The sequence below is a fragment of the Manis pentadactyla genome, chromosome 4 (assembly GCF_030020395.1).
Source record: "Manis pentadactyla isolate mManPen7 chromosome 4, mManPen7.hap1, whole genome shotgun sequence".
Classification (NCBI taxonomy): domain Eukaryota; kingdom Metazoa; phylum Chordata; class Mammalia; order Pholidota; family Manidae; genus Manis; species Manis pentadactyla.
The window spans coordinates 17408703-17516148 of record NC_080022.1 but is presented as its reverse complement, the minus strand read 5'-3'; the positions used below and the strand labels follow the sequence as shown (position 1 = coordinate 17516148).

The following is a 107446-nucleotide window of genomic DNA, read 5'->3' as shown; positions in this document are numbered from 1 at the left end:
CGTGTTATATTACTCCCATTTTACAGATGAGGAAACGGGCTCAAGGGGACCGAATTAACTTGCATGTAGTCCTTTAAACAGGAAAGAGGTGAAGCTCGAATTCCAATCTAAATAGTTTAGGCCCACTGCGAGCGTACATCTCTGAAGACGTCAAGGAATTGAGGCCCAGAGAGAAAGGGATTTGCCAAAAGTCAAACAGTTTAGCTACATGAGGTAATCGCTCGTGCGTCTCACTTTCCCCCAAAACAGTGTCTGGGACATCGACACCAAATAAATACTTCAGTGAATGGATGAATGGTTGTTTCCTCTGAAGCAGTAGGTTCCGAATCAGACCAGCCCAAGACACTATCCTTGAAAGTACTTACCCTCATTCTAGAAGCATTACATTTTACTAGTACTGTTATCATTATTAAAAATAACAACAGAACAGTTGAAAATGGACTTAAAATATCAGTATTAATTACATCTTGCTTGATAAGATCAGATTGGATCATAATCAGATCTCCAGCAGCAACTTGGCAATGTACCTTGGCCTAACTTCCCATCCAATGTAGGAAAGCTCAGATACTCCCAGGTCCTAGCTCTGGAGAAACAAAAAGAAACAATATAAACTGTTCCTTCAAATGAGCTTTCACTCACTCACTCTGCTGAATAGGCCTTGCTACTATGTTCCCACCCCTCTGCTTGGTGCCCCTCGCTCTGCAACTGACACTTGTCAATTTAACCTTCTGTCTTGCCAGTGGGCTGTTTATTCATCAAGTGCAGTCCAAATTTAAATCTCTGCTGCCCAGTACAATCCAGTTGACATAATCAGTACTGGATAAAAAGTCCATACGAGACCACCCACTTGGTGTCCTAAAACTACAGTGGGGTGGTAATGGAAAAAGCATTAAGCCGGGTGTGAGGAGCCTGGATTCTAGTCTCAGTCCTGGAGTCTCCTTCATCAGAACAGTAAATGCTTTTACATCTCAAATTCCTTCTGTTTGAAAATGTAGCATCGGTGTAATGGAAAACGGGCCGATTTCCTGAAGCAGAATTGCTGACTAACTGACCTGGCGTATACTTGGGACACATGGAATATTTTGTGCATGTTACCCAGGGAGATCTCAAGAACCAGAATGAAAAGGAATGCTGATGCGGGCTACTGGAGAGGGTGCACCCCACCCCTCTGCCTCATCTAGGTCAGACTGAGTCAGGCTTACCTGCAAAATAAGGAAATCTTACACTTGAATATATGAATACTCTTGTCAGTTAATTATGTATGTGTTATTCTGATTTTTAAAAAAAAGAAAGTTTTGAACCAGTTCTAAAAATGGTACTCTGTTTAGTTTCGCTGGAGGATTTCCAGTGTATGGTTAATCCTTGGTTTACACAAGGGTGCACAACTCCAGAATGGTTCCCCAAGGTCGGAGGCTGTTTGTCCATCTTGGATCAGCAACACCTACCACACAGGTGACAGTCCATGAAGGTTTGTTAAAAACTGAACTAATTATTATTAAAGTTGAGGCTAGCCCAGAGTATCTGAAAACCTGAAGGGGAGACTCCCTAGCTCTCTTAGCAGCACTATAGGGCACCCCCATGGGAGGAATTTAAAGACTCATCTTATGGTGCTCAGAAGGCATGTTTAAGGCTATAGTGGGGGAGAAAGATGGGTAAGGAGGCTCTCATCTTCCGTGCACACTTTTGAGTTTTTAGCAAGTACAGTCTGTCTTTGTGATGAAGCTAGCTTAAAAGTATGTTAATTTTGGGAAGAAGCAATCCCAGGCTAGCTGGTACTAGAGTCATTTAAAACACTGCAAGACAAGTTTAAAAAACAAAAACAAACAAAAAAACCCACAACACCAGCCATCTTGTCCCCAGTAGCAGAAAGCAAGCCTTGCCTTTCACGGAATAGTCAAGTGAGATTCTGCAGGCTGGACAGGGTGCTGAGGGAGGAATCCTGGCAGGTGGAAGGCTTCCCCCTTAGATCTCTCCCGGCCTGGGCTCTGCCACTCCCCTATTTTACCAAGTAGGCAGCACCTGAGGTTGGTTGGATGGTGGGTGTAAGGAACACAGGGTTTGGGCTCAGTGACAGCCTGAGCTCCAATCCCCAATCCTATCAGAACTAACCCTGGTTCCTGGTCAAGTTACTTACACTGGCTGAAATTGTTTCCTCTTACTTTATAGATTTCTTGTGAGACTTATTCATATGTTATGTTAAGCAACTGGCATATAACAGGTATTTTTTAAAGCAGCAATTATTAGGGAAAAATCATTGCCTTGGTAAAGAGAATAGTGTGTTCTGCTGTAAAGGAGATAGAAAATCCTCCATGTGGGCAGTTTTGTTCTGCCCAGCTGTGGCCACTGTTCTCTTCCCCAGTTTTTTTCTGAATTGACTACATTCATCTTTGTATCACATCCTTCAAATATGTTCAGTTGGTTATTTACTTAGGGGTGGCATCTTTCTCGGTTTCACAGGCTGGATTCACCCTCCTCAAATATAGTAGTGCAAATGGAGACTGCCAGCTCCAGGGGTTGGTGTCTGAGATTCAAAAGCCACACCTTTCACAGACTTCCTTGAAGTTGGATTAAAGTTTCCACTAGCAACTTAAGGATATCAGGCCTCAAACTATCTGAGGCCCTATGTCTAAAGAAGGTAGACTGTGGCATCCTATAATGCTCTCAGAGAACAGTCTACTGAGAATCTGTATTTACCAGGAAAAGGAGCTACCATAAAAATATAAAGTAACAAGTGTACACTTTGATACTTTTATGCTATGAGTTTATATGAATTGTACCTAGGTAGTAATCTAGCTCTTCATCTTGTCTTATTTTTATTATAGCTTTTATCACAATTCAAAATTACCTTATTTAGTGGTTCATATTTTTATAGTCTCTTCCCATTATTTAAGCTCCATGAGACATCATTACGGCTAAGAGAGTACCTAGAACATAGGCACTCAATAAATATTGACTGAGATCCACCTCCCAGCATTGTTGTGTGAGATTGTGTGTGAACCCTTCTTGCTATCAATCAATAAAGTTATCTTAATTAATCCTCACTATGCATGTTACAGAGAAGGACACTGATGCTTAGGAAGTTTAAGTGATACCATGCCCTCTGCCCCAGAAATTAAGAGTGTTACTGTGCTATGTTTATTGCAGCACTATTTACAAGAGCCAAGATATGGAAGCAACCTAAGCATCAGTAGATGAATGGATAAAGAAGAGGTGGTATATATACACAATGGAATATTATTCAGCCATAAGGAGAAAACAAATCCTAACATTTGCAGCAACATGGATGGAGCTAGAAGTTACTATGCTCAGTGAAATAAGCCAGGCAGAGAAAGACAAGTACCAAATGATTTCCCTCATTTGTGGAGTATAACAGCAAAGCAAAACTGAGAAGGGACTAGTGGTTACCAAAGGGAAGAGGGTGGGGAGGGAGGGAGAAGGGGATTAAGGGGTATTATGATTAGCACACATAATGTAGGTAGGTCATGGGGAAGGCAGTATAGCACGGAGAAGACAAGTAGTGACTCTATAGAGTCTTACTATGCTGATGGACAGTGACTGCAGTGAGGTGTTGGGGGGGCTCTTGATAATATGAGTGAATGTTGTAACCACAATGTTGCTCATGTGAAACCTTCATAAGATTGTATATCAAGGATGCCTTATTAAAAAAGAAAAAAGAGTGTGGCTGTGGTCTTTTTTGAGAATGCCCTTGGAAAGAAGTTGTTAGAAAGAGTGAGCTAAGGCAGATAGCCTGAAACTGATGGGGCTAGACCAGAAAGGGAAAGAAAGGGGAAGAGGGGGGAGAGGAAGAAGAGATGGGGTGATGGGAATGTTTGATTTGATTAACTAGCCCCACCACCACCTGTTAGCAGAGGTCTATGAACCCTCTGAGTTTGGGTTCCACAGATTACAAATTCTCAAGTTGGTCTTTAGGGGAAAAAAAAAGATTAAAAGCCATGGAGCTACATAGAGAAGATTTAGAAAGCAGGACCAGGAGCAAGAAAAATTGCTCCTTGCCCAGTGCCTCGAGGTGGCCCAGCTCTGTGCTAGCTTAATACACGTCATCTCTCCACCTTCTAGCAATCTCGTGAGGCATTTTAAGGATGGAGTACCCAAGACTCAGAGAGGCTGAGCAACCAGCTCAAAGGTGGTAAATGACAAACCCCAAATGCGAACCACGGTCTGCTCAGCTACAAAACCCACACTGGCCTGCACTCTGCATCTGCATACCTGGGTGCTGGTCACCTCTCCTCTATCCCTGACTCACTGCATGACTCGGGCCAGCCCTGGGTCCTAGCCTGTTAACTGAGGAGGACTGATCGGTCAATGATAACAATAACAATGATAATAATACTATTACCAATTCTTGGCACTTACAATGTGCCAGGCATCTTGCTAAACAATTTGCATTAACCATCCACTTTATCCTTCCAACAGTCCTGCAATATAGATGTCATATAATCTGAGGAAACTAAGGGTTTGGACTTACTTAGTGTCACAGGACTTGTAAGCAGCCCAGCTAGGGGTCACAGCTAGGTTTGTCCAGCACCAAAGCTCAAGCTCTTTGACCTTAAGCTTCCTGGATGCCTGCTGCAAGAAGCCACCTGGGAAGACACCATCCAACGACACACTTCATTCATTCACTCAATCCAGCTTTGGTGTTGGGTGGCTGTAGTGGAATGAGAAAGGAGAAGGGTAGTACCAAATGAATTTGGTGAAGAGGACAGATTATGGAGGGTCTTAGAGGCCATGGCAGGGAATTTGTATTTTATTGTAAAGTTTTATGGTTGTAGGTGGGGGGTGGTGATAAAACCTATAAATAAATTATTTTGACACTGTAGACAATGTATCAAGCATTAAGAATTACAATTAATCTGATACTTTAAAACTCAATCCCTTTTAACAGTTATCTGATCAGATAGACTTTACATAATCACCTTTTCTAAAATAGCACGTACACACACACACCTCTGTCACTTTGTTTTTCTTCAAATAACTTAGCTCCACCTGATATATTCTATATAGTGTCTTTCTCTATTGTTAGAATGTAAGCTCTATGAAAGCAGAAACTTTTCATTCACTATTCCAATGCCACCTAGAACAGTTCCTGGCAGTCAATAAATATTTATTGAATGAATAAATGACAAAAGTATGTTATACCTCCCCTGAAATACAATCTACACGTGATATTTATGCTTATTAATTTCCTCAATCCAATATGAATATTGGTTTCTATTCTCCTCACTCTGCTGATTAACAGCTTTCTAAGGTCACCAGTCCCAACTGCAACATCTGAAGGTGTTTTTATCATGGTAGATCTCCAGTGTATCCGACACTGGTGATTTCTCTCCAAGAAGTTTCATTCTGCTGGCTTCCACAACACTTCACTCTCCTGGTTCTGTTCCTTCTCTGTCTTCTTACTGATCTCCTTTTCTACCACTTCTCCTCCCTTAAATGCTGTAGTTCCTCTGGGACTATAGTCCTGGGCCTGCCATATTTATGATACAACACTCTAGGCATTTTCATATACTCTCATGGTTTCTACCACCACCTATACGATGGTGATTCCCGAATCTATAGGATTAGTCCCAAACTTCAGACTGCCTAGACGGAGTTCAGAATTTATCTGGACAGACATTTCCCCTTGGATGCCCTGCATGGCCCTATGACTTGGCAGGTTCAAGATGAAACTTGTCATCTTCTCCTTAAACCTCCTCTCCTCTGATGAGCTACGAATTGGATAAGACAGAGATGACTAAACGCTGCTGCCTTCTAGGACCTCCATCTATTTCTCAATTGGAGAGGGCAAATATTTTTTTGTGTGTGTGGCTGGTAGGATTTGCAGCAAAGGACACCCATCAGAAGGGCTGTCTCCGTAGCTCCTCTGTCAGAGGGCTCACACTAGCAGCCCTGAGGACTGTCTGCACCCAGTGGCTCTGCTCCAAACCCTCACCCTGGCTGTTTGCTAGGAATCTCAAATGCAAAACATACAAAATTTACCCCATCACCTTCCCTCCTAAATCATTGTTTCCCATATCTATAGCTGGCACCATCACCTACCCCAAGCTTTCTAGGCTAGAAACCTGAAAGCCACTCTTGATTCCTCTTTTCTCTCCTATAACATCTAATTAATCCTGGTGATTTTCATTCCCAAACATTTCCTGATTCCCTCTTCTCTGATTCCCATTGCCATGAACCTTCTCAGGCTCTTTTGTGGTATCTACTCTCTCAAACTTTCCAACTGCATGCTTCTCTGACAATTATTTAGACCCCTTTTATTTGTGGAAGGGGAAATTTTGAGGCAGAGCATGGCAGGCAACAGGATCTAGCAAAAATTTCATTTTCACTGAGTTTCTTTTTACAATTAGTTTATTTGGATGTCAAGTGATCATTTTTTTCATTTTGACATAAAGTTTCCCTCTAAAACAAATGTATTTAAGGAAAACAAGTGAGTCTCTTTGAATAAAAATTAAGCAGATGCTTAGTAGGATAGGAACTCATGGATGGTAGAAATCATGAAGGTGGTTCCTGAATGACTTAAGTCTGAGAAACACTAAGGTAAGATCCAAGACACTTAGGGTGGCATAGGAGCCTGAACCATATGAAGCTGATGATCTCTATTTTTGTTTTGATCTACAAAATGACAATGTCATATGACTCAACCTGTGCTTCCTGGCCCCTGCCTATGTTCCAGCAAAAGCAACTGCTCACCTTTGTTTTGCACATGCCACATTATTTCCTTCCTCTGTGCCTTTGCCCAAGCCAGTCACTCTACCTGGATATCCACACACACTTGGAACTCAGATGTGACCACCTTCAGGAACTGTCCCTGTCATCTGTCCCCTAAGGCTGGTGAGGTGCTCCTCCTCAGTGCTTGCCTAACACAGTCAGCATGTCTGTCTGCATGTCTGGGTCTGTCTCTCCTGCTAGCCTATAAACTCCTTTAGGGCAAGTCCTTTTTTTTTAAAATTATGAATTAATTTTAAAAAGTAGCCTCTGCCTGGTACATAGTAGACCCTCAGTTAAAATGTAGCTAACCAAGCAAGTGAATTTATTAATATCTACAAAGAAGAGAGGCCTAACTCTGCCTGGAGGGCCAGAAGAGGCTTCAGAGAGGGATCACTTGACCTAGATCTTGAAGGCTGAGAAGGAAGGAATTTGGCAGATGCAGAGTGAGTGGAAGGATACTCCGGGTGAAGCCACAGCAGGCGTAGGGGCCTGGAGGCCTGGGAGAGTCTGCAGGGCTGGAGGGGCCGGCAGCATGGCTTGAGTGGAGGGCAGACGAAGAAGAGCCACGGGAAAGGGCGGTGCTCCCGTGTGTCTCCCCCTCACTGCAGCCCCAGTCAAAGCACCCTGAACTTGACAGCTACATTCACAAATACTTCCAGTGGGTACTGACTAAAGAAGTTTTGAGCATTCTTTTACCCTGAAGGCAAAAAGCAAGTAATCTGAGCACAGATGCAAAACCAGCCACACAGAACCAGTGTCCAAACCAGCATGACTTCCAGTCACACAGAATCACCGTATTCAAACTAGCACGACCTCCCTGCAGTCCTCAAGGAACTTACTCTCTAGAGAAGTAGCTGTTTAACCAAGAGCCAGAAACGGCCACTACAGACAAAGATCAGGCTTGATCAGTAAATCCATAGGAAGACCACCCCTGGGAGCAGAGTTGCCCAAAACAGGCAGATTGGATCCTAATCAAATATGGTGTTAGATTCCTCCACACCACATAAGAGGCCTCTCAGACCTCGTATGAAGGCAATTTAGTTAAGATAACAATGAAAATCAAATGCGAGACTTAGTATTATTAGCAGAAGTGGGTGCTTTAAATGTTTTCTCATTTAATGAATGGCCTTATGCTTGAGGTTGATGAATGATTGTGCATTGAGTCCCCTATACAGAATTTTATTGTTGTTAACAACCATTTGATCAATAAATATGAGAGATGCCCTCTCAAAAAAAAAAATGTGAGAAACAGGATGGTTGTACAGGTACAGACTGGTATGGTCTCTAAGTGTATTGACAGGGTGCCCTGTGATCACGTGGCTGACTGGATGCTGCAGCCGGCTCCACTACCCAGCTTCAACAGAGAGTATTGTTCAGCGTATCACTAGCCCAGGAAAAGATCAAAATTCAAAGTATGGTTTCTACTGAATACATATCACTTTCAGTAAAGTTAAAAAAAAAAAAAAAGAATGGCCTTATGAGGTAGGTATTACTGTCCCCATTCTACAGAAAAAGAAACTGAGGCTTGGGAAGCTACTGGGAACCACTGGGACCAGAACCCAGGTTTCTGGCTGTGAAAACAATGTTCTTCCCCTTCATGAATGAGGCTTCACTTCATGACTGAGCAATGAAGGAGGGACGCCCTCCCTGTCAACGGGAAAAGGTGCACTCACTTCCAGGTTAGTATGATATGCGCCATCTACTGAGGGGCACTCACATCTCAGGCTTATCATCCTCAGCCTCATGTTAGAAAATTTGTTGCTGATTATCAGAGTTCTAATCTTGCCCACCCTCAAGCTCCAATACCCCTTTCGAAAGACACTTCCCTAATCACCTAAAAGAGTCACTGTTCCATTAAGATCAGCCAGTTCCTGTTTTTACTTCCTGGTACTAATGAGGCAAGACACAAATCTCTCAGTCTGTTTTCTCATCATCAGTGTAGGGGAGTTGGGCTTGTTGAATAAGCTGATAGCTAAATCAATAATGCTTGTGCCAAGAACTGCAAAATAAATGAAGAAATATCATGTTCTTGAAACAGGACTTGATTCATTCAGGTATTTATTGAGTCCCTTCTCTGTGGCAGACACTGTGTTGGTGCTGGGCCTCCTAAGATGTGCTCACAGCCCCAAACCTAAACAAGGAGTCCCTTCTATTGGATGTGATGTTATTCAAAAGAAAAGTTCCATCAGGGAAGCCCTAAATCTATCAGCAACTAGAGAATGATCCAAGGACTTGAAACAAAAATTCTACTGAGAAAGAGGAAACCTCTACAGATACATAAAAAGATGTTCAGTCTCAGTAGAAATCAGGGAAATGCAAATTAAAGCCACAATGGAATGCCATTTCAACCCACCAGACTGATTTAGTACCTAATAGGAATACTGGGCCTGCAGACCTGAGCTTGCAGAACAATAAACATGACTGGGCACAGAAGGAGCACAGGTGCAGCCGGCACCTAGTAAATATTTTGCTAACCCAAGCACAGAAAGGCTAGAGCAGAGATAGCAAACTGGCAGCTCATGGGCTAAATGTGTAGCCTGCTGCCCTCACAGTGTTTACCAAATTGAACTCATTGCCAAGAGTTAAAAATCAGATTTCACAACTTCTCTTGAAAAATAGTAAGATCTGACAGCTCTTGGCCTGGTCTCTGCTGGACATGTGGCTGGAGCTGAGCAGCTGCTGAACCCGGCCTTGCACTACATCCCCACTACTCTCCCACCCTCCAGCACTGGGGCTATTACACTGACTTCCGCCCCTCCAGCCCTGGGAGCTCCCCCTCAAATGGAGATTTAATGGGAGCCACTCTTAGGAATAGAATCCAGAGACTGGCATTACCAACTTGGCAATGGGGTCGGGAACTACAGCCAGAGACAATTTCTTCAGCAAGAGATTTATTTATCCCAAATCCTTATTGCCCTGCAGGAAACTGAGGCTCAGAAAAGTTAAGAAATGGGCCCAATGAGTGTGCAAAGCTGGAAAGCAAATTCAGGAATCTCTGATGTAGCTAACTTTGATGAAGCACATTCATACCCTTCAGCCCCATTAAGAGGTATACATGAACTAAATAATTCTCACTTCACCCCTGTGAGAGAGGAATAATTGTTATCTCTGGTTTACTTGTGAGAAAATTAAGGCAAAAAGGTTAATGACTTAATGACTTTCCAAAGGTCACACAACTAGTAAGAGGCAAAACTGTTTGAACCCAGTAGCCTCACTGTAGAGCCTGAATCTCAGCGCAGCACAGGCAGGCCCTGGAGCTCCTGAAAATCAAGTCCCCTCCCGCCTCCTGCACCTCCCCGATTCACTCTTGGTAGTCATCACTGTTCACAGGCAGGTGCCTCCCTTTCAAGACACAAACATTTTGTTTGCCTTTAATACGCAAGGGGGGTACGGTATACCATCCTGCTATGTGTTCCCCTCATGTAACCATCCACTGTGGAACACTGTCCATATCAGCGTGGTGTTCCATTTCCATGGACATACTGTAACTTACTTTTCTCCTTGTAAACATTTAGGTTGTCTCCGGCTTTTCCTTGTTTTATTAAAAAATTGATGCATCAAACATCTTCATTCACCCAAATGTGTGCACTTGAACATTTAGTTCTGTAGGGTAATTCTTAGTAGAATTATAGGGTCAAGACCATGCATATGTAAGATTTTGCTTGGTGCTGTCAAACTGCCCTCCGGAAAGACTATCAGCGTAGAGCCTGTATGAGAGTGCCCGTTTTCCACGCCCTTGCCTCCACTGGGTATATTTTTCTATTACCTTCTCTGCACCACACTCAAGCCGTCTCCCTTAAGCTGCCTCATTATTTTTATAATCAGTTCAGTTTCACCAGTATGATTACAACTATAAAAGGAACAAAAAAAGATAATCTGTCTAGTGAAAACAAAAAAGGGCAGGAAACACACTAGAATGATGGCAGTGATTGGACATGCAAGTGTGAGCATATGCAAGTGATTAATTTCTTCAGTATTTTCCAAATGTTCTTGAGTGTTACTTTGATAATAGTAGGGGAAACCTCTCCCTGCTGCTCCCTATTCCTGTATCCCCCTTTCATTTCTTTAAAAAAAACAGGCCCAGAATCTGTCTTCGGGGCAGCATGGAGGAAAGGAGCTCAAAGACATGCTGTTTACAGTGCTACCTATCTGCAGCCAGATTTGGTGGGAAAAGCTTCCCCCAGCCCCCAAGTGGATAGAATGAATGGACAATGAAGGTGTTAAAGAAGAGAAGAAAGTAGCTGGAACTACTAAAGGCCTGAGGCAAGCTGAAGGAGATCAGAGAAAGCCTGAGGTTTAACAGTCAGAAGGCCAGTAAGAGGGCAGAGAGCTATTTATAGAGGCCTGTTAGGTTTACATAGCCAGAAGCCTTCCCTAAGCCTGTCTCTGCCCAGCGTTTCCAATTCCAGGAGACAGCACTGTCACTCACCCATGTTGCTCAAGCCTGAAGTCAGGGGGCTATGTCCACCCCCAGTCACTGGATCCTGTTGGTTTTATCTTCCTAAACTCCCTCCAAAGCCACTTGCTTCTGGAATATCCTTAGTGGGGGCTCTCATTCTCTTTCACCTGGGTCACTAAAAAACACCTCCCAGTAACTGCACCCCTCTGCACCCAGCCCCATTCATTTCCTACAGAGCTGCCAACTCAGAGCAATTCTAACCCACAAATCTGATCTGGGGCAAAACCCTTCCATGGTCTCCTGTGGCCTGCAGCCCTGATTCTCAGCCCCAGCTGCACATTAGAATCACCAAAGGAGTTTTTAAGGTGATCCCAGTGTACCAAGTCTCTGTATCCTGAGATTCAGATTAAACTGGTTTGGGATGAGACCTAGCTACTTAGTTTTTAAAGCTCCTCCAGGTGATTCTAATGTGCAGCTAGAGTTGAAAGCCACTGACCTCCAGGATATAGAGTGCAGGTGCCTCTGCAAGGTGTTCAGGAACTTCATGTCATTCAATCTTTTAGCAAATATTTACTGAGCACCAGCTATGTACCAGACACCTTGCTGGCATCAGGCTATGCAAAGAACAGCACTTAGGCCCCTGATGAAGCCTATGGTTATCAGGGTCAATCTGGCTATCAGTATTTAAGCCTTATTTCTGCCTCCTCCCACCTCCCACTTTGTTCTAGTCATCATGATGATTTGGGAGTCCCCAAACTAAAACTTGCCCCGCTGTAGCTTCAGAGCCTATGAATATGCCACTCTCTCAACCCAAAATTCCAGCCCTCAGCCTTCTGACCTAGTTAAGACTTAGCTTGAGACCACTTCTTCTGAGAAGGCTCTACCTAAGCCCCCTCCAGGATCTGCCCAGATTATCATCACACCCACCCATCACTGTATCTATTGTTGTCACTGTCCATTTCACTGGCTGGCACCCTCATTAGACGGTGAGCTCTTTGAGGGCAGGGATAGTGACTAAACTATTTCTGTATCCCCAGTGGAGGGGCTAATTGTTTGGTGAGTTGACAAATGAGTGAATCCGAATGATCCAGAGAGGGGTCTGTATAGGAGGTACTCACATAGGACAATATATGGTATGTGCAAGGTACGATCAGATCGGAAACTAGTTAGAAGAGAACTGCAGCCTCAGAGGCTTCATGAAGCCAGGTTCTGGATAGGAGGTTGGAAAACAGACATCTCTGCGACCACCGGAGGCCGATAAACATGGCAGTAAAACAGCGGTAGCAGCCTGTTGTCTTACCTCTTTGAAGAGGTGGCCTTGTATGGTGGAAGTGGCACAGGTTCTGTGTTCCAGTTTGTGTGTTCTAGTGTGTATGCTCACTGGTTACGTGACTTGGAGTCAGGCCTACCCTTAATGTTTGCAGGGCTGGTGGCAGGAGTGCAAATGGAGGCTCACATACTATATGTCTAACTACATAAAAGTTATAAATTAAACTAACAAACCATAAGTATAGTTTCTATTCTACTCTCCATCTTGAGAAATACAACTTCATAATGACCTGGAAGGGTAGGTTTGAATTTAGAAGTTTCAGAGTTCTTGGGAATATGGCGGCACAAGGAAAACCGAGCCGCAGACTTACCCTCTTCTCTTCCTGCTGTGGCAGGCAGGATAACGCCCCTTGCGCCCAAGATGTCCACAGCCCAGTCCGTGGAGTTTGTGAGTATGTTATTTTACATGGAAAGGGGGAATTAAGATTGTTAGTCACCGGACCTCCAGATAGGGAGACTACCCTGGATTATCTGGGTGGGGACGATGTAATCACAAGGATCCTTACAAGTGAGAAAGGGAGGCAGAAGAATCAGAGCCAGAGGTTGGCAGCAGAAGCAGAGGTTGGAACGATGTTACTGGCTTCCAGGATGGAGAAAGAGGGCCATGGGCCAAGGAGCCCAAGTGGCCTCTACGTGTTGGAAAAGGCAAGTGTAAATGCGGGGAGAGGAAATCCTGGGGCAAAATACCTCCAGAAACCGAAATCAGTCAAAGGGAGAAATAAAGTTGAAAACCCATTCATTGCTTACAAACTGCAGTCCAGGGCCGTCTCTCTCCTCTGCTCTGGAAGAAGCAAGGCAGCAAGCCAGCCAGCCCATCCCCTTAACCTCTCAGGTTCAGACTTGCCCTCGGTTGCCCAGGTAAATTACCCATGGACGTGGAGATGAACTTCCCTCCACCCCTGAGGATATGCAAATGCACTAAAGCCCGGCGCGATATTCTAGAAATGTTACAATGTTACCCACAGCAAGTAAATGGATTCTCCTACAAAGTCTCCAGGAACTTTAAACAGGCCTGCTCACACCTGGATTATAGCCCACTGAGACCCATTTCGGACTTCTGACCCCTAGAAAGGTAAGAGAGTAAGTCTGCGATCATTTCTATAGCAGCGATAGGAAACTAGTGTACTGCCCTAGACTCTGCCCTGTATCAGGAGAGTCAGATTCAGCTGAGGCCCACATCAGTCACAAGCCTAAAGGCACACCCCACAAACAGCGGCCCCCTGCACCCCACGGGCCTGAGGGTACACAGAGAAGCATTTCTGGGAGAGGGACCCAGCAAAGAGACTCTGGAAGAGAGCTGGGGCCACCTGGGCAAGAAAATGTGGGATTTCAGCACTTACAGTATGCTCTGGAAGAGAAATGGGCTCTGGGTTCGCACAATTTCTGGGCCACACGGCCTTCTCACGCTGTGGGGAGGTACACTGCTCCGGGAGGAGGTCGAGGGCAGGTAAAGCACAGAGCCCAGGGTCTCAAATGCGGCACTGTCTTGGGTCAAATGGCTTCACCTCCCTGAGCCTCATCTGGATTATTACTGAGCACCTCCTCTGTGCCAAGTGTCACGCTTAGTGATAGCTGAGTGGTAGATAAGGCAGCTAGCTGGCACAGGATAATCCCTTGATTAACTTTAATTTCCTTCCCTTTCTTCTTAATCTCAACTAAGTCAAAGCGCTTGCTTTATTAGAAATAAAAATCTCTTGCTCAAACTCTGGGGGTTTCCATTTGCTCCTGGGAGGACCCTAAAATCCTTGCCCTGCTCTGCCTCCTCGTCCATGCTCCCGGCACAAACCTTGAGATTCCTCCCCCGTACCACGGCCTGTCCTGTCCCTGGCCTTCCCTGGCCGCTCCCTCCATCTGCAATGTATTGTCTGCCACACAAACCCACTCCACTTTCACCAGGCTAACTCTTCCGGGGCTGAGTTGAATGCCAGTCCCTTGAGGAAGCCCTGTCGCCTTCCCTAACCCCATTAATGGGGCAGGTTCACCTGCTATCTTCTCTCCTAACTCCAGGGAAAGCTCTCTGCAACACTTACAGGATGGTGGTCATATAACTCTTTCTACTATGTTGGTTAAACATAAATGAATCTATTTTTACAATGTTTCATTTTATTTTCTTCAAGAGAGAGTCCCAGATACATTACTTTCTTTTATTGTGGTGAAATATACATAACACTTACCATTTTAACCTTGTTAAGTGTAGGGTCGGTGGCATTAGGCACACTCATTGTAATGCAACCAGCCTCTCTATCCGTTTCCAGAACTTCATCATGTCCAAATGAAACTCCCCCTGGTAATCACTGTTCTACTTTTTGTGTCTATGAGTCTGACTACCCCAGATACCCCACACGAGTGGAATTATACAGTATCTGTTCTTTTGTGTCTGGCTTATTTCACTTAGCGTGAGGTCCTCAAGGTCCATCTTATTGCAGTATGTGTCAGAATTTCCTTCCTTTTTAAGGCTGAATAATATTCCATGGTATGGATAGATCACATTTTGTATACCCCTTAGTCCATCCACAGACACTTGGGTTGCTTCCATCTTTTGGCTACTGTAAATAGTGCTACTATAAACATGGGTGTACACATATCTGTTCCTCTGCATTCTTTTGTGTGTATACCCAGAAATAGAAATGCTGAAACTATAATTCTATTTAATATATATTGCTTTTTACCCATTCTTTCACACTCTCCCTGCCCCCTTCCTCCACCACAGCCTATTTAGTGCCATGAGGGTAGGAACTATGTCTGTCTCACTTCTGGGACCAGCACGACTGGTGCCTCAATCCGTGTTTGTTAAATGAATGAGCCAAGGGGCAGTCTAGCTGACCTGGGGGAGGGGCAGAAGCCTGAAGCAGGTGTGAACAGAAGAAAAGCGGCAGCAGTTCCTGACAGGCGTTTCCATCCCCAAGGTCCCAAGGACGGTGCCCACCGGTTTGCTTCATTTCCCCTTTCTTTGTTTTTTAAGTTTTCATGCCTTTTCATGGGGCTTACCCTCAGTGGTCCTACACTTGAAGCTAGATAGAATCATATAAAACCGAGTCGAAGTATCTACGCTTCTCCATTCCTCTTGAGGCAACAGAGCCCAATGTGAAAGCTGCTTTGACTCAGAAGGAAGGATCCAAATTCAAGCTCCACCACTTCCTGGGGATGACTCTGAGCCTCTATTTTCTCATCTGTAAAACTGGAATATTATATAATCCCTACAACGGTAAAGATAATCTCAAATATGTAAAAGACCCGAAACAAAGGAGATGCTGTCAATAGAATGTTAATTCTCCCTTATTTCCTCCTCTGATACCCCTGCCACCATGTGTGCTCTGCTGATAGGCATGACAGTCAGTTTTCTAAAGCCTTTATGGTTTTAATCATCTTGGTGGCAATTTCTAAAACAAAGACCAAAGGAACATATTCTCCAGCACAGAGGAATTCATTATATACTACACGTTCTCTCCACGGAGGCTTAGTCCATAATTAGAGCTGAGACAGTCCTGACTATTCCCAGACCAGATATGCCAGGTACTTCAACAAACACCGGCCACATCTGAAATGATGATGATGGGGACATCTCACAAGGATATTAGGTGTGAGAGTTTGCAAGGCTCTTTCATGTATATTATCTCTTTGGAACTGGGCAGGAAACAGATGGAGAGCTTAAAGATTTGTCTTAAGTAATGCAGCCTGCATAAGACAGTAGGGTATAATGCATAGCACACAGGAGATCTGAGTTCAAATCATGACTCTGCCATTCATTCATGCTGAGATTTTAGGCAAGATCAAGTAAATGAGACTCAAGTTACCTGTTTTTAAAAGAAATAATAATTCCTTGAGGCATATGACTTTCAGTTACTTGTCCTTCAGAGTATGACGTTTTGCCTTCTTTGAGAGAGAAGAAGGAAAAACTAAACACGTGGGGGAAAGCCCAGCACCAGTTGTACTCAAAGTATGCTTGGAGGGCCAGCAGCAGCTTTCCGGCAGATGTTTGAAATGCAAATTCTTGACTCCACCTCAAATCTGCTGGAACAGAAACCCCAGGAGGCCCATGAATCTATGTTTTAAAAAGCTCTTGGATATGGAAACCCACTGAAGTTGGAAAAGCACTTTGCTACACACAATGCATAAACTGATTGATTCTGTATCCTGGTAACTCCCAGTTATTTAACTGCATATCTGACATCTCCATTAGATGACAGTCACCTCAAATATAAGGTGTCTAAACCAGACCCTTAGTTTCTCTTTGAATTTGCTCCTGTGCAGTTTTTCCCCATTGGAAATGAACATGGCCATTCACCCAGCTGTCAAAGCCAAGAACCTAGGTGGCAATCTTGATGCTATTCTAAGGCCCCTTTAGCCAATCCATCAATGAATCCTGTCAACCCAATCTTCAGATAGATGCAGAATCAAATACCCAGAATCCCACCCTGCTTACCATGTCTTCACCACTACCAACCTGTCCAAGTCCCTCACTCCCACTGAAGGGCCTCCACATCCATCCTTTGCCCCGACAGCCTGGTCCTCACAACTATCTTTTAAAAACGTACATTGTGATGTCAGTGTGTTTTATTATTGATGATGCTAATCTTGAGCACTTGGCGAAGGGGGTGATCTGGGGTGTCTGATGGTGTTACTGGGCCTTCCCAGCAGAGAGAGCTAGGAAATATGTGTGTTTATACTAACTCATGTGTACACACACATTTATCTCTCGAGTTCCAACCAGTGCCTCCAACTCCAATCTGGCACAACACAGTTCATTCTCGCCCTTCTTCTTTCCTTACTTGCAATTTTTTTTGTCACTTCTTTTCCAACATTGAAAAACCTGGTTCTCATTATCCACTACAAATTTACTTATTGTTCAATCCTAGAATAAATATGTCAGAATTGCTAACTCAGACTCCTCTTTCTCCCCCCACCCACAATTTGTTATGATAAAAAAATTTACCAACTGGAGTAGTGTTTGTGTGCAGTTCTTTTGTCTTTATTCTTACAGTTTCCATCAAGCACAATTTTCCAAAGTTACTTAGGTCAGAGTCTTCCCTCTCCTACCTCTTCAATAAAATAGAAGCATCATATACCCCCTACTGAGGATGCATTGAGAAGGGTGCATCACCTCTGTGGTGCTTCCCTGAAATGCACCAACTTCAATCTCATCATAAGAAAACATCAGACAAACCCAAATTGAGGGACATCTATAGGGGCATGGATAAGAACTCTTCAAAAGTATCAATGGCATGAATGACAAGGAAAGGCAAAGAACTGCCAGGGCCTGGATGAGACCCAGGATAGATAACAACAAGATGCAACGTGGGATCTGAGTTGGATCCTGGAACACAAAAGGGACATTAATAGCAAAACTGGTGAAATCCAAATAAAATCTGTTTTATTGTATCTCTGTTAGCTTCTTAGTTTTGATCACTGTACTATGCTTACATGAGATGTTAATATCAGAAAAAACTGGGTGAAGAGTGTATAAGAGTTCTCTACTACTTTTCTAATTGAAACTTTTATTGAGATAATTACAGATTCACATGCAATTGTAAAAAAAAAGAGATCCCTTATCCCTTGCACAATTTGCCCAGTTTTCCCCAATACTAATATTTTGCAAAATTATTGTGATTGTTGCAACCAGGATACTAACATTGATACTATCTACCCATCTCCCCATTTTACTTGTACTCATTTGTATGACTTCTATTTTCTGCAACTCTTCTGTAAGTCTAAAATTATTCTAAAACGAGAAGTTAAAGAAGAGTTGATGAAGTGCCATGGGCAGGGGATGGGGGAACTGTATCAGACCACCTCAATTCCCTTTCCAAGCCCTCCAATGTCTCTTCATGAAGTCTTTATGACCATGTCCTTCCCAGCCTCAAGTGCTCTGCTCTTTCCATCCTCCTACTCCCTTGCTGTGCTCATCTCACTGGCCTCCTTGCTGTTTACCAAACCGGCCAAATCCTTTCTCATGTCAAGGTCTTTGCAAGCGCCCTTGTCTAGAATTAGCCGTTCTCTTAAACATTCACAAGGCTGCCTCCCTCATTTCAGGTCTGCTCAAATGCAACCTCCCCAAGTCTCCCCTAGCCACTTCTTTTACATCCTCCATCATTCTCCACCCCTTTTATCATATAACTTAATCAATGCCTTTGATAAATATTTGTTAGATGAATAAGTAGATAGATGTTATCTATTCTGTTCTTCTAAACAAAAACTGTCTAGAAGTTGCCTGTAAGTACGTCAGAACCAGTGCTTTCTGTGGAACTACTATTACAGACACTGTACAGGCTATGATCTCATTCAGTTCTCAATAATCCTGTGCAATAGCATTCTATTTTGCGAAAAAGGAAACTGAAACTCAAAGAGATTAATGCACAAGTTCAAGTTCAACAGTATATGGCAGGTCTGAATTTACAGCCCTTTTATTTCAGCTCTAACAGCTGTTAATGGCTCAGTGGGAGTCAATCTAGGCTGAACCCATAGTCCAGATAATTATATGCTTTGAGCTTAGATGAATGCGATGTATCTGTACAAAAATCTCAGACAATCCAGACACCTTTTATAGTTTATACTTGGAGGCCCTCCTTGGACCTTACACTTTAAGGGGCTATGTCAAATTCCCCCTTAAAATATAAACCTCCAAATTGACCACAGTCCTCCAGATATGCTCTGATCAGTGGCAAATACTGTGAAAGACTGGACTAGGATACTAAATTAATGTATCTCAGGCTAAGCTCCCTGGCCTAATTGCTTTCCAGAACCCACAGTCGATGACCTCATTTGTTGTTGCGATCTTTGAAAACATGAGAAAAATATAGCCTTGGCAATTATAGAAGAAAGCCTGTCAATTCTACAGAGAACACTTAATATTCTGGAAGAATATGAGAATTTTGAGAATTCCCCAAATTTATACTTCCATATAACTGCCCCCAAAATATGAAATAAAGTATAATTGGGGGTGGGGGAAACCCTTCGATATACACTGATCACACTGATCATAAATCCAGGACTACAGTGATTTATAACACTATTAAATTCTTTTCAATTTTAGCCTGACCTTTTCCTTCTCCTTAGATGTGTAATTTTCACATCAGATGACACTGATGAAAACAAATGGCTTTTCATCTGCTGCATAGGACACAGTACTCTGCCTACTTAGAGGCTGCCTCACACCAAGGGTCCAAGTCGGCCCAACCTAACCTCTGCTCTTTGTCCCCAGGTGGTTTCTGTCTTGTAAAGCATTTCCCCTAGACCGCATCACTTTATCTTCGCCGCCACCACCCTCACAAATAATTTTCCTAACAGATGCCTCTGAGGGGATTTCAGCAAAATTACAAATTAAAACTTGCTATGGATTTCTCAGGGTTGCTTGCAAGCAGCACTAATTTTAACTAAGTTTTGCAAACTCCAGCTAGCACTCCCTACCCCTACTTGCCATCCCCTCTCCAGCTGCCTCGACTAGGTCACATCATCTGCTGTCAGGAATATGGCAAAATGTTCTGCCTCTGTACAGTGCTGCTAGGACAAGGTTTCTAAACACAAAGTAACTGATAATAATGACCGGTTAAGTAGTTAAGTAATAATAACTTTATTTACGTCATTTTCACTCCTCATAATAACCAAGTCAGATAGGATTATTCACCCCTATTTACCAGGCAAAAAAGAAAACAAATTCAGAAAAATTAAGAAACTCACTAAGACTAGAAGGTTAAGAGCTAGGACTGGGATTCCATTTTTTGGATCTCTTCAGAACCAGTGCCCTCCCCTTCACAGCTGCTGGCTTCCCAAAGCCTTCTTGTCATACCCCCAACACATCTTTGAGCTCTAGACCCACCAAATAACGTCCTTCTTTTGCAACCGTACCTTAATGATCACTACCTTGCCCGAAATGACTTTCTTCAACCCTTTTCTTTGGTTCACAATGACACAGATTTAAATTTTGTTACCCTCTCCCAACCCAAAATCCCCTCTCCGCCCACACACACATGCAGTACTGACACACAGCCTAAGCGGGCCTCTGGCATACCATCCATCACTGTACTCTAACCTGCTGTATCCTAAAGTGTGGGGTGGGCACTACTGATGGCACGCATGATTAAGATGGCACATGGACACAACACTGAAGAATACTGAATCACAAAGTGAGAAAGTTATTTCCTTTCCAATTCTCTTTCAATCTGACAAAGAGGAAGTGTGGCAGTGGTTAGGTGCTGGTTAAGAGCATGCATGCTGGACCCAGACTGCCTAGGTTCAGTCCTTGCTATGACACTGAATAGCTGGTTGACTTCTCTGTGCCTCAGCTTCTTCACCCGTTTGATACAATAGCATAAATGGGGTTATGCTACGGATCGAGGGCTAATAGTTCACTGCCTGCATATGCTAAGTGCTCAGGAGAAGACAACTAGGAAAGTTCTCTGCAGCACTTCTCTATCCCTACGTATTCTTGGTAAGGCCCAGAGCCTTTAGCAGGTGACAAAATCTAAACAGCTAGTGATACTGATATTCCATTTATAGTAGAATGTAAAGAGATATACATTTAACAAGGGTCCATTTAAAATAAAACACTAGGTATTAATATCAGCTGTACCTGCACAGGGCAGAAATGAAAACAATAAAAGCAGTATTAGAATGAATATGTTGGATGACTATATTCAAGTGTCCTCAAAAAAAAAGTAACCATGTAAGGTGATGGAAGTATTAACTAACTTGATTGCAGTAATCATTTCACAATGTATACATATAGCCAAGTCATCACGTTGTACACTTTGAATATATACAATTTTACATATTTATATCTCAGTAAAGCTGGGGAGAAAATGTTGGAAAAGTGTATCGTTGATTTATTAATCTGTCTCCCCCGCTAAATTGCAAGTTCCTTGGGGACAGAGATTGTCTTCCATTGCTGTATCCCCCAGATCCCAACACACAGCCAGTGAATATTCAATATAAATATACTGAATGAATTAGTTCAGCAAACATTCTCAGAACACAGCCAATGGGAGATACTCTTACAGCATGATAGAGGGCAGATGCCTTCCAAGTTCACGAGCTAAAACCCAACAGAGAAGTGGAAAGTCTAGTTCTGTGGTTCTCAAATCATGGTTCTTGAATCAGTGGCTTCAGCATCATCTGGGAACTTGTTAAAAATGCAAATTAGGAGACACTGCCCCAGATCTATTGAATCAAACTCTTGAGGGTGGGTCCCAGCAATCTAGTTTTTACACATCTTAGAGGAGATTCTAATCCACTCTTTAAATTAGGTCATCATTGGTCCATTAGACAAAACTATAGCACAGGGCTGGAAGACAGCCAAGGCCGAATCCAGACAGCAAGGGCAGAGATGCAAGAAAGGTGCCATCTGTGTCACTAATGGACCCGCAGGGTGAGACATTACCAAGAACAGCCAAGAGGATTCTCTCTTGGAAAAGATCAGCTTCATGTGGATTTATCAAGCACTAGGCAGGAAACTAGGTGATTTGGGTTAGGCATGGCTCTGCCATTTACCAGCTGTGTGATCTTGATCACAGCCCTCTTATTTCTCAAAGCTGTTTCTTCACCCTGTGGTGCACCATTGAGAGGGTCCTGCCCTTCAGTGGTGTTGACTCCTGAAGAGTGTTCCCGTATTTGGTGCAGGACTCGCCCAGGTGACTCATCCCTTCTCTATTGCCTGACACCTCCTCCCCCATCCTTATTCTCCTGCTTCACTGAGAAAATCAAGTAGGAGCTTCCGCAGATCTCCACCCCACGTCTACCATCTGCCAGCATCTGCACCCACATCAACTTACTACCACACCCCAGCCATGCTCCTATCCCAGTCTAATCCCTTTACTACTGGGCTGAAAGCCAGCCCCTCGCTTTTTTCAAGGATATGGCTACAGCAAGTCTCCCTGTTCCCACACGGAATTTTCTCTCTACTAGATTTTTTCTCCAATCACCAGAAAGTTATTTCTCTCTTCATTTCCCTGGATGGCAAAACCTAAGAGGTGTCTATACTGTCCCCAGCCACTCCCTTCCCATTCTCTTACACCCACCAGGGCTTTCACATCAGGCACCCTACCAGCCCTGCTCCCCCCACGGGCACTCGTGACCTCCGTGCTGGGAACCCAAGGCCAGCTCCGGTCCTCATGCCCTCCTCCTTCACACACTCCCACCTGACTTTCAGGATACCCAGCTCTCCCAGTTTCTCTCCTGTTCCCTCGTCTCCTTTGACAATTCCTTTTCTTTTCCCAGGCCTCTTAACTGCTGAACTATCCCAGGTTCAGTCCTGGGTCCTCTTCTCTCTTCATCATGCTCACTCTTATTTTATCCAGCTGCAACTTTAAATATGAGTATCTCTACACTCAAGTTTTAGGTGGAAAATTTTAAGCAATTTTAAGGTGGAAGTCGGATCAGGTGACAGCTGTACCCGTAACTCCGCAGTGACTCACCTCACTCAGTGAAGGCCAGTCATCGTACGGGCCTACAGAGCCCCACACAAGCTGCCCTCCCCTTACCCCCGGCCTCATCCCCTCACTCTGCCCGGCTTCCCTGGGCTCCGTGCCCCACCTCCGCAGTCTGAGGGTCTGCGCGCTTGCTGTTCCTCCCTCTGGAAAGCTCTTCCTAACCAACCCATTTGGCTAACTCACCTCCTTCAAGTCCTCTCCAATCTCGCTCTCTCACCTGCCCTGTCCAGCCCTCCCCATCCCCCTTGCGCCACTTTTTTCTCCACAGGTACATCGTCTTAAAGAAAAAACTTTGAAAGCTACCACTGTTGAATGAATCTCAACCTTCAAGTTGTAAGAACGTGAATCTCTGAGCCCCACAAGTTCAAATTTTTGAGTGTTCAGGAATCTGCATTTTTAACAGGTGACTGTCACAGGTGGCCCTAGACCACTTAGACTAGTGCCCTTTGCGAACTCAAACCTGTCCCCAGGACCCACTCATCCGGTGCTTTACCATGAAGGGAGGTGGAGGGAGGGGACGGGGATAGAGCGCCCCCAAGAGAAGCAAATCCCAACGCTCAGTTTTTGAGCTGGCAGCAGGGGTGACTTGGAAAAGCATAGTTAGTATCACTGTTCTGTTACATTGGGGAGTGTGGATAAAATCAGAGTTCCTGCAGCCAGGATTCTCACCTGGCCGTGTTTGACTAGCTCACTGCACACCTGTGGGAAATACATGGCTGTTGACTCTATATGGGCGACACGGTGGCAGGGCTGCAGGAGAGCAGAGCAGAGGCTGGAGTGGTGGCAGCACCGAGGACAGAGGCCCAGAGGACGGCTATGCGGGATGACTGCGCAGGCAGAGAAGCCCAGAGGACAGCTGTGTGGACAGAGGGGACCAGAGGCAGAGGCTGGCTTGCTGCATGCAGACTCACTCTGAGTGAACAGGATTTTTTTTAGTGACTGACCTGTCACTGTGAGAATAAAGTTGGGTATAACCCACCCCAAGTATGTTTTGCTGTCATTTTCTTTGGTCACACTGAATCCATAGCGAACTTGCCCGGGGCTGAAACCCATTGGCAAGACAGGAGGAATGCTATTTTGTTTTTAACATTAAAGAGGGCACTGGATTTTTTTTCCCCTACCTGCAAAGTGAGAGGAGGAGGGACACTACTTTGCATCTACTTAGCAGCAGGGGCGCTTATTGTTTGATTCAGATTTCAGAAAACACAAACCACCTGCATCTGTTTCCTAAGCTTTCCTGCACCTCCATCTGGAGGAGTCAAGCTCAGTCCTCCTGGCGCCCCCGGTGCCTTAGGCTGGATTCCCCTCTGACAACCACAAACTGTGGTTTCCATAACAAGCTCTCTGCAAATGATTCCGTACCCCCAGGCACCAGGGAGGTCCCTAGTGGCTAGCAGCTTACACTATTTGTGGGCGGTTCCTGGGCCCTGACCTCTCTCCTCACCTACTAGAGGGCCTGGACCATAACCCGTTAGAACTCAGGCCTCTGGCAGCCTATCCCTTGTGTGTGGTCTCTGCCCATCAGTTGGCTAGAGAGCCTCAGCATACAGGCGGAGTTTAGAGGACTGGGCCTAACAGGTGGTTAAGCTACAGGAAGAGGCAAATGCACAAAAATCAGAAGATAAAGGGTTATACACAAAATACAACAGGCTAGTCTGCTCAGAACACCAGAGAGGTTGCGATTTGCCTTGGTACTTACCTGTAGTCACAATGTTAGATGGGGAAGCTGAGCCATTTAGAACATAGATAACCTTTTCCAGCTTAGTGTCTTTCGGCTACACCACACCATCAAACAGCTTGAAGATCCTATGTAAGGACCGTACAGATACTCCTGGGCAGAGGGCCAATACAACAGAACAGAGAACCTCTTCCCAGGCACTTCTATGGAACTGAAATTCCTGACATTAGTGCTAGCTTTTAGGTAAGGCAGTATGTCTTATATAATCAAAAGACAGCACATTATGAAGCCACTATGACATGAGACATGTAACAGGAAAAAAGCACACAGTAAAAACTGTTTCTTAACAATTAAACTAAAAAAAAAAAAAAGGCTTAGAAGGTAACATTAGCCATGTTTGCTAATTAGTGTTTCCAATAGAGTAGAAAATCTACTGTCCTTAGTCCTGCAATTATCATGTATAATTTCTTAGTGAAGTGATTTGGCATAGACAGTAGTTGTGGGCTGTTATTTCCTACCTAATAGCTCCGAACAGTAATGCATGCACACATACTGTTTTTTAGTTCTGATCACCTTTAAAAGCCTGGATTTTGATCCCTCCTCTTTGGCCGTCCTCTGCGGATGAAAATCCCAAGAGCTCTTGTACAATAACGCACTCCCCATTTCTGCCCTAATTACCCCTTTTAAAGCTTGTCTTGCTGCAGCAGCTGGGGCCTCCAATGGTAGGCTCTGTGATCTGACCCTTGATAGCCCGACTGACCTACTTCTCTCCTCCACTCTTGCTCTCTAGTACTTTGGTTTCCCTGCAGTGTATCAACCAACCACACTGGGCCCTTCTAGCACTGGCACAGCTGGCTGGCCCCATCACGTACTGCTTTAGTATTAGTGACCACCATGTACCTGTCCCCACAGCACTTATTTGTGCCATTATCCCAATGGCAAAATAGTTAACACCCCTGGCCTCCAGGCACTTAAGTCAATAACAGGCCTAGTTACAGTGAAAATCAAAAGGCCACCCCCACAAATTTTCAAATACCCCAGACGGGGATAGGTTTTATTGCCCCAGCTTGAGAACTGCTCTGGAAGGCACTTGCCAGACTAGAACACTCACTCAGCAAAGCAGCATCTGGTATTTCTGGGCCTGGTACTGGGATACCGACAGATGCCTGCCAGGGATACCACCTTATTCTGAAGACTACAATGCATCCTGGGGGCACAGGGTCACCTAACACTGATCCAAGTGTTCACGAATAGCAGCTGAAGAAGTGAGAAAAAAAAACACACATTAAGAACTTCTTAAAACTAAATTTATTAAATAAATTTCCTTGGATATTGCATCTCCCCCTAGGATGTGGGCAGTGCTCCTACACTGGTGTGCACACAAATCACCTGCAGATTTTGTTAAAAGTCAGATTCTAATTCAGTAGGTCAGAGGTGAGGCACAAGCATTTTAACGAACCCCCAGGCAATCTTACCCACTTACTAATAAGTTCAAACCAAAACATCAGTGAGTTAGACCCCAGTGTGACATCTGTTTGGGAGCCAAGCTTCTGAGCAGGTTGGGGGCAAGTTTCCCCGCTGGCACCAGCTGCTCTAACTTTTAGGGAAGTATCCCTACTTGCTTCAGTCCCCAGCGTTTCACAACTCACCTAAAATATCACTGCAAGCTAGGACTGAAGTCCAGTTAGGCTTCCTAACTGCCAAGATTCCTTTCTTCACTGAGCGAGCAATCCAGGTAGTTTAATTTTAAAATGGGAAGTCAACTGAATATACAACACAGTAGGACCAAAGGGTAGGCAGGTTTATACTGTCAAAAGAGAGTAATACAAACATACAGATGCACAACAAATGGCTAACAGTAAAGCATGAAATAGAAGCAGCATTACAGGGACTTTCAATTTCTACATTTCATTATTTCTGAAACAGTCTAGATGAAACTAGCATACTATACATCCCCTCTATAAAATATACTGCCCTCCCCCAGTGGCTAGCACCCAGCACTAGTTACCTATGTAGTTATCATGAGTTAGTTCTCAAATATGTTTATTCCGTTTGTAGCTGTTACTGTAACTGCAGAATTTAAAACAAGTGAGGATCCCCCCAGAAAAACGAAGCTGAATCACAAGCATCAGTCTTCTCAAGAAGTTTTCAGTTTGGTTAAAAGGTGGTGGCCATGGCCCTAGAGAAGATTGAGAAGTGAATACATATTGATATTGTAAGTGAAATAAGAGTACACAAAAACACATCTTATGACTTTCCCCTCTAACCAACTGTATCTGATATCAGGTAAGACTTGTCTTAATCAGGAAGACAAAAGCTTTATTTCATAAAAATTAGGCACACAAATAATCTCTGGGTTTTAAAAATACCTAGAAAGGCAGCCAACAAACTAGAGCCATTTAACAGCAGTGAAAAGGCAGCAGCAGAAACTGAACTCATCAGTCACAGGTGAGTGAATTCGTGAACTGAATTAGCATGTACTCAAAATTTAAACCCCATGACTGAAAACAATGAACCCCTAGCCAAATGTTGGGTCTAACAGTCAAAAGTGGCTTGTGAATGTCACTACTCCAGTAACCTGGAAAAAGTTAGAAAAGTTCCACTTTCAAAGGACAAGTGTAAGCATTCTACAAGTGTTAACTGTTTACTCCTCTAAGGTCCTTCATTACTGCCTCCATGACATAGCTGAGGAAACGGGCAGAGAGATTAACTTAACACAGCTAATAAACAGCAAGGCGGAGGGGGGCGGGAATCCAATCCAGGCAATCTGCTCTCTTCCCTACTTATATTGCCTCTCAGCAACCCTACAGATTCTCCTCATTTTAAAGGAACGCTGGAGTCTGAAGTTAAACCAAAACTTAATCTCAAATTCACACCAAAGCCTGTAATCCCTTTACCAGACATTAGTGCTTGTCAACCTCTAGTGAAGAACAGACTTACTAAATAAAGAGAAGCCTTCTGGAAAATGGGAGCACTGCATCTCACCTTTCATTAAGGCTCTTAATATCAAACCCCCTCCCCTCTAAAACCAGTTTCCCCGTGACTAGGGCACCACAGCCGGTCGGCAAGGGTGTGGTGAGCCCAGGCAACACTGCGAAGCTCAGGCTTGGAGCCGCTAGGAAACACTGGCATCAATCAGAGGATGGCACGGGTGTTACCAGTTATTCCCATCGAAGCTTTAAGTGGCTTGAGGTCCAAGAACTTGAACATGGCCAGGCTCCTTTCAGAGAACACACAATAATGAACATTTGACTGAAAATTTTTTATTGGCCTTTTGGATAGAAATGGAAATTTATTTGCCAGGAAGGATGATCCCATCATACTGAAAGAGAAGAGATTTTATTTTTCAGAATAGGAGGCAACAGCAAAAATTGCAGCAATGGCTAATGTGTGAGATTTCAACTCTGACACATGAACTTTGGCTTTGAATCCCATATCCCTTTGGGACTAAACAAGAAGCTAGCAGATTTTAACAATTGTTCCATTGCATGCAACTGCACTATATCCTGAGAAAAGGGGACTCCTATTAAAGCCATATTCCTCCCCTTCCAGCAACCTGCATTCAAGGGGGAAGGAGAAGGCCTGGGTCTGAGTGTTCTTTTAAAACAACCAACCCAGGAAACCCCTGCTTGCCAAGCTGCCCAATTATTCTACCTTTCAAGAAGCTACCCACCAAATGGTGCTACATTTTGCATCCCCAAATCCCAACTCCATTCACCAACACCACATTCAACCACTTCACCTGAGATAAATCAGCTTTACCTTCTGCTGGAACCAGCGCATGGCCTCCTCTTTGCTGATTCTGTGTTTGGCCCCAATGCAGCCTGTCCTGCGCTTCTTGTCTGCGATGCTGAAACCTGGCCTACCCAGCACCTGTCCCAGGAATAACCAACAGTCACCTTGCCAGCTCAGAGTCAAGAGCAGATGGACAAGACTCACACAGCAGAGACTGATCTTCAACAGTCACCTGGTGGCCCAATGAATTTTGGAGCAAGAGACCCACATGTCAGTGCCTGATGGAACTGCTACCAGCATTCTGGATGACATACGGCCACGGGATAGGTTTGCTCTGCAGGCTGGACCTGGTAGCACCTCCCCATTCCCCACCTAACTTCCAACGGTAGCTGAGGATTCTCCACCACTGCCTCCCCATCTTCAAAGCACTTTTACTTTTAAAAACATTATTAAAAAATAAAAATCTACAGCACACACACTGTAGAACACTTAAGATTCTCAGAAGCACAAAGAAAAAGTCATTTCTCTCCTGCTTCAGCTCTAAAGTGCTTCTTATAGGTTTGGCTGTCTCCAAATTCCCTTTGGGCATCCAGTTCTCATCTCTGTTTGGATATGCAGATCTCATCAACATGTTGCCATCATTCAGGTTCTATACCAGTCAGGACTTCTGGTTTTTGTTGTTTTTTTGGCTGGACCAAAACATTGCAGTAACACGCATGGTCATTTCTATACTGAACCCCCATCCTGAGCAAGCAGCCCCGTCACCAAACCTGCTTCTGTGTCCTCTGGAGGGAAGCCACCCCACCCCCAGGGCCTAAGGGAAGGAGCTGGGAAAAAGCAGCCTCAGTATAGCCAACCCACAAGCCAAATGCGGCACGGACACTCTCTCAAGTTTTCCATTCAGTGGTGGAATAGTTTCCTTTATCCACCTTTAAGCTCCACCAGCGACTGCAAGATCCTAGAATGTACACTTCACATCAGCAAGGATCTGTCTGGTCTGTTGTCTAGGGATCTCGTTTAGTACAGTGCTGTAGCCCTACCCTGTCACAACGAGGCACATCTTCTCAAGGGGAAGAACAAAGGCAGACAGCATTCAAAGCTTCAATCCAACAGGTGAACATATATGAAAATATATGAAATAAAGGAGCAGCAGATTCCTCTCTCCTCACAGACCAGGAATGGAGAACATTAAATATTCATACCACATAGAAGTCCAGGCCATAGATACCAATGCTGGGGTCATATTTGATCCCCAGATCGATGTGTTCCTGGATTCCAAAACCAAAGTTTCCAGTATCCGAGAAGTTATTTTTTCTTAACTCATATTCCCGCACCTAAGGAGAAGAATGCAGCAATTACACCCTTTGTCAGCTCAAACCTCTCCAAAATAACTAGGTTAGCCTGCAACACTGAGCACCCCAGAAATAAAACCTGTGTAATTTGGCCAGGAACAAAATCTGATATCCCCCATTACACCAAATCACATCCCAACTATGGATTTCATACAACTTTCAACGAGCAGGGAAAAAACCAGAGAAATCACCAAACAATATATAGTTTAACCCTGCTGAGTGCAAAGCCCTTTAGAAGTTTAAAAACAACCCAGGGCACTAAAGACAGTCCGTTAAGTACCACCACGGGACCTGACTACATGTGTTAAGTCAGCACTCTTCAGCATCACCCAAGGGACCAGCCTCACCTTCAGGCCCTTCTCCAGGATTTCTTCGGCCTTGGCCCCTCGGACTGTGCAGTGGACGGCAATCTTTTCATTTCTCCTGATGCCGAAGGACCTCACGGTGTATCTTGCTACAGGTGGGGGTAAACAGGAGTCAGGTGCTGTCATACTCCCACCGCACTCACCTCTTCCCCAGAACATCATCTCCATACCCCAAAGGGACACTAAGTATCCACTGTACTCTTAAGAGGTGTTCTAATCAGTGTCACCTACATCTGTTAAACAGAAAATAGGTTTTCCAACTTCCAAGTCACTCAGCTATACTTTATTAGCAATTAAAAGCTCAAAGTCGCAGTGTCTAAATCTCAGGAATGGCCAAGTTCACAAGCAGGATAGGCTACACACACACACCCCCACTGCCTAGTGGACACTACGATTGTTGTGTTCTTTTAAAGAAAACAAAACTGATAACAGCTAATACCTGATAAAACCTTAGTGTACTGTTGTCCCCATTTTACAGATGAGGTTCTTCCAGGTTAACATGCCCAAGATCACAGCTGCTATAGGAGGCAAGATTTGAACCCCAGGACCTGCTTAAAGCAATGAAGCTTCAAAAACAGCAAAGGTAACAATAGCAATGTCTTGGTAAAACTCATCCTATCCTACACAAGGGTATAAAGCAGGTATCATCTCCTTCATGCAAACAAGGAAGCTGAGGCCCACAGGCCAAAGCCAGAAAAGCAAGTGATGGAGTCAGAATTTGGGCTGTTATTCTAGGTACACAACCCTGTTCTCTGTGCAGCCTATATAACTCCAACTGCCCATCATGCTGAATCCCATTTACTGCATTCCCAGCATTTCCACTCTACCTCATATTCTCATTACTTGAAAAATCTCTACCTGGGCTAGTTCTTAATCTCTGCTCACAGAAAATCCGGTATTCCAATGCCACACCCAATTTGAAAGGAAGATACATCTTGGGCAGTTCAGGAAGGTAATGTTTTTAAGGGATGCTGCGCACCAAGCAGGCCTGACAGGTGAGTTAAGGTCCACCCAGGTGTACCGAGCCACCAGCCCTCTCCGCGGCAGCCACCACTCACCTTTTGAAAACACAGGGGTCTGGCCAGTCAGCTGCTCCAGCACCTTGGCTGCCCGGGTCAGTCTGTCTCCACTCTCCCCAACACAGATGTTGAGGCAGAGCTTGCGGATGCGAAGCTCCCGCATGGGATTCTCCTTTTCACCTTGATCCTGCTGCAACAGGGAAGCGCTGCAGTCAGCACACTCAACCCTGCCACGGATGCGAGCCCCGTATTTTTATTCACTGCATATTTATTTCTGCTCATCCCAATTCGATGAGCCCTATGGGTTAAGAAGTGTCACTGTGTTTGCCCGGGAGATATCAAAGAAGACAGCTCGAGATCGTGTTTCTTCCTTCACGCAAGCAATGAGTGTTAAGACAGGTACCGGGGGTTAAAGTTACAGACAGGGGCCCTAAGGGCTCAACGTATAAGGTGACGAGGCCGTCCCCATTATAAGGCCGACGGGGAGTAGTAAAAAGAAAATATAATTTAAATGCTGAGGGAACAGGAAAAACGTGGTTGTGCGACGTCCCCATCCTATTCCGAAGCTGCTTGAGGTTGCGGCAAAGCTGGCCCCTGCCCTAAGCAGAGGGACCGACTGAGGTTCCCCGGCCCTAGGCCGAGCCTCAAGTCCCCGGGACCGGAAACAGGTCCGAACGCCGTGTCTCAGGCCCTCTGTTCGCTCCACTAGCCCTCCCTGCAGCCTGCAGCCTACGGGCTGTGCTGAGCACTACGGGCGGCTGCCCCGAGCCTGATCCCCAGTGAGGAGGGGAGGCGACAGGGTCTAGCTCCGCGCCCTTGGCCCGCATGGCTCTGCCAGTTTCGGCACGGCCAGCATCGCGGGGTTCTCCTCGGGCCGCAGGCGAGGCAGCTCCTGCGGGATCAGCCGGCCGTGGATGGAGATGGATGAAAGAAAGCAAAGCTGAGCCTCGGCTACTCACCGCCATGGTGAACAGGAAGAGAAAGGAAGGCTTCCGGCCCAGGGCCTTATGGGTCAGGAGGAGGGCTCTTTTCCCAAGCTAACCAGAGAGATGAGCAAGAGGAAGAAGGGCGTGATTGACGCGTGCAGCGTAGGCTTCGCCCTCGTGGACACTACTAGCAACTGCAGGCGGGAGGGTGACCAGGACCTTGGTTTTCCAAAAATAGTTTTTAAAGCTACCTGAACTGGCATTTCCTTGAGCTTCTGGTCCCCATTGACACCTTTAGCTCCCACTGTTTCGGGACCTAGCGGTTCTTGCGTGAGACTGCCAGAACTACATTAAATCAATTATGCAAATTGAGCTAAATAGTTTATTCTGTAACAATGTAAACAAAAGAAATTTATACAATTAGAGTGGTGGTTAAGAGTCCTGAGCTGTGAAGACAGGCAGATGCGGTCCTGTCTTGGCTAGCTAACAACTGTGAAACTTAGGGCAAGTTACTAATTAAATCTCTTTCAGCCTCATTTTTCCTAAGCTTTAAAATGGGTACTTCTATCACACAAGATCGTTGGGAAAATTAAATGAGGTAATTGTGTAGAACACATAGTAAGCCCACAATAAGTGGTGACTCTTGTTAATATAAATCCTTTATACCAAATAAATCCCCTCCCCTGAAACAAGTGTCACACATGATATATAATCAAGAGAGTGTCATCATCCTGCAGGCACAAACATGGCTTGTAGGTTCATTAACAGACAGGGATTCCACTCCCAGACAAGAATAGAGCTTCCTGGTTTACACTATATCCTCAGCAGCAGGACCCAAGGGGGTGCCAGGATCCACATCCCAAGCAGAAGCTGGCCTTGAGTCAGCCAGTTCCTTTGATAGGAACAAATGGGGAAAGGAGAACATATAAGGCATTGATAGAAAGGGAGCCGCTTCCTTCTGCTGCCCTAATTCCCTTCTCCTATTGCCCCAGGGGAAACAGAAGCCCCCAGACTTCTGCTGTTTCATCTGTAGGGGTGTGGGGAAAACTGAAGTTCCTATGGCCAGGATCCTCCTCACCTGAACCTGAACTACCTGATGATGTAACTGGCCTACTGCTAGGCTGCTTCCATAGCCATAGGCAATAAGCTATTATTGCCTGAGTCACTATATAAAGAGCTCTGTCCAGTGCTGTGGGAGGTGGCAGAGATTAAGGAGAATTACAGACCTGCAGACTGTTGTATGCAGACGTAATTCTAGTGCTCGATCACCAGGGAGAACACGCTGGGTAATAAACTCTTTTACCCCAAGAACGTTCCATTGTCATTCCTCAGTCTGTGAATCCATAGTGAACTTGCCAGGGGCTGAAACCCATTGGCAAGACACTAATGTATCATGCCCAGTGAATACCAGCTCAAACTTCAACGTCCCTGTGGAGGCAGACACTGTTGTTCTCCTATTTTACAGATGAGCAAACAAGGTGCACAGTTTGACTTTTATAGACACTATTCAAGTCAAGACAGTTTAACCCCAGAGTCCAGTCCTGTTACAAGAGCTGATGAACTTGGCCAGGGCCAAAAGCTGTCCAGCATTCCCCTTTTACTCCTTTTCCTCCCCCTGACCCCTATCTTCCAGTTCCTGCACCAATCAGACCCCCTAGAAAGAAGGTGGAGGGGCAGAATTAGACCCAGCACCCCACCTGCTTCCTTCTCGCTTGCAACATCAAGGTCAGTAGAAGCAAAAAGACTGCTGTGCTTTATTTCCGTGCCTTAAAGTCATCAGCAGGAAAACTGCATTAGCAGGGACAGTTTTAGGACAGTTCAGGCAAGAGAGGGCAAGTCTAGGGCTTTTCCTTGAGTTGCTCTTTCCCTGGTATGGCTCTGCCTGGGCTTTGGCCTGGAGGAGCTCGAAGTAGCTGTCACCAGTCATTTCCTGGCTGCTTTCACAGCTAACTTGGTGACTTTGCCACCAATTGGTGCTTTTTTCTCCACAGCCTTGATGACCCTGACAGCCATCTTCCTGCCTCATGTCACACACTGCAAAGCGACCTAGGACACAGGATGTGGGGAAATAAATGGGGAACACTGCCAGGGCACAAGGTACAGGACATTGCAAAGGAGGTTAAGTGAGCCAAGTAAGTGACACTTCGTACATATGAGCTCATTTAATTCTCCCAGCGACTCATAGTAGATCTCATTATACCTATTCTATGGGGGGGGGGGAACTGAGGCAAAGAAGTTGAAGGTCACTTGGCTGTAATGATTGAAAACCCAGAAGTCTCACACCAGCACATATATTGCTAGCCACTTGACTGTTCTGTTCCCATAAGTAAGGGACCCAGGGAAAGCTCCTGCTTTTGGCGAACCCACCACCCCACCACACTAACGGTCACAGCCTCCAGGCAACTAGTACCTTCTGTACCCATCTCAACAATCCATTAGATGGATCTCATTTATATGCAACTGTGAATCTGGAAGCTGTTTCTCCTGAGGTTTCAAATGCTTTCCTGACTTCAGATTGTAGAAGAAAAGGCTTTGGCACCTGGCTTCAAGCCTCATAGTATTTTTGGCAGAGGCACTAACCCATCATTGCAAGATTCATGTGGCAGCTTCTAAGACCCACCTGTAATTGGTGGCTCTTTTGAAATTCACCCTCTTTACCATTAACCAGGAGACCCTGAGGACAGGGACTTATTTGTAAATATCTAATATCTAGCACACAGTAAACACTTCTTCAAAGCCCCTCCATGCCTGGGAAATCTAAGAAACACACTCTTAGGTTGCAGTCTTGAACAGGTAAATCTGTCAGGGTCTAAGCCTTTAGGTTTAATAGGCTCCATCAGTCACTCTGATAATCCACCAGGTTTGAAAGCCACTCAACTAGACAGTAGGAAGGCAAAAGAAAGACCCTACTAATCTGCTCTATTCACCTCCTCCAGACCAGTGCCTCTCAAACTGACGTTCATCCCAGTTATCTGGGGATCTTGTTGAAATGCATATTTTGAGTTCAGGTCTGGATGGAGCCCGATAGTCTGCATTTCTAACCAACTCCCAGAGGATGCCCAAGCTGTTGGTCCATGGGTCACACTTTGAGTAGATAGGTTCTAAAATGGCCTCTGCTGTGCTGTGTGACAGTAGGCAAGCCACTTTCCTTTTCTGGGCCCTTCTTACCTGGGACTCAGATCCTTCTGACCAGATTCAGCTACCTGGCTTGGGTGTGACACAACTGGCTCCTGAAGCCAGGAGAAGAAAGGGGCAGCCTGGCAGCCAGGCACTGTTGGGACTTACCAGGGAGGTGGCGGGAGGCAGGTACCCTTGAGAAGCTTTCCATGCATATGGGCTTGCCCAGAATCGTCTGGACAATGGCTGAGTCCCTAGACTTCAGGGCTTTGGGGTGGTCTTCCAGCTTCTTGCCTGAGCGCTGGTCAATCTCCTCCCTCGGCTCTGCAAACTTGCAGGCTGTGTGGGCCTTGTGGAGCCCAGAACTGGTGAGTAGCCTGCTGCGATGCTGCCTGGGTGGTTGAGAATGATCACCTGGAACCCCAGTGGAACGGGGATGGTGGGGCATTAGCCAAGCATCCTCCAAGGAGGTAACCCTAACCAGCTAAGGGGTCAGGTGCCCTGGACACACGCTTAAGATTATAGTGAACATTTGAACATTTAAAGGGTATATCAAATTCTGTGTTAAGCAAATCTCGTGCATTCCAATTTAATTTTACTCAGGGAGCCTGAGCACCTTATCCAGGATGAAATAAAGGAATTGGTAAAGCTGGGGAGGAGTGATACTATCACCTATGCACATACATGTTAATGTATGTATTGTATGTATTGCGTCTCCCCACCACCCAGGAAAATGCATTATAATAGCAAATACCAAACTTGTTAGATGGTCTGTTGGCCCTAGGTCAGCTGTTTTATACATATCACCTCATTTTAATGCTCCCAAGATCACTGCAGGGTACTGCCAACCTCCCCATAAACAAGAGAGATGTGCCATTCTAACTATGGGCGAAGGAAACACCTGAGAGCTCCAAACATGCAGATTCCCAGGTTCCACCCAGACCAACCAAGTCAGAACCACTGGGGAGAGTGCTAGGAATCTGAAACACTTCCCAGTTGGTTCTAACCTACCTGCTTTGAGAATTACTGCCTTAAGGCATCAAGACTATGTTGTGAAAACCAGATATCAGCAAAGGCATTGTTCCTTTCAAGGGCAAGGCAGCAACTACCCTGCTGAGTCAGGATTCTAACCCAGATAGTCTGACTCTGTCTACACTGCTGTAAAAAAAAAAAGCACAGCACAGAGCATATGCTCAGGGACTACTTCCCAAATGACCCCATGACCCATCCTGCTTGTGAGCCAGCGTGGCCACCTCAGGAAGATGCCCCTAAGTGGGCCTCTCGCCTGGGAAACAAAGCTCCCCTACTCTGAGAGCGGGTCATTCCTGCTGTACCCCACCACGTTGCCCCACTGAATGTCCTTCACCAACACATTCTTCTCATTGAAGCCCACATTGTCACTGGGCAGGGCCTCATTCAGGGCCTCATGGTCATCTCCACAGACTTGACCTCCACCGTAATGTTGCAGGAGGCAAAGGTCAGCACCATGCCCAGCTTGAGGAAGCTTGTTTGTACCCAGCCCACAGGCACAGTGCCAATGCCTGGAGGTACAGATCAACCAGAGCCATCAGCAGCCAGACCCCTGTGAGCCCCCAACCCCAAGTACCCCCACGTGGCATGTACTCACCCCCAATCTTGTATACATCCTGCAGGAGTAGCAATAGGGGCTTGTCCATGGGGTGGGCAGGGGGCGAGATGGAGTCCAGTGCTTCCAGCAACATCAGTCCTGCCACGTTCCCTGCCTTCCTGGAGATGTTCCAGCCTCTGAACCAGGACATCTGGAAAAGCTACCCAACATGCAGCTCACTCAGCCTTGAGAGAGCCTGTCTAGACACCAGCCTGCCCTTAACATGAGACCTTAAGCGATTTCTTTATGCATTTGGAGCCTGGGTTTCAGCCGCTGTGAAACAGCAATACCACTGCCTACCTGGCGGGCCCATGAAAAGACACAGAAGACCACACACAGTCCACCAAGCACAGCGCTTGACATATACTATGCATCCACTATGCCACTATGCCACTATGCCACTAAATGGTGGCAGTTACTCTAAATGATGCAGGCATTGCCCCTGAGTTGAGTCAATATATCTCGGGAAGCAGAGATCCCTAGAATCTGGTTAGCTCTTAGATCTCATCCATCTGCTCATTACACAGATAGGAAAACTGAGGTCCAGAGAAGGGAAAGGACTTGTTAACATAGAGCACAGTTAAGTAAGCATCAGGAGTGAGAATGGAAACAAGACTAACATTTATACTTCCTAAGGACTAAGATGTTCCCCAATAAAGGTACCCTAAAGAATGTGCATCAGGGTCGAAAGGCCAAGGAAGCAGACTTGTAAGCTAGGGTGACATTATTGAGTGTAAGACCTTCTGGAAGGACAACTTTCACTATGTCAGTGAGTTGTATGTTTGCCTTTTAAGCAGACACTATATTTACTCCTCTAAAAACCCTGGTCACAGCTCATCAGAGGCATTATCTTTGCCCGCAAAGGCTTATCAGTTAATTGGAAATCCAGGATAGAAGAGGTACAGAAAGAGCCAAGGTGGTAAGGGCCAAGTGGGCAGCTCATCCACCAAGCAGCAGAGCTGGTCAGCATGGGCCACACGTTGGGTGGACTATTGAGATCCTGATGAAGTTTCTCTTTTCCAGCCATAGGTCCTTGAGCAAATCTCTAGGCTTTGAAACCTCAGTCTCCCATCAAAATACCCGCCCCACACGATAGGTTAAAGGCAAGACCTGGGAGAGGTGTGCTGGCCCTGGGCTCACACACAGCAAGCACTCAGTGAACAGTCACTCTCAGTCCTTGGTGAGACCCTCCAAAGAGAGAAGAGCAGTGACCACCATGGATGAAAGGGTTGGGAAGGGGGATGAGGGGAGGTTTTTGTGGTTAGAGAAAAGGGCTCCTGCCAAGGAACCCTTTTACTTAGAAGAGAAGCAGAGCTGTGTAGCACACAAGCCATACATAATACATCTTGCCTCATGGACTCACTAGTGGCCCAAGGAAGCAAGCTGTCATTTCTATTAATACTTAACTCCTGTAAGAAGTGGGGTGGAACCAAATGATTTCAGTCATCTGTGGAGTATAAGAACAAAGAAAGGGAGGGATCGGAAGATGGCGGCGTGAGTAGAGCAGCGGAAATCTCCTCCCAAAACCACATATATCTATGAAAATATAACAAAGACAACTCTTCCTAGAATAAAGACCAGAGGACACAGGACAATATCCAGACCACATCCGCACCTGAGAGAACCCAGCGCCTCGCGAAGGGGGTAAGATACAAGCCCAGGCCCGGCGGGAGCCGAGCGCCCCTCCCCCCCAGCTCCCGGCGGGAGAAGAGCAGGCAGAGCGGGAGGGAGACGGAGCCCAGGACTGCCGAACACCCAGCCCCAGCCATCCGGGCCAGAGTGCAGACACAGTACGTGCCCAGGGGGCCCTGGATGCTAGGAAAACAGGGCAGCAAGAACAGTGAGCGGGCACCGGAGGCCGGGTGACGGAGGACACCAGAAAAGTGAGAGACCATTTTTTTTTTTCTGTTTTGTTTTGGCGAGTGCTTTTTGGAAGTCTTAAAGGGATAGGGACCCCAAAACTAGGGAAACAGAGCAGCAAGACCGGTGAGCAGATGCCTGAGGCTGGCACTCGAGAATAAAGAAAAACGAGCGGCCACCTTTTTTTTTTTTTTTTAATTAAAAAAAAATTTTTTTTTTAATTAAAAAAAATTTTTTTTTTTTTTTTGTGGTCGTTGTTTTGTTTTGGCGGGTGCTTTTTGGAAGTCTTAAAGGAGCAGGGCGGGTCACTTAATCCAGAGGCAGGGAATCCGGGATCTCTGGGCACCCTAACCCCTGGGCTGCAGGGAGCAGGGAGGCCACTTGCAGAGATAAACAGCCTCCCAGCAGCTCCTGCTCCAACGCGACTCCACCACTTTGGAGTAGCTGCCCGAGCCAGGCCACGCCCACAGCAACAGCCGAGATAAACTCCATAGCAGCCGGGCAGGAAGCAGAAGCCCTGTCTGCGTGCAGCTGCGCAGCACAAGCCACTAGAGGTCGCTGTTCTCCCAGGAGAGGAGGGCCACAAACCAACAAGAAGGGAAGTTCTTCCAGCCATCACTCATCTCAGCTCTGCAAACTATTCCTATCACCATGAAAAGGCAAAGCTACAGGCAGACAAAGATGACAGAGACAACACCAAAGAAGGAGACAGACCTAACCAGTCTTCCTGACAAAGAATTCAAAATAAGAATCATAAACATGCTGACAGAGATGCAGAGAAATACGCAAGAGAAATGGGATGAAGTCCGGAGGGAGATCACAGATATCAGAAAGGAGATTACAGAAATGAAACAAACTCTGGAAGGGTTTATAAGCAGAATAGATAGGATGCAAGAGGCCATTGATGGAATTGAAACCAGAGAACAGGAACGCATAGAAGCTGACATAGAGAGAGATAAAAGGATCTCCAGGAATGAAACAATATTAAGAGAACTGTGTGACCAATCCAAAAGGAACAATATCCGTATTATAGGGGTTCCAGAAGAAGAAGAGAGAGGAAAAGAGATGGAAAGTATCTTAGAAGAAATAATTGCTGAAAACTTCCCCAAACTGGGGGAGGAAATAATCGAACAGACCACGGAAATACACAGAACCCCCAACAGAAAGGATCCAAGGAGGACAACACCAAGACACATAATAATTAAAATGGCAAAGATCAAGGACAAGGAAAGAGTGTTAAAGGCAGCTAGAGAGAAAAAGGTCACCTATAAAGGGAAACCCATCAGGCTAACGTCAGATTTCTCAACAGAAACCCTACAGGCCAGAAGAGAATGGCATGATATATTTAATACAATGAAACAGAAGGGCCTTGAACCAAGGATACTGTATCCAGCACGACTATCATTCAAATATGACGGTGGGATTAAACAATTCCCAAACAAAAGCTGAGGGATTTTGCTTCCCACAAACCACCTCTACAGAACATCTTACAGGGACTGCTCTAGATGGGAGCACTCCTAGAAAGAGCACAGCACAAAACACCCAACATATGAAGAATCGAGGAGGAGGAATAAGAAGGGAGAGAAGAAAAGAATCTCCAGACAGTGTATATAACAGCTCAATAAGCGAGCTAAGTTAGGCAGTAAGATACTAAAGAGGCTAACCTTGAACCTTTGGTAACCACAAATTTAAAGCCTGCAATGGCAATAAGTACATATCTTTCAATAGTCACCCTAAATGTTAATGGGCTGAATGCACCAACCAAAAGACACAGAGTAATAGAATGAATAAAAAAGCAAGATCCATCTATGTGCTGCTTACAAGAAACTCACCTCAAACCCAAAGACATGCACAGACTAAAAGTCAAGGGATGGAAAAACATATTTCAAGCAAACAACAGCGAGAAGAAAGCAGGGGTTGCAGTACTAATATCAGACAAAATAGACTTCAAAACAAAGAAAGTAACAAGAGATAAAGAAGGACACTACATAATGATAAAGGGCTCAGTCCAACAAGAGGATATAACCATTCTAAATATATATGCACCCAACACAGGAGCACAAGCATATGTGAAACAAATACTAACAGAACTAAAGGGGGAAATAGACTGCAATGCATTCATTCTAGGAGACTTCAACACACCACTCACCCCAAAGGATAGATCCACTTGGCAGAAAATAAGTAAGGACACGGAAGCACTGAACAACACAGTAGAGCAGATGGACCTAATAGACATCTATAGAACTCTACATCCAAAAGCAGCGGGATATACATTCTTCTCAAGTGCACATGGAACATTCTCCAGAATAGACCACATACTAGGCCACAAAAAGAGCCTCAGAAAATTCCAAAAGATTGAAATCCTACCAACAAACTTTTCAGACCACAAAGGCATAAAACTAGAAATAAACTGTACAAAGAAAGCAAAGAGGCTCACAAACACATGGAGGCTTAACAACACACTCCTAAATAATCAATGGATCAATGACCAAATCAAAATGGAGATCCAGCAATATATGGAAACAAATGACAACAACAACACTAAGCCCCAACTTCTGTGGGACACAGCAAAAGCAGTCTTAAGAGGAAAGTATATAGCAATCCAAGCATATTTAAAAAAGGAAGAGCAATCCCAAATGAATGGTCTAATGTCACAATTATCGAAATTGGAAAAAGAAGAACAGATGAGGCCTAAAGTCAGCAGAAGGAGGGACATAATAAAGATCAGAGAAGAAATAAATTAAATTGAGAAGAATAAAACAATAGCAAAAATCAATGAAACCAAGAGCTGGTTCTTCGAGAAAATAAACAAAATAGATAAGCCTCTAGCCAGACTTATTAAGAAGAAAAGAGAGTCAACACAAATCAACAGTATCAGAAACGAGAAAGGAAAAATCACGATGGACCCCACGGAAATGCAAAGAATTATTGGAGAATACTATGAAAACCTATATGCTAACAAGCTGGGAAACCTAGGAGAAATGGACAACTTCCTAGAAAAATATAACCTTCCAAGATTGACCCAGGAAGAAACAGAAAATCTAAACAGACCAATTACCAGCAACGAAATTGAAGCGGTAATCAAAAAACTACCAAAGAACAAAACCCCCGGGCCAGATGGATTTACCTCGGAATTTTATCAGACATACAGGGAAGACATAATACCCATTCTCCTTAGAGTTTTCCAAAAAATAGAGGAGGAGCGAATACTCCCAAACTCATTCTATGAAGCTAACATCACCCTAATACCAAAACCAGGCAAAGACCCCACCAAAAAAGAAAACTACAGACCAATATCCCTGATGAACGTAGATGCAAAAATACATCAAAAGGATCATACACCATGACCAAGTGTGATTCATCCCAGGGATGCAAGGATGGTACAACATTCGAAAGTCCATCAACATCATCCACCACATCAACAAAAAGAAAGACAAAAACCACATGATCATCTCCATAGATGCTGAAAAAGCATTTGACAAAGTTCAACATCCATTCATGATAAAAACTCTCAGCAAAATGGGAATAGAGGGCAAGTACCTCAACATAATAAAGGCCATCTATGATAAACCCACAGCCAACATCATATTGAACAGCGAGGAGCTGAAAGCATTTCCTCTGAGATCGGGAACTAGACAGGGATGCCCACTCTCTCCACTGTTATTTAACGTAGTACTGGAGGTCCTAGCCACAGCAATCAGACAAAACAAAGAAATACAAGGAATCCAGATTGGTAAAGAAGAAGTTAAACTGTCACTATTTGCAGATGACATGATACTGTACATAAAAAACCCTAAAGACTCCACCCCAAAACTACTAGAACTGATATCGGAATACAGCAAAGTTGCAGGATACAAAATCAACACACAGAAATCTGTGGCTTTCCTATACACTAACAATGAACCAACAGAAAGAGAAATCAGGAAAACAACTCCATTCACAATTGCATCAAAAAAAAATACCTAGGAATAAACCTAACCAAAGAAGTGAAAGACTTATACTCTGAAAACTACAAGTCACTCTTAAGAGAAATTAAAGGGGACACTAACAGATGGAAACTCATCCCATGCTCGTGGCTAGGAAGAATTAATATCGTCAAAATGGCCATCCTGCCCAAAGCAATATACAGATTTGATGCAATCCCTATGAAACTACCAGCAACATTCTTCAATGAACTGGAACAAATAATTCAAAAATTCATATGGAAACACCAAAGACCCTGAATAGCCAAAGCAATCCTGAGAAAGAAGAATAAAGTAGGGGGGATCTCACTCCCCAACGTCAAGCTCTACTATAAAGCCATAGTAATCAAGACAATTTGGTACTGGCACAAGAGCAGAGCCACAGACCAATGGAACAGACTAGAGAATCCAAACATTAACCCAGACATATATGGTCAATTAATATTTGATAAAGGAGCCATGGACATACAATGGCGAAATGACAGTCTCTTCAACAGATGGTGCTGGCAAAACTGGACAGCTACATGTAGGAGAATGAAACTGGACCGTTGTCTAACCCCATATACAAAAGTAAACTCAAAATGGATCAAAGACCTGAATGTAAGTCATGAAACCATTAAACTCTTGGAAGAAAACATAGGCAAAAACCTCTTAGACATAAACATGAGTGATCTCTTCTTGAACATATCTCCCCGGGCAAGGAAAACAACAGCAAAAATGAATAAGTGGGACTATATTAAGCTGAAAAGCTTCTGTACAGCAAAAGACACCATCAATAGAACAAAAACGAACCCTACAGTATGGGAGAATATATTTGAAAATGACAGATCCGATAAAGACTTGACGTCCAGAATATATAAAGAGCTCACACGCCTCAACAAACAAAAAACAAATAACCCAATTAAAAAATGGGCAGAGGAACTGAACAGACAGTTCTCCAAAAAAGAAATACAGATGGCCAACAGACACATGAAAAGATGCTCCACATCGCTAATTATCAGAGAAATGCAAATTAAAACTACAATGAGATATCACCTCACACCAGTAAGGATGGCTGCCATCCAAAAGACAAACAACAACAAATGTTGGCGAGGCTGTGGAGAAAGGGGAACCCTCCTACACTGCTGGTGGGAATGTAAGTTAGTTCAACCATTGTGGAAAGCAGCATGGAGGTACATCAAAATGCTAAAAACAGACTTACCATTTAACCCAGGAATTGCACTCCTAGGAATTTACCCTAAGAATGCAGCAATCAAGTATGAGAAAGATCAGTGCACCCCTATATTTATCGCAGCACTATTCACAATAGTCAAGAATTGGAAGCAACCTAAATGTCCATCGATAGATGAATGGATAAAGAAGATGTGGCACATATACACAATGGAATACTACTCAGCCATAAGAAAAGGGCAAATCCTACCATTTGCAGCAACATGGATGGAGCTGGAGGGTATTATGCTCAGTGAAACAAGCCAAGCAGAGAAAGAGAAATACCAAATGATTTCACTTATCTGTGGAATATAAGAACAAAGGAAAAACTGAAGGAACAAAACAGCAGCAGAATCACAGAACTCAAGAATGGACTAACAGGTACCAAAGGGAAAGGGACTGGGGAGGATGGGTGGGTAGGGAGGGATAAGGGTGGGGGGAGAAGTAGGGGGTTATTAAGATTAGCATGCATGGGGGGGTAGGAGAAAAGGGAGGGCTGTACAACACAGAGAAGGCAAGTAGGATTCTATAACATTTTGCTATGCTAATGGACAGTGACTGTAAAGGGGTTTATAGGGGGGACCTGGTATAGGGGAGAGTCTAGTAAACATAATATTCATCATGTAAGTGTAGATTAGTGATACCAAAAAAAAAAAAAAGGCAGTTCCTGTGTGGTAACCTCCAATGAGTTCTACACAAGGGTATAAAGGGCATATAAAAGTGTAGGCAAAGGGTCTGTTTGTGTTTATACAGAGGATCAAAGCCTAATTGGGCTACCCCGAAAATGAACTAAGATACGATATGAAAAAGAACTTCCAAAATCTGCACTCTCTGGAAGACTCATGCCAGAAGATGATCATCAAAAAACCCCAACAAAGATCCACGCACTGCTACCGCTGTAGATGCACTCATCCCACCAGTTCCTGGACTTGCCATGGGAATGAGGAAGGAGATATCTAAGCTGGCCTGTGCATACAGTAAAACAACAAATTTGACTGGATCTATACTGTTGGAACTTAACCAAGAATTTGGAGAAGTGCAAATTGTAGCACTCCAAAGTCTTACAACTACAGACTATTTACTGTTAAAAGAACATATGGCATGTGAACAGTCCCCAGGAATGGGTTGTTTTAATTTGTCTGATTTCTCTCAGACTGTTCAAGTTCAGTTGGACAATATCCACCATATCATAGATAAGTTTTCACAAATGCCTAAGGTGCCTAACTGGTTTTCTTGGTTTCACTGGAGATGGCTAGTAATTGCAGATATGCTTTGGTTATGTAACTATACTCCTATTATGTTAATGTGTGTGCGCAATTTAAGTAGTAGCTTAAAACCTATACATGCTGAAGTTACTCTACAAGAAGATATGTCAAAGAAATAATCAATCTTCCCATGTTTTCTTCCGCCTGCTACTTCTATAGCTTTTCGTCTTCCTTCCTAGTTACAACCCTTAAATAGAATTCGTGCCTCATATCAAATTTACCGAGTATCATAATTCTTCCAAGTGGTAAAGATACCTCAAGACAAATGCTGGGCATAGAAGCCACAGGGCATAAATATGCAAAGAAGTAAAAAGCTAACCTTTTCAAACAATAAGGCTTCCCTCTCACTTACCAACTTCACATTTCCCTGTATGGCCCCGGAAGATGACTGGTTAGCCAGAGACGGGTAAGATTCCTCAAGGGAGGAACAACCTAAGACAGGCACAGTCGCAGGGGGGCCATCAGGTGAGAAATTGGGGATCAACAGAGGTGAGGCTTAGAACCTCACCCCCCCTGTTCTGAGAGAAATCTTCTGCATACATGGATGTTTTATTGCCCTGGTCTAGCTTGGATTAACACATAGTCTACAGGCACACACCTGATCATCTACATTTGCTCTCTTACAACACTAAACTATGTTTTCTACCTTTATCTTGTATCTACCTACCACTTCAGCATTTTATTAAAAATCATAATAATAGAGAAATGTGGTATCCACATATAAATCAAGTATAAAAACCAAATGAGTATTCATATTTGAACTGACTGTTTATAGTTCATAATGCATGAGCAAAACCGAAAGTTTCTGTGATGACTGCCCTTGTACTGTTCACTATGTAACTTATTCATTATGTAAGAATTTGTTCTACATGTAAGAACTTGTTTGTTATGCCTCAGAAGATTGGAGACTGACGAAAATTAGGCTTGGGGTGGATTAATGATTGTGCATTGAGCATTGACTCCCCTATACAGAATTTTATTGTCGTTAACAACCATTTGATCAATAAATATGAGAGATGCCCTAACAAAAAAAAAAAAAAGGACAGACTTCCAATGGTAAAATAAACAAGTAACCGGGATGTAATGTATAGCATAAGGAATATAGTCAAGATATTGCAACAGCTTGGTAGGGTGATAGCTGGAACCTAGAATTATGTATATAAATGTTCTACCACTGTGTTGTACACTTGAAACTAAAGTAATGTAATACTGTGAGTCAACTACCCTTCAATAAAAAATAATTATTAAAAAAAAAAAAAAACCCAACAAAGATCCATGCAGTGCTACAGCTGTAGATGCACTCATCCCACCAGCTCCTGGACTTGCCATGGGAATGAAGAAGGAGATATCTAAGCTGGCCTGTGCATACAGTAAAACAACAAATTTGACTGGATCTATACTGTCGGAACTCAACCAAGAATTAGGAGAAGTGCAAATTGTAGCGCTGCAAAATCTTACAACTACAGACTATTTACTGTTAAAAGAACATAAGGTGTGTGAACATTCCCCAGGAATGGGTTGTTTTAATTTGTCTGATTTCTCTCAGACTGTTCAAGTTCAGTTGGACAATATCCACCATATCATAGATAAGTTTTCACAAATGCCTAAGGTGCCTAACTGGTTTTCTTGGTTTCACTGGAGATGGCTGGTAATTACAGATATGCTTTGGTTATGTAACTATACTCCTATTATGTTAATGTGTGTGCGCAATTTAAGTAGTAGCTTAAAACCTATACATGCTGAAGTTACTCTACAAGAAGATATGTCAAAGAAATAATCAATCTTCCCAGGTTTTCTTCCGCCTGCTACTTCTATAGCTTTTCTTCTTCCTTCCTAATTACAACCCTTAAATAGAATTCGTGCCTCATATCAAATTTACCGAATATCATAATTCTTCCAAGTGGTAAAGATACCTCAAGACAAATGCTGGGCATAGAAGCCACAGGGTATAAATATGCAAAGAAGTAAAAAGCTAACCTTTTCAAACAATAAGGCTTCTCTCTCACTTACCAACTTTACATTTCCCTGTATGGCCCCGGAAGATGACTGGTTAGCCAGAGACGGGTAAGATTCCTCAAGGGAGGAACAACCTAAGACAGGCACAGTCGCAGGGGGGTCATCAGGTGAGAAATTGGGGATCAACAGAGGTGAGGCTTAGAACCTCACCCCCCCGTTCTGAGAGAAATCTTCTGCACACGTGGATGTTTTATTGCCCTTGTCTAGCTTGGATTAACACATAGTCTACAGGCACACACCTGATCATCTACATGTGCTCTCTTACAACACTAAACTATGTTTTCTACCTTTATCTTGTATCTACCTGCCACTTCAGCATTTTATTAAAAATAATAATAATAAAGGGAGAAATGTGGTATCCACATATAAGTCAAGTATAAACATCAAATGAGTATTCATATTTGAACTGACTGTTTATAGTTCATAATGCATGAGCAAAACCGAAAGTTTCTGTGATGACTGCCCTTGTACTGTTCACTATGTAACTTATTCACTATGTAAGAATTTGTTCTCCATGTAAGAACTTGTTTGTTATGCCTCAGAAGATTGGAGACTGACGAAAATTAGGCTTGGGGTGGATTAATGATTGTGCATTGAGCATTGACTCCCCTATACAGAATTTTATTGTTGTTAAGAACCATTTGATCAATAAATATGAGAGATGCCCTCACAAACAAAAAAAAAGTACACACTTCCAATGGTAAAAATTAAATAAGTAACTGGGATGTAATGTATAGCATAAGGAATATAGTCAAAATATATTGTAACAACTTGGTATGGTGATAGCTGGTACCTAGAATTATCATGTATATAAATGTTGAATCACTATGTTGTACACCTGAAACTAATGTAATGTAATACTGTGTGTCAACTACCCTTCAATAAAAAACAATTATCTACCAAAAAAAAAAAAAAAAAGAACAAAGAAAAACTGAAGGAACAAAACAGCAGCAGACTCACAGAACCTAAGAATGGACTAACAGTTACCAAAGGGAAAGGGACTGGGGAGGATGGGTGGGAAGGGAGGGACAAGGGTGGGAAAAAGGAAAGGGGGCCTTATGATTAGCATGTATAATGTGGGGAGGCACGGGGAGGGCTGTGCAACACAGAGAAGACAAGTAGTGATTCTACAACATCTTACTATGCTGATGGACAGTGACTGTAATGGGGTTTGTGGGGGGTACTTGGTGAAGGGGGGAGCCTAGTAAACATAATGTTCTTCATGTAATTGTAGATTAATGATACCAAAATATAAAAAAAAGAAAGAAAAAAAAGAAGTGGGGTGGAGGGTGGGTAGGCTTTGAAAAAAATTAATAAGCATTTTTATATAAATAATTAAAGCATATAAGAATAAAAAAGAATATTCCTTCTTTTAATAGAGGGAATAATTGAGGGTCAAACAGGTAGCCCAAAGCCCAAGCCAGAAGTTGATAACCAGGCCAACTCCCCACTCAAACACCAGCCACATCAGAAAGGATGAGCTCTTTCATTAATTTGATGAACTTGAAAACTCATTTGTCTCTCTGTGCCAACCCAGAAGGCAGCATAAGCCTATGAGGTCAATATCACCCCCATCTTAAAGAAGAAACTGAGGTCTCCAATGTCATAGGTATTTCTTGAGAGCTAAAGATAAACCTTAAATCTATCTAGCCACTGACTGCATGCTTTGTTCTTTTCACATCTAGAATATAGTAGGTGCCTAATAAATGCTCAAAAGTACATGGGAATGAAATCCCCTTATCTTAGTAGCAGAAGTATATGATAGTACTCAAGATGTGGGGATATGGGCAAAGCTTCAGGTGTCTGCCCTAATGTCATTTTAGAAGAGCCCCCCACCCTGACCACCCAATAGGAAATAACTCTCATTCCACTCTTTAGATTTTTCTTAGCACTTATCATCCACTGTATATACCACCCACCCCCAACAAGACTGTAAGTGCCCTGAGCACAGTCGCTGCTCATTCAGGCTGCGACCTCAGCACCAAGGACAGTGCCCAGTAGGCAAAGGTTCAAATACAACCCTAAGGAACGCAACTGCCAATGGCAGTTCTAAACGTCCTCAATGACAATTGGAAACAGAAGCCTCCAAAAGAAAGCCTACCCTTTGTTTCATTAGGAACTTGTTCTAATTATTGAGGACACATGCAAAGATTTATTTATCAAGATGCTTACGGCAGTTTTAAATAAAATTAGAAACAATATTCTTAGAAGTTGGTGACATTGGGCTATTACTTAACTGCATTGTCTCCCAGTTCTCTCATTTTAGATGGGAATAAAATAATGGGGTTTCATTCCATTTTATGTGGTGTACATGTTAAGTGCTTAGTTTGGTTTCTGACACTTTGTAATTTCTCAAATAATATCATTTTCATTTAATAATGGAATAGCTAAACAAACTACTGTACCTCCTTGAGATGCCATACAAAACACCACTAACTATTCAACATGTTTCAATGGTAAGGAAAAATTTTAAAATAAGAACAATAGAACATTATGTACAGTTTGAGTCCATATGTGAATATCTAGAAAGAACTGCATGAAAACAAGGTTATGTAAGCCATGAAATTACTGTTTATGCTGAAAAGCTCACTGTGAAAATATTAAACTTCACTTTTATAATCAGAAAAAGATAGCTTTGTACACATGGAAGAGAAGGCTAAGAATCCTCAGGTTGGTTATAGAAAAGGTAGGCTTTAGGCAATAAATAAGTGATAACAGTTAGCATCTGATCACCAAATGTATACATGAACAGATGCCCATGTGGAGTCTCATTTAATTCTTACAACCCCATGAAGGATGTCCTAAGGCCCAGAGTGTTAATATCTCACTCATCCCTTTACTGTGCACAAGGGATAGAGCTGGGATTTGAACCTGGGTCTGATACCAGAGCTAGACTTCCAAGGTAGAGAGACACTCATCTAGGAATTTTAAACCCTACCAGCTTCTGGGATACAATGACTGTATCTTAGACACATTTATATTGCCTCCACACTGCCTAACCTGTCTTGAGAGTTAGGATAGCTTCGATGCTGTGAGCAGGGACTGGAATTCTAGACCCTGACAGCTCTGCCTGATAGAACTTTCTGCAATGAATGGAAATATTCTCTCACTGTCTAATATGGTAGCTGCCTATAGTTGCTGGGAGCTTGAAATGCAACTAATACAACTAAGGAACTAAAAGTACTTGATTTAACTTTAATAAATTAAATAGCCACATGTAACTAGTAGCTACCACATTGAACAGTGCAGCTTTATGCTTCCTAGTTGTGTGGTTTTGAGTAACCTCTGTTCACCTGCAAAATAGGGATTAATCATATAATCCCATGGGACAGACACCCTTCACAGTGATTGGTCCATATAGAACATGGCTATTACATTCCAGAAGAAGCCCACAGGTATGAGTGGGAAGTCCCATTCAGCTGGCCCTGCCCCAGTCAGCTCTCACCCTGGTGCTGGGCTCCATCATGATGTCCCCATTCCAGCCTAAGGTGGGCACACAGCCTTGGAGTTGTACCCAATCCTCTGGATAGAGGACTTCACCTCCTTGCTGACCTTCCCAAAGTGCACACTACTGTCAGGAGGCTCCATGATGTCCATCTCGTTGACTGCCACGATGAGTTACTTCACTCCCAGACTATAGGCCAGCAGTAAGTACATGCTCACAGGTCCGCACATTCTTGGAGGTTCTCACCTCAAACTCGCCTGCTCCACTTGCCCCAATCAGTACAGCACAGTCTGCCTGGTCCAAGGGATGCAGGGAAGAGGGCCCGGCTCAGACCTGGCCTGAGGCACACACTGCCCACCCCATAGCAGGGCTGAGGCAACCTGGTGGTGCCTGTGAGGCACCAGTGATCATGTTCTTGAAGTCACAGTGACCTGGGGCATCAGTGATGGTGACGTAGTACTTGATGGTCTCAAACATCCACAGGGAGATGTCGATGGTGATGCCACGTTCCAGCTCTGCCTTAAGCTTGTCCAGCACCCTGGCATGCTTGAAGGAGCCTTTGCCCACCTGGGCCAGGAGTAGGAAGGAAAACTCCAAGGTCACCCCTCCTTCCAAAGCTGCCCATCAACCAAGAAAAAAGTTCCCAAGAAAGCTGAGAGAGGGCAGTAACAGGGCAGAGTATGGAGAAGCCTCTGAATTTTTCAAATAATAGAATGTATTGCTTGTATAATTAAGTTTATCTTTCAGTCCAAGTTTTGGAGTCAGAGTGACCCAGGGCCATATGATAAAGTGCCTGTGATAAAGGTTGGCACATGGGCCTGGCACACAGTCAGCAAGCCCTCAAGTTATAATAGTGAACATGTCAGTAATGCTGACCAGGCACCTGGTACTACTTTAAGCACCTAACATGGATTATCCCATTTAATCCCCACAACTCAGTGAAACTTTATTATCTTCATCTTGTAGATGAAGTAACAGAGGTATTCATTGACTAGCCCAAGATTACACACCTAATAAAACATAAGAGTCAGAATTTGAACCTAAGCTACAGACTCAAGTTCAAACTCTTAAACACTACACGCTATGTTAAATGGTAGCTAAGACCTGTAAGTATGCCTGGAACCCTGGCTGAGTTTACCTTCTTTCAGCACTAGTAACAACATCAAATGACTATTGAAAAAGTCAGTAGTATAAGCAGGCTATCATATTGCTCTAGAGTATATGCTCCCACTAGGCAGCTGAGGGATCCTGGGCATTCCTTTCAGCATTAAGTAGAGCATTATGCTAGGTTCTCAGGGCAGAGCAGAGAATCAGAAAGACCAGAGACCAGGTGGCTTCCTGGGGAAAATGAATCGGGTCATTGGGAGACAGGACCAGCACCCATGTGTTCTGACTTGCTAATACAGGAACTTCTATAATGACCATTATAGTTTTGAATATACATTAGAGAAGCAGTTCTAGAAGAGCGATCCAGAGATTCCTGATGGCCCCTGAGACCCTTTAGCGTTTGCAAGGTCAAAACTGTTTTCATAATGCTAAGACACGTTTGTCCTTTCTGCTCTCACTCCCTTGCCAGCATAGAGTGGTCTTGCCTGGAGGCTCCATGATAAATGAAACTGCAGCAGAGCCACGGCAGCAGCAGTTCCGAGAACCCAGCTGTCTTCCAGTAAGCCAGATGTTAGAGAAAGCAGCAAAAACGTAAAACAACGCCACCCTCCCTCCTAAGTTTTTTTGTTATGGAAAACAGTTATTTTCAAACATACACAAAAATGTGATACTTATGCTCATATATAAGGAATTTATTACTGTTATTTTTAAATTAAATATTTAAAAAACTCAGTTTTAATTTTGAGTATTTTAAATACATAGTTCTAGTGTAGCACAGAGAAGGCACATAGTGGATCTGTGGCCTCTTACTACACTGATGGACAGTGACTGCATTGGGGTCTGGGTGGGGACTTGATAATATGGGTAAATGTAGTAACCACATTGTTTTTTCATGTGAAACCTTCATAAGAGTGTATATCAATCATACCTTAACAAAAATTTTAAAAATAAATAAATATACATACATACATATGTACATACATATATATATATAGTTCTAACTTACATACATTCTCTGGGGTCCCTTTAAAAGTATAAAGGGTTCCTGAGACCAGAGAGTTTGAGAACCACCACATCAGGTCATTTGTTTTTCCGCAACCTTTTTGGTTACGCTTCTACCATATTGGCTAGGAACCAGTCAGTCTTTTCTCGGGGTTCCAATGCTTTCCTTAACAGCCCCTTTCATGTAAGAGCCTCTACAACAATTCTGACTGGACCTCAGGAAGCCAAGATCAGGCAGACAGGCTCTCTGTCGTTGATGGCACTGATCTATGACCTGCTGTGTCTCTTTCCAATCCTCCTCCCTCATACGTGGGCAGCAGCTGGTTCTACAACTGTCCTCATCCTGTCTGATGCTCCTTCAGCTCCCTCCGAGGCGCCCGGCTCTCCGTGCTCGCTCTCCCGCAGGGGCTCTCTCTCCACCCACGCCACAGCTCTGTCCTCCATTCTTCCCCAAAGCACGTACCTGGCCCACTCCTGGGGCCCAGTCTCCAACCTGGGTTTCCTTCTTGAGCTTCAGACTTCAGTGTTCAGCTGCCCCCAGACATCAGCAGGGAAGGCCCCATGGACACCTCGAATTCCACAGATCAAGAGCAGACTTGTTCAGGCTCCAGACCAGCTCTGCCTCTGGTATCACCAACCATCCAATTTCCAAAGCCAGAGACTTGAGGGTTGCCCTCAGCTCCTCTTCCTCCCTCTCCCCTCCCCTGCAGCTAACTCCTGGTTCCCCACCCCAACGTCCCTGGGTCCATCCATTATTCTCCAGGCCTACTGCTGCCTGAGGTCGCCATCCTCGCTCTCCTGGGCAGCTGCAATTACCTCCTAACTGGCTTCCCAGCCCCCAGTGCTGGGCCTTCTGACCTATTCTCCCTGTGGGGCATCCAGGGTGCTCTTCCCAAAAGATTTGTCTGATTCCAGTCACTCCAGAACATGAAATCCTTTTGCAGCTGCAGGAAGAGTGGCTAGGCTCCTCAGCGGGGCACTCAAGGCCTACGTCCCCTGTCCTATCAGGCAACCACTCTCCATCTCAGGTGCTCCGCACCTGCTGTTCTGGTCTACTTGTGGCTCATAGACACCCCCATTTCCTCAAGGCTCAGAGGAGTCCAGTCCTGAGGACATGCGCATTGTCCCTGCCCTGGGCTCCTTCAGCGCCCATGCTGTTTGTGGGTAAAATGAAAGTTCCTGTGACCAGGATTCTCCGCTGGCCCTGGTTGGCTAGCTCACTACACAGGTGTGAGCAATACATTGCTATTGACTCTATATAAAGAGCTCTGCCCAGTGCTCTGGGTGACATGGTGGCATGGCTGCAAGGCTGCAGGAGAGCAGAGCAGAGGCTGGAGTGGTGGCAGTGCCGAGGACAGAGGCCCAGAGGACAGCTGTGTGAGCAGAGAGGCCTAGAGGCAGAGACCGGCTTGCTGCATGCAGACTCACTCCGAGTGGATGGGATTTTAGTGACTGACCCACCACCATGGAAATAAAGTTGGGTATAACCCTCTTACCCCAAGAACATTCTACTGTCATTTCTTTGGTCACATTGAATCCATAGTGAACTTGTCTGAGGCTGAAACCCATTGGCAAGACACTGTTAGTGAACTTGTGTGAACACCAGAGTGTGTGACCAGGAGTTCCTGGGGGACAAGGCTTGCTATGTCCACCACTGTATGCCGAAGGGTTACCCCAAGGTCCATGGTGGAGGCATGGCAAATAAATCCTTTCCTCCCCTTTATTTGGGAATGTTGGCAGGTTTACCTCCTGAGATACAGCGTGGCATCTGTGTCACACTAGAATTTAAACCTTGGCACCATCCCCCGGCAAGCTGCTTAACCCTTCTAAGCATCACTTGCCTCACCTGGAAAATGGCAGCCATACCGCGTACCTCACATGACTGAGAGGAAAGCACCCCTCAGTCCAGCAGCTGCTCAGAGGGGGTGAGCTGGCTCCTTCCTCACCACGAGGCATCCCTCCCCAGGAAACCAAGGCTGGAAAGGGGAGGAGGCTCAGGCAGAGCAGCCTCACCTCAGAGGCCTCCCTCTTGAACTTGCCAATGGTCCTTTTGATGATGCCCCTGCATTTGTAGATGAGATGCCCACTTGTGGTGGACTTGTCCGAATCCACGTGGCCAATGACCACAATGTTGATGTGGGTCTTCTCTTTGCCTGTGCTGGGGGCTGCTGGGACAGAGGAGGACAGGCAGGCTCAGGGTGCGAATTGACACCCCCAGCCCCCAATACTCACCATCTTGGGACTGGGTCTGCTCAGCCAGCAGAGGGTGAGAGAGGAAAGGAAAGCAACTGACCAGGAGGGAGCCTCCCCAACATCTCGCACCTGGGGAGGCTGCACTGGTCTGTCTCCAAGGAGGACGCACCTACCTCTACAGACAAGAGGAGCTCCTGGAGCCTCCTCATGTGGAGAGCAGACCAAGGGGACGCTAGGCCCCATCCCTCCTTACAGCTGCTGCCCCAGGCCTGTCCTTCGCATCCCTACGTCCCCATTGGCTCTCGCTGGTGGTGGGAAAAACCCAGTGCAGCTCACAGTGGGTGAGCTCTCATGTTGGTGGGTGGTGGTGGAAATGAGCCAGCTGCCCCCTGAAGAGCTGTGCCTCTGAGCTTTGAAATGCTGATTGATACACACTTCCCACCACCCCCAGTGCCAGAATGGGTACCAGGAGGTGGCGCAGGGGTCAAAGGCAGGCCCCAGGGGTGGGAGGGGAAAGCAGGAGCCTGGGCTCAGGAGGAGGTTCCCAGACTCAGGTCCCTGGCCACTGAAGCAAGTGCACACAAAAGGGTGGAGGGAGCTTGAGGGGGGCGGGGTGCTAGACTTTAAACATCTGCCTCCGGGGTTGCCCTGGGCTTCATGAATCAGATGGACTCATCCCTGTCTTCAGCAGCCTGCACAGCTTCTGAACTGTGGCAAACATCGAGTTGAGTAAATGCAGAATGACCGCTTACCACGTTCTAGCCCTGACCCTGTGTGTGCCATCACCATTATGCTACTACTACCTGGAAAATGGGGAAACTGAGTCACAGGAGCAGGACCACTGGTGAGAAAATAACAGAACTAGGGTTGGAACTCAAGTAGTCTGACCCCAGAATCTTAGCCAGAGTCTAGCTGTGCCTCTGGGTGAATCCGCCTCGGAAGGAATGAGGGAAGGAATGAAGGGATCTCCAGCCCCGTTCATCTCTGTGGTCCCAGCACTGACTGGGCGGCTCAATGAATTGTTTAGGGTGGGACCTGGTTGGTGGGAGGGAGGGAATGAGCTAGAGGGATCTGTGTCTGCTTGGGGAACGGCTGCGCTGGACCAGAGTCGGAGGCCAGTTCAATGCCAGTATTCTCCAGAGGTTCTGGAACCATCCACACATCAGTTCCTGGAGACCAGTCTGATGCGGGGGAAGATGGGAGAAAGAACAAGCCAACCTAACTGGGCCACTCCACTCTCCTTCAGTGGTCCCTAAAGTCCTCTGAGCCTGGGTTTCCACCCAACTGTCAGTGTTGTGATTCAAGGAGATAAGGCAACCCCCCTTATAAATCTTGATAATGCTGATAATTGGTCCTTTAAAAAGCTAGTGTCACAGTAGAAATACATGGGAGTGCCCTGTCTTGCCAATGGGTTTCAGCCCCGGGCAAGTTCGCTATGGATTCAGTGTGACCAAAGAAAATGACAGCAAAACGTTCTTGGGGTGAAAGGGTTATACCCAACTTTATTTCCAGGTGGCAGGCAGGTCAGTCACTAAAATTCCATTCACTCAGAGCGAGTCTGCATGCAGCAAGTCGGTCTCTGCCTTTGAGCCCCTCTGTCCGCACAGCCGTCCTCCGGGCCTCTCTGCACAGCCATCCCACACAGCTGTCCTCTGGGCCTCTGTCCTCAGCACTGCCACCACTCCAGCCTCTGCTCTCCTGCAGCCTTGCAGCCGTGCCACCGTGTTGTGCACAGAGCACTGGGCAGAGCTCTTTTTAGCCATGTATTGCCCACAGGTGTGCAGTGAGCTAGTCAACCAGGGCCAGGTGAGAATCCTGGCCACAGGAACTCTCATTTTATCCACATACCCTAACCACAGACCACAGATTAAGACGCTCTTATACTGGGGCAGTTGGGAGCAAAGAACAGCTGGGGAGCTATTACAATAATCTGCTGATCACACTGTTACCAATTTTGGTCCTTGTTCTTAGGATCCAGATGGTGGCAGAGAGATTATTTATGAATGAGTGGCTAGATCACGTAGCTAATTTCACCTTCATCTGAGCTTTGTTCCTAATTATTTGGCATCTTGGTATGTTAACAGAATTTCTTAGCTGTAACTCCCACAAGTTCATAAAAGACAAGTGAGGCCCTTGGGATGGTTGTATTATAACCCATCCACAGCCTTTCAGCCCATGCTCCTGACTATCCATGGAGCGTTGGCAAAGAAATTGGTTTTGGGATCCAAAGATCTTGACCATCCACAGCTGTGAGATCCTGGGCACAGCTCTTGCCCTTTTGGGGTCTCGGCATATTCACCTTTAAAACATGCTTCATGAAACCAACTCCCATGGATGTTGTAAGGATTAGAAGAGATTACAGATGTGAAGAGCCAGGATGGTGCTGGCACATAGTAGGTCCTCAGTAAACAACTGACCAGAGCAGAACAAGAGCTTGCTGAGTACCAACCCTGTGCCAGGCTCAGAGCTGTGTGCTAGGGCTCCCCAGATACTGGCCCGGCCCCCCAAGGAGCTGCTGGGTCAAAACCTACACCCAGGGCCCCTGAGTGGTTTGGGGACGCTACTGACATTCACAGGGCACTGTCATCTTCCACGCATGGATGGTCCCACCCCGCAGAGAGAGCACCACCCAAGAAAATGCCCCACCTCTGAGGAATTTGAGGAACACTTGCTGGAAACATCCAGGGCAGGGGGCCAAACCCAGTGCCTCCAGGGGCCAGGCAGGTGAAACTCTTCAGTTGTTTGTCTGCAACAAGACACTTTGTTTAAAGTTAAACATGTAGAAATGAACCTTACTTTCACAAAGATACTTCCATTTTTCTTCAAACCTCCATCCCTCTTTTGCTTTTGTTTTCTTACATTCAGTAGGAGCAGGGATGCAGAGAAGTATTTCTCTACTAGGAAGACAAACGGCCTGGAGAACAGGGTGCAAGGCAAGATAAAAGGCCAAGAGACCACATATGCGGTCTCCTTCAGCAGTTGTCAGGTCTGGTTCTTTAAGATGTTTCAAATTTCATAAAACCATTATTTAGACCAAACCCAGACCTTCTGAGCAGTGAATGGGGCCCATGGGGCCTGGTTTCTGTCCTCTTGTTTGAATTTTCTGCATATGACCTTTTATTTCCGATCAGAGCCCAGCCTTCAGCCAGGTGGGGAGGGCGGGCACAGCAGGCAGGCTGGGAGGGGAAGGAGAGGCCTCACCTGGTGTGGGCCAGTGCCTGTCGGTTCACCCAGAAGCCTGCTCCCCTCGAGCCGGTCAGCGTCGTGGAGGGAAAGAATGAGAGACCGAGGTGACGAAGGAGGGAGTCCTGGCACTCCTGGGGCAGAGGTGGGCAGGACAGGCCTGGCCAGGGGGCGAGTTCTCCTTCCCACCTTCCCTCCTCTGCACAGGTTCAGGGGAAGAATTGAGACCCAGGCTCAGACCCCAGCTGTGTCCAGGTGGGGGACCTTGGGCAAACTACCTGGCTGCTCTCTGCCTCCGTTTACTCCCTGTAGAATGTGGAGTGTGAAAGCCCCTGTCTCATTGGAATGGAATGTGTTCAGTGTAACGTGGCAGCAGCGTTTAGTGGGTGTGTTTGGTTCGCCCCCAGCCCTTCCCTCCTCTCCCACATCTGCCCTTCTTCTTCATTCCTTACTTTGCTCCCAAATCCCATTCCTCTCTTCTCTCCCTTCCTCTTCTTGCTTCACCTTCCTCCATCTGCTCTCTGCACTGCCTCGCCTCGCCCTCCCTGTAGCCTGGGCATCTCAGGAGACCAGTCTGAGGAACATCCTGGAACCTGGAGACGACACGGAGTCACCAGGCTTGTAGAGACAGGTGTGCAAGGAAGGCGAGAGGAGGGGCGGGAGGGAGGGTGCTGGGGACCCTGAGCCATGCCGGGAGACAGCTCGAAAGAAGGCTCTGGAGCCAGAGACACTTGAGTATGAATCCCGGCTCCAACCCTTCAGAGCTGGCAGTTTGGGACAAGTTAGTTGCCCTCTCTGAGCCTTATGTTAAGTGGAGACAGTAATCCCAGCTCACATATATCAAGCACCTACTGTGTGCCAAGTATTGTCCTGAGCCCTTTACATACATTATTCCTTTTGTCCCTCACAAAGACCCTATGAGGTAGGAGGTAATATTAACAACAGATAAAGAAACTGAGGCAAAGGAGTTATTTGTCCAGGAACACACATCATCAAGGGTGGAGATATGATTTGCCTAAGCATTCTGAAAACACACCAAATAATCTATTTCACAAGGTTTTGGGAGATTAAATGGTACAAGTTACATCTGTTTGTTATTTTCACCAATTTAATAGGCAAAAAGGAGAGAGTTTAAAGCAACTCTGTTTTACATTTCCATAATTACCAGCAGTTACCGAATGCTTTCACAAAGTAACAGTTTTCTTTGTAAATCTGGCATGAACTATCTGTTCTTACCTTTGGATTTTTTTTCTAGTGGGATTTGGTGTCTACTCCTTTCCTGAGAGAAAGGAAGGGTTCAAGATCCAGGGCTGTCCTGTCCATTTCGGTAGCCTCTAGTCACATGGAGCTGCTTAAGAATTCAAATTTAAAATTTAAAATCGGTTCATCAGCCACAATAACTACCTTTGAAGTGCCCCAGAACCACATGTGGCTGGTAACCCCCATATCGAGCAGTGTGGATGGAAAACATTTCTATCATCACAGAATGTTCTGCCAGACATTGCTGTTCTTGGAGAAATCAAGTCTGGCCCTCTGAAACTTTGAGGTTGAGCCATGGTGCCAGGAGGTCTGGTTCCAGCTCTGTGACTGATTGGCTGGGCAGCCTTGGACAGACCCCGTACCTCTGGACCACATTCCTCCTCTATAAAATGTGGGCAGAAGTCAGACTAGGCAATGTGTGAATGTCTTTCAACTCTGACCTTCTGGGGTCAATTTTGTGGGCTCTGAATTCAATTTCTAATCACCTCCACCCCAACCCCTCAGAGAACTCAAGCTTTTCAGCTGACCCAGTCTCTCCCAGCCTATGAAGAGGCTCATTTGCCCTCCCTATTGTATATTTCTTAAGGGACAGCATCTGATTGGGCCTGGCTGAGTGTAGACCAATCAAAATCTCTCTTGAGCAGAACCTGGTTTAGGGATTTAGGGTCTGTTAGTAAGTCTCTGCACGTGGTTGAGACTGTAACTGGGAGAAGCCTGAGCTGTTGGTGGCCACAGACTCAGTGGCTTAAACAATAGAAAGTTATTCTCTCACAGTTCTGGAGGCCAGAAATCCAGGATCAAGGCAGCAGCAGATCCAGTCTCTGGTGAGGCTCTCTTCCTGGCTTGCAGACGGCCGCCTCCCTCCTGGGTCCTCATGCGGTCCTCTCTGTGTTTGCACTGGGGAGGGGGTGGGGGCAAGCTCTCTGGTGTTCCTTCTAAAAGGACACCAATCCTAGCAGGTCAGGGCCCCACCCTCATGACCTGATTTAATTTTAGTTACATCCTAAAGTCCCTATTTCCAAATACAGTCACACTGGGGGGTTGGGCTTCAACATACGAGCTTGTTGGCGGGGACATGATTCAGTGGCAGGGGCTGTTGAAGGATTTAAGCAGGAAGGCTAGAGTCCTATTAACCTGCAGGAGACACTCTCTGGCCACAGAGGGAAGGATGGGCCAAGGCAGGTGAGACTGGGAGCTGCTGTCCAACGGTGAGAAGTGCTGTCCAGACCAGAGGGTTGGCATTTGGGATGGAAAAGGCGCAGCCGTTTCGTAAGCTTGAATCCACAGGACTCAGTGTAGAGGATGAGGGAGGGGAAGGGGCCAAGCATGACAGTAAGGTTTCCCACTCGGGTGATGGGGGTTGCGAGGCCAGCTTCATGGGCGTGTGACCTGCACGATCTGGAACTCAGAAGGGCCCAGTGCTTGTTTTATGCCCTGCTGTCACTGTTATTAATGTTATTTTATTAAAAACTGTTATTAATGATGTTATTAATACTTTTTAAAGAAGGGGTCCTGCATTTTCATTTTGCCCTGGACCTGTGAATTATGTAGTCAGTCTGTATGGGTGGGGGTTCATGGGTCAAAATGGGGAGTCTGGAGAAGGAGGTTTAGGAAGGAAAATACAGAGTTCTGCCAGCCCAGAATTTCTCCTTTCCATCAGTCCCTTTCTCCTAGGAGTCACACTTCCTGGGTTCATATTCCAGCTTTGTATGTGCCTGCGTGTGACCTTGGGCACGTTATTCAAAGTCCCTGATGCTGCTCCTCAGCTGTAAATGAGGGTAATAGTCCTTCCCATCTTAGGGTTCCTAAGGGGGTTAGGGGTGCTATCCCCACAAAGCCCCTCCCTCCGCTCCTCTCTCAGCGGTGGTGGCTCAGCCTAGGACCTTTGCTGTCATTATCCCTCTCCTTGGCCTTGCTTTGGCCCAACCTGCCTCTCCTTCTCCAGCTCACTGTCCCTGTTCTACCTGGGCCTCCTTTCTCCTCCCCTGCCCACCTTCTCGCACCTGAGACCCAGAACACTCCAGGGACTGGGGAAGGAGAAAGGGCAGCCACTCGCCCAAAGAGAAATGCTGCCTGGCTTAGCTTCCCTGGTGGGGAGGGGATGGGGCTTCTGCCCAGCCCAAGACCCCAGCGTAACCCCATGCAGATCCCGAAGTAACCTCGGCAGGCCAGAACCTGGCCCCGAGACACTCCTGGCAGGCGGGCCCTACTGAAGCTGTTACCCTTCGGTAAACCAGGAATGGAGGGGATTGGCCTAGATGCCCTACCTGCCCTCAGGGGCTCTCCTGGGGCTAAGTCCACACCAGGGGCAGCACGAGGAGAGCGTCCCACAGGCCTGGATTTGTATCTTGGATCCTCCGCTGCTTCCCTAGGTCATCTTGGGAGAAGTGGCTCCTTTCTGACTCTTGGTCTCCTGACTGGTAAATTGTAGCCAGACAACAATCCCTGCCTACTGAGGCTGTTGTTGGGCGGCAGCAAGATTGAGAAGAGGGGCAGAAAAAGAATTGCGTCAAGCGAGTGAATGGGCGCCTTCCCGTTGCAGGCAGAGCTCCACATCTTGGCCAGCAGATGGCAACATCGTAGCGCCAGTGTCTCAGGCCATGCTGTGGCTCCCAGGCCCCAGCCCTACTGCTGTCTCGGCTTGGATGGGGACATTTGCTACATATGGTGAAACTCAGTCTAGAGTGTTAATTAAGAGCCCAAACTTTGGAGCCTACAGACCCAGGCTGGACTTATTCTAGCCCCTTTAATAAAGGCAATGTGACTTCGGGTAACTTGCTTAACCTCTCCAAACCTCAGTTTCCTGGTCTGTAAAATGAGGATGGCATAATCCCCCCTTTTGGGTTTGTGGGGAGTATTGATTTCATCTAGGATGCAAAGGTTCCTGCAGCACCTGTAGAGGGCCAGCACCCAGGAACATGACAAGTACAACTGGCCGAGAGCAAGGCCCCATCTCCTTCTGTTCCCTCCCAAGCTGCCCAGATTCTGCCACTCTGTGTCATACGCCCAGTCATGCCACCAGGCTTTCACTCCTGCCCCCTGCCTTCTCCCTGGAATGTTCTCCCCTTCATTTTGTGACTTCCTAGGAAATTTGAGATTTGTTTTTTTTCCTAAATGCATTTTAAAACCTTATTGTCACTTATATATCATAAAAATTTACTGGTTTTATGTGTACAAGGCGAAGATTTTCAGTAAGTTTACAAGTTGTGCTCAAGACTCGATTTTCAGAATCCTGCATCTCCAGTTCAACCCCTTTCCTGAGTCCAAACCCTTATCCAGTGCCCTGTGGATATTGCCACATGGTTAGCCCCAGTCTAACGCAATACGTCCCCAAGCAAACTCATCATCGTCTCTCCTTCCTTTTCTTCCAGTGTCTCCTACTTCCCTTCTTGGCTTTTTCAGCCTAGCAATCCCATCTTTTTTTCTGTGTTCTCAGCACTTTGCTCAGGACCTGGCACTTAGTAGGTGCTCAATAAGAGTTTTCTCTATGCATGAAGAAAATAAACAGCATCATCCTGTTGCCTGAGTTTTATTCCTTGTTCTCCACCTCTGCCTGCTGACCACCTGCTGAATCCCCCTGGGAGCTGTCTGTCTGGAGTCCACCCCTGCTGGAGCCTGCCAGCCCTGCTCTCCAGCCTCACACCCCCGCCCTCTGCTGTTGCAGTGGCCTCTTCCCTGTACTCCCCCATACCCTGCCTCAGTCTCTCCCCCTCTGATTTTTCCTCCCCCTACCTGGTCCCAGAGCGACTTCTAGAAAAAAAGCACATCTAATGCCATCTTCCTCACCCTAAGAACCCCATTCCGCTACAATGAAGCGCAGATCCCCTAACGTGTCGCGTCCAGCCCCTCTCTCCAGCCTTGGCCTCATCCCTCTTCATCTACAGCTCTTCCAGGCTCTCCTCACCCCAAGCCACAGGAGCAGAATGACCATGACCATGGCTAACAGGCAGGTCTGAGGTCAGCCTGACGAGTTCACACCCCAGCAGCAGTGCCTCTTTGAGCCTCCATTTCCTCAGCTGTAAAATGGGAATGATAATAGCACCAATCTTGTGGGGCTGTTGTGGAATTAAATGAGATGATAAAGGTTGTAATAGGGCCTGGCATATGGCCAGTACTCAGCAAATGTTAGTTTCATTTCAGGGCAGGCGGACTCCCATGCAGTGTTACTCCTCAGTGCTCCTCTGCAGAGGTTGTCTTTCCCCTTTCTCTCCACCAGGGGCGCTGCAACCCATCCCACAAACCAGGGGAGGCAGGCTCCCAGTGGAATCAGCCGGCTTTAATCAAGTCAACTCCGCAGAGCTTAACGCTCTAGGCCCGTCTTGCCACTTCCCCCGGAGCAAATCCAACACCGAGTCGTTTACCTCCGTAAAGCTCTCAAATCTCTCCCCTTCTCCGTGTCCTGGCTGCCACCTCCCTTACACCAGCCACCATTGTGCCCACCCTGCTTCCCTTCAGTCCTGTCAGTGTTCTTCCCAGAATGAACACCTGCTCACACTGCCCTCCCCTGCAACTCTTCATGGGCTCCCACAGATGGTGCCCCAGGCCCTACGGGCTCTGCCTCCTCTGCAGCCACACGATGGCTCCCATCCCTTCTACCCACTGGGTTCCAAGCACACGGGCTCTAGCACTCTTCTCCCTCCCACCTCAGGGCCTCTGCACATGCTGTTTCTTCCACCTGGACCCCTTTTTCCTTGCCATCACCCCATATGAAACGCCTTCAGATTCTGCTCTTCTCAGAGACATCACCTCCAACCCTCCTGCCACCACTAAATCAAGATTCCCCATATGTCTTCATAGCACTCTGAGCGTCCTCCTCTTAACATGCATCACAGTTTGTAATTATATATTAGAGTGGGTATTTGATGACTATCTGCCCCTTCTGCCTTTCAAAGCTTCCTGAGAGCGGAGGCTGTCTCATTCCATTGTGTCCCTGGTAGCCCGGCATAAACTAGGGAATGGCTGAATGGAGTTTGATTATTTCCCCATGGTTCCCTCTGCTCCCTTATCAGGATCCCAAGGGAAGGACTGTAATCTGGATCTGCATGTCCAGACAGACCTCCTATCCCACCTTGGCCTGGAACATCACAGGGGATCCACATGCTGCATGGATGAATGATTACATCTTTTACTGGTCTTCCTAAGGTTAATATTTTAACTTTATTTGAAGAAACGCTGATGTGTTGTAATAAAATATTAATAATATCTACAGTGGGTGTTGGAACTGGCTGTCAGCACCCAATCATTTCCCCAGGGAGAACACATTCTTTGACCACAAACATCTCTGTAAACCTTTGTAATTCACTTTCCCAGCTCTGATCAGCCCTGTGGAATTGGCAGGGCAGTATCACTATTTTCCTACTTTTACAGAAGAGAAAATGGAGTTTTAGGAAGATTCAGGTATGCCCAGAGGAGGCGAGCTGGGGCTCATAGCCAGGCCTCTGTGTCAGCCTTGTGGCTTTCCACTCTATACCTCCCAGGCTTGGACTCTAAGCTCCATGTGGGCGATATCACATGTCATCTCCCCACTGTACCTGGTGCCTGGCATGGTGTCTGATCAGGAGGGGGAGGCCTTGCAATGGCTGTTGAAAGAATGCATAAGCAAAAGAATGCCTCCTTAGCTGCAGGGGCCAGACCCCAGAACACCGTCCCCACTTCCAGAGACCACCCAGAGATGCTTTCTTTAGCAGGACTTAATCTCAGAGCCCAGGAGAAGAGAAGAAGGGCCCAGGCAAAAGGAAGAAGAGTTGCAAGCAGCACCTCCTGAGTACAGCACTTTACCGTTTGCAAAGCCTCACACTCACTGCCTCTCACTGAGATCTCAAAGAAGCTCTACAGGTAGCAGGGCAGAAGAAAAGCTCTTTTTTATTCTTCTTTGCAAAGCCAGTAGGTATTCTTTTGTTTAGAGTTTAGAACTGTACTGGTCAGTGCAGTAGCCACTTACTACATGTGGCAATTTAAGTAACAATTAAAGTTCAATACCTTAGTCTCACTAGCCACATTTAAAGTATCAGTAGCCACATGTGTCTAGTGGCTACCATATTGAGCAGCAGAGATACAGAACATTTCCATCACTATAAAAAATTCTTTTGGACAAATCTGATATATGACCTATAAATAAGCAAAAGGAAGGGGGGAAAAAAACACCTGTAATTCCATTTCCCAAAGAAAACTACTGCTAACATTTTGGCATGGATATTTCCAGTTTATCCTATGGGTGGGCATTATATTTTTTCCAAAAATGGCTTAATACTGTACAAATGGTTTTATGGATTGTTTATTCACTTACCAAAATACTACAAATATCTTTCCTATAACAATTTTTTTAAACAGTCGCACGTTATATCTGTATGTGTACCACAACTAATTTACCCAATTTTCTATTCATGGGTGTTTGTATTGTCTCCTTTTTAAAAAACTATTTGTGGCAACTATATATTTTAATATATTTAAATATTTGGGGCGACAAGAGCTATGTTTCATTTTGAAATTACTTCATTATTTGTGTACAGGTGGAAGCTGATTATCAAAAATTCAATGAAATAAAGTACAAAGAAGAAAAAAAAAATCTTCCCAAATCACTCTACCCAAAAAATAACCACATTTTCTTTCAACTTCTCATTATAAGATTTTTTTCAAATATACAGAAAGGTTGAAAGGAAAATACAATCAACACCCGTACATCCACCACTTCAATTCAACAATCGAAACCACCACATTTTAAACATGTTGGAGCCCTTTTTCTGAACATCTTCCTGGATTTAAACACATACAGATATGTGTCTATAAGAATGACATCACAACACATATTGCTCTGCAATTTTCAAGACTTTTTTCACTTATAATAAGATACTGCAAATATCTTCCCAAGTCTCACTAAATATTCTTCCATAATATCATGTTTAATGGTCCCTAGTGTCCATTGTATGGATCTATCATAATTTTCATAACCAACCCCCAATGGGTGGACACTGGTGTTTCCAATTTTTCAATATAATGAAAAAAAATATCAATGAACATTCCTGTGTCTTTTTGCCTTTAGGTGATAATCTCCCGAGGGTAAATCCCTAGACGAGAGATTCAGAGCAAAAGGACAAGCCTTTCACAAAGGTTGTGGCGATTTATGCATGAGATTCCACTAATAATGCATGAGATTCCCCAGTCACCCACATCCTCACCAATATTTTTACTGTTAGGGCAGTTGTGGATTTAAATTATGTATTTTCATCTCTGCCTCTCCCTCCAGAGATGATCTTATTTTGATTTCTCCTTTCTGAATGTCAGACTCAAACACACGATAGATGCTCGACAAATGTATGGTGAACGTATGGTCACTCCATCTTACAGACTGAGTCTTGAAAGGGCATGACACAGAGAATACAGTGAAATTCATCATACCACGGGGTTCGTTTTTAAAGTTAGCACAAAAAGAAAATACCCCATAAAGTGTTTGTTGAATGAACAAATGCTGAAAATCCTTTAGGAAGATGTCTCGGTGGATCCCAACAAATAGCTTCTTGGTTATTCAAACACGTTCATTCATAGAATGTGTATTTATGGAACACTCACTATGAGGCAGGCACTGTTCTGGATAATACAGCAGAGGATGAAACAAAGTCTCTACCTTTGTGGAGCTGACATTCTAGGGAGGGAGACATCCAACACACACATAAGCCAACAAGAAAATGGAATGTGCATCTGATAGTGAGGGTGCCAGAAAGTGGCAGAAGTGAGGGAGGGAGGGAGGATGGGGTGCTTGTTTGTGTGGGATGGCCAGGGAAAGCTCCCATAAGAGTGAGCAGAAGTGAATCCTGTGGATGGATAAATGGGCCGGAACAGTCTTCAGAGGCAGGGGGACAGCAAGTGTGAACTGCAGGGACTGCAGTGCAGTTGCAGCGAGGGAGGGAAAGCAAGCTGAGGCAAGGTGAGGGGGTCATGCAGGACCTTCTCAGCCACGGAAAGGTGTTAAGATTTTCTTCAAGTAAGAAGAGAGCCATGTGAGGGTTTGGAAAGAGGACTGAACTAATTTGACTCAAGTTTTAAGAGATGGTCTCAGCTACTAAGCAGTAAGTAGAATGTGGAGCGGGGACAAGGGAGGAAACAGAGAACCCCACTGGGAAGCTTTTACATACATCCAGGCAGGAAATGATGGTGCCTTGGACGTGGGTCATAGCCGTGGAGGTGGTGAGGGCCAGATTCTGGATATCCTCTGAAGGTAGGGATGGGGGTGTTCCTGCCGAGTATAAGAGAGAGGGGTCAAGGGTGACCCAGCCTGTGGCCTGAGCAACGTGAAGGATGGACTTGCCATTTGCAGATATGGGAAGACCAAGGAAGGATCAGGTTTAGGAGTAAAATTTAAGCATTCTGTATTAAGTTCGGGTTTCTAGTTGGGTATCTGAGTACAGATGTATGATTCTGGAGTTGGGTGGGAAGGTCTGGGCTGGAGAAACAAATCTATAGCCATCAGTATACAGGATGTATATGAAACCTCAGCACCAGAGGCAAGCACCAGGGGAGTGTGCTGGGAAGAGGAGAGGTCCAAGGGCTGACTTCCAGGGAACTCCAGCATGTGGACATCAGGAAGATGAGGGAGAAGGAGACTGCAAAGCTGCCCTGTGGTTGGGAGGGGAACTGAGACGGTGGGGTCCAGGAAGACACGGGGAGGATGTATGCAAGGATGGCTCAGTCACCTGGCCAGATGCTGATGCTGAGGACCAGTACTGACCGTGGCACTGGGCACGGTCCAGCGGAGTGGTGGGGGTGAAAGCCTGACTAGAGTGAGTTGAAGAGAGAAAGGAAAAACAACAATTAAGACTTTCAACTTGGAAAACTCTTGGAGAAGTTTTCCTGTAAAGTCTGGCTCCGTGTGTGCGTGCCTGCGTACCTTTAAGACTGGGAGTTGCAGCATGATTGTGTGCTAATGGGAATAAACCAGTAGAAGAGGGGGAAACTTGAAGCTGCACTAGAGAAGGAGGAAATGGCAGGGTCCGTCCTGGAGGCAGCAACAGAGGACAGCCGACAGTGCCCCAGTGGAGGGCGTGGTCTTAGAAGCTCACACTAGGCATCCATGTAAGGGGGGGAGGAGCAGAGAAACGGGCACAGATGCCAGCTGGTGAGTGGAGGGCGGGTGAGGTGGGAGCCTAGGGAAGTTTCCTTCTGATGGCTTCTGTTTTCCCAGTAAAACAGGAAGCAAGGTCATCCATCAGTTGACAGTGAATAGGGCAGGTTCTTTCTCTGGTGTTGTTACAGATAACTGTGGCTTCCGCTGACCACCAGATGAAAAGGTTGGCTTGTATTTAGGGCCACGCAGTATAAAAATTTTGAACATCCGAATCAATCAGGCACGGCAAGAGCCCACACTCTGCTGGGACTGACTGGGGGACTGCATCAGGTCACGTTAGGTCATGTCCCCATCAAGGTGAGTGATCACAGGGAGGGATGGGAGTGTAACTCCATAGTAGCGATTTGTCCATATCTCACTCTCTTCTCTTCTACCCGTGAGTTTAAGTGTGTGGAGGTTGATGCATCATGATGAGGACTCCACTGTAAATGTCACACAGCTGGAACCTCCGGACTCTGGACTCCAGGCCAGTTTTCTCTCTGCCCCGCTTCTCCATCTCTCATCACATGTCAGTAGGGAACAATAATTCTTCAGGGAAGAGAGAAACCCAAGCTGAAAGGAGGTAGAGAGGGTCTAAATCACAGAATTCGAGGATATCTGAGCTGGGATCCCCAAAGATCACCTTCCAACACCCTTATTTTACCACACCCTTCTTTTTTTTTTATTCCTCAGCTCAGGCTGGAGAGGTTCAGTGACTCACCCAAAATCACACAGAAGAACCCTCATCCCCCCCATGCCCATCATCTTCATGGCAGCTGGCCTGGCACTTCCTGCCGCCAAGCTGCCTCTCGTTTCATCCTCACAGCCTCTCTGAGGTGGTCACTCTCATAATTTTCATTTTACAGGTAGGGAAACATCACAGAGCAGGTAAGGTGCCACCTGGGAGGCCTTCTTCTTGCCGCCTGTAAAAATCTTGACCCTGGGGCTGATAATCCTCAGACACAAGGCAGAAGGGGGCTCCCCTTGAAACCCGAAAGCAGTAAATTTAAGACCAATAAAGGGAAGTTTTACTTTGCACAGAGGGGGTACTGGCTAAAAATACTAGTGCCTACAAGAAGTATTTAGATGAATTCATAGATAGCTGATCACACTGCAGTGGAAGTGATCTTTCAGACACATAAATCAGATCACAACACTTCACTGTCCAAAACCTCTCGCTGCCCTCGAGTAAAGTCTAGATGCTTCACCCTTGTGGCTTGCCCACCCTCCTGTCCTGTCCCTGGTCCCCTTGCTCACTGGGCTCTAACCATCTCATCTTCTGGAGGTCTCTTGGACATGCCAAGCTCTTCCTGCCTCGGGGCTTTTGCATGTGCCCTTTGCTCTGCTGGGCTACTTTCCTCTCTGGTCTTTGCTTGAGTGGCTCTTTCTCATCCTCCATGCCTCAGCCCAAAGGTCACCTCCTGCAGGGGGCTTTCCCTGCATGTCCACCCTGCATGAGTCAGTGTCTGGTCATTCTGTCTTGTCACCTTGTAGTTTTCTTCCTTGTCCTTAACTCAAGCCACATTATTTATTTATTTATTCATTTATGTACTTGTTTTGTGCCCGTTTCCTTCTACCGGACAGTGAGCTCCATGAGGGCAGGGCCCTTGTCTATCAGTTCACCTGCATGTTTCCCAGAACAAGTGCCCTGCTGACACAGTGCCTGCCATGTGCTAGTTATTTACTCAGCATTGACTGTGCTGGATACAGTCCTAAACTCTTCGATGTCCATTAACTCATTTTGTCCCCACATATCAGTCCTGTCAGACAGGTACTGTTAGTATCATCCTTATTTTTTTTTTAGATAAGGAAACTAAGGTAAAGACTGGTTAGAAGTTTATCTGAGGTCACAGCTAGTGAGTAGCAGAGAGATTAAAATCCAGGTAGAGGGTCTCCAGAGTACACTGTTAGCCACACTCTCTGCTCCCTCTCCAATATTTATTGAGAAAGTCATCAGCAGACATTTGAGGACTGAATGAATGAGAGGCAAAGGGATTGATGCAAAGGGCCCTGGAATCAGGTAGGTGTATACTTGGGACCCAGCTCTGACCCCTGTGACTTGGGTCTCAGATTCTAATTCTATTAAGAAGCAAAGCAAAGTCTTCCCCAAGAATGCCTCGAAGCAGTTAACTAAACAGCTTAATAGAAAAGTGGGCAAAAGGCTTGAACAGGCAAGTCACTGAAAAAGAAACCAGGGTGAAAAATAAACAAATGTAAAGATACTTCATCTTATCAGAGAAATGCAAATGAAGACTGACATATTTGGAACAATGAAAATTCTGATAATACTAAGTGTTGGTTAGGATGAGGAGCAACCAGAACTCTCAACTGCTGTAGCAGAGGAAAGGGACTGGTACAAGCACTTTGGAAAATGATTTGGCAGCACTTGTAAAGCTAAACGTGTGCATACTTGATGACCCACAATTTCAACTTAAGTATGAAACTCCTAGATTAGGAGAAATTTAGAGAAACTCCTGCAAGTATGAGAAAGAGACATGTATAAGAATAATCACGGCAGCCCTATATAGCAAAGAACTAGAAACAACCTATATGTCCATTCACTAGAGAATGGGTAAAGTAACTGAGCTCTATTAGACAAATGGAGTACTAGACAACTGAGAAAATGAATGAATGAATGACAGCATAATTATGTATTTAGAATACAGTGGTGCATGAAAAAAATCAAGCCAAAGAGGAATGCTGATGCATTGTACCATTTGTAGAAATATCAAAAAGCAAACAAAGCAATATATTGTATAGGATTCATCCCCATAGGGTGACACTAATTTTTTTTCAAAGCAAGTAAATGGTGACCACAAAGTTCAGGCTCATGTTGACCTCTGGAGGGAGGCAGGGAACAGAATTGGGGAGGAAAACAGGTAACTTCAACAGTGCTGGTGAAGTTCTAGCTCCTAAATTAGGGCGGTGGGCTCACAGATGTTTGTCTTCATAAGCCAGATATTCATCACACATTTTTAAAAATTCATCAAATATTACCTAATAAAAAAAGTTTTAACTTCCGTAGTTCCCAGGGTGGTTGTAAGAATCAAGTGGGAATGTGGATAGAGTCATTCATTTATTTGATAAGCATCCACCATATGCCAGGCATATGCGAGGCATCCTCTTAGACACCAGGAAAGATAGAAAAAATAAGAACATGATCCAATTGGGAGGAGGTGGCTCAAGGTCAGAGCAGAGAAGAGTACCAGCTTTGGAACCAGAGAGATCTGGGTATAAATCCCAGTCCTGCTACTTACTAGCTGTGTGGCCTTGGGCCAGTTCCCCAATCTCTCTTCCTCAGTTTTCTCAAGAATAAAAATCATGGGAATGCTGTAAGGGTGGGATAAAGCTGTAAAGATAACTGGCTCACTGTGGTACTAAGCATTTAGTAAGAGTTCAGTAAATGTGGCTGTTTGTGCAAAGTGCCGAGAAGGTGCAGTGGAGAGAAGGGTGTCGCTCTGCCCAGGTGAGCATTGAATGGGAGAAGGAGTTTGGATCACATACTGAAGGCTGCGAGGGGTCACTGGAGTTTTGAAACAAGGCAGAGGCAGAATGTGTCTCAGGAAGATGCCCCTGGCTCAAGTGAGGGGTAAGACCAGAACAAGCAGGCTGCTTAAGGGGCTGTTAAAGTAATCCAGATAAGAGATTATGGAGCCCTGAGCTGGGGGGTCTGGAGTGCACAGGGATAAGAGGATGGATTCTAGCACTACTGGACTGGAAGATGCTTGTGGGGGTAAAGGAGCAGAAATCAGCTTCGACAATATCCAGGTGTGAGGCCCTGAGACTGAGGTCCCAGAAGGAGACATGAGTTGGAGGGAGAGCAAGATGGGGGATTCAGACTTAGCTGAGTTGAGTTGGGGTACTTGGGGGTCACCAAGTGGAGATGCTAGAGATGCTGCATTTACAGGGAGCTCAGGGCAGAGCTCAGCTTGCACGAGGGAACCGGGAGGGGTGAGGTTGCTCAGGAAAGGTATGGACGGTGTGCAGTACGCTAAGGTGCCAGGTTCCCAGGGGGAGGGGGTAAGAGTTGGGGAAACTGCAGAAGAGCTGCCAGCGAGGCAGGAGGAAATAGGAAGATGAGAGGTCCCTGAAGCTGAGAGAGGTGAGAGCTTGAAGGAGGAGGGCATGGCTCACCCCAAAGTCAGATGTCACAGAGAGGCTGAGAAGAGGCCACCAGATGTGGCCATCAGGAGTATTCAAAGCTGTGAGCAGGAATATTTTCCTGGCATGGTGAGAACTGAAATTGGAGAAGTTTCATGGTGAAGGGCTTTTCTTTCTCAATATTCCCAGAGTGAATTATGGCTCTTCCAATGTCCCCCTACAACTATGTGCAACCTGCTCACCCCTAGGTCCTACTCTTCCTCTTTGTTCAGTGTCTATGCCTGATTTGATGGGAAACTCCAGGAACAACCACCAGGAATCACGCTAAGCTTATGGTCTCATTTGAGACTTGTTGCAAACCCAAGATGTTGGTATTATTTTCATCCCCAGTTTAACAGATAAGCAAATGGAGGTCCTGAGGTCAGGGACTTACTGAACAATATTTGGGGGAGGTTCCATCCATCACTTGTAGGTAGCAGTCAGGAAAAACAAACCCACCTCACCTGCACCTACAACATCTGTTATTTGGTGGTTCTCAAACTTCAACCTGCCTACAAATCACCAGAGACTGATATGAATGTGCAGACTCTTGGGCTTCAAACTGCAGAGATTCTGGTTCAGCAGGTGTGAAGCAGCGTCTGGGGACTTGTTTGGTTAACCAGCACACCAGGTGAGTCCCATGCAGGTGACCAAGGGGCCACCCTTGAGGCAATATTAACCCGGTCATGTGCTGCACACGAGGTGGAATTTCAGGCAGCGGAGTGGTCCTGAACCTCGAAGCTACTGGTGTTTGGCGATCAGTTAGGGTTCTGGCTGCAGCTGGGAGCTAGGCTGGGGCTGGGGGAGGTAGAGGGTGGTAATAAAGAAACAACAGGAAGCTCAGCTTTTATTAGCCCTGGGTAGTCGCAGCTGCAGGTGAGTAATCTGATTTCTGCGGCGTCCTGTTTTCTCCGCTGCCTGGCGGTTCCTCGACACCCACTCACCTGCCACCAGCCACGGGAGAAAGGGCGGGCCGGCGGGAGGATGGGCGTGGGGCTCCGCCCGCCGGGTCCCTGGCCCGTGCCCACGCAGGCACACCCACCGCGCGGCGGCCATGGGCTGCGCACCTGGCGGGCTCCTCTGCAGGAAAGCTGGGCTCCGCACTGCAGCGGGGAGATGACAGGGACTCCCCTCCCCACTGCCATGGCCAGACCTGTGCCTCCTGGCTCTGGGCGCACTCCCTGGATCCGACGGCTTGGTGCCATTTTTCCAGATTCGACCATTGATTTCCAAGCCTCGGGTGCCAACTCTGTAAAATGGGAGAATATCCCTCTCCCAGTGCCAGCCTAGTGAGATGAGGAAAGAGATGTGAACATTATAAACTCTAAAGTGCTGGACCCAATACCAAGGCATCAGGAGGAACCTAAGAGGCAAGAATCTGCTCTGTGCCTCGGTTTCCTCATTTGTAAAATGGGAATGATTCAGCCTTCCTCCTAGGTGGCTAATGCTAGTGAAGTGCCTGGAGCACTGGGGCACAGTCAGAGCTGCAGCTGCCTTGGGTTACCATCGCTATCGTCGCTGTTGGCCGGCTCCAGAAGTGGGCCTTACTCAGGTATACTGGTTTTCCGTGGCTCAGCTCCCATCTGGGAAATGGGGAGGTTGGGGAGGGCTTGGATCAGAAAAGACTGAAGGTCTGAGAGAGTCAGAGGCTTGCCCAAGACTGGGGATTGGTTCCATTCCTCACTCTCTAAACAAAGTTTTCCATCTATTAAATGGCATTGATAACACCTTCCCTAACAATCCATAGAGATGTAAAGACCAAGAGAGAAAATGAACATGGAAGCACTTTATCAAGCATGTCCACATGCAAAAAGCTATAATTGTGATTTCTTCCAGGTAGCTCTTTGTTATAACGGGTCAAGGATTAGTCAATAACCACACTAGATTTAGCCAGTAAGTTTCCGAAGATCCCTGTGAGAGGGTCCACTCGGGTTCACATTTGCTGGTGGAGCCCATGTCTCACCTGAGGGTTTCAGCCTCAGGCAAGTTCACTCTGGATTCAGCAAGACTGAATAATGACAATGGACCATTGTTGGTAAAAGGGTTTATATCCAGCTTTATTCTAGTGGTGGCAGGTCAGGTGCTAGACTCTAGTCCACCTCAGGGCAAGTCTGCATGCAACAAGCTGACCTCTCCCTCCAGGCCTTTCAGATACCTCTCAGCCCCAGAGCACTGGGCAGAGCTCTTTATATAAGTCACTAATAGCCCATTGCCAACCCACGTGTGAGCCTGCACCCGCGAGCATTGCCTGTGTGCAGTGGGCAAGCAGACCAGGGTCAGGTGAGAACCCTGGCCATGGGACTTCCATTTTCTCTACAGCCACCACATCATCCTGTGCAACGGTGGAGAGGGAGGGCCTACCCGCAGGGGCTCATGGTCCGGTTAGCCCAGAGGTAAAGGTGTCTGGGAGCACAGAGGAGTGGGGATGTGGACTCCCTGGCGGTGGGGCAGGGGATACAGGGAGGAGGACTTCTTGGAGGAGTGACTCCTGAGAGGACTCTTTGAGGGCTGCTTGTAATTCAGGTGTGAGAAAGGGAGGCACATTCAAGGCAGAGACAAATTGCAACAGAAAAGTCCAGGGAGAAGAAAATATGTAGAGTGTTCAGGGAAAGGGCATGAAATGAGGCTGACATGCAGGGTGGGAGGAAGAGATGGGTTCAGGGTGAAGCCAAATTGGGCAGGGCTTCCAGTGCCACCCTAGGGAGCTCAGACCTTGTCCTGAGGCTGATGGGCAGCCATGCGGGGTTCAAAGCAGGGGAGCAACATTGTGAGGTGTGAGTTCTCCCGCAGTGACAGGTCTGGAGGACGGGTAAAGGGAAGAAGAGGAAAGAGGCAACAGGCTGAAGCGGTGACTGAAGGTGGCCTGAGCCAAGGACAATGGGGCACCGAGGGTGGTCTACTTGCCCCTCCCAGTGGGTGGGGCCCCGTGATGGACACCCCACCAGCCCACATGAACAGGAAATGAGAGGGGTTGGAAAATATGCCAGGCAAGCAAAATAAACTGCATCCCTGCTTGGATTCACTATGAGGCTTGAGGGCTGAACCCTGGGGAACACCAACATTTCAGAGCTGGAAAAAGCTTGGGAAGGAGACTGAGAAGTAGGAGAGACATTCTGGGAGATGCAAGGTCGTCAAGGGAGGAGAGAGGTTCTGTAAGGAGGGAATGGCCAAAGGAAAGTTCCATGAGGAATGACAGGCTCCTTCTCTTCTGGGCTTCAACCACCTGCCCTCACCTGGAGTAGAAAGGCTGTGGACCCTGGCTGAGCCGATAAAGATTCTACTACCTCCCCCAGCACAGCCTGTTTCTTATCTGTGAAATGATGATTCTAATAGAACATCCACCCCATAGGGTGACAGAGAGGTTTGATTAAGATGGCCCTGAGAAATGTTTATCCCAATGCCTGGCACATAGTAATTCCTCAATAAATGGGAGTGACTTCTAGCACTGATAGAAGAAATAGTAGGAATGGCACTAGTAATACCCAGAATCCTGCTCTCCTGACAGGGTGGAAAGCACAGCTAATAAATTCAGCACCAATGAGGCATCATTCATTCATTCATTCATTCAACAACCTTTAACTGAGCACCTGCTGTATACCAGTCAGTGTGCCAGACACAGCAGATGCCAAGAAGACTAGAACACTAGAGTCTAAGTGGTATAGGATACAGACATGATGGCCTATAGTTACAGTATAGGGCAGTAAGAGCCTTAGCAATGGGCTGTGAGAGGCCAGGGAAACTTGGTACATATGGAGGCACCAGGGCAGCCCCCTAAGAAGGCTAGCTTTGAGGTGGGTCCGAAGGACACTTTGAAGACAAAACAAGCCAACACTCCCTATGTGCTTGCAGTGGGTCAGCTGCTGGGGGTGCTAAGCAGTTATTTCCACATATGAGGTCAGGACTGTTGTCCCATTATGTGAATGAGGGGATGGGGGCCCAGACAGAGTAAGTGGCTTGCTCAAAGTCACCATGTTTATAAGTGGGGGCACCAGAGCTGTCCCAGGGGCTGACCACACTGGATGAGTTTACCAGGTGAAGAAGAGAGGAGAGAGACAGGATGCCAGACAGTGAGAACAGGACAGTGTGACCCAGCACTCTGGGATGGGGAGGAAGCCAGGATTCCCACAGGGAAAGCCCACACCTGGGGGAGGGCGGGCAGGGATGGCAGGACAAGGACAAGGTAGGAGCCATATCCTTCAGCAAGACCTGAGCCTCCTGGGACCTCACTTCCCTTACCTGTAAAATGGGGATGAGGAAGTCTATTATCTCCATGCTCCATTTCACAAATGAGAAAACAGATTAGATGGAGGCTGTCTGGCTGTCAGGTCCACGTGCCAAACTACAACAGTGTGGTTCTGTCAGAGCAGATGAAATGTGAGAGTTCACTGAAAACTCTCCTCTCTGTCTCAAGGGTGGTAGCACCCCAAGAGAAGAGGGATACCTTCATAGGAGCAGCCCTCCGAGGGGCCCAGGAGGGTCCCTGTGTCCTTACACAGAAATTCAATCTCTTAGGACCTTAGAGACAATCTCATCCCTGCACTGGGATGATGGTGCATGCACCTTGCAAGTAGAGAATTAGCCCAGAAAGAGGGGAGTGACTTGTTCAAGGTCACACAGATCCATGTAGAATGCAGGTTGCCTGACACCAGGTCCTGTGCTCTTTCTCCATTCCAAAATCCACTCCTCACAGGTGACCTCTCACCTTGCCTCCATGACAGCAAACATTTAGTATGGACTGGGCCCTTCATATTTCTTTCTCTCTGGTGCTTCAAACTACTGTATGAAGTGTTATCCAGGGCAGCCATCCAGTCTGGAAACAGAGGCAAATATACATACGTAGTAAGTGGTTTATTGATAGCGCATTCCAAAACAGGAAAAATAATAATCAATGCATCCATATAAATTATACAAACACATGATACAGGTGAGAAAACCGAGGTTCAGAGATATGAGATGTCGACCTCAGAGACTTGTAGCTAGAAGGTGACAGGGTAAGGATCAGTGTTCAGGTATTTCTGACTCCAAAGTGGGAGTGTCTTGTCCCCACTCCAAGCTGCTGTCAGGTAAGAGATGAGAGGAACTGCCCAGGAAGGTGAAGAGTCATGGCAGGAAGTGATGAGCCCCAGGGATGAGGGAGGTAACCAATTAGTGTAGGGTGAAACAGAGGGGCCTTGAAGTCAGGCTGCCTGGGTTTGAATCCTGCTCTGCCACTTCTAAGCTCTGTGTCCTCAGGCAAGTCACTGGCCTTCTGAGCCTCACCAATGTAAATGTCCTCATCTGCACAATGCAGCTGGTAATAATGTCGCTCACCTCATTGGGTTGTAGGGAAAGTTAAATTAGAAGAATGTAGGGCAGAAGACAAGCACAGTGGCAAGGCAATAAGTGTTGCCTCTTGTTCACTGGCATCTTACATGGCATTTGCAGAGACTGCCTCATCCACCATTACTACTGATGATACCACCTGGGCTCTGCCACTGGCTAGCCGGGTGGTCTAGAGTTTAGAGGAAGGTTAAAGGTGAGGCTCGTGAAGTTTAAGCCTTGGGTCTTGCATGGCCTTGTATATCATTTTGCATTCATATTTCATGCCATTTTTCTTAAAGGGGTTCCCCAATATTGTATAAACTCTACTAACATCCTGCAAAACATGGGTCTGCCCGTGTGTGTTCAGCACACTGAGCCTCTCCACATGCCTGAGTTTTCTCATCTGTTAAGTGGAGAGAGTGTTACCTTGCTGATTAAATGAATTAATATGTGTCGAATGCTTTAAAAGTGATTGGCATGTAGTAAATACCCGATAACTGTTGGCTTCTTAAGTAAATCTCCAGCTAGGAAAAGTACTAGTAAATGTGTTAAATGCTGTACATCGGTCACATTGTTTAATTACGTTTAATCTTCACTGCAGCTCCTCCCCTTCTACAGGTGAGAAAACAGAGGCTCAAGGAAGTAAGGTCATAGAGCTTGGAAGCCAAATGGCTCTGACTGCAGAGCCATGTCCCTAACCGTTGGCCTGACTACCTCCCTGTTTATGAAGGGCCCCCTGCCCCTGGCAGCTGAACCTGGAGCACTCAGGTCACCCCTCAGGCAGGCAGGCACAGTCTGCCCAGTCCTGGTCATTTGAAGGTGGCCCATGAGGCCCCTGCTGGGGAAGAGGCCCCCCCCAAGTCCAGCTGGGCCCTGCCACACCTAGCACCCTCATCCCTCCTGCCCCCTAGAGCTTCCTCTTGAGTCCCCATCACCAGAGGCCCTGGCCCAGGTGGGGTGGGGACCAACGGGTGACAATGACCGATTTAGAAAGTAAAGTTGCTTCTCAAACAAATAAGAAAGAAGAGGAAAGAAAGAAATGGCCCGCCGCTTCCTGCCCCGCTCTCCCTCCCGGCACCTGCCGCCCGGCACCTGCGGCCTGGCTCTGAGGTTTCACTGCTTATTTCTTCCTCCTGCCTCAGGGAGCCTCTTCTCAAAGCTCCCGGCCCCCTCCACACGGGCCTCTGGACGATTGCGGAGCCAGTAGAAATAAGCACCCTCCATAATTGTTGCGTTGTTATTGTCTAGGGTATTGTTTTAGACAACAATACCAATCACCATAACAATCTGGTTTCCTGTAGCTGGGACAGTGGGGATGACCCACTTCGATTTCGATTTCATAGTGGCCATCCCGGCTCTGTGATTTCTGAGGTGTGAAGGCCTGGGCAGGTCATTACTTCTCTCTGGGCCTCAGTTTCCTTGTTTGCAAAATGGGGGTGGGGGTGTGGTGAGGGCTAGATGAGACAAGCAAGAGCATGTAATGCACGGCTACTTGGTCAGTTACTCTGAAAGCCAGGATCACAGGAACACAATTTGAAGAGCCTCCACGGGTGTGATTGGCAAGCTCAGTGGCCTCAAAGGCAGAATGATCATAAAGCCCCTAGTATGTTCTAGGCTCTGTTTTGTGTGCTTTATGTATAGTCATTCACATCATCCTCACCATAGCCATGCTGGACTAACCCCTTTTCCAGGCTCAGAGAATCCAAGTACCTTGCCCAAGGTCAAACAACAGGAAATCACATAGCCAAGGCGGGAACAGGGGTAGCTGAATGAAATAGATGCTAATGTCATCCCTACCTTATAGCCAAGGAAACCAAGACACAGACTATTGACTTGCCCAAGGTCATCACATCTGGTAGGTGCAGAGCCAGGATGAACCCAGCTTGTCTGGGTGCAGAATCAGCCTCTTAGCTGCATACCCTTCCCTAGGGCAGGTCTGGCTGCATAGGGTCTAATGAGCTCTGTGACCATGGGAAAGTCATTTCCTTCCTGGCCGCAGTTCTTGATCTGCAAAGTGGGTATCCCAGCGTACCTCCCTGCAGATATTACACAGTCTTCAGGGAAAGTCATGGTCAGATTTAGTGACAATGTAGAGAAAGACCGCGAATGAAGACATCAGGGGTTCTGGAAGCTGCAGCTGTCTCTGCCGGGATTATTATTAGTTTTACAGTCACAGACGAGAGCCAGTCTAGAGGATGCTGAGGGCCCTGCCCAGCTCTGAAAATCTAAATCCTGTGGTTGCAGCTGGGGAGTGACTCCAGGAGACACCTGGTGAGAGGTGGCTCCACCCGTTGGGGCTAAAAAAATCCCTGAGGCTGCCACCGTGCAGTCTGCCAGTCACCTGCCCCAGTTAGTGGCAAGCTCCCCAGCCCTGCTTCCCTCTCCCCCCACAACCCCCCACCCTCATGAGCTGTATGGCCCTGGAGAAATTTGCTGGACCTCTCTGAAACAGGAAAAGGGGCACAGCCTTGCAGAGTTTTGTTGGATTAGAGATAATGTAGATAAAGTGCTTAGTGTATTATCTGACACATAGTTGCAAAGAGGTGACCTGAGAACCTCAGTTTTGGAGCCTCCCGGAGTTCCAGTCCTGGCTATGCAATTTCCTGTTGTGTGATCATGGGCAAGGCCCTTGGATTCTCTGAGCCTGGAAAAGCACACCACCTGACATTCAGTAGTTGTTTAACTAATGATTGCAGTTGGCTGTGACCATTTCTTGTACTTCATAAGGATGTCAGAGGCCCTCAAAGATCCTGGGGGTAAAATGTCCTCTCTAGTGCTGGATTTCTCCGGTGCTCCTCCACAATTCCCCTTTGCCCTTCTCCATCCTTTTCTGTGTTCAGATACATGACCTTTGTGGACGACATCAATGGTGTTCTTTGCTTTCCGGCTTCTGGTTGGGTGGGTCAGGAGGGCAGAGGGTAGGTGGAGAATGGGGACTGCTTATTTATTCCCCTGGCCCATCCTGCAGGGTTGCCACAGGTTGGTTGTGTCCCTCACCCAAAGGCTACAGCTTCTGTCAGCCCCCTGTACGCACGCACCTCTGGGTCCTTGTAACCTCTCCCTCACCCTCCTTCAGGCCGTGGACAATCACAGCTCCCCATTGTTGCCAGCGCTGGAATACTGCACCATCCCTCCTGGTTTCCCTCAATCCTGCCTACAGGTTTGTTAATAGTCCCCTGATTAAACTTTCTTCAAATTACTCAAGTTGAGTACACCATCTGTTTCCTGCCAGGGCCCTGATCATGGTTTTAGTGTGATATATATCCTGTTGTATTCATCTAGGACTCCAGGCATGGTAGAATAATAAAAATTCACACTGCTTTTGCATGTATATATTTATCCTTTGAATTTAACTTTTGCTGAGGATCTGCAGTGTGCCTGGCTCTGTGCAGGGAGCAGAGATGACCAAGTTATAGCCCCTGACCTCAAGGAGCTCATAGGCTACTTGGGGAGACAGACACCTAAACAGACAACCACAGTATTTGCTGAAAACCATAATAGAGGTATGTGCAAACCCTGTGGCAAGCCAGAGAGACACCATCAAACTCTGGGAGATGCTGGGAAGGCTGCACAGAAGGACTTCAGAGCAGCATCTTCAAAAACATTTTAGTAACATATTTTATTTAACCCAATATTTCAAAATATTACCACCCTGTATTATCAATTAAAATTAATATAAAAATTATTGAGGATTCACATTTTTTTCTAAATCTTCAAAATCTGATGTATATTTTACCCGTACAGCACATTTCAGTGCTGACTAGCTATGTGTGGCCAGCCTTGGGCAGCATCTCAGCTGATCCTCCCAACAGCTCTGGAAGCTAAATGGTGCTGTTTCTTCCCCTTTGTAGATGAGGAAGCAGAGACTCAAAGGAGGCAGTGACTTGCCCAACATCACAATCCCTCCCTGGTGGGGCAGGATTTGAACCTGCCTCTATGTAGCTCCAGAGCCTATCTCCTCTTGCTGCCTTGTTGTCTCTGGGCCAACCCCTCCTTCCCCAGAGTAAAGCAGCTGACAAGGGCTGAAAGGTCAAAACTTCAGCTGAGGTCTTCTGACTCCAAACCCTGTAATGTCTGCAGTTTAGCTGATTCTATGGGGCAGACTGGGGGAAGGGAACAACCCTCCAAAATGGGTTCTGACCTCTATTTTTCTAGGTCCCTGACATGGCATGGGGATAGTGTGGCGGAAGAGAACTGGGGGCTGCTGGGAAGTTGTAAAATTCTCTTTTATGGGGAGCCACGTGCTGACGGATGGAAGCACTGGATGGGAAGGTGTGTAGTGGCAACTCAGGCACACTGAGAGGTAGCCAGCGGCTCATGTTGGCACCTCTGCCAACACCATAGTCAGCAGTTCTTTCCTAGCCAAACACTGGATTTTCCAGAAACATCCACTCCCCTAGCCTAGTGGAGTATGTACAGTTTGCAGTGAACTAGTCACCATCATTTTCCCACTGATGCTGGGGAAGTAGACATGGGATGATAAAGGTAAGGGTTTCTGATGGGCAGCCTACCCCAAGCTCTTATGTGGAGAATCATGGGAGGATATTTAGACCCACATCCATGCTTCAGAGGGGAAACCAGTGCCATGGATTAATGCCTGGAAGCAAGGGGAGTTCCCTGGTGAGTCCAGGATGTGCATTTGGGGACTCCAGTGTCATGCTGAAAATAATGACCAGTAGCTAAGTATTCACCAACCTGTTCACTCTTCACCACCCACCTGTAGAGCCACGCATCCAACCACCCATCGATGCACCCATCTCTCAGTTCCTGCATTCCTTCATCCACCCATTCATTCACCTCCCCGCCGCCCCATCACATCAGCTCTGCAGCTGGTCTGTGTGCTGGCTGTTCAACGTGTAGCTGAGCAAGACTCAGATCCTCCTTCAAGTCTGGTGAGCAGCTGGACGCTCAGTCTAAGAAAAGGCGGAAATACGGTGATGGAGGGCCCTCAGAGGGGCAGTGCGAGCCCCGAGGAGGACCTGCACAAGGTGCCTGAGAGGGTCAGAGAAGGCTTTCTGAGGAAGGAACGCCGAGCGGCTCTTGAAAGAGGAACAGGGCCTTGTGCAGCTCAAAGAAGGAAGCCTGGCTGATGAGATGGGCAGGGATGCGGGCTGACCAGTGACACAAGAGGACCTGCAACAGAAGCCAGTGGGGGGGCTGGCCTCCAGCCAAGATTTCACCAGAGTGGCTTAAAAATGGTGACTAGTCAGAAGGGCACTGTGCACTTAGCACAGCACAGGGTCTGAGACGTCAGATATGGAAGACCTAGAGATTAGCTGAGTTAGTCCTCTTACTCTAAGTTGGGGAAACCGAGGCCCAGAAAGGACAAAAGACATACCAAGTCACGAGAGTTGGGGGGGCCTGAGCCCAGGCCTCTGACTCCCATTCCTCTTTCCACTAGAGTGTCCCCCATACTCAACAACACCAGAGCCCCCTCAGTGTCTGGACGGTGCTAGGCCCGGAGAAAGACTTCCCCACTGCCCCTGAGCTCCTGCCCTGTTCCCACAAATAATCAGATTGTAGAGCTCATTCATGTTCCCTCCATCGTCCCATTTCATTTTCACAACAATCCCGGAGGGACTGGAATTACTACTCCTTTTTATAGACAGGGGAAAGGAGGCTCAGAGAGGGGAAGGGGCTTGTCCAGAGTCCCACAGCTCAAACGCAGCCGAGCTAGCATCCCGATTGCCTGTCCTGTACCTGATCCGAGACACCAGGCAGCACCTCATCTTGAATGTTCTAGCCCTGTACTGACCCTGTGCCACTGAAGTCAGGGTCTGTGGACAGGGAGGTGCAGGAGGGACAGGAACCAACCTGGGGTAGGGGACTGAGAGGTGGGGGAGGACCCTGGAAAGGAAACTTCCGAGATTGTTTTCACCTGTAACCTGCTCTGCCCCACCCAACGATGGAAAATGTGTGTCAGAGGAAGCTGCTGGCCGGGCACAGGGTAGGTGTGCGTGGGCGACAGCATGTGGAGGGGTGCCATGGAGGGCAGGATGTGCTGGGGTTGGGGGGCAAAGTCGGGCGCTGGAGCGGGGCTCAGGCCCTGCCCACTGCCTTGTTCTCTCTGGGGCTCACTTTCTTTCTCGTGCTCTCAGAACTGATGGTAAGACTTTCACTTCCAGAAGGATGGGTAGACTGTCCTATGAAAGTGTCCCCAAGCTCAACCTCCCAGATCTCTTCAGCCGTTGGCAACTCTCTGCTCGATAGTTCACTCAACAAGCATTTATTGAGCACCTGCGGTGTGCTCAGACTCAAGGGTGCAGGATGGCCCCTTCCCTACCTGGACAAGTCGCACAATCTGGTGGAGACAGAAACATGACGAGACAAGTACAATACCTGGGTGACCCAATCCTGCGGGGCGCCGGGACCGCAGTCAGGGTGGCTTTCTGGAGGACAGCATGCCAAACGTAAGGGAGGTAACGACTGCTGTTCTGTGTATCTGTGTACTTCCTACAAACCAGAGTAAAGGTCTAAGCCCTTTGAAGGCTTTCATACCTTTCCATCCTCAGACCACCCTGTGAAAGAGGAACTGCTAATTTTCCCATTTTACAGGTGAGGAAATTGAGGCATTGAGGTAAGAACTTGCCCAAAGTCTCACAGCTAGAGTCACAATTCAAAAGCAGGCAGTCTGCTCTTATCAGAGAAAGGGAAGAGAAACCAGGTACAGGGGACAGAGGGCACCAAGGGGAGAGGCCCAGGGAGGGGATGGTGTGCTGGCACTGAGAGTGGGGGCGAGGGTGCTGAATGGTGTGGCTGGGGAGCAGCCAGGACTCAGGCAAGGAGGCCCTCAAAACATTGCCCTGGGCACTGGGGAGCTATGGAGAAGTTTGGATTAAGGGGGTGACATGGACATGTCTGTTCTAGAAAGGTGCCCTCCTTTAGAGGGGTAACCAGTGGGGTCCTAAATGGATAAAAGTTCAGTGTGATTTGTCTCAGTGTTTTACTAGTTTCCTAGGGCTACTGTAACAAAGTGCCACAAACCAGGGGGCTTAAGATAACAGGAGTTGATTTTCTCACTGTGCTGGAGGTTAGAGGATTGGAATCGAGGTGTCATCAGGGCCATACTGTCTGACCCTGGATAGAATCCTTTCCTGCTTCCCCGGCTTCGGGTGGTGGCCGCCAGTGCTTGGCATTCCTTGGCTTCCCGCCGCATCACTCCAGTCTCTGCCTCTGTCCCCACAGGGCCTTCTCCCTGGGCGTCTCTCTCCTCTTCTTATAAGGACCTGCCCTGCTCCAGTGCCACTTCATCTTAACCAACTACATCTGCAAAGATTGTATTCCCTAATAAGGTCCCATTCTGAGTTACTGGGGAGGTTAGGACTCTAACGTATCTTTTTGGGGGACACATATCAATCCATGACGGATGTCGTTAACAGTGCTTGTCATATGGATAAACCTCAACTCTGAAGAAATCCTGAACAGCCCACATGTCCTAGTTGGAGATTCAGAGATAGCAGCCTTGGCATATCCGTCTCCAACACTGATACTTTGCCTTAGTGAGTACTAAGTACATGTTCGAGAAATATTTGACTTGTGCTTCCCTAAGGCCCTCAGGTCTTTCCTGACCAAGTTAGAGAAATAGAATAGAAGTCCCCAGAGAACCAAGTCAAGTTGCCCTCCGTCCTAGATTCCTGGGAAGCAGCTGCTCCCTGACCTGGGCACCTCCTTCCCCTCCTGCCTGGGCACCGACTTGGGGGATAGCCAGTCATGAGACAGAGAGAGGGGAGAGGCCTCAGCTTTCTTCCTCCCTGCAGTAAGCAGAACCCCCTGTTCTCCGGCCTCTTCCTTGCTTCCCCATCCAGCTGGCCCAGCTCCATTCAGACCCATGTCCATGCTCTAGCCCTGCCTCCTCGGCTGGGTTCAGGCCTTTGCCTTTACCCCTGGGACTATTGCCCCAGTTTTCAAACTGATTTCCCTGCTAGCAGCCAATCGGGTCATCCTTAACAAGAACCTGATGACTTTTCTCACTGCCATTAAACCTAGAATGGCTCTCTATTGCTCTCAGAATAAAGTCCAGATTCCTTAGCCTAACATTTCAAATCTTACACAAGCTGGTCCTAGATAGCTACCCAGGTTCGTTTTCACTGTTTGACTATGGGCAGTGGCCATCCCAGAATTTCTATTTAAAAGAGGGGGTGCATTCTGATTGGAAGGGGACACAGGAAAGGGGCGTGAAGGTAGGGGGTGCTGTCTTGAAATTGTCTTTATAAGCAGGAGTGCCTGAGCATGGCTGTGTTTTCCTCTTTTCTGCATCTGCTCCTTGGCACACACTGTTGCCTCTACTTGGAATGTTCTCTCTATCTCTCCATTTTTCAACATCTGACTCAAAGGACATCTTTGCCCTGATCACATAACCAAAAGGACCTCTCTCTGTTCCAAACAGAGTGGTTTGGTTGAACTTCCTTACAAAGCTTAGTCCAGTCCACCTTGTGCTGACCAGAGGCTGCTCTCACCCCTCCTTTAAAGCTGGGTTCTAGCCCCCAGGCCTGTGGCTGAATATCAGGAAAAGCAGGTGAGAAAGTGCCAGAATGGAGTCCTGGCTGCCCATGTACTTTGCCTGTGTCTTCCTGCATGACCTCAGGCAAGTCACTTTCCTCTGTGGACCTCAGTTTCCTCTCTGTAGAGTGAGATGTGGGGAAAGACATCCTAGCAAGTAAAAGTATGAGCTAAGTTTCCCCTCACCCCCTGGTCTGGGCAGACCTTGGTCCTGTGAACAAGAGCTTTTGGGGTCCTTTATTTTTGTATTAATTTGCATACATTTGCATATGTGCTATAAGAAGCACCAGCTACATTTCATTCATAGAAAGAACTGAGACTGTCATCTAATTGACGTGCAGAGATGGAAAAGACCCACTGGCTCATGGTTCCATCCAAATCTTAGCAGTCAGAGGTTTTTCGGAATTAACCTTCCACCCGCCTCCTTTCACAGATGAGTAACTGAGGCTCTGAGAGGGAAAGTGACAAGCCCAAGGTCACACGGTGAGCGAGGAGCTTCCTCCCAGGCTCCTCCCGGAGCCTGTCCCACTGTCCACCAGGGATTGCGCTACACCCCTCGTTTCTGTTTGCACGCAGGGTGGGTGAAGGTACGAGGGGAGGCTTAGTTTTCTTTTAGGCCCTTCTCTGCACCCCAGAATAACAAAGCCTGCTGGTTTGGCATCCTCTGCAACCACCACAGGAAACCAAATAGTAGCAGAAAGTCAGACCGGAGTGGAAAATCCTCTCAGAGATGTTAGATCGTTGCTTTCACCTGTTCTAAAAATAACCCAGTTTATTAGAGATTGTTAGATGACAAGATAACCCACAGTTATTCCACTGAGGCTGAGGGGAAGAGAGAGTGCCATTCTGTTTGAATGAAAGGGGAGTTGGGAGATGCTGCAGGGAGCTGGTGAGCTGGCGGGACCCCTCGAACTCAGTATTCAGCCAGTGCCGATAGAGGGCCAACTGTGGGCCAAGTCCTGTGAGGCTGTAGAAGTCCTGCCCTAGCAAGGCGGAGGTGGAGGCTGCCTTCCAGAGAGCCTAGTCTATGGAGGGGGCGACAGAGAACAAAAGTCAACAAATAAAGTAATTGCAAATGGGATAAATGCTGGGAGGGAAACAGCAGTGCTTCTGCAATGAGGGAACAGGGGACATGTAAGCTGAGGCCTGAAGAGGGAGAAGAAGCCAGCCCGGCGCACTGCACTGTGGGTAGAAAAAGTGGGGAAAAGGTTCCTATCCCTCTGTGTTGTTTTGAAGGTTAAAGCAGACTAATCCTCATAAAGGGCTTAGCACCGTGCCTGGCACATATAGTAGGTATTCAGTTAAAGCTCACCATAAATACAATGCTGAGGGTCTCAATTAGGGCAGTGGTAGGAGAAAGGAGGAGACCCGTGTAAGAAATACCAAGAAAGTCAGATCTGCAGGACTGACTGGATATGTGGGGAAGAGAAGTCAAAGACTTCCTTCAATATTTATTAAATGCCCACCACATCTCTGAGCTAATCCATTCAGCTAGTGGTCCAGCTTCCTTCATCCACCAACTTTTTGTTGAGCACCTACTACATGCAAGACACCTTATTGGTGCTGAGGCTAAAAGGCAAAGCAGAGATGCTCCTTGGCCCTTGAAGCTCACTGTTCAGACTTCGTTAATGATGGAAGGACCAACCATCTACTTTCCTCAGATGGCCCAAGACTGCCAGGACCTCTGGAGCTGCTCCCTGGCAGGCTCTCTTGGTAATGACTGTGCAGACTTCTTAAACCTAGCATGCCCCCAGCCGGATTCCCATACCTGTCCCTCTTGCCTGCCGGTTTTCCCACTTCAAGAAATGGCACTATCACGCTCCAGGACTCAGGCCAGAAGCCTGGGTTTCCCTTCCAGGGCCCTCTTCTGCTCTATCCTCAACCCACCTCCAGTCCAGTCCATCTGCAGCTCCTGGGGAGTTTATTTCCAAAACCACTTTGAATCCATCTGGTTCTCCGTGCTTTCCCTTTCCCACCTTAGTCCAGGCCACCAGCGCTCACACCTGGATACCACGTCTGCTGCCTGGCTGGCCCTCTGGCTGCTTGCCCCCTCTGATCACTACCCCCACAGCAGGCAAGAGGAAGCTCCTTAAGAGGCAAACCACAACCCATGATTCCACTTCTGAAAACCTGGCTCCAGGAGCTCCCCGACCTGGAGTCAAATCCATAAGCCTAAGCAGGTCCTCAAAGCCAACTCAGGTCTGGCCCTGCCTCCTTCTAAGCTCCTCCTGCAAGTCTACACTCTTCCCTCATCCGCTGTGCACTGGCCTTCCCGCTTCTTGAAGCACCAAGCTCCTTCCCACCTTCGGGCTTTTGTACACGCTGCTCTCCCTCCTGTAGATGCCCTTGCTGGGGTGCTTGCCTCCAGCAGCCTCCCGCGTGACCTCACTGTCTTCAGGCCCCCCCTTCCAATCCATACTTCAACCAGGGTGGTTTGAGAGAAGTCAAAATCTGATCTGTCCCTCTCCCCCTTACAAGCCCCTTGTCACCTCCAGGACAGTGGCCCAGTGTCTCGGCCTCACCTCCCGCTGTGCCTGGTCTGAATCTTCACTCTCAGTCCCCTGGAGCACCCAGCGCTGGTACTCACCTCCATGCCCCTCCTCACGCTGCGCCCTCTGCCCGGATTGCTCTTCCTGTGGCTGGTTCATTCATCCACACTCACCATTTAAGACTCACTCTTCATACAGTCTTCTTTGACCCCAAAACCAGCTGGGGTGGGGGTCCCTCAGGCCAGCCCTTCCCTACTCCATGCTGACTTCATCAGCACCCATAATAATAATAACTGTTTTTCATATGATAATTTCTCTTTTAATGTATGGGATTATTGCAAACTCCTTAGTCTGGTGGTTCCTTAGTCACAGTTTTACATGGAACAGTCCCTCCAAGCGGGAGCTCACCACAGCCATGTGGAAACACATCCTGCTGCCTAGTGGGACCACACAGCTGCCCCTCTCCTGTGCAGCCCCAGCTTGCAGGTCAGGACCTACTCCCACTTCATGCAAATAGTGACCTCAGCTGGACCAATGGCCCCTGATCCCATGATGCCTGTGGACAGAGAGACACAGTCGGCCATGGAGAATGGGTGCCAACCAGCTACCCACTCAGCATCAGCTTCTATTCAACCTTGGCTACCATAGTTTTCACTCAGGAACCAGATTCCTGATATGTTGGTCAAAATGCCATCCCTATAATAATGGTAACTTTTATGTATTGAGACATTACATATGACTGACTGTACTGAGCTTTACAGGTATTCAGTCATTTAATCCTCACAACAATCTTGCAAGGTGGATAATTATTGCTTCCATTGTACAGATTTAGGAAGTTGAGGCACAGAGAGGTTACGTGACTTGCCTACAGCCACACGGCCAGTAAGTGACAGAACTGGGATACGAACCCGAGCAGGCTGGCTCCAGAGCCACACTCTTGGTGGGTATACTCAAATGCTTCAGTCAGCCACATGATGCATGTCTGCTTCTGTTTCACTCTAGAACTAGAACTGAATCTTGTTGCTCCTTATCTTCAATACTGGCACACCAACCTGCACACAGTAGGTGGTCAATCAAGCCTCCCTTAACAGGAGCGTTTGTAACATTCCTACTTTAGATAGGAGAGCCCAAAGGGAGAAAATGTTTTTCATTTTACAATATTTTGCAACCATCTATCCTACATGATCTCATTCAATTTCACATCACTGCCAGGCATAGATTGTTAGACCCACCTGTTAAGTGAGAAAAATGAGGCCCAGAGAGGCTAAGAAATTTGCTTGTTATCCAACTAAGAGTTGGTGGAGATGGTCCATAAACCCAGGTCTCCTGACTTCAAGCCCGGTGCACATAACACGTCTCCAAAATGGGGCCTGTGAGATGTTGCTGAACCCAAACCCAATCCAAGGGACATGGAGGCCCTGCATGTCAGGGCTCATTAATCACTCCCATCCCCGGTGTGGAGGAGCCTTTGGGGACAGAGGCCTGCTTCCCTTCCCTCCACTCTCAGGGTCTAACACCTCTTCAGGGCAGGAAACTCTTCCTTGTCACAAAGCTCCGGCCCTCCCTCGCCCCTCTCCTCCATGCCCCAGGCCACTCCCTGCCCTGTCTCCCTCAAGGGTCTGGGTAAAAGCATCCGCTTGTCAGTGTAAATCTGCGGGGTTCAGACCAGCAGCTGGAGATGGATGGGCAGGAAGCAGTAACAATGGATGAAAGACCCTCTGTGCCCAGGTGGGTGGGGGAGGGAGCGGCAGGAAACAGAAGCCTCCCTCCTGTGGAGGCCGGGAACCACCGGCTGGCGGGCGGGAGGCCTGGGATACCAGAACCTGCGGGGTTTATTTGGATTCCCCAAGGATCCAAGCTGGGAGCTCTTCACAAACATCAGACCAGCTCGTCTCCATAGGGTGCCAGGTCCAGGATGTGTGTGTGACAAGAATGGTGCTTTCATGCCTCGCTGTCTGTCCCCAGGGCCTAGCACAGGCCTGGCTACAGAGTAGGGGCTTTTTGGCTGAGTGAAGAAATTAATCTGGCACTATCAACAACATAAAAATTTATAGTTTTATATCAACTTTCTTTTAAAAAATTAAAAGCACTCACAATGATCCTTTTTGCCCCTTAGAGCTTTTGCACATGCTGTTCCTTCTGCCTGACATGCACTTCCATCTGCTTTTTGCAAGGTCAGCGCCCTCTCATCCCCCAATTGTAGCTCAAATAAAGCTCTTCAATGAGGTTTTGAGGACACATTTTGACCCCCCTGCAGCTAAGGTAACCCCACTTCCTTTACCCCTTTAGCCCACACTTGTTGAATTCCTTGGTGGCTTTTATTATTATCAGAAATCTTCTCGCTCAATAAATATCCTTATTCCTTTATTTATCCCTTCTCTTTCCCACCAGAATGTAAGCTCTGAAAGGGAGCCTGTTCATTGTTGTATCTCCAGGGCCAGGCACTTCGAAGATGCCCCATAAATCGTTAACTAGATAAAGAGATGAACAACTGAGTCTCTGTAATAATGTCATTCACACCCTATGCTCTGCAATCTGCTTCCTTGAAGAGGACAAAAGAGAGACTTTCTTTTGCACTGAGGACTGTAAAGCCCCGACCCAGAGTGAGTGGCTTGTTCCTGGGTCAATAATTGTGATGACTGCAAATCATTTTAGAGATTTGCTTCCCCCACAACAATTTTTGAGGTTCATCAAAATCTGGGTGTGTATAGGCAGGGAGGCCATATGTGGGAATGCCACCATCTGCCCAGCATGCTGCCCCATGCACACTGGGGTGGAGAGGGATGGCTCTATCTCAAACCTATCCACTTCAAAGATGGGAAATCCAAGGCCTGGAAATGCCAAGATCATACACATCAATCCAGAGCTTTACCAGCAGAGAATTCAATAGTGCTGTAGATTCATTGAGTCCAAAGATTTGTTTATTCATTTAACAAACATTTATCGAGCCCCTATGATATGTCTGGCACTGTGGTAGGAACTGGGGATATAGCAATGACTAAAGACTCAGAGACTCAAAGGAATTAAGTAAAAGGCCTGGTCCTCCTAACACAGAGCTACTTCGGTGACCTTAAAAGCAAATCCCCTCTCAGCAGGTGGGGAAAGGCTGGGCATTGGGTGGGCGAAGAACTCCAAAGTCTTAGGAAGCAGAGAGAGGGAGAGTTGATGGTCTGGACACAGAGAATCTCAAATGGAGGGAAGTGTTGACTCTGACTAAGAAGCCAGCTTAGGCGGGGGTAGTGACCCTGCTTACGCGCCTCCTGGTGCCAGCTGGGTTGGATTCGTGCCCAGAAATTCAGTGCCTTCAAGTGGAACAGCTTGTGCCGCCTCAACAGTCTGGGACCCAGTCAACAGGGAAGGCCGAAGGCCACTCATTCACTCAGGAAACTCATACAAACCACCTGCTATACGCCAGACCCTGTGCTGAGCCCTGGAGTTACCCAGGTGAAGGGGACACTGTCCCATCCCTAAAAGTCCTCAGTTCTGGCAGGGGGACACAGACACACAGACCCACAGACAGGCCAGTACAGTCCCGAGATCCTGGCAAGGAAATCCACTAAGAGTGCCTTCCTCCCTCCTCTGTCCCCACCAGTGACACCGGGGACCATTGTGGGCATCAGGGGCCAGACAGACCTGGGTCTGGTCTCAGCTCCACCTCTAAGTCCACATATGACCATAAGCAAGTGACTTAACATCTGTGAACCTCCATTCCCTCATCTGTAAAATGGGGACAATAATAGTACCTGCTCACGTGGTGCTGACAGCTTTTGATGAAAGAAGCTACAAAGCTCTTGGCGTACAGCTGCTTCAGAAATGGTGCACCAAAGCGGCTTCTCTTCTGGGGAGGAACTGTGTGCTTACGCTCTCAGATGGCCTGGGGTTTACAGTTGTGTCGCAATTACCAGCATTCACTCTCACAAGCTCTACTCTTAGATGGAGTCAGTCAGGGGACAAACAGGTATGTGGTGCTGGCTCTGTGACAGTGCCCAGCATGGGGCAACAAGTATGAATGAGACCCAGCCCCACCCCAGGCATTGCTCCCCAACCAGGGAGGAGCGGTGTGGTACCATCCTCATAACAAAATATGAGCAGTGTTATTATAAAGTCCGAGGCACAATAGACAGTTCTCTGAGGTTGCCTTTATCCCCCTCTCACTGGTGAGAGACTGAGGTCCAGAGAAGCAATTCACCAACCCAGGGTTCACATAAACTCTGTCTGACTCCAGAACTCAATGCTTTGCCATCACAAACTCCCTGGACACATCGAATCCTGTTTCTCCCCAGTGTTGTACAAGGGTTGGCTCACTCAGCTGGTGACCACCTAGTGTATCCCTGAGGTGTGCCAAGCCTAGACCGGGCTGTACCGGGAGTGCAGCGGAACAGGACACAGCCCCTGCCCCCACCTCCAGCCAGGAAAGAGGTAGATTTGGGCATGTGGGGGCTTTGTCCCTGTGTCTTCTTGGTGACACTGATGGGGAACCTTTTGGCATCGGTCTAGACTTCCCCCTCCACCAAAGGGCCCACAGAGCTGCTAGGAAACACCACGGGAGGGAGGCTGTGACAGCTTCAGGCCCCCAGGGCCACCATATCCGCTCAGCTCAGCCAGCTCTGACTCACTGCCCACACCTGGTGCTGGCCTCAGGCAGCCACTGCTGGAAATAGACCCAGGGCGGAGAGCAGGAGCAGGGGAGGGCACGGAGGTGGCACCTGCCTTCGAGGCTGCAATTCCCACCCCTCCCCACCAGGAAGCAGAGACATGTCAGCCAGCGGAGCTCACCTGAAGTAGCCAGGGTTGGGAATTCTCCTGGGGGATGAAGACACCAGCTTAGCTGGGAGGCTGGCCCAGGAGCAGCAAGGATTAGATAAAAATAATGATGGTGCCTCACTTCCCATAATGCTTGGTCGTTGTTGAGCACTTGTGTGCCAGACACACAGGCCTAAGTAAGTGCTTTGCATGTCTTAATGATCTCACTGAACTCTCACAGCTACCCAGGAGGTTGTACTATGATTAAGCCCGTTTTACAGATGAGGAACTTAAGACTCAGAAACAAAATAACTTCCCTAAGACCACTCAGCCCTTATATTAGGCAACGCGATCTCACCTCAAGCTCCCCACCCAATCCCAGCTCAAATGGCTCATCCCAGGTCACACGTGGGCTCAGCTCCCATCTGCCTTGCCTCCGTCACTGCCCTCTTCACCAGGGTGAAGCCTCCCTTCTTATGGCTTTGGAAGCAGAAGCCAAATCCTCCTCCTCCTCCTTTCCTTCTTACCTACTCAACGCTGCTCAGCTGTCAGCCCAAATCTGATCATGTTGCCTCCCTGTCTTAAACCTGCAGTGATTCCCAATGCCAAGATAAAATGTATTCAAGAACCTTTGTAAACTGGGCCTTGCCCATTTCTCCAGCCTCTGGCTCACCAGTCTTTGCTTGGGCAAGTCAGGACACCTGCCAGGGCTCGTCCCTTCTGTGGGCATGATAACACTTCTGCCCAGTAGTGAGGGGGAAGAGGCTGATGCATGTGAAGTACCTAGCAGGCCACCTGGAGCATAGCTCGTGTTTAGTAGACCATCCTGCCTGCTACCAGCTCTGAGCCAGAGGCTGGGGCAGACTTGGTGGTGCATGAAATGGTCTCTGCTTTCAGCCAGGCTGGGGTCAAGGGTTTTATGGTAGTTCTGCCCAAAATCTGTCAGTACTAGTGGAATTTATCATTTTGAGAAATTCTGCAAGGCTTTAGGGCAGCAGTAGTTGGAGAACAAAAAAGGTAGGGGGAGAAGAAAAAAGCATAGGAACTGTGAGTGGGTATATAATGATACAACCACTGTGGAAAACTGTATGGCGATTCTTAAAAATTTTTAAATAGAATTACCATATGGTCCAGAAATTCCACTTCTCAGTATATACCTAAAGGAATTGAAAACAGAGTCTTAAAGAGATACTTATACACCCATGTTTATAGCAGCAGTATTCACAATGGCTAACATGTGGAAATAACCCAAGGGATGAATGGTTAAGCAAAAGGTGGTATATTCATACAATGGAATAGTATTCAGTCTCATAAAGGAAGGAAATTCTGACACATGCTACATCATGGATGAACCTTGAGGACATTATGCTCAGTGAAATAAGCCAGACACAAAAAAAGACAAATGCTATATGATTCCACTTAAAAGAGGTACTTAGAGTAGTTAGATTCATAGAGACAGAAAGTAGAATGGTGGTGGACAGGGTCTGAAGGGAGGGGGAATGAATGAGAATGGGGAGTTCTTGTTTAATGGGTACAGAGTTTCAATTTTACAAGATGAAAAGAGTTTGGAACTGGACGGTGGTGAGAGTAGCACATTATAAATGCATTTAATACTACTGAATTGCACACTTAAAAATGGTTAAGATGGTAAGTTTTATGTTTGCATATTTTACCACAATAAAAACAAATTGGAAAGAGGGAAAAGGAAACCAGCTTTCCTAATAGGCTGTTTTTTATCTTCACCACAATCTAGAAGTGGGTATCTAGATGTACCCACTCTATAGAAAGGAAAACTGAGGACAGAAAGCAAAGATTTGCCAGGGCATCAGGCACAGAGCTTGTTCTGAGACCAGCTTGATCAGGCTCCAAAGCCCATGCTCTTTCCTTGCCTGCGCCCAGCAACCCCGAGCTCAGAGGACGCCCTGTTAGCTTAGCAGGGGAGGTCCGTGCGCGCGCGCATGTGCATGCCTGAATGGAGGCTTAAGGCAGCACTGTTTCCCGAACTCGAGACTCCTACGGATGCAGTAATGGAGGTGAATAGCTGGGGGGACGTCAGCTGTGCCCCGCAGAGGAGAAGCCTGGACTTGATCCTTCCTCAGCTTCCTCCGGCCACTTCCCAGTTGAGAAAACTGAGGATGTGTTCCTTAGCCAGGCCTCCATGATGCAGTGGGCTTGAGAACGGCTGGAGGAGGGCTGAGTGAAGAAAGGAGGAGACGTGGGTCAGGCAGCTGCCACCTCTCTGCGCCTGCCCCTCTTCCAGGCTTAGCCTGTCACCTGACTTACAGGTGGGAATGACTCAGGCCCGGGGCCCTGCTCTGGTGGCCCTGGTCCCTGGGCCACAACGGAGCTCTGGGCCTCTCAGCTGTGATGTCAGTGGGCCCTTCCTTCCTCCCACATCTGCTTGAAAAGGTCACCTATTTTAAACTCTTTCTCACCCCACCCTGTCCCTCCCCTCCAAAAGAGGGCGAGTTTTTGTAACCTGTGTCAACAGCTCAGTTCAATATCCAAACAGCTTTCTCTTCTGATGCCCGGCACCAGCCCCTCCACTGCCCGGGAGCTCCAGCCCCAGCAGACTCTCCCAGGTAGCTGCTTTGAATTCAGTGAATAAATCCTGAGTATCTGCTGCATGCCAAGCATTGTCCTAGGCCCCCAGGGGATGATCCCTGCCTACCTGGAGCTCACATTTTAATAGAGGCAAACAGACAACAAATAAACAAGTCAATGAATGTGTAACAAGATCATTTCTAATGATTCTCAGTGCCCGAAAGAAAACCCAACAGGGCAAGAAGACAGTGACTAAGTGGTTTCTTTATAGTGAGTAGTCAAGGACAGCTTCTCTGAGGAGGTGACAAAGATTTTGGGGACAGCATCCTGAGGAGAGGGAACAGCAAGTTCAAAGGCCTTGAGATGGGAATTGAAAGGTATGTTAGAGCAGGAGTCTCACAATGGGGTCCCCCAACCAGCAGCAGCCCCTGGAAACTCTTTAGAAATGTAAATTCTCAGGACCCGCCCTAGACCTACTAGACGTTTCTAGGGGTGGAGCCCAGCCAGCTTAACAAGTCCTCCAGCTGATTCTGAAGCACCTTCAGCTGGGAGGGTCCCTCTGCTGGAGCCCAGGCAGAAGCCGTGGACTGGGGTGCGGAGACAGAGAGAGGGGTAGCCAGTGACCCTTAGCCTCATGCCAGCCCACCCCACTCACTGCCCCACTTCCCCCTGGCCTCACCATCCTGGCCCCCTTGAGGCAAAGCTGAAAGCCCTTCTAGGGTTCCTCATTGCCCTTTGGGGGAAATCAGACCATGTGAGCTGGGTTCATGAGGTCCCTGAGATGTGCTCCCACCACCTCTCCAGCCTCATCCCTCACCCTCTTCTTTCTCAAATTGTACACTCCTGAATAAAGCCGTTCCTTCACTCCTCCAGTCATACTGTTCCTTTTGTCTAGGATATTCTTTCTCCATTTTTCATCTGGCTAATTTTCATCCATTCTTCAAAACAAAGCTCAGGACTCACCTCCTTCAGGAAGTCCTCTCTGATTGCCTGATCAGGGTGAGGGACCCTCCTCTCAGTTTCTATACCAGCCAGCCCCAATGCTGTCCCATCATTGTGCTTATCACATAGGTTCAAGATTATCTGAGGGCAGAAGGGTTGTTTTTTACTTTTACTTCTATTTTTACTGAGGTATAATTGACATATAACCCCGTATTAGTTTAAGGTGTACAACATAATGATTCCATGTATGTATATATTGCAAAATGATTACCACAATAGGTTTAGTTAATATCAAACACCTCACATAGTTAAAAATTTTTTCCCTTGGAATACAAATTCTTTTTTTATTAAGGTATCATTGATATACAATCTTATGAAGGTTTCACATGAGTAACATCGTGGTTATAACATTCACCCATATTATCAAGACCCCATTACTGTCCATCAGCATAGTAAGATGCTATAGAGTCACTACTTGTCTTCTCTGTGCTATACTGCCTTCCCCATGAAACCCTACATTATTGTGTTAATTACAAAGCCCCTTAATCCCCTTATGCCTCCCTCCTCACCTACCCTCCCTAAACCACCCCTTCCCTTTGGTAACTGCTAGTCCCTTCTTGAAGTCTGTGAGTCTGCTGCTGTTTTGTTCCTTCAGTTTTGCTTCATTGTTATAATCCACAAATGAGGGAAATCATTTGATATTTGTCTTTCTCTGCCTGGCTTATTTTACTGAGCATAATACCCTCTAGCTCCATCCATGTTGCTGCAAATGGTAGGATCTGTTTTCTTTTTATGGCTAAATAATATTCCATTGTGTATATGTACCACATCTTCTTTATCCATTCATCTACTGATGAATGTAGGTTGCTTCCTGCTTGGCTATTGTAAATAGTGCTGTGATAAACATAGGGGTGCATATGTCTTTTTCAAACTGGGTTGCTGCATTCTTAGGGTAAATTCCTAGGAGTGGAATTCCTGGGTCAAATGGTATTTCTATTTATAGTTTTTTGAGGAAACTCCATACTGCTTTTCACAATGGTTGAACTAATTTACATTCCCACCAGCAGTGTAGGAGGGTTCCCCTTTCTCCACATCCTGGCCAGCATTTGTTGTTCCTTGTCTTTTGGATGTTGGCCAACCTAACTGGTGTGAGGTGATATCTTATTGTGGTTTTAATTTGCATTTCCCTGATAATTAGCAATGTGGAGCATCTTTTCATGTGCCTGTTGGCCATCTGAATTTCTTCTGTTTGGAGAAGTGTCAGTTCATATCCCCCATCCATTTTTTAATAGGGTTATTTGCTTTTTGGGTGTTGAGGCATGTGAGTTCTTTATGCATTTTGGATGTTAAACGCTTATCAGATGTGTCATTTATGAATATATTCTCCCATACTATAGGATGTCTTTTTGTACTATTGATGGTGTCCTTTGCTGAGCAGAGCATTTTAGTTTGATGTAGTCCCATTCATTTTTGCTTTTGTTTCCCTTGCCCGAGGAGATGTGTTCAGGAAAAAGTTGCTCATGTTTATATTCAAGAGATTTTTGCCTATGTTTTCTTCTAAGAGTCTTATGGTTACATGACTTACATTCAGGTCTTTGATCCATTTCGAGTTTACTTTTGTGTGTGGAGTTAGAGAATAATCTAGTTTCATTTTCTTACATGTAGCTGTCCAGTTTTGCCAAAACCAGTTGTTGAAGAGGCTGTCATTTCCCCATTGTATATCCATGACTCCTTTATCGTATATTAATTACCATATATGCTTGGGCTTATAACTGGACTCTCTATTCTATTCCATTAATCTATGGGTCTGTTCTTGTGCCAGTACCAAATTGTCTTGATTACTGTGGCTTTGTAGTAGAGCTTGAAGTTGGGGAGCATAATCCCCCCAACTTTTTACTTCCTTCTCAGGATTGCTTTGGCTATTCAGGGTCTTTTGTGGTTCCATAAGAATTTTAGAACTATTTGCTCTAATTTGTTGAAGAATGTTATTGGTATTTGGAATTAGAACTTTTAAGATCTACTCTCTTAGTAACTTTCAAACATAGAATACAGTATTATAACTATAGTCACCATGATGTACATTACATCCTCACAACTAATTTATCTTACAACTGGAAGTTTTTACCTTTTGACCATCTTCAGCCAATTTTCCCCCAGCCCAGGTTTTTTTTTAAGTTAATTCTTTTCTATTAGTCACACAGGGAATACATGAACATGTGCTTATAAAATTTTCAAGCATACAGATACAGTAAAAGACCTCCTTCTCACTGGGGCTAGTTTGGTGTCCATTCATACATTTTCCAGTGCATTGCACACATAGATGTATAAAACTTTCAGGTTCATTTTGTGTTTATTTTTTTCCACATGCAGATGGAATCATATGGGTCAGTATTGTTCCACAGTTTGCTTTTACATAACAGTGTCTCGGAGGTTATCTATGTCAGAACAGAAAAAAAACTTACTATTTTTAAATACTATATAATATTCCAAAGTATGAATGCACTGTCATTTTTTAGTCATTCCCCAAATGTATTAATCGTGTTTTTATTTTCTGAGGCTTTGACATCCTGGGATCTTTCTAATCCTGGAGAAACTGCCCTTCCAGGGTTAGCATATTCCTAGAGAGAAGAAACAACTTGCCCAAAACATGCCCGTCATATACAAACCAACCAATTCAAAGCCCATATGTACTGGGAACGACCTCCTCTATCTAACTTTCACACACACCCTCCTCTATCTAACTAATATTCCCATTGCCCTAAATTCCTCCAGGTACTGGACAACTAGAGCCCATACCTACAGTCCAGAGCCCACCAACATTATTCAAACTATCTAATCCTAAATTAGCTCAAATATGCCAACCATCTCTAGCCCATTCCTTCCCAAAGGAACCACCACAAAGGTCATGCACTCCCCTGGCTCCTTCTGTCTCCTGGCAGACCTGGTGCTTCCTTGTATCGTGTGCTGTGCCCCATCCTCTTTAGAACTGTAAGTAATACAATTTATTTCAATGGCATTGGCCTCACTACGTCATCAGAAACCTCTGTAAATTAAACCCCAGGTCCAATCAGAACACCAAATGAGGGACATTAAGAGGTTTTCCATTTTTCACTGTACCGGGACAAGCTGTAATGATCATCTTTCTTTACAAATGCCTCTTTGTACATATATGTATTTCTCCAGGAGGGGGAACTGCCAGGTGATAATTTCCCAATTACTCTTTGATCTCGATGGGCAATGCCCCTCCCAAGCCCCTTCTGCTCCCCTTGCCTTGTCAGTTCCATAGCTACTGAACCACAGAATGAATGAAACTCATCCGCAGGGGGGCCCCTGGAAAGGTTTGGTTAGCACCAAAGAAACTCCATGGTGTAAACATCTTCTCCATCATCAGTCCACCTGTCCCCTAAATTTCCTCCCATTGGAGACTTAGCATCACCTAGTCAAAGGAAATTTCCCCTGGAAAGTAGAACCTATCAGCTAGAAAGCCAGAGGGAGCTCTGTTAGAATCATACCACATTGAAGAAACATGGGAGTTGGTCAACACCTGGAGACTTGGAGAGCGTAACACACCCAGAGAGGGCATGGGAGCTCCACACCCCTTCTGGCATACCCTGCCCCACACATCTCTTCCATCTGAGTTCTCCTTTTATAATAAACTGGAAATCTATTGATAACGTTGACTGCACTCGCTGAAAAGCAATGGGCTTCCTGAACTTTCACTGCTGGGACTCCTGCGGGGGAGGCTGGCAGTGGGGCGCCCCTACACAGGCTGCCCAGGGCTGCACCTGTCCAAACTTTGCATCTTTTTGGCTTTTAAAATATTTAAATATCCCCCCTATCTCCCATCTAACTCAAAAGACTTCATTAAAATTTCTTTTTTTATTTTTTAAAGAAAGCGGACGGACGGAAGGAAGGAAGGAAGGAAGGAAGGAAGGAAGGAAGGAAGGAAGGAAGGAAGGAAGGAAGGAAGGAAGGAAGGAAGGAAGGAAGGAAGGAAGGAAGGAAGGAAGGAAGGAAGGAAGGAGGGAGAGAAGGAAGGAAGGAGGGAAGGAGGGAGGGAAGGAAGGAAGGAGGGAAGGAAAGAAGGAAGGAAGGAGGGAGGGAGGGAGAGAGAGAGGGTGGGAAGGAAATGGTTTTAGAGTCAGAAGACCTGGACAAGTCACTTCAGCAATCTGAGCCTTGGTTTCCTCACCTCCTAGAGCAGCTGCCAGGATATATGTAATACATATAATAACATAATAATTTACGTAAAGCCCCTAACACAGAGCTGTGCTAAAACCAAAACTAAAACCAAAACAAAGCATGCCATGTGTCCTCCCTTCTCCCGCAGGGGAGGCCCCGGGCGTCTCTGCTCTCTGGCTGCCACTCGGGTTTGGCCACTGGAAGCCCTGGCTGAAGCCTGGCGTCTGAAGGAAGAGAGAGGGGCCAGGTGTTTATTGCCCTGGCTCGCTCCTCCCTGCAGCCGGTTGCCTGCACTGAGCTCTTCTACCTGAGGCTGCAGTTCCTTTCCTGCAGCCCAGCTGTCACCCTCCTTCCCTCATCCCCTCAGGCCAGTGGACAGGGCTTCAGCTCTTACTGGTCCCAGGTGTCCCTCCATCCCTCAACCCTGCCAATCCCTTTAAAGATTAGGCCTTTCGTTAAACTCACCCTCCGGTTGCCCCTTCCAGTGTGGCCTGCTTGACTGATGCAAGGAGCCAGTTTCCCTATTTTGATCAAGTTGCTCTGTTTGTCCTTCATCCCATTGCTGAAACATGGCCTCTATACCCCAAAGGAGAGACCAGTCCTGGAGAAGCCTCCAGAGGTGTGGAGTGAGGCCCCGGTTGGGAGAGGAGGCCTGGGAGAGGTGTCTTTAAAGAGCTACCTTCCCAGCTGAGCCCCACAGATAGCAGCCTTGATGCCCCAATCCTCCTCCAGAATTTTCCAAGATCAGAGTCTTGTCCACCCAAACGCCTTCTACCAGCCCAGGTGTCCAGGCTCTGGGACCCTGACTCACACTAATAAACCCATCCAGAACCAACCAATATACCCAAAACCAGTATATTCGTTGATCCTGAGAGAGACACAGGGTGAGCAGCAGGAATCCTGGGATCAGCTGGTCAGAAGGTTCTCTTTCAGGAATTAGTAGTAACAATAATGACAGTGACCAGATACTGAGCGCCTACCATGTGTCTAGCAACTATACTAGAACTTTCATCTGTTCATGCGGCAAATATTTATTGAAAGTCTACTATATGATGGCTGCCCTCTTAGAGCTCTAGGAGGTGGGCCTCTGAGCCCTGGTTAGTCCGTGAATGAGGATACTGAGGACCAGAAACTCGTCCAGGCACTCAGCTGGTAAGTGGCTGAGGCAGGATTTGAACCCAGACTTCCCAACAGGCAGCATATCTTAGAAAACTACAGGAGGACCAGGGGGCACCCTGGGAGGAGCCAAACCCACACCCCAGGGAGAGAGGACCCTGGAGGAGGATGCCTTGGGCTGGGGGAGGGGGTGTGAGGCTCCCATCTGTATTCCAGACGCCTGCTGTGACTAAAATTTAGGGTCAGGGGCCAAGGGTGACACAGCCAGGGAAGGATGCTCTGTGAAACGACGCTCCTAGTTATTACTTGTTTGTAATTTCCTTCTTGACGTAAAATTTATGAGTCACGGTCTCAGAACTTGCCTGGGTTTCACAATCCACACAGATGACTGCAGACATGATCATGTCTCCTGCAGCATTTTCAACAGTCATTTTTCCCCCCTCCCTCCCCTGTTTGGGACATCAGGGGTTTATTTGGGAAGGTTGGTGGGAGCAAGGCAGGGAGAGGTAAGCACAAGTCTGCATGTGCCACTCCGGGGGCAGTTGCTCCAAGGGTCTGGAAGGGCTAAACAGCAGGTCAGAGCTCCCTTTCCCCAAACACCAGCAGACATCATTTCGCTGAGCACCTACTATGGGCAGACAGTGGATTAGGCAAGGCTGGGCAATCGTTAAAACCATAGATCCCAGATCAACTGGATTCAAGCCAGCTCTACCACTTTCTGGCTCTGGGACTTCAGGCAAATCAATTCACCTCTCTGAGCCTCAGTTTCCTTATTTGTAAAATGGTGGAAATAACAGTGCCTACCTAAGGGGGTTACTATGAGGATTAAGTGAAGCAAGGCATCTAAATGCTTAGAAGAGGACACAGTGCATTGTGAGTGTGCAAAAAATGTTAACAGTTACCACCACCATCAGATGCAATGAGGGAAACAAACACGTGACATCCACAGCCCATTTGTATTTTTATAATAATAATTTAGCTGTAATACAGGTGGATACTCAGGGTGATCAGTTTTACCCTTTGCCTGTTGCTCTTTAGCATTTACACAGCACCCTCATTTAGCATTAATTCTCTAGGTCCCCACTCTTCAAGATCTTAGTTCAAATATTGCCTCTTTAGAGGACCCTCTCCAACTGCCCAATATAATCAGAAATGTCTCTGTCTCCACCTCATCACCCTTTTTCATTTCTTCGTAGAACTTAATGTTCTTTGACATTTTCCCATTGACTTAATGGTTTATGATGGGCCTTTCCTATAAAAATGTAAGTTTCCATGACAGCAAGAGCCTGAAATCCTGGTTGCTCCTTGGTTCCCAAAGCCAAGTATGATGCCTGGCACACAGTGGGTGCTTTAAAAATAGATGTTCACAGACAACTAATAAATTGCAACTTCCCAGTAGCCCTCTTTAGGTACCAGTATCTCCTTTTTACAGAGGAAAGTAATGGAGGCTCAGCAAGGCCAGATTGGATGGTTAGCTGCAAGCCTGCCTCTTAGTTCCTGAGTTGCTCCACTTTGCCTCTGAGCTGTGCCCCAGAGAGTGGCAGGACAAGGTGGTGACTGTCAGACGTGGCAATCAAAACTGTCTGTCCCTCACCCCACTCCTGGTACCCCATGGTGTGGAAATAGCCTCTGGCTTTTGCAGGAGACTTGATTCCCAATTTTATCACTGATTCATCAGGTAATCATGAATGAGCTGCTTCTCTGCACCTGGTCTCAGTCTATCTTGAAAACGAAAGCGATAGAATAGATCGAAGGGTTTAAAAATATATATCTATAACTCACATACCTTAGAAGATTAAAGGTTTTTTAACTTCCTTTTATTGCAGAATCCTTTTTTCCGAAATTAAATTTTATAAGAAGACCCAATATGTAAACAGGATAAGAGTGGGGCTGTTCGGAGTGGAGGGGTGGCTCGAGAACCTGGCCTGCTTAGTGTACCCCTTGCTTCCACCATGCTCCCACCTTCCCAGCCTCAGTGGTCCCTAAGGCACTTCCACAGAATCCCAGGGCTTAAAGGAACCCAGTTTGAAAACCACTGGACAAGAGTCACTCTTTAGGGTACCTCCCAAGGAGCAGGAGCCCTGGGGAGCAGTGAGGGCCCCTTTTCTCCCAACTTGCAGATGGGAGTTGTTCCTTGAGCCCCAGTCCAGCTGCCTCTTGAGGGTCATGAGAAAGGAGGCAAGGGCAGGCTCAGGGCGCAGGAAGTGGAGCCGGCCAGCTGGGAGGCAGTGACAGGCACTGGTACTGTGGCCTCCTGGATAGGCCGGTGACATCACAGCCCCAGGAAGCAGCTGCCCAAGAGGCCCTAGCTGTCCCTTCATCCTCCTCTGGGAAAATCAGCCACCAGCTGTTGCAAGTCCTCTTCTCACTTGCTGTTCTAGATTGTCCCCTCCTGAGCCATCATCTTCAGCAGCAGCAGCCGCTTCCTCTTATGAACAACCTACTGCATGCCGGAACTGTATTGCCCTTACAATCCAGCTCTTGAGTGCATGTGTTCCCTTACATCACTGAATTCAATCATCACACCAATGTTATGAAGTAGGGACCAGTACCACCCCCATTTTACAGACAATGAAACTGAGGCTCAGCAGCCAGGCAAATCGCACAAGTTCACCCTGCTGATAAGCACCAGAGCCAGGACTTCAACCTGACTTCATCTACGCTCTTGTCATGAATTACCACATTATCAGATTTAAAACAAAACAATGCCAGGTGGCGATTTGATTTCTTCATATGTGACAAGGTGAGATTGTCCATCAAACCTGGTTTCTTTATTAGTGGTTATTCCTGGCCTATTATCCGGGCCACGTCTTAGGATGCCTGGAAAGGACTTAGCACAGTGCCTGGCCCTCTACAGATGTTAGCTATTACGATGACCCTCTCCATTTTACAAAGAAGGAAACTGAGGCCCATAGGAGCAGAGTCATTAAGCAAGACCATAGAACAGGTAGATGCCAAAGCCAGGTTTGTGAGGTTCCCCAATCTCAAAGCTGTTTCCCTTGAGCCCTGAATTTCTTAGTCAGGATTATCTCCCTGCTCGAGCTCTGCACTAGTCTCCTAGGGCAGCTGTCACAAACTACCACTAGGATGGTGGCTTAAAACCACAGAAATGTATTCTCTGCCCTGGAGGCCAGCAGTGCAAAATCAAGGTGTCAGCAGTGTTGATAACAGGGAGAATCCTCTCCACGACTCTGTTCCAGCTGGTGGCGGCTGCAGGCAATCCTCAGAGTTCTTGTCTTTGGATCTAATGACTCCAACCTCTGCCTCCGTCTTTAGTGGCCTTCATCTTCCTGTGCCTGAAATATCACCTTCCTTTATTTTATAAGGACAACAGTCCTTGAATCTAGGATTCACCCTAAATACAGACTGATCTCATTTGTAAGATTCTTGATTACATCTGTAAATACCCTCTTTCCAAATAAGGTCATATTCACAGGTACTGGGGTTAAAATTTGGACATATGTTTTCAGAGGGCGTAATTTAACCCACTACCTCACCACCCTGGCTCAGCAAATTTTCATTTAGCATGAACAATATGCCAGCCAGGGACACAGTAGACATATTGCCTCAATGCCCACCATCCTGTGGGAGAGGCGGGCAGCACAGGTAATGATCGGCAGGATGGTTTTAAACTAAGCATGGAAACAAAGACTATGAGCCACAAAAGAGAGCAAGTCATAATGTCTGGGATGGGGTAAAAGTGGGACCATGGTATATATTCTATCAATCAAAAGCTGTTTATTAAGCACTTAATATATGCAAGATATTTGAGGGCAAATATATATATACATACATTGTTAAAATGCATCAGAGTAAAAATATGATCCTGAATTTTAGCTTTGGAGACAGAAAGACCTCAAATACAGACTTTAACCTGACTGTGACTCAGTTTCCCCTTTTATAAGATGGGAATACTAATAGCATTTGCCTCACAGAGTTATTACTAAGTTCAAGTGAAATCATGCAAGCATTCCATCAGCAAATATTACTGAACATTTTCTATGTGCTGGGCACAGAATGTACGGAAAGGGGCTAGCCAAATGCCTCACACCAAAAAGCACATAATAAATGTCAGTCCTTATCCTCTTTCTGCTAATTCACAAGTTAGGTAAAAGTTCAGGACAGGAATACAAGAGATGCTACAAGGCAGGATGGGCTAAAGCCAAGTACAAACCACGAGATCTGTGTTTTGGGAATAATGAGGGCATGGCCAGAGAGCTCTGCCAACGCTTCCTGGTGAAAAGGGGCTTTGAATCAGACCTGGAGGACAGGTAAGAAGACGACTCCACGCAGCAATGGTAGTGTGACTGTAAGATTGGAGTGAGGAAATTAGTTGGTAAGAAAATCAAGTTTGGCCCAGATGGTGACCCTTTCTGCAGGATTCTGGGCTTTTGTGATGGGGGACAGAGTGGCAGCTGACAAGCATGAAATTTAGAAGTTTCCTAAATCTAAAATAAAAAACCAAGGATAAGCACAGATAAGAATGTACTTATGGTGGGGGGAAGGAGAAATAGGTCAAGGAGATTAAGAGGCACAAACTTCCAGTTATAAAATAAATAGTCATGGGGATATAAAGTACAGCATAGGGAACATAGTCAATAAGATTGTAATTAATTTGTATGGTAACAGATGGTAACTAGACTTGCCGCGGTGAGCATTTCATAGTGTATATAAATGTCAAATCACTATGTCATACACCTGAAGCTACTATAACATTGTCAGCTATACTTGAATTTCTAAAAAAAAGAATGTACTTAATCATATCACAAGTGTTTGTATTTATTTAAATTTTGCTCCAACTTTGGTATCACTGCTTATGCAGGACAGTTCCCATAGGAAATAGTTTCCCCCATTTCTACTGTATTTAACTTGTCTTCTTTTCCCGTTCTACAAGGTTCCTTGAAGGCAGGGGCTGTCTCTTAGCACCACTGCATCCTTGGTACCTTGCCCAGTGCTTGGCATATAGCAAGTACTCCATGATCCTTTCGTTGCATGAATGAATTACTTATATATTTCAATCTTACATAAGAGCATGACACTTTGAATGGCATGCTAAACTTCGTTTTCTGGCCTGGGGCAAGTATAATATTGATACGCACAATATACCCAAGCCAGGCAGGATTATTTAGGTGGAGACTGGAATGACCAGCCTGGAATCTAGTAGGACAGAGCCATATGGAGGCCTTGCTAAACTTAG

General features: G+C 46.5%; 1 protein-coding gene and 1 pseudogene across 1 annotated transcript; both read right to left on the bottom strand.

Annotated features, from left to right (window-relative positions):
• Positions 1 to 27796: 27796 nt before the first annotated feature.
• RPL11 (ribosomal protein L11) lies at positions 27797 to 31277 on the bottom strand (the record flags this gene model as incomplete). Its single annotated transcript, XM_036914680.2, has 5 exons — positions 27797 to 27875; positions 28316 to 28426; positions 29491 to 29622; positions 29988 to 30094; positions 31064 to 31277. Coding segments are annotated over 5 exons (594 nt in total), but the record flags the coding sequence as incomplete, so codon positions are not given.
• Positions 31278 to 33873: 2596 nt separating this feature from the next.
• Positions 33874 to 54875, bottom strand: LOC118926882 (elongation factor 1-alpha, somatic form-like; annotated as a pseudogene).
• Between the last annotated feature and the right edge of the window lie 52571 nt (positions 54876 to 107446).